Genomic DNA, 142098 nt, shown 5'->3' with positions numbered 1-142098 from the left:
TAAATAACACCTGCTCTTAGCCAACATGAGGCAGAAGCACTTCAGGTTCAATGTCAGAGGAACTAAGCTCAAATTGACCTTCAACTGTGTGACCTAGGGCACATCACTTAACCTCTCTGAACCTCAAATTATCCATATTATAGGGCAGATCCATCCCTACTTCACAGGCTGTAAGCATCAGGGGAGAGCTCAGACACGAAGTGGCCTAACCAGCACCTGACCAATGGTAAAGTAGGACCACTGGTCAAATGAAGGAATAAATGAATAAACAAAAATGACTCCTCTCTGGTTCCTGAGTCTTTTTCAATCAGGCTTAGCCCTGAGGCTGCCCACGCCCAAGGGAGATCATGGCCCTTCCAGGTCTCATGGGCCCATGAGGGGTCTGGCTAGGTTTCAGAGCTGGCCCTAACCACTGCCCAGGGCACCAGGACCTGGTCACTACCTTTGAGACCACCACCCAAGCCACAGAGTTTCCTGAATGAGGACACTATAGATAGGACATGAACAACGAGCAGAAGTTTACCTAATTTGGTACACTTAGATAAGAATAGTTTTGGCAGGGGCCTCCCCGGTGGTGCAGCGGTTGAGCGCTGGGTTGCGAAGCTGGCAGCAGCCTCTGCAGCACTAGTTCAATCCCCGGCCACCGGGCGAGGGTCCCACATGGCACGCAGACCTCTCCTGCCGCCCACTGCTCCCCTTAGCAGTGTACTTCGTCAGTCTGCCTGCTCTGCTCTCCCCTCTGGCTCTGGTAAATTCCCTCACCTTCCCGCACTTCTGACTGTACCCAGTGCTTGTATAAATAAAATAAATCTTAAAAAAAAATAGTTTTGGCAAAGGTCATTGAGGTGGGAAGTCATAGCCTTGTTAAAGGAGCAGAAATCATCCTTTGTGACTAGAGGTGGATGGTGGAAGACATGAGGAGGGTGGGGTCAGAGTCTAAAGAGCCCTGAACCCCAGCAAAGGAGCTGGGACTTTTTCCAAAAAACAGTGGAGAGTCATGGAGTGTGCATGAGCTGGAGAGGAAGTTGGGGGGGATGTGGCTGAATTCAAGAATCCTTCTGGGACCAGGACAGGGGATATACTGTTGGGATGAGACTGAAAGCAGAACCCCAGGGAAGAGGCTGGACTGTGATCCAGCAGGAGAGGACGAGGCCTGAGCAGGAGTGGGGGACAGGAAAGAGGGGAGGCTCAGGCACAAACATCCCAAACTTGGTTAGAGCTGGCCCTCGGAGGGTAATTACAAAACTAACAATCATGTTCTTTGGGTGACTGAGTGGAAAGGTATCTTTGGGTTCATTCTTCTGAGACCCTCACTTCAAGCAGTATCCAACATATTTCTAGAATCACTTGATACTTCTGATCTCCGCATACCCAGTTGTTGAGAACATATATCCACCACTGTGTAGTGGGTGCCAGAAACATCATGGCAAGAGTTCAGAAATCATCAAAACAACCGCATGATGTTCCTGAGTTTCAAATGGGGAAACTGAGGCATGAGGAAGCTCTCAAGGTCACACAGGCAGTAGATGGTAGAAATGGTATCAATCAAGTCCATGCTGATAATCTCAACCCCTGGAAGGGAGACAAGGTGAGTGCAGCAGGCCAGTAGGATTCTGGGCCCCGGAGAGTCTCAGCACCCTCAGGGATCTGGCTTTCTCTCTTTTTGACTTCTGAAGATTCAACCTTTCTTATCCAGAAACTAGAGACAGCAGAGGAGAACTTGCTAAGAGCAAGGATGCTGGAGTCAGATGACCTGGATTTGAACCCCAATAGTGCCACTTAGGAGCTGTGTAACCTAAGCTAGCTACTTAACCTTCATATGCTGCAGTATTCTCGGGTACAAAATGGGGCCTACCTCCTAGGGTTGTCAAGAGAACTGAATGAGTGAATATGTATATAGTGCCTGAAATATTACTTGGCTCACATACATGAAATGAAATGCAGAAAGGGTTGGGGCCCTCACCTGGGAGGACAGCATTAGAGAGAATGAAAGAGTGTGTGAACCACATTGGGGGTAAAGATGGAGCAACAAAATCTTCAGGAAAGTGTCCCTCTCTCCCTCCACTGGGATCCCAAACCCAATGAACTTCACAGGCATTGGTACCTGTTTCCTGGATATATCTTATCATATAGGGTATGTCACATATTATATGAAAGGTACAGCAGTAGCCTGAAATTACAGAGAAAACTTTAGAGTCAGCTCTGTTACATACTAGCTGTGTGACCTTGGGGAAACTGCTTGCCCTTTCTGATCCTCATGGGTCTGTTCATGGTTCCAACCAGATTCTTGGAGATGGGGAGGGGGATAAGGAAAACCAGCAGATCTGCCATCCTTACCGAATACCTGGGACATACCCAGGCCTGACCTGCCCAGCCCCCTTGCCCAACCATACACACCATGCCCAGGTGGCCCAGCAGCCAGTTGCGCCGAGGTGGCTGGGGGAAGCAGCGCAGCCGGTGGCAGGTGATGTAGAAGCGCCGGCAGAGCCTCAGGAACTGTAGCAGCAGGCGAAAAAGGAAGAAAAGCAGGGACAGGAGAAGTGCAGACACAGCATAGAGGCGGAATGCAGTCTTCTCCAGCCCGAGGATGTGCAGCAGGTGTTCTGCGATGGGCAGCATCCTAGGGGGACACATGGGGCAGGGTCAGTGCAGGATGGAACTACCCTCCAGCCATGTCCCTCAGTCATGCCATACATACAATGATCTGTAGAGTAACGTGCCTGGCACGTAGCAGGCACTCATGAGTTCCAGATGCCACAGATACCTCTTTATCTCCCAATTGTGACCTCTGGCCAGCTGACCAGATGGACATTCACGGCCTTAACTTTTCAGAGCATCCCTCCCAATTTTCCACCTAAACATGCTGGACAGAATGTTGGAAAATTAAGACACTCTCCCTCCCCGAAAGCAGGATCAACCTGCTTTTGAGCATTGCTGAATGAGACATCCCAGGTCCCTTGCCTCAAGTGCAATGACCCTAAGTTGTGGTTCCACACACACTCCCATTACTCAAAATAGAAAATTTCTCTTTTAGTTGCCTCTCTTTCCATCTTACTTTCCTCCCTCCTTTCTTAGATTGAAGTGAGACCCACACAGCATAAAGTGAGCCATTTTAAAATGAATAATTCAATGACATTTAAGAACGTACACAGTGTTTTACAACCATCATCTCTAATTCCAAATTTTATCACCCTCAAAAAGAAACGTGTCCCCATGAGCACTCATGACTCTTCCCCCCCCTCCCCCCGACCCCCACTGGCCTCTGATCTGCCTTCTGTCTGGATCTGCCTGTTCTGGACATTCCATATCCATGGATCGCACAGTGTGTTCTTTTGTGCCTGGTCTCTTACTCAGCATCATTTTCAGGCTCATTCACGTCCACAGCCTCTGCAGTGCAAGTTCTATCCCCCGGCCAGCAAGAATCCCACGTGGCACAGCAGATCTCTCCTGTCTCGCCTGCTTCTCCCCTCAGCAGTGTATTTCGTCATTCTGCCTAGTCTGTTCCCCGCTCTGTCTCTGGTGAATCCCCTCAACCTCCCATGCATCTGGCCTGTACCCTGTTCTTGTATAAATAAATAAATCTTAAAAAAAAAAAAAATACAGGGCCTCCCCAGTGGCGCAGCGGGTTGAGCGCTGCCCTGTGAAGCTGTCCGCAGCCTCTGCAGCACGAGTTTGATCCCCGGCCAGCCAGGGTGAAACCCACATGGCACAGCAGACCTCTCCTGCCTTGCCTGCTGCTGTCCTCAGCAGTGTCTTCGGTTTGTCCGCCCATTCTGTTCCCCGCTCTCTCTGGTGAATTTTCTCACCCTCCTGCACCTCTGACCTGTACCCCAGTTCTAGTATAAATAAATAAATCTTTAAAAAAAAAAAAAAAAAACAGACTATCTGGTGTAGGTACTCCATAGGAAGTAGCCGTGGGGGATCTATTTCTTTACCAGTTTAACAGTGGGTAACAATTCTCCCCAGCAATTCTAGGGAAGCCAGCTTGTAATTACCACTAATAACTGTGACCCTCCAGAGGCCTGACCTTTGCTAAGGGCTCTAAGTGCATTTCTTCAGCATCCAGCTGGCAAATATTCTTTGCACCCTGACTATACAAGTGACTCTATTCTAGACACTGGGGAGATAATGTCAAGAAGGTCCAGGCCTTCATGGAAGGTGACACCAGTACAAATGATGGAACCCCATATAATGGCTACGTCATACAGGTGGTAAAAATCAGATTGGGGAAGAAGGTGAATATCCCCCCTTCCCTGAAAAAAATAATGAGGTCCAAATCTCTGGAATTTGGTCCTGTGACTTATATGACAAAGTCTTAGCAGGTGAGATTAACTTAAGGAACCTTGAGATGGAAAAATTATCCTGGATTATTGAGATAGGTACTAACTAGAATCACAAGTATCTTTATATGAGAAATGGAGATGGAGATTTGATGCACAAAAGAAAGAAAAACAATATAAACTGTAGGCAGAGAATAGGTGATTTCAAACAAAGAAACACCTAGAGCCCCTAGAAGCTGGAGAAGCGGGAAAGATTCTCCCCTAGAACCTTGGGAGAAAGCACTATCCTACTGACATTAGGATTTCAGACGTCTGTTCTCCAGAACTGTAAGACAGTAAATCTGTTTTGTTTTAAATGCACTGGTGCATTTAATACAGCAGCATAGGACATTAATACATAGAGTAAGAGAGAATTCTTTTAGAGAGAGTGGTCTAAGAGGGTCTCTCAGGGGAAGGGTATCTGGGCAGAGATATGAGTGAAGAACCTTCATGAAAGGGGCTTACTTCAGAAATAAAAGCACATATATGTGCATATATCACAACTAATCTTTGACAAAGGAGCAAAGAATACACAATGGAACAATGACAGTTTGTTCAATAAATGGTGCCGGAAAAACTAGACCACCACATGCAAAAGAATGAAACTAGACCACTACCTCACACCATGCACAAAAATCAACTCAAAATGGATAGAAGAACTAAACATAGACCTGAAACCATAAAATATATAGAAGAAAGCATAGATAAAACACTACAAAACATACATCTCAAAGCAAAGAAAGTGAAGAAAAAGATAAATGGCTGGGATTACATCAAACTAAAAAGTTTCTGTACAGCAAAAGAGACATTAACCAAAACAAAGACACACCCTACTGATTGAGAGAAAATTTTTGCACTCCACACAACTGATAAGGGATTGATCACAAAGATATACAAGGAACTCACACAACTCAACAAAAACAAAGTAAACAATCCTGTCAAAAAATGGGCAGAAGTGGGCCTCCCCTGGTGGCACAGCGGTTGAGCACTGGGTTGCGAAACTGCCCACAGCCTCTGCAGTGCCAGTTCGATCCCCGGCCACTGGCGAGTGTCCCACAAAAAAAAAAAAAAAATGGGCAGAAGAACTTAAAAGGCACTACTCCAAAGGGGAAATGAAAATGAAAATAAAAATCAACAGATGTATGAAAAAATATCCAACATCCCTCATAATCAAGAAAATGAAAATCAAAACCACAATGAGATACCACCTTACACCAGTAAGAATGGCACATATTTTTAAAAAATTGCAACAACAAATGCTGACAAGGATGTGGTGAAAAAGGAACTCTCCTACACTGCAAACTGGTCCAACCACTTTGGACAGCTGCATGGACATTCCTCAGACTACTAAAAATGGAACTACCATATGACCCAGCAATTCCACTCCCAGGGATCTACCCAACGGACACAAAATAATTAATTCAAAAGGATGCCTGCACCCCTATATTTATTGTAGCACTATTTATAATAGGTAAGACTTGGAAACAATCCAAAAGCCCAAAAATAGATTGCTGGATCAAGAAGATGTGGTACATATACAAAATGAAATATTATTCAGCAATCAAAAAAGATAAACTGATGTCATTCACAGCAACATGGATGGAGCTAGAAGGGATTATGCTCAGTGAAATAAGTTAGAAGAAAAAAGAAAAATATTGGATGATTTCACTGATAGCAGGAATATAGGGGAACCAAATAAGGGATCAGGGGGAAATAATAACAATTAAAAAACACAACACAACAAAACAAAAATAAACAGGCAATCCAAGACATTCTGCAAGAGAGGGGGAGGGAGAGGGATCAAAACGAGGGCAGGAAGAGCACAAGGGACTATGGTGATGGTACACAGGTGAAATGGTGGTGGAAATTCAATGGGGACTACACCTGAGAAAAGAAAGAAAACATTGTAAAAAAGAAAGAACAATAATGTAAAATATATATTAATTAATTAATTTTAAAAAGAAGGGGGCTTTCTTATTAAACACATACAACACAAGGAGCTAGATTCTCCACTAACTGGCTGTGTAATCTGGACCTCGATTTCCCCATCTAAAGGTGGGGTGTCTGTAAAAGATAATCTCTGGGTCCACCCCAGTGACCTTTTCTGTTCGTGGCCCTAAAAGGGACATCTTTTTCAGGATTACCAAGGATGGGAAGGAAGTCATTATAGCCAGCCAAGAAGGGGCTATGTGGTCACCTCTTTCCCCCAGGCAGCCTGACTGTAGCCTAACTCTGCCATAGTTTTCCCAGTGACAAAACAGTAGCAAGAGGCCCAGCTGATACTCAGAGGAGGAGCTTGATAATGGGAACCTGGGAGAGGCTGTCCACACTCTACAGCAGGGTTCCTCCTGATTTCCAAACAACAGCATTCCCATTCAATGCCCTTGAAAGAAGCTACTACAAAAAGCTCTGAGGTGGGGCAGCCACAGTGGGAAAGAGTTTGATGAGTCCTCAAAAAGTCAAAGATAGAATTACCACATGATTCAGCAATTACACTGCTAGGTATATATCTAAAAGAATGGAAAACGGTGGTTCAAAGAGATATTTGTGTACAAATATTCATAGCAGAGCTTCACAAAATCCAAAAGGTGGAAACAACCCAAGTATCCATCAACTGACAAATGGATAAATATAATGTGACATATCTGCACCATGGAATATTATTCATCATGAAACGGAATGAAGCGCTCATATATGGTGTAATGTGGATGAACCTTTAAAACATGACTCTGAGTGAGAGAATCCAGGCACAAAAGACCACTTATAGGAAACATCCAGAACAGACAAAGGCACAGAGAGAAAGCAAATGAGTGGTTGTCAGGATCAGGGGGACAGGAGTCGGGATGGGAGTCGGGATGGGAGTCTTTTTAAATGGGTGATGAAAGTGTTCTGGAACTAGATAGAGGTGATGGTTGCACAATGTGAATACCCTAAATGCAATTGTTCACCTTTAAATTGTTATTTTATAGTAGATGAATTTTGTCTCCATTTTTCAAAATGCCATAAAGAATATATTATGATGACTGTCACTGGATGGGACCCCAAAGAACCAGGGCCAGAGGAGGAAGTGAGATTTAATTTTCACTGTCCCCCTTTGGGGACCTTTTTATTTTCTAAATTGTGAACACATTTTCCCATTCAAAAACATTTTAATTAACTATAAAAATTAATTAGATGACTTTCCACATGAGGTGTGAACTGGAATATAAACTGAATGTATGTTAATAATAATGTATCAATACTGTTTCATCAATTGTAACAAAAGGATCACACTAATGCAGACTGTTGATGGTAGAAGACTTTGTGGGGAGTTAGGGGGTATACAGAATTTCACATAGTCTGCACAATTTTTCTGTAAACTTAAAACTGACCTAAAAATAAAGTCTAAAATGATTGAAATTAATGAAAAAAATAAATTAAGGCGTTTCAGTTGGTGAGGGGGCTGCATTTTCTGGGTCACAGGTTCCCTTTCTCAATCTGGGATCTGGTGGTATACATATGTTCAATTTGCAAAAACTTTTAAACTGTTCAGTTCTGGAAGGTACACTTTCCCATATGTATATATTTGACTTAAAATTTTAAAAATAAAATGAAATGGGTAAATAATAGCAGCACCTACCACCTAAGGGTGTTTAGGAAACTTCATTGAGGTGAGACTTGGCACAAAAAAAGCAAAATCTTAGCCATTACAGCAGTTCCCCCCACCCCCACCATATCCTCAGGTGAGATGTCCCAAGATCCCCAGAGGATAATTTAAGCCATAGATAGTCCCAAACCCTATAGACACTACTTTTTACTATACACACATACCTATGATAAAGTTAAATTCATAAATTAGGCAGAATAAGGAATTAACAATAACATAAAATAAAACAGAACTGTAGTAATATACTATAATAACAATTATAGTAATATACTGTAATAACAATTTTGTGAATGTTCTCTCTCTCTTTTTTACTTTCTCTCCCCACCCCCAACATCTTATTCTACAGAATATTTTTAGACCACATTTGATAGAAGTTTTCTGAAACTTCAGAAAGGGAAACTGAAGATAGAGGGGATTACCATATTCCTGTCCCTATTACTACTATTTTATGGCAGCAAGAAAAACTCAAAGCTGACACTCAGAGGATGATGTGGGAGGCTGACACGCCCACTCCTGTCTGCACTGGCCCCAGTCTCATCCAAATGCCAGGTATGGCACCCAGCACCCCCGCCCTGGCAGATGGCCCCACCCATCCAACTGGGGACTGCATTATCTGGAAATGGAGGTGCCAGTGACTGGTTCCATGGCCCAGCCCACGCCCAGGGAGCTCTGGTTTGTCAGGTTAGCCCAGCCACCAGCCAGAGACCTGTCATACAAGGTATGTGGGCTCCTAAGAAGAAATACAGGATTTGGACCCTGGCTCCCCAGAAATTACATATCTGCTGGGGCCTGCTGGAAGATTGACATCCAGTCACCCAACACTAGCCCTATTGCCCCACACCCCAGCCCTGCTCCCTCTTTCTTCCTGGCCCCTCTCCAGGCTCATGGCATCCCCTGGTCCCTTAAAAGCCAAAGAACTATCCCACACCAGACTCACGTTCTTCCAAAGTGCCAGGCCCCAGAGGGTTTGAGGCAAGAAGGGGCTTACCCTAAATTCCTGGGGTTTGGGAAAAGAGCTTCAGGAACATTTCTGGCTCATCAGGGCAAGAAATGGTGATTATCACTGCAGCTTGGTGCATATTATAAGCTTTTACCTGCAGCTTCCTTGGGCCAAAGGAGATCCTGGCAGGAAATAAAGTTTTAAAACCACCAGGTTTAAAACCACCAGTGCTGCAATCCTCTCTGCCAACCATCTCAACCAAGTGTGCCCATGGTTGGACATGATCCTCAGAAAGCATTCCAGAAAGCTCTGCCTCTTAGCTTTGTAACCACAGGTGAATGTCTGTACCTCTCTGAGCTTCAGTGTCCTCATTGATTAGACGGGAGCCATATACCAACTTCACAGGACTATGATGAACACAAAGCATTTCTAACGTGCTTAGCTCAGGGTTTGGCACATAGTAAGCCTTTGATCAAAGGGACTTCAAATTGTTGTTGGTGTGGCCAGGGTATTCTTTATTGTTACCAGGCCATCTGGGATTTGGAGAATTCAACCCAAGATTTGCCAGGGAGAAGAAATGGGGTACCATTCTCTGAATGTCTCCTGAGTCATCTCCCCTCTGCAGATACCAACTGAGGTCACCACCGGATACCAGCACAGAGTTAATGTTACAACTCGGAAACCCAAGCTGGGCTCTACAGAGCAGCCTGGGCCATAAGAAAGTGCCAGGATGTTGGGGTCAGACAGGGTTGGTTTGTTCAAGTTCCAACTTCCCCACTGTCTCCCTCCTACTTCCAGCCTAAGACACCCCAGCTGGTGGACTGCAAACACCTTACATGGTCCAGGTTGTCTATTTTATCCCCTGGTGAGGGCCAGGAAGCATCATCTCCCCAGCATCCAACAAATATCAGCTGAGACCAACTGTGTGAGACCTTCCATAACTACCCCTCACAGCCAACTCTGGGGCCCAGGAGAGCATCCTTTTTTCACAGAGAGAAGCACTTGAAACTCCTGTGCCGGTCCTGGAAGGATGGAGAGTCTGTGAAGAGAATGGACTTTACCACAACCACAGAAGAAGTGTAAAGTATCGCTTGAACATGGCTTTAAGATAATGTGGAGTGGAGAAATCCCGCATCACCCTAAGGTGCTGTGAGAGGGATTCATCTCCTGATGACAAGGGGCAGCTCTTCTTGAGGCCACTTCTCACCAAGGACAACCAGAAAGAAGGATACACCTAGGACCCGAGATGCAAACATTAAAAACCGTGCACAATGCAGCGACCGTCAGGGACATATCTTCCACTTCCTCAGCCTCAAGTGTCCAGGGCACACAGCCCTGTCCGGGATCCTGGGAATCCCCGGCCCCCCGGCACAGACTTCCTGCACCTGCCCCGCCGGAACTGGAGCCAAAGCTCCTAGGGTAACAGAGCACGCCCGCGACAGCGCTCCTGTTACCAAACCGCCCCTCGGCTCGCACTCACCCTGCGGGTCTCGACTTCAGGTCCTAGATCCGGATCCACCCGCGCCGCAACCTCAGCTCTGAATGGGCTGATCCCGCTGCCCGGCCCTTTAACCCCGCCCGGCCGCTGCGCGTGCCGCCCAGGGCCCGCCCCTCCCCCCGCCCGCCCCCCGCGGTGTCTCCAGCCGCTGGGAGGGACAGAGGCGCGGCCCCCAGAGATAGTGATAACAAGAGACATGGAAGCATGGAGACGGAAAGGGAAAGACAGAGTCTGAGTTGGGGAGAGTGACAGGTGGAGACATAGAGAAAGAAAGGACAGAGAGGGAGACAGCGAAAGACATGGAGAGACAAAAAGACATGAACCCCCAGAAGCTCCCAACCATTAGACTCCCTGCCCCGTAGTTCCTACCTGGCTCCCATTAGCACGGAGATCCCCCTCTAAACCATTCCTAAATATTCTCCTTCCACACCCATACTCCCCATGTCCCACACCTCAGGGCCTGTTCTCAAGCTGGGACAAGGGTCCCTAAGCACCTGGTGCCCCATGCACCTCCCCTGCGCGCCACCAGGAGCCTCCTCTAGGACCCCCAGTAATCCTCAGATTCCACCAGTCTTTGGAACTCAGCCCTTCTGCTTCCTCTGGGCCCTGTGTCCAAACCACTTCCTTGGGACTCTGTAGCCAACAGCAACCTCTCCCTCCTCCAGGAAGACCTCCAGCTTCAACAAGCAACACAGACCATGCACCCACTGCCCACCACCTGGCCTTCCTCCCAGGATGTTGTCTTTGGCCAGCTCATCTGCTCCAGATGTGTTCAGACAGGGTCAGCCCCACCCTCTAGGATGTCAGACAGATACCATTCCTGGGTTGGTAGGTAGATGGGTGGCTGACCTAGGCAGCAGCCTGTCTGCCTATGAAGTGGGCAGACAAATTGGAGGACTCACAGTTGGCCTTAGCTCCCCACCACCTCCCCAGAACAGAGCAAATGGTCTTGCACATACCAGACACCCAGGAAATACCTGTCAAAGAGAAAAAAAGGCATCAGAGAATAGAAAAAGCAAAATCGCCAAAATTATTGCAGGCTTGGGGAAACTGAGGCACAGGCTGCAGGCCCAAGAAGAGATTTGACTATCTGGGTTCAGGTTTCAGGCAGGGGCTAAGTCGGACACTGAGAAAGCAGAAGCTATTAGAAGACAATGTGCTACTTCCCATGAGTTCCAAAGTTAAAACCACAGTAAACCATAAAGAGGCCGACAAAAGGGCCAGGGCATTCAGCTACCCCCACCCTTGACCCAGGATGATCATTCCAGAGTCTTCTGATTTACAAAAAAAAAAAAAAAAAAAAATTAGGGGTGGAGTTAGACTTAATGCTTGGCCAGTGAAGCCAGTACTGGTTTTGGAGGGCCCCAAACAGATGGGAGGTCTGATCTTGAGCTGGTTAGCCAATCGGAGGAGCAGAGAGATAGTGAAGACCCCAGAGCCAGGAAGCAAGGCCTAAGGCAAAGCACAGTGGTCAGAGCATGGACTCTAGGGCCTCCCTGGTGGTGCAAGGGGTTAAGATGCAACCTATGAAACTATCCGCATGCACTGCAGCACAAGTTCGATCCCCGGCCAGGGAGATACCCACATGGTGCAGCAGACCTCTCCTGACTCGCCCGCTGCTCCCCTCAGCAGTGTATTTCGGTCAATCTACCTGTTCTGTTTCCCCACTCTGTCTCTGGTAAATCTTCTCACCCCGCACCTCTGGCCTGTACCCCAGTTCTTGTATGCATAAATAAATAAATAAATCTTTAAAAAAAAACAAAGCATGGACTCTAAAGTCAGACAGTACAAATGTTCCACACATTACACACCATGCACTAATCTCAGAATGTAATGTTTTAGTGCGGTGGGTCTCATCCAAGCAATCCACCTCCTGGAGGACACTTGGCAATGGCTGGAGACATGTCTGGTCATTACACCTGGGAGTGGGGTGCTTTTGGCATCTAGTGGGTAGAAACCAAGGAGGTGCTAAACCTCCTACAGTGCACAGGGTAAGCACTGTACAAGACTGTACCTCACCACAGAAAATGATCTGGCCCCACATATCAACAAAGCCAAGGCTGCGAACCTCTGCTTGAAGGTGTAGGGAGCACGTCTATATTTTAGTACACAGGAAATGCTGGGTAAGTGCATGGAGTTTCCAGTCTTCTCCTTTTCCAGAAAATCCAGTTCACATGGACTCTCCAGTTAGACAAGTACTGTTGTAACCAGGTTGTCTCCCCCACTCCTCAAGACTGAGGTCACCTCAAAGACAGGACCCTGGGATCAGTGAGTGCAGGGCTAGGCACTGGGGTTGGAATAAATCCATGCAACAGCAGAATAGTTGCTCCAACTATTGTCCTTGATGCTTGAAATATGGCAGAGAATAAAATCAGATGAAGTTCCTGTCCTTATGAAAGTGACATTCAAATAGGGAAACAAAAGCAGACATTTCCACCAATAGGGGGCTGTAATGTACAGAGGTTTGTAATGGGATGAAGGTGAGGTTACTGTTTGTGATTGAGCGGCAGGGCCCTAGCTGAAACTTGAATAATAAGAATAAATGTTGACTCACATTGTTTACTTTAAATACATACAGTCTTTATTTGTCAATTATATCTCAATATAGCCTATGGGGGAGAGAATAAATGTTGGCTGGATGGATGGGTGAGTGGGTGGATGAATGGATGGATGGATGAATTTTCACAAGTCTGTGGTGCGAGGGGTTAAGTGTCAGCACTATGAAGCTGTTCACAGCCACTGCAGCACAAGTTCGAGCCCTGGTCAGGGAGATGACCCACATGGTGCAGAAGCCCTCTCCTGTCTCTCCTGCTGCTCCCCTCAGCAGTGTATTTCAGTCAGTCTGCCTGTTCTAGTCCCCACTCTGTCTCTGGTGAATCCTTTTAGCCCCTACAACTCTGGCCTGTATGCAGTTCTTGTATGCATAAATAAATAAATCTTTAAAAAAAATACCCTGATTGGTTCCAAAGTATGACACAAGTATCCTTAGCTATTAAGTCCAGTAATTTTAGATGACTCATGGAGAAACATTTTCTATTCATTTCTTATGTACTTATGTTAAATGAGAGACCTGTCTTGATACACAGAAGAGAAAATATATATTTGGACTAGACATTCAACCCACCATCCAATGCACATAATAATAGAAATAGATATGTTGTTTTAAAATAAATAAGGAAGAGCACTGAAATAAAACTATTAAGTAATAGAAAGGTAATAAGTATAGGATTAAGATAGTGACAGATGATGGGAGGGCTGAAATTTCAGAACCAGAAACTTTACTATCCAATTCAGATGAAGATGGAGGAAGAGGCTAAAGATCTCTCAACTTGAGTTTGGCAAATATCAGTGGACCCATCTTTCCAAAATTAAAAAAAAAAAAGAAGCAAGAAGCAGATGGGCTCAAAACTTGAAGAAGGATATTTTAAAACAATTGTAAGAGGTTCCACTTACCTCAGCAGGTAATAAACTTAGCCAAGATTTTTTTATCCCTCTTTATTTCAATAATGCTTTCTTATTTGTTACAAGCCTGCCCCCCACCCTGCCCCAGGAGATGGAAGGGGGTGGCATTTCAAGGTGAAGAAGGCAATACAAATAATTAGAGTTTCGCTGTTTTGGCAGAAGAAAGGCCAGGGAAGGTTGTGTGAAGGATGTGACATTTGAGCTGGGACTTCAGGGAGAGATTGGATTTCAACAGGTGCAGAAGAGGGGGTTGGGCTCCTGCACATAGAAACCAGAGGGTATGGCCATGCAGGTAGCTTTCCCTGGACTTGGGGTGTGAGAGGTTAGGAGGTGGGAGGGGTGCAGGGATGGACCTGTAGGGTCTTTTTTTTTTTTCCTGTAGGGTCTTAAAGGCCAGTTTGCATGCCTGAGGGTTGATGTAGTGAACAATGAGGAGCTACCAAGAGCTCTTAAGCAGGGGAGGAACCACCTGTTGTTGGTTGGTTTTGAAGCACATGGGAGCTTATTTTTTTTTAGGGATATGAATTTTTAGAGATATTGAAGGTATCTTCATTGATAACTGGCTGCCTGTGAGGTTACAGGAAACAGAGGAGGAGCGAGAGGGAGGGGAGAAGAAAGCAGAGGACAGGAACAGGTGTCAGCCCCACTTCTCTGCTTTCAGAGAGATGAAGACCAGTAAAGAGCAAGTTGAAAAGCCTTAGGATGAGAAATACATGGCAGTGGGCTTCCTGGTCATGTCACCTTGGGTAGGTTGTGGCTCCACTGTAGCCTCCATCCCTTTACAGATAAAATGGCAGAGATGGGCATGAGGCAAGGTGGTGTTCGCAGGGCATGAGGCCCATACTTGGCACAGAGTACCAGCTGGACAAATATCAGCTCTTCCATTCTGCAGCTCAATTCAAGTTATCTCAGCAATCCTTAACTAGGTTGAATTGTCCCCCCCAAGGGGCCATATGGAAATGTCCAGAGATACTTTCCATTGTTACACTGTAGAAGAGGTTGCCACTGGCATCTAGTGCCAGTAATTTCTCTATTTAATTTCTCTAGTGCCAGTAATTTCTCAAAATTACTTCTCATAGCCAAGCACGCAGCAGCACTCAGGACTACCACCAGCACCCCCAGAGGATGATCTAGCGCCAAATGCTAGCATTGTAGAGAAAGGTTGAGTTACCTTGGGTCTAAAAGACCCTGTGGGCCATTCAGAGAGACACCGAAGAGGCCACCGGGTCCGTAAGAAAATGAGCATCTCCAAGTCACCTGCATTGGGAAGACAGTGGATACCAAGGAGTGAGTCAGTGATGTCATTTTGGAAGGAGGTGGACAGAGAAGAGAATGGAGAGATAGAGGCGTTGATCACAGCTACATTTGGAGAGGCTATAGACAGACAGAGCTGCAGATAGAAGCGGTCAACATCCAGGAGATTGAGAAAGAGTAGTAATAGGTTCTGTCACCTGTGCCCAGAGGTCAAGAAGCCCAGACTCAAGAAAGGGCCAGGGCCGTGTGATTATCAGGTCACCAGAGTCTGCAGCCTGGCAATAGTCAGGGCTCAAGAGACTGAGGTTAGGGAAGGAGGAGAGGAAGTAGAGGCAGTGGCCAGGCCAGGAAGATGGTACCAGGAAGACACCTGGAAGCAGAAAGGGCAGAGCATGGCATGGAGTGTAGGAGGAGCCTTTCCTGGGGCTCCAGAAGCTCAGACTTTTAGGGGCACAGATTAAGACAAGAGATCTCAAACACTATTAGGGAGGGGTGTATATGGTGCCACTACTGTACAAAAACAGTTTTGTGGTTCCTTAAGAAGCTAAACATAGAATTGCTTTATGAATCAGCATATGTGAATTTCACCTCAATTTTTAAAAAGTGCTGGCAGGAAACAAAGCACTTGAATGGGGTAATTTGAAAATAGTTTAATAAAGGTCTATTTTCAAAGGGATAGTATGCCAGGGGCTAATTTTCATTCCTGAGGTAGGGGACCAAGAGGCCAAAGCAGTTACTGGAACTCAGATCAGATAGGGTTGTGTGGAGAGGACTTAGTGGCAGGAACTGTGAACCTTTAGCAGAGGAACATAGCCAGCCTGCATTGGACCACATAAGAAAGGAGATGAGTTATTAATACCCTGACTTCACCCTCCTCCTTCCCACCAATGCTTGCTGTGGCTCCCCATTGGTTGAATTTAACTGCAAGCCACGAGGCAAAAGGGCCTTGTTGAGTTGTCTCCAGGAGTCAGACTCCCAGGAAACAAAATAGAAGGGTGAAGATGGGACAGGAGATATAAGAGATTTGAAGCAAAAACAGGAGCAGTTCAAAGGTATGGAGAAAATGGGGGAACTCATGACTCATCGCTCTCTTGCTCTCGATCCACACACCAGCTGCTCATAATCATTTTTACCAGACCCACCAAGGCCATGTCTCCCACCTCAAAACCATTGCACATGCTCTTCCTTTTGGTTGGAATTCTTTTTCCTCTCATCTACTCAACTACTCTTCCTTATACCACAGGTCTAAGCTCAAATTTTCTCTGAGGTCTTGCCCAACTTCTGGGTTCAGTTCAAGCCCATACTCAATGCACCTACGGGTCTTGAACTTCCTCAGAAAAAAATCACTCTGGAAGGATTTGTTTAGCTACTGTCTCTCCTTAGATAGGACTGTGAGCTCCATGCAGGTAGACAGGGTCTGTCACATTTCTCATGGGACTGCATTTTTCCCAATCCCATTTGGCAGACAGCACATATTCATTCAACAGACATTAAATTCCCAGAGACACCAGACATTGTACTGTAATGAACAACATAGCACATTCCTACTCTCTGGAGATGACATAAAGCATGCAATTAAAAACATATAACTTAGGAGGGTTCTACATGGCATATCCTATGGAGAAAAATCCAGCGAGGTAAGGAGATGAGAAAGGCCTGTCTGAAGAGGTGATATTTGAGTGGAGCCCAGAGGGAGGGAAGGAGATATCTAGAGGAAGAGCATCCAGGCAGAGGGCACAGCCTGGGCAAAGGCTCTGACACTGGAGAACAACCAAGACCAGTGAGGCTCAAGCAGAGCCAATGATTGGGAGAACAGTAGGAGGCCAGGGCAGAGAAGTGATGAGCAGATCCTTCAGGGCCTGGTGGGCCACTAGGAGAACTTTTACTCTTATAAAGGTGGGAACCATGCAATGTTCTGTGCTGAGGATGGGATCTGACCTAGATTTTAAGACTCCCTCTACTGGCCTTGGACCTGCGCTGCCACACTACAGGGACTGAGAGCTGTAACAGGTAGTGAAATTTGGGATTTATTTTTATTTTCAAGGTTGAACAGACCAGAATTTGTTGATGGATGGGATGAGGGTGAGTCAAGGGTGACTCCAGGGCTTTTGGTCTAGGTCACATAAGTGTAAAATAGAGAATAAAAGAGAGAGGGGGAATAAAGAGAAAGCCTACACATGGGAAGAAAGATATGAGAGGGAATTTCCAAGGGAAGAGGAGGATGATAGCAACTAAGAGCCAGGTGGGTGCAAGGAGACAGCTTGAGATGAGTGGAAAGAGGAGGAATCCTCAGAAGCAAGAGAGATAGTGCGTCCCCTAGAAATGGGGAAGAATGGGATGGGGGTGCTGTTGGGGAGGGAGCTGAGAAGACTCAGGTGCAAAGACCCCTCTTTCTGTGGGGGTTTGGGAGAGAGTCTGTGGTTCCTCTCCTGCCTGGGTGAGAAATTCTAGTGATCAGTAACTCTGGAGGAGCCAATGGAGGTGGGGAAGCTGGCCTTTGTCTAGATTGGCCCAGACCCCTCCTGTCCTTCACATACACCTGTTTCCATTTCCCCATAGTTCAAGTGACTAAATCTCCACTTCCCTGTATCAGGGCTCAGGGACACGGGATTTGTGGAGTGGAAGGTAGGTGACACTGCTAATGTCACCAACACCTCATTCAGACCTCCCTCAGCCAGCTGGACTCCATTCCAATACACCTCCTTCAATTTAAAGCTCTCCTATCTCTCAGTCAATCAAACTCCAATCTCCTGTTTCTCATCCAATTGAACTCTTCCCCCTGTCCCCCGCTCCAGTCAAGCCCACAGTTGATCAGACTCTGCTTCAACTAGATTTACCTTCTGCTCCTTAGCCAATTGACCCTCAGTCAATCAAACCCCCTTCTTACTTCCCAACCTATGAGCCTTTGCCCACCTTACCACTTACTTCCACCTTCCAGTCCTTCAGCTAATCAGACTTGGCTCTCCCCCGACCTAGGCCTATCAAAATACCTCTCTTGTCTGTCAGCCAATAGAATGCACCTTTAGGGCACAGCACTGTGAAGCTGTCCACAGCCTCTGCTGTGCCGGTTCCATTCCTGGCTGGCTAGGGAGATACCCACATGGTGTGGCAGACTTCTCCTTCCTCGCCCGCTGCTCCCCTCAGCAGTGTTTTCAGTCCGTCAGCCTGTTCTGCTCCCCGCTCTGTCTCTGGTGAAGACTCTCACCCTCCCACAGCTCTAGGCTATACCCCAGTTCTTGTATAAATAAATAAATCTTCAAAAAAAAATGCACCTTTAGGAGCAGCCTCAGCATCTAGGCCTGACTGCTCCTATCAGTTCCATGGCTTTGGGCACACGCCTTAGTATATTTGTGCCTCATTCTTCTCAACTGTAAAATGAGATTGGTCATCCTCCTGCCTCCTTAGGATGAGCCAACCTGAAGAGTAGTCTCTCCTTAGGAACATGTTTCCAAATATATGTTACTTTTTTCCTCTGACCTCCCTCAGGCTCCCTAAAGCTATTCCCTCTGCTGCCAAACCCTTCCATGCCAGACCAGCTCCTATTCACCCTCCAGAACCCAGGTGGAGGAGCCCCTCCTCCATAGCCTTTCTATGCCCCCTTCCCAAGCTGTACACTAGCTCCTCATTCATGACCACGTGGGGCTGAGGTGTCTGCCTGCAGTTGCCCCCTGGCTGGGAAGAACCTCAGACCCTCAGTCTGGGGCAATTTGGGGTCCCAGAATTTCTCCACATGAAACTGAGCACAGAATATTGGTACCACTTGAATAACTGCTAACTAACTGGATCACTGAATAAATCAATTTTAAGAATAATCAACAGGAGAGGGAGTCCAGAATTAGAGTTTGGGGAAATCATTAAATTTCTCAAAATTGTGTGCAAAATCCTAATCTTTCAAGGAAGATTAGAAGCCATGTTTGGGCAGGTGGGGCACCTGAAGGGCCTCATTTTACAAACTGGAGGGCCAGAGAAGGTCAATGATATGACCATGATTACCCAGCCTGGTGGAAAAAGAGTCAGAATTTTAACTCCTATAATCTGTCTGAGGAAGCTTTTCTGGATTTGATAACGAGCATATGGAAGGCCTTCATCCCCATGAGCCCATTTAGGAACAAAAAAAAAATTCATATTTATGAGAAACCCAATAGCCATTCAGTTGACAGACATTTATTGAACACCTGAACACTCTGGGATGCAGCCCTGAGCGGGACAGGTGCCTGGCCTCCTGAAGTTTCCATCCAAGTTGGGGAGTAGCAATAAATAAGCAAATGAATAAAAATGAGTAGCAATAAATAAACAAATGAATAAGATAATGCCAGATAGGGAAATTAGTAAAAAGAATGAGTACAGGGAGGGACCAAGAACCTAGCTTAGATAAGGTAGAAGGGGCCAGGTTTCTAGGAGAAACTGATGTTTGAACTGAATAAGGAAGATATAAATAGGAGCATCCCAAGCAAAGGGAGTGGTAAGCTCAAAGGTCCTAGGGCTGAATGAGGGTGTCATCCTCAAGAAGCAAGGGGCCAGTGAGCTGAAGTGGGGAACCCCCTAGGAGAGGAGATCAAAGGGGTGGTTTGTGAAGGGTTTTGTGTATGCAAGTGCAAATGAGAGAGAAGGGGAAGAGAGATAGAGGCAGGGCAGATCCTCCAGGGCAAAGGGACAACAGGAGCTAATGCCCAAAGGCAAGGAAGTGCCCAAACCACGCCTCTATTGGGCACCTGAAGCCAGCCTCTGGCTGTGCTTGTATCAACTATAGAGCAGAGAGGAGTGAGTGGGTTGGGGCAAAGGTGACCTCTACCAGGTAACCAGTTGTCCTTTGTGAACATGGGTCACCCCAGGCTGATTCAGCAAGATTCTGTATTATCAAAGTTCAGTTCCTCAAAGAGCAAAGCAACACAGCAACAAATCCCACCACCATCACCACTCAAAAGACCTGCCTTAAGAATCTTGCTTTGGTAGCTTCCAGAGAATTAAGTTTCAGGAAACCTCAAGCACGCTTGCGTGTTTGCATGGATCCAGTCATCAATTGCTGTATGACTTTTGGTAAGTTGTTTTACCCATCCGAGCCTCAGCTAACTACTTCTTTTGGTTTTTTGAGTCACCTGTACATCAAAGTGTTGCCAGAAAAAAACAGATTCTTATCTGCCTGCCATAATTGTCAAACTAAAGACAAAAGACAGGGATTGGCTCTTTAATATGCACTTTAATGAGATCCTCAAGCTAATCTAAGAACACCCAACATTGTGCTCCAAAGAAAACCATTCTAACAACTCATCTCTAACAGCCTATTTTATAGTGAGTTAAGCAAAGACAGTTATCAGTAAACAGCCTTCACTCCAGGTGGTTAACAACTTCTGGGAGTTTTATGGTGCCCTGTTTTCCTGGCAGCTTCCCCTCCACTGGCACCTGGATTTAGAGCACTTGAGTCCTTCTGGGACAGCTCAGTATCTGACAGAAATGCCATCCATCACTCTTCCAGGAGCCTCCTGGACTGGAAAGTTAACTCACAGCAAACAAGTCATAGGTCAAACAATGCGTAAGTACAGATTCCTAAACTATGCATGGTGCCTTTTCATCCTTCTTTGTAGGCCCTATCACTGTCAAAATGCTTAATACAGGTCCTTCCTCTGCCTACACTGCCACATTCATTCTCTACAATAAGTTAGGGATTGGAGTATGATCTTTCTATAGGCAGAGAGATGGAGACTCAGAGAAAGAAAGGAAGTTGTCCAAGTTGGGAGTTAAAACCAGATCTGTCAGATTCCAGGGACAGTGAGGGCCCAGTCTTACAGGAGCCCCCTTAACAAGTTTCTGGCACCCCAGGGTCACTAAGCAAATGGAGCTATTCTAATGGTCATCAGCCTCAGGATGGTGCTGTGTCACCTCGCCCAGCCTGTGTCATCTCGCCCAGCCTGTTTCCTCCCCTGAAAAATGGGAACTTAGAATTCTCTCCTGGCTGACTTTGGGAGGCATATATAGTGTATTAAAATAAATGGTATGGTTTGGCAGTTTCTCAAAAAATTAAACCTAGAGTTATCACGTGACCTAACAATTCCATTCTTAGATATAGACCCCCAAAATTGAAAACAGCACACAAACAAGTACATGTGCATAGCAATACTTAAATAGTCATAAAATAGAATATTATTCAGTCATCACTAGGCATAGAGCCCTGACACAGCTACATGGATGAACCTCAAAAGCATCAGCCTGAAGGAGACAAGCCAGAGAAAAGGCCACATAATATACATTCTGGGCAGTTCTCCTGCCCACCTGTGACTATGCAGGCCTTCCTCTGCCTCTCTTAACAAACCTGTCCCTTTCAAGGGCAGCTCTTTATGCCCACTGGTGTCTGTATAGACAATCCTTTCTTTCCTTTCCATTTTTTATAATAAACTTGCCCTTTTGGATATAATATACACATGATTCTGTTAATCTGAAATGCCCAGAATAGGTAATTATTTTTTAGATAGAAATCAGAGTGGTCATTGCCAGAGGTTGGGGCAACCAGAAGTTGAGGGGAGGGGTAAACAGGAAGTGGTTGCATAATTGGTGGGGGGATTTCCATCCGGATGATGAAAATGTTTTGGTACTAGATAGAGGTGATGGTTTCATAACACTGTGAATATTTTAAATGCCACCAAATTGTTCACATTAAAATGATTAATTTTATGATGTATGAATTTCACCTAAATAAAAAATAAATGTGGGAAATGCGTTGATATGATTTCAAGTCACCAATTTCTTTGCCATGGCCATTATAATTCCCAGAGACAGAGATAGAGAAATCAAGCACAGAAAAGGCAGGTGCTCCACACAGAAAGTGGGGAAGCCTAAATTGAACCTGAGGTTTCTCTGACCTCAAGAAGTTTCCACTCCTCTGCCTGGGAGCCATGCAGGTGACAAACACCCACAGTAAGAGCACCACTCTTAGCACAGGTGATTCAGCTAGAGGGCAGGCGTCACAACTCAGAACATTGTTCTGAGTTTCACCTGATTCTTTTCCCCTGGCCCAGAAGAAACCAGCTAGGGAATTTCAAGCTAAGGGGCTGTCCTTTGTTCAGACATAAAACCTTCATTATTGTCCCTTCTCCATGTCTAGTGCCATGCTGATGCCTCAAGATTACTCAGTCCTGGAGCCAGCACCCAAGGAGTTCCCCCTGGTGAATATGGAGTTGGACAGATACTTCCAACCTCTTGTTGTCAGGGCTAAGCCAGAGAAAGAAGCCTGAAGCTAACAAAGCCAAGAGGAGAAAGCTAGATGGGGAAGGGAAGCCTTCCTGGAAAGGGAGATATTAGAGATGGGTTTTGAATACTATATAGGAGTCCACTGATTCAAAGGAAAACTCTTGTGGGTATTTTACACACTCACATGCTTTACTAATGGGAATGCAAAGCTACTTGAACCATGCTGAGGGGAAACTGGTAATACAGTCCTGCATCACTTAATAATGAGGATACAAGAAATACGTTTTTAAGTGATTTCATCATTGTCCGAATATCAACCTGTAATTACACAATCTTAGATGGTATAACCTTTTACATACCTAGGTTATATGCTATTGTAACCACTGTCATATATGTGGCCTATTGTTGACAAAATGGCATTAAGTGCCACATGACTATATTGGCAAAATTATGTTTGTACATTTACAGGAATATATCTTGATAATTTCCTTGCAAAAATGAGAAAAGAATGAACAAAGCTTTTCACATCAGTGCTAAACTATAGTATAAATATTAAAAGACTGGAAATCACCCATATGTCCATAAGTAGAGAAATGGTTGGATAAATTATGGCACAGCCATATGATATACTCCTGTAAAAAGGAGTGAGGGAGATCTCTATTAATTGGCATGGAGAGATAGCCAGAAGACAGTGGTAAGTGGATTCTATCAGTGTGTATGCATACTCAATAACATCACATGATATAATATGATATGATGTAGTATAATATAGTATACTTTTAATGAAAATATAAACCATGATAAAATTATTATCTGAGAAGGAGGGAAAAACATGATGGAGGATACAAGGATACAGGAAGAGAAGCTAGATGGCTCTCTATAGATTTAGCTTTATATTTTATTTTTATTTTTATTTTTAGTTATTATTTTATTTTATATAATTCTTACATCATTTTTAATTTTTGCACACCATATGCATTTTCATTTTGGTTATATTCCCCATACAATTCCCCCACCCCTTATTTTAATCCTAATCCCTCCTCTGCTCCCCCCCGCCCAGTAGTGTGTCTCTGGTCTACAGTTACTTACTCATTTTGATTTTTTCTTTGTTATAATTAGTCTTTTTCCTGGTCCCTTATTTAGGTTTCCTAAATTCCTGCTATGAATGAGACCATTCAGTATTTTTCTTTTTTTCTGGCTTATTTCACTGAGCATGATCCCTTCCAGCTCCATCCATGTTACTGCAAATTGCATGAGTTTATCTTTTTTGATGCTGAGTAATATTCCATTGTGTATATGTACCACATCTTCTTGATCCAGTCATCTATTTTTGGGCATTTGGGTTGTTTCCATAGCTTAGCTATTGTAAACAGTGCTGCTATAAACAGAGAGCTGATGAGACTCAACAAAAACAAAGTTAATAATCCAGTGGGCCTCCCTGGTGGCGCAGCAGTTGAGCGCTGGGTTGCGAAGCTGCCTGCAGCCTCTGCAGCGCCGGTTCAATCCCCGGCTGCCAGCAAGGGTCCCACATGGCACGCAGACCCCTCCTGCCGCCCGCTGCTCCCCTCAGCAGTGTACTTCATCAGTCTGCCTGTTCTGCTCTTTGCTCTGCCTCTGGTGAATCCTCTCACCCTCCTGCGCTTCTGACTGTACCCAGTGCTTGTATAAATAAATAAATTAATTAAAAAAAAAACCAAAGTTAATAATCCAGTCAAAAAATGGGCAGAAGAGCTAAAAAGAAACTTCTCCAAAGAGGAAATGCAAATGGCCAACAGGCATATGAAAAAATGTTCAACATCACTTGGAATCAGGGAAATGCAAATCAAAACTACAATGAAATACCATCTTACACCAGTGAGAATGGCACTTATTAAAAAAACTAGCAACAACAAATGTTGGCAAGGATGTGGAGAAAAAGGAACTCTCCTGCACTGCTGGTGGGAGTGTAAAATGGTTCAACCACTATGGAAAGCTGTGTGGAGATTCCTCAACCTACTAAAGATAGAGCTTCCATATGATCCAGCAATTCCACTCCTAGGTATTTACCCAAAGGACACAAAAACATTAATTTAAAAGGGCACCTGCACCCCAATATTTATAGCAGGTCTAGCTTTTTAGACTTGACTTTGGGACGATGTAATCATCTTATATAATTCTGAAATAATACTAGATTTAAAAAATCTAATAGATTTAAAAAAAAATTGCCTCACTACACACCCATTATGGTGGCCACTATTACTAAAGAAAATAGCAAGTATTGGTGAGGAAGGGGAGAAATTACTCATTACTAATGGGAACATAAAATGATGTAGCCATTGCAAAACAGTATGACAATTTCTCAAAAAATTACACATATAATTACCACATGATCCAGCAATTCCACCTCTGGGTATGTACCCAAAAGAAGTGAAAGCAAGGACCCAAAGAGATATTTATACATCGATGTTCATAGCAACAGTATTCATGATCACAGAAGTAGATATTATTCTGTCTTAAAAATTGTGACAAATGCTACAATATGGATGTAGCTTGAAAACATTTTGTTAAATGAAATGTTAATTATAAGAGACAAATATTATATGATTCCACTTACATGGGGTTCCTAATGAGTCAGATTCATAGAGATAGAAAATAGAATGGTGGTTCTGGGGACTGGGGGAGGGGAGAGGGAATTGGTGATCATTGGGGACAGCTTTTCAGTTTAGGAAGATAAGAAAGTTCTGGAGATGGAGGGTGGTGATGGGTGCATTACAATATGAAAATTCCTAATGCCACTGGACTGTGCACTTAGAAATTGTAAACTGATCAATTTTATCTTGTGCTTTAAACTGTGTTTCAATAATAATATTAAGGTACTGTTGGTTTGTTATTCTGAGATTAAAGTGAGTGTGTTGTAGAAACAAGAAAATAGCAGTGCCATTGAGAATCTGGATTTTCACTGTGAGAAACAGCAGTACAGTTATGATTGGTCAGGTTAAGTAAAAGTTATGTAGGAATGGAGGCATCACACTCCCAGACTTCAAACTATACTACAAAGCCATAATCATCAAAACTGCATGGTATTGGAACCAGAACAGACACACAGACCAATGGAATCAAATAGAAAATCCAGAAATAAACCCACAGATTTATGGTCAACTAATCTTTGACAAAGGAGCAAAGTCTATGCATTGGAGCAAAGAAAGTTTGTTCAATAAATGGTGCTGGGAAAACTGGGTCGCTACATGCAAAAGAATGAAGCTTGGCCACTACCTCACACCATACACAAAAATCAACTCAAAATGGATTAAAGAACTAGACATAAGACCTGAAACCATAAAATATATAGAAGGAAATATAGGTGAAACACTATATGATATGCGCATCAAAGACATCCTTACAGACACATCACCCAAAGCAGTGATAGTGAAGGCAAAGATAAATAGCTGGGACTACATCAAATTAAAGAGCTTCTGCACAGCAAAAGAGACAATAACAAAAACAAAGAGAAACCCCACGGACTGGGAGAACATTTTTGCACACAACACTAATGATAAAGGACTGATCACAAAAATCTGCAAAGAGCTGATGAGACTCAACAACAACAAAGAAAATAATCCAGTCAAAAAATGGCAGAAGAGTTAAAAAGAAACTTCTCTGAAGAGGAAATGCAAATGGCCAACAGGCATATGAAAAAATGTTCAACATCACTTGTCATCAGGGAAATGCAAATCAAAACTACCATGAGATACCATCTTACACCAGTGAGAATGGCACATATTAAAAAAACTAGCAACAACAAATGTTGGCTAGGTTGTGGAGAAAAAGGAACTCTCCTGCACTGTTGGTGGGAGTGCAAACTGGTCCAACCACTATGGAGAGCTGTGTGGAGATTTCTGGACCTACTAAAGATAGTGCTTCCATATGATCCAGCAATTCCACTCCTAGGTATTTACCCAAAGGACACAAAAACATTAATTTAAAAGGGCACCTGCACCCCTATGTTTATAGCAGCACTGTTTACAATAACTAAGCTTTGGAAACAACCCAAATGCCCAAAAATAGATGACTGGATCAAGAAGATGTGGTACATGTACACCATGGACTATTACTCAGCATTCAAAAAAGATAAACACATGCAATTTGCAGCAACATGGATGGAGCTAGAAGGGATCATGCTCAGCGAAATAAGCCAGAAAGAAAAAGAAAAATACTGGATGGTCTCACTCATAGCAGGAATCTAGAAAACTTAAATAAGGGACCAGGAAAAAGAATAACTATAAGAAAGAAAATATCAAAATCAACAAACAACTATGAACAAGAGACACTCTATGCGGGGTGGGGCATGGGGAGGCGAGGGATTGGGGTCAAAATAAGGGGATTGCAATTGTATGGGGAATATAAAAATAAAATTTATTTTTAAAAAAAAGTTATGTAATGCTGAGTATGATTTGGAAATAGCAGAATATATTAATGATGTATTTTATTTAAAAAATATATATGGGAGGAGAGGTCCAATGAAAAGACCTAGAAACACAACTAACCTAGTAGCCATGAGCACCCCTAGAATCTTGATTGTGGCCACTAAGTACCACTTTCCTATTAAAAGAACAGGGATACCTGGGAGAAATGGAAGGCCCCAGACTTGTGGCAGGAAAGGTGTCAGAGGTTCCAGGAATATCTTTCCACATTATAAGGCAAGAAGTTACCTCTAAGACTCCTATCAAAAGAACTCAGGTGTCAAAGTGAAAAGACTCCCACTTGCCAAAGAAGGAATAATCAGTAATGACAAAAACTGCAATGCAGTAACACAGTCCAATAGTTTAAATCCACAGGTTCATAAATATATAGGAAAAAGCTCATTATATTAAGTCCTCATTTAACAGTGACAATAAATTCTTAGAAATCATGACTTTAAAAACAACATATAATCAATGCAGTTTCTCATATAACATAGTTTCCATCATCCAGGATTGTTTTCTGATCATTAACCTTAAAAAAATGATGCTAATCAAGGACTTTTTGTATTTCTATTTGAAGGGTATTAAGGAGCCCAGAAATGATTTTGAAAACTAAGAAAGGAAAAGAATCAAGCCTGGGGGCCTCCCAGGTGGCACAAGGGGTTAAGACACAATCTATGAAGCTATCTATCCGCAGCCTCTGCAGCGCAGAGTTCGATCCCTGGCCGACCAAGGAACAACCCACATGGCACAGCAGACTTCTCCTGACTCGCCTGCTGCTCCCCTCAGCAGTGTACTTCGGTCAATCTGCCTGTTCTGTTTCCTGCTCTGTCTCTGGTGAATCCTCTCACCCCCCACACCTCTGGCTTGTACCCTAGCTCTTGTATGCATAAATAAATAAATCTTACCCCAAAAAAAAGAATCAAGCATGGGAAAGGTCAAGGTCAGAGTTAATAATATTTATTTTGGTAGCAGTAGTGTTTATGATAATAATAATAAACACTGCTATGTACAGGACTCTGAGTTGATTTTATGTGTCTATGTGGGTTTTTTTAATTGTCTTATTTTTATCTCACCTTTCCCATGTAATTGTACCACTGGATAACCAAATGATAGATCAGAGTATGTTATTCAGCTTATAAATGAAGAAAGAATATTATTCCAGTATCACTGTTGTGGATGCTAATGAATTGTTAGATCTAGGCAATAATCATCAATGGCAGATAACATTGCAGAAGAAAGACAGTAGGTGGAGGTTATAGAAGAAACAAGATGGCCTGTGAGTTAACACATGTCAGTAGTTCGTGGATACACATGTGGGTTCATTATACAGCTCTCTTTACTTTTGATTATGTTTGAAAATTCCTATTTAGAAAAAAATGTTTAAAGCCCTTTGCCCTTTGTTTTGTGCCATCTTCCTGAAGCAGAGTTATGACAGCTAGGAGCCTGTAGGTGCTCAGTAAATATTGCTCAGGAGTGCCAACATCTGGCCAACATCTTACCCCACACTCATTCTTGGCCTCTAGCATACCGCCAAGGGCTGAGCTCACGATTTCAATACAATTTCCAGTGTCCTCAGTTACAAAATTCCCTCCTCTTCACTTCCAGGACCAGGTGTCTGAGAGATTAAATCTCACCTCTACTTTTCCAGGAAGGTGCAATAGAAGTCAACTTCTGCCCCCCAGGGACATAGAATAGCCCCTGATAGAGGCTGTGAGGTCAGTGGTTCACACCACATACTTGCTTTTCCCCTTGGGGACATGGGTCCAACCAATTAATTTTTAAAGCCAGCCTGCCCTGGCTTTAATAATTTGGTCACAGTTTCAATCTGGCTCAAGGCCAAGCCCTAAGGCTCAGTTGGCTGCTGGGGGGCCAGAGCCAACAGGGAAGCCTTGGCTTGGACAAATGCCTTCGATGCAGAAAAAACACATAATCATGAATCTGAACTCATCCAAGATGTGGGAGTTTAACCATAATAGATTATCCTTTGAGCTGAACTTCTGCTGGGAAGGCTGGGCAGGTGGATGGGTTGGCAGAAAGGACTCCATACTCATCAAATGCCTCCCACATGCTAGCACAATCTTAAACTCTTTACAGCATCATCTTGTTTAATTCTCATATTAACCCATGAGGTTGGCACTGTTCTCCCATTTTAGAGGTAACAAAATGAGGACTAGAGATTCAGTCACTTGCTGCAACTAGTAAGAAGCAGAGTGAGAATTTGAATCTATGCAAAAGGTCACATAAATCCAGACAAAATGAAATCACTACCCTCAGACATATCTGCACCCCCATGTTCATTGCAGCATTATTTACAATAACCAAGCATGAAGACCTAAGAATCCCTCTATGAATGAAAGGATAAAGAAAATGTGATGTGTGTGTGTTTGCATATACATGAGTGTGTGTGTGTGTGTGTGTGTGTGTGTGTGTACAATTTATGGGAAGCCCATAAATTTCCAGTTTTTAAATCAGTTCTGAGCAAGTAGCTATAGGTAACACTGTGTTGTGTACTTGAAAGTTCCTAAGAAAGTAGATCTTAAAGTTCTCACTATCAAAAAAAAGAAAAAGAGGTAGCTATGTGAGGTGATAGATATTAACTACCTTATTGTGGTAAATATTTTGTAATATATACCTATATCAAATCATCACATTGCACACCTTAAATTTACACAATGCTATATGTCAAATATTATCTCAAGAAAGTTGGAGAGGGATGTATCCACACAGTAACTATTTTCAGCTTTGCATGCCAGATGGGTTCCATCACAATGATTCAAATCTGCCTTTACAGCATGAAAACAGTCATAGACAATATGTAAACAAATGGGAGATGACGTATTCCAATACGTTTCATCTACATCAGTAATTTATGGTATATCCATACAGTGGAGTATTAGTCAGCCATAAAAAGGAATAATTTGTGATAAAAAGCACTTATTCATGCTACAACATGAATGAACTTCAAGAACATTATGTGCAGTGGGAAAAAGTCCTGTCACAAACGTTCACATATTGCATAATTCCATTTATGCGGAATGTCTAGAACAGGCAAATCCATAGAGACAGAAAACAGTGTTAGTTTCCAGGAGCTGGCAGAGAGTAGAAAGTGACAAATTAATAGATACAGGGCTTTATTTCTGGATGAAAGAAATGTTCTGTAGCTAGACAGAGGTTGTTGCATAATAGTGTGAATGTAAAATGTTAAAAAAATACTCAGTTTTAAATGGGTCACTTTATGTTAGGTGAATTTCACCTCCAATAAAATTGTTGCAGAAAGAGATAGTTGGTCGCAGTCTCTAATTTGCCAATTTCTGCTTTAAAACATCTCAACAAAATCTAAAACTGAATAATTAAATGCAGGTGCATAGAATCTTAGCCCAGAACTCTGTATACACCAGTGTTGATTATTATTACTAGGATTTTCATTATTATTATCATTACTTCTACCAAAGTGAATACTATTAACTCTGATCTTGACCCCAAATGCCAGGTTCATTTCCTCTGGCCTCCGGCCTTTATCCCAACCTCCTTTCCAATCCAGGGCCCAAGGTTCTGTCTGCCCATGCCAGTGTTACCTCCAGTGGTGCTGACCCAGACCTTGGTCAGTGGCTATTCTCACAAGACCCCGTGGTCTGCAATCTGGAGGGGCCTTGACCAACCCCCTGACAGGTGGGCCTCATGAGGTAGATAGGAAGTGGAAAGTTGTGGGAGGATGATTCATCATGGAAATACCAACCTTTCTGCTGCCTGCCAGTCCAGCCCAGACCGGGTGCCCTGGTGTATGAGTACTTGTGTGTGTGTGTGTGTGTGTGTGTCAAAGCCTGAGCCCAAACTGACCCCACGACCTCACATGAATTCAGCAGTCCCTTCCTGCCACCCGCTTGGTCCCTGACCTATATGGACAGGTCTAGGTCAAAGGGAGCAACCTCAGGCTAGAGAGCCAGGATGGGGAAAGAGGAAAGCCAGGGGGTAAGTAGGAAAGCTTCCTAGAGGAAGGTCACAAATCCCCAGAAGATCGCAAATCCCAGAAAAGTAAATGCAATTGGCCATGATATGTTTCTGATTCAAACACGACCAAACTTCTACCACTAACTCCATGCTTTTAGAAGGAATCAAACCTGCCTTTGCAGCTGACCCGTGAATTCCTAGGCATGAAGTCTTTCTGTAGACAGTCTGCAAAAACTTCTCCATTATTAAGTGAAATAATTATTCTGACCCTGACCCAGCTACAGAATAACAGAAATGTGCAGTGAGCTTGGAACCCGCCCCAGGTTATAGATATGTGACCTTGGGCAAATTTATTTAACCTCTCTGAACTCACCCTCCTGCTAGGTAAAATGGGCATAATAAAAGCAAATAAAAAAAAATTTTTAAAGCTAAATCAAAAGCATTCCCACAGCCATAGACAGTGGGAGAATCAGAGGGACAAACACAGGGTTTGTGATACTGAATCAAGATTATTCCCAGACCAGCTGAACATTAAATGGGAATCTCACAGTCATTCTTCAGCATCCTTGGGACTCCCCACAAATTGGATACAGGGCCAGGACAAGGGTAAAGTGAGTGAGGCACAAAGACAGCATGAGAATTCCTGATTTTTCCTTCTGCCTCTTGCTCCAATATACCTTAGCATAGCTCTGTTCCCAATCCTGCCTTTATCTCAAATGATGTGTTAACCACTTCATTAAAATATTATTTATCTTACTCATACCATTTGCAGCAACATGAATGGAGCTGGAAGGGATTATGCTAATGAAATAAGTCAGAAAGAAAAAGAAAAATATCAGATAAAGGGTTAGGAAAAAGACAAAACTTGCAGGCAAACCATAGATCTGAGGCATACAGCAGGGAAGGGAGGAGAACAGTCAAAACAGGGGAGGGAAGAGCGCAGGGACTATGCTGACTGTTCATAGGTGATGTGGTCGTGGGAGAATTATGGGGACTACACCTGAGGAGCGAAATCAAATATTGTATAAAAATGAACAATGTAAGAAAATTTTAAAAATTTTAAATAAAAGGAAAAAAAGGTGGAAAAGGAAGTAAAAACTACTATTTATCTTGATGAGTTTTTCAATGTCACCTTAAATTTTGCACTGCAGATGGTTGCCTCCTTATCCACAACCCACACCCAAATGGATCTACCAGACACAGCCTGGACCCAAATCCTGGAAACTGGAACATAGAGGATATTTCCTCAAAATCCTAGTGGGAGTGGTCTCTATTCACTCCCTGAGCCTCCACTGTGCCCCCAGCTCAGATATCTGAGCGACTGTCGCCCCAACTCTTCCAACTTTAATACCCCCTGGGAAATCCCAGGCCTGGCTCAGTGTGGGCATTCCCAGCCCCACCCAGGATCCACCCTGTGTCAAAGACTCTGGTGGGTTCCCTGAAAAACCCCCTGGGCTGGTTTCACGGTGGAAGGTCCACAATGAAGCAATTTACACAACAGCCCCAGCCATGTAGAGTCCATCCCACCTGATGCTGGAATAAAAGGAAGGCCAGCTTACTTATGCACTTGGCCACAAGCACCAGGGGAAGAGGAAGGACCCCTCGCTATCAACCCAGGTGAGCCCAGATACCAACTCCTGGGACAAAAGCCAGGATCCTGAAAACCCTGATCTCAGCAACCTCTGGTGGCTTGAGGTCAAGAGTCGGTACTGGATCAGAGGTGACATCTCTAGGTTTCCATGGGCTCAAAGTAGGACTCAGCGAAAATAATCCTTGGCCCTTGCACCCATCCTCTGCCTGGGTCTGAAATATTGGCTCCAGAGCAGGCAAGGGTCAGTGTGAACCTCAGGTCTCTCCTTGCTCCTTTTCCCTAGCACAGCCCGTCTTACCGGTCAGGTGGGCTCCTAAGAGTCCCCTAGTGGCCAGCAAGCAACAGTAACAGAATGATTTCCATCAGAAGGAAGTAGGATTTACTGAATTGGTTTCAGTCTCTCTTGAGAATAGGAAGACTTTCCTGGATGCTCAACTGCCTGGCCAGGGAACAGCTTGGCTTACTGACCCTTGATCTCAGCCTGAGAGTGCCAGGTTAGGATGGAATAGCTCCTGAGGCCCAGCTGATCTTTTCTCCATACCTCCCGCCCACAGTTCTGCAACAGGCAGACGGGCAGACGGGTCATTCACCACTGGACTTTTGACAGTTGTGAAAGGTACTGCTTAGTTCTCCATGACTGTCTCCTCCCAATTCTGTCAAGGTATCTGCTGAAGTTAATGGGATAAGTCCCCCTGAAGTTGGAACCCCACAATGGTTGTGCAAGGTGTCCTCTGGATCATGTTCGGATTGTTGCTGTGGCTGGAGCCAGGGACAGGTGAGTCAGAAGGTAGAGGCCTGGGCAATCCAGGGTTTAAGGGAAGGAAATGGGAGTCAAGGCTTAAAAATCATGAAGGCTTCCTGGAAGAGGGACATCACTCTAGGGCAGGAAGACAGAGGAGAATTTCACTGGGTGAAGAGCAGGAAACGGTATTTTAAGCAGAGAGAATAATGTGACAGAGGTATCACAATGTGAACTGTCCGCAGAAAAACCTAGATTGTAGACAACGAAGTATAAAGATTAAGACTTCCTTGTTTCAAATCCTGCCTCTACCACTTACTAGCTATATGATCTTAAGCAGATAATGTAACCTTTCTGTGTTCAGAGAGTCATTGTGACGGTTAAATGAATTTAGTTATATAAGTCACCTAGAATGGTGCCTGGCATGCAGCAAATGTTTAATAAATATTAGCTATTAATCAACAACCCATGTCCAGGGCCTCCCCGATGGCGCAGCAGTTGAGCGCTGGGCTGCAAAGCTGCATACAGCCTCTACAGCGCCAGTTCGATCCCCTGCCGGCCAGCGAGGGTCCCACATGGTGCGCAGACCTCGCCTGCTGTGCCCGCTGCTCCCCTCAGCAATGTTCTTCATCAGTCTCTCTGTTCTGCTCCCTGCTCCGGCTCTGGTGAATTCTCTCACCCTCCCATGCTTCTGACTGTACCCAGTGCTTATATAAATGAATAAATAAATCTTTAAAAAAAAAAAAAAAACTATGTCCAGCTCGGAGCTCAGCCATTGACATTTCCCCATGAGGCCAGGCTCACCCTCTTCTGGCATCCTTTGAGACACCTTTCTCTCTAAAATCCCCCAAATGCCAATCCATCGTGAAAAACTGTCCCTTTTTCCCTCAAAGTAGCTGGAGGACCTGCCACTTTTTGCCATCACATTGCCCCCCACCCTGGCCTTCAATCACCCTCATTGTAAACCGGCACAAGTTTTCTCTTCCTCTACTCTAGGTCCCCAAAAATCTGTTCACCACATGGGAGCCAAAAAAGCAATCTTAGAATACCAGGGTGGCCAGTCTCTCTCTCTCTTCTGCTCATGAACCTACTGTGACTCCCCAGGGCTCAAAGATAGTCTGAGTTCCTTAACCTATTGTCTGTACCTCAGTTTCCTCATCTACACAGAATGGTGTTAGGGATCACAGGGTTGTCAGATGGAGAGCTGGCTGCACTGAGAAGATATGGAAGATCAGGAATCAAGGGTGTTGGGTTGCTGGTCTAACATCATCCCTCCTTTTGCAGCATCCCTGCCCCTGCTCATGGACTCCGTCATCCAGGTCCTGGATACACTTGAACAGAAGGCACCAGCCACTGAGGCCAGCCACAGTGCCTCTGTGTGGCTGCAGTCAACCCAGAATTCAGGCCCCCACAAGCCCCTCTATCACTTTCTGCTGGAGGGGTGGCCTCTCAAGCCCGTAAAGCTGGATCCCCTTCTACCGAGCCCAGAGCTTGGAGATCTGGCCAAGAAGGTGTCCCAGCATGGTGTGTGGGGTGGGCAGGAATATGGGGTGGTGTTGGCACCTGATGGCTCATCCGTAGCTGTGGAGCCTCTTCTGGTGGGACTGGTGGCTGGGCTGCAGGGGCATAGGTTAGTAAATTTGCCTATGGACAGCACAGCCACCCCTCTAGATGCCAGAGCCTCCCACCCAGATACTAGAATCATGGTTCCTCATGTAAGAACCACCTCCCCAGGACTCAAGCATGCCTCTCCAGATGTCACCTCTCCAGATGTCACCTCTCCAGAAGTCCACATTTCCATGTCAGATGCCACAACCAAGCCCCCAACTACTGTGGATAGCCTCCTGGTGGTCACCCTGGCCGGAGCCCTAGGCCTGACCTTCCTCCAGGGCCCCAAGACGCAGAGCCATCCAGGCCTGGGAACTGATGGATGCTGGGACAAGCTCTCTGCCCCCCAGAACTTCACACTCCTAGACCCTGAGGCATCACTGCTTACCATGGCCTTCCTCAATGGTGCCCTGGATGGGGTCATCCTTGGAGACTACCTGAGCCGGACCCCTGAGCCCAGGCCACCCCTCAGCCACCTGCTGAGAAAGTACTATGGAGGGGGGTTGACCAGAGACCCAGGGCTTCGAAGCAACTTCCGACGGCACAATGGAGCAGCTCTGATTTCAACACCCACCCTGACTCAACAGGTTTGGGGGGCCCTCATCCTGCTACAGAGACTGGAGTCAGGCTACTCTCAGCTGCAGGGCATGAGCCAAGGACAACTAGCAAAGATAGCCACCCATGCAAGCAAGGAGTTCACTGAAGCCTTCTTGGGTAAGAAGGGCCCCGAACCCCTGTTATCCTAACTCTCACAGATACATACATTCTTAGCACCAGGTGGTCAAAAAGGACCCAGTACTGAGGGATTCCAGAGGGAGCAATAAGGGCTCTGACTGGGTGCAGTAGGGCATCTGCACAGGTCAGAATATGCTAGATTTGGGTCTTTAGAATGAATAAGGGTTCGTCCAATTTTAAAAAAAAAAAAAAAAGAAAAAGTGAATATACCAGGAGGTAGGCTCAGTACACGTAAAGGTTGGAATTGAAGATTAGCCAATTACAGCTGTGCATCTTTGGGTGAGTAACTTCACTTCTCTGAACCTTTCTTCAGTTGAAACTGGGAAGAATCACTGGTATCTCTTGGATTTGCTGGATAGTTTTTAAAAGATGACGCACGTAAAGTAAATAGCATACAGTTGGAGATGTCCTTAGTTCTCACAGCAGGGTCAGCTGGATCCCGTGTTGTTAAGGGCCTTGAACTCTGAGCTAAAATACGTGGGGTTTATCCTGAGAGTGATAGAGGATATTCCAACAGGAACGGGGTGCTGTTAAATTTATTTAAGTGGCATCCCAATGGAGGTCAGTGTGCTGTGAGACTGATCTATACCTAAATCTGGGAGGAGGGCGGGGGGTGGCATAATCCATATGTGCGCTCTAATGGGGGGTGCAGGTGACAAACAGGTAGAGAAATACTTGCTGAGCCCAGCTCTGGCCTGCCCTTCCTCGCAGGGTGCCCGGCCATCCACCCCCGTTGCCGCTGGGGAGCGGTGCCATACCAAGGCAGACCCACGCTGCTGCAGCTGCCGCTCGGGTTCTTGTATGTGCATCACACGTACGTGCCCGCGCCACCTTGCACAGACTTCGTGCAATGCGCAGCCAACATGCGTTCCATGCAGCGCTTCCACCAGAAGACACGCGGCTGGAGCGACATCGGCTACAGGTGGGCGTGGCTATGCGGGGGCGTGGTCCGTAGCAGAGGCCGAGTCCGGTGTCTGGTGGCGGTATTTGGAAGCGAGCAAAGCTAACAAGACTGTGGAGTTTGGGATAGGTGGGACCGAGGTGAGGGGGCGTGGCCTAGACTAGGGCGGAGACCGTTACATGGACCAGAAATTGCTGACTGTGGAACTCTCAAGTCTACTGAGGGAACTAGGAAATGAGGTGGCACTTGGGAGAGGAGCAGGGTCAGGGGTACGTGTGAAGGCTGGGGCGGAGCAGTGATGGGATAAGGCCTAAAAAACTGAAGAGGGCTCTGAATTGCGCAGGAACTGGACTCGAAGGGAGAGGCCTGGGCATTAAGGGGCGTGGCCAATGCTTGGGAGAGATGAGGAGAAACAATGGTTTCAGGGGTGTCGTTTGGTGAGGGAGTAAGACAAGACTGGACAATGCAGAGCCAGCGCGGCCCGGCAGGACTTCTGGGGGGGGGGGAGGAGGCGTGACAGCGACTTTTGGCACAGGTGTGAAATCTGGGGTACCGGCAGGATGAGGGGCGGGGCTCCTCACGCCTAGTGCCAGCTTCCCTCTTCCCTCTGCAGTTTTGTGGTAGGCTCTGACGGCTACGTGTACGAGGGCCGGGGCTGGCAGTGGGTGGGCGCGCACACTCTTGGCCACAACTCCCGCGGCTTCGGCGTGGCCTTTGTGGGCAACTACACCGCGGAGCTGCCAACCGAAGACTCGCTGCGTACGATGCGCGACGTGCTCCCGCGCTGCGCGGTGCGTGCTGGCCTCCTGAAGCCGGATTACGCGCTGCTCGGCCACCGCCAATTGGTGCACACCGACTGCCCTGGCGATGCCCTCTTCAACCTGCTGCGCACCTGGCCCCACTTCACCACTGTGAGTCCCCGAAGTCCGCACTACCTGGGCCTGCGGTCCTTCTGTCTGTATCCTGACCTCAGCGTGCCCCTGACCTCTGTCTGTAATCCCTATATCTACAAGCCCGCCACAGGCTCCTGATCTCCCTTACAGTCCTATGCAGGCAACCAAGGCCCAGCCTTCAGTTATTCTGTCCCCAACATCCCCTGCCACCTCCCCTGTTCTCTGCCTGCATAGTCTCAGCCCACCCACCCCCCAACACCTCTGTTCTCCTAACCAGAGCATGGACCCTGACCCCTGACACAGCCTTTTGCCCTTAAAATCTTGCAAAACCTATATGCAAGTCACAAACTTTCTGCCTACACAACCTCTGCCCTGTCCACCCAATCTTGGCTTCATCCCAGTCCCCTAGCCAAAGTTCTTTGTCCACACAACACTAACCTAGCTTGTGACCGTCTATAGGAAATTCTTTTGCCTGCACAACTTCTGTCCATCCACTAACCCTGTGTTATAATCCTCTGCTTACATCTTAGGATCCTCATCCTCTGAGGATGCTTGCTCAGCCCACCATCCCTAAGCACTAATGACAACTCTTTTGCTGGATCAGTCTAGGCCCGATCAGCATGATCTCAGTCTTATGCTACCTGCACACTGTCACTCCATTTTATTAAGCTGTTAATCTGTCCAGTCTGGTCTACAGTTCATGATGTACCCACCCCCCACTTTGGGCCCCTGTCCTTATTCCCATCCAAGAGCCCCACTATAAGAACCCACCCCAAGCTTCTCACTCCCTTTTCTTTTCTAGAATGTGAAACCAAAACCTACCAGGAGGGCACCCAGGAGATCCAGGCAGGAACAACCCATAATGATCGTACGAGACACAGACCTCCAATAAAGCAAGCCTGTGTCCATGCATTATCTATCTGTTCGTGCATATAGTCTTTGGGTTTTATCAGAAGCAGACTCCAAGACAAGAATTCCAGTGCAAGCACAGTTTGTTTGGGAGATGTTCTCAGAACATATCACTTGAAGAATGAGGAAGAAAGGTAGAGAATGGAAGGCAGCCAGGAAAAGGTGCCTTAGGCAAGTCGGTATTGAGGGCAAGTGAAGCTCAAATTCATGGGGTACTTCTGGGAAACACTGTAGGGCACACACCTCAGCACCATCCCACACAAGGGATAAGGGAGCTGGGGTATTGATCCTCAAACTCCCATAGTCATTGACTGAGGGGTGCTCTCAGTGGTGTGTCTTGTCACCTGTGCAGAGTGGCCTCAAGCTGTCAGAGAAAATCCTCCAGCAAAAATGCAGGGGGTTGGGAGTGGGGCCAGAATGCAATAAGGTGGCAAAGACTTGGAGATATGGTGGAAAAGGGGATGCTCTGCATTGATACAGTGAATACCCTGATGCAATGTGAATTATGTGGCTATATCGATGATATGAGGCCCAGTACAAAATGAAAATACAAGGTCCCTTGTTCAAAAAAGCAAGAACTTCAAGACAGAGATAGCAAAGGATTAAATCAAGTGCACTGTGGAGCCCTTCTGAGCATGAGTCCGGGGGAATGCACAGGCTGCCTGCCTATCAAGGCAATCCTCCCCACCCCTTCCCATGGATTCTGGTCATCCTTGCCTTTGCACAAACCATTTCATCTGCATAGCATATTCTTCCGATGGCCAATTCCTTCTTATACGTCGGATAGCAAATGTCACCTCCACAAGGAGTCTATCCCTGATTTTTCCAGTCTTAAGAACCTTACTTCTATTCTACTCCAGTCTATTTTCTTCCCAGTCCATACAGGCTAGAAATGCTCTGCATTCAAGTTCAAGATCTGTCCCCCTTGCTACACAGTGAGTTCCAGAAAGGCAGGAGGCAAGTTTAGCTTTCCCATAGTTTTTCTAGCACCTAGCACATAGGAGGCACTCAGAAAACTTTTGTTGAATAAACAAATGCTCCTGTTATGAACCTTCTGAAAATATTATCTTCTTGTACAAATAAGGAAACCAAAGCTCAAAGAGAGGAAGTGACTTTCCTACAGTCACATAGCAAGTGAAGGACCAGCTGGCTCTTAAACTCATTTCTGGTCCAGAAACCTGCTGACTCACTTTTTTCTCAGAACAGCATTTACTCACCTCTTTTTTTCAAATAAACACATACTGAAGTGTAACAGAGACACAGTAAAGTATACCAACATGGACAGCTCATTGAATTTTCACCACAGAACACTCCCTTATAACCGGCACCCCCTAAAGAAATAGAATGTGTTATATTTACATCATGTGGATTTCACAGCTGGAGCGGGGCTGGGGGGACATCATCAGCTTCCAGAAGCCTCCCTCAAGCTTTCCCCATCCCACCCATCACTAGCCTCTCCAAAGAAATTGATATTCTGATTCATTACATATAATTTTGCCTGCTTTAGAACATTATGTAAATAGAACTATGCAGTGTTTACTCTTCCTCGTTTTTCTTTTACTGTTGTTCAGCATTATGATTCATCCAAGTTCAATCATTTAGTAGTTTATTCATTGTCATGGCTACATTATACTCCAGAGTGTGAAGGGAACAGTTTATCCATTCCACAATAGATGGATACTTGGGCTGTTTTCAGTTTGGGACTATTCGGACTAGTGGTGGTGAGCATGTTTATCAGATGTGTACCTAGCAGTGGGACTGCTGGGTCAGAAAAGAGGACAGCTACGTGGTCAACATTAGTAGATCATGGCAGATAGTATTCCAACTTGGGTGGATTAGTCCTCAATTTGACCAGCAGAGAATGAGAGTTGCAGGCACTCCATATTCTTACCTGCATCGGGTCAGCGTGTGCTCATCTGGCAGAAAAGACCACTGAAGCTCAGAGAAGGACCTGTGCTGCCTCACAGTGAGCAAGAGATTCTGGGTCCCCACTCTGTCACCTCTTCTCCTCCCGCGTCCTGCCCCCACTGTGCCCTCCCAGCTTGGCTGTGGGGAGGGACAGATGGGGTCACGTGGATTCGCCTTCAGCAGGAGGAAGCAAGGCAGAGAGCAGACGGCTTCTGATTCTGGGGCTAGTCAGGAAAACAAGGTAAGGAAGGGAGTGCCTGTGGACCCCCAAGAAGGTCCTCTTGGGGCAGAGCTGAGAGTGGGGAGGGAGCTAAGATGACGCCAGCATATGGATAGATACCAGACAGAACTAACACCTTCTTGGCCCCCCCAGGAGGACTCCACCATGGACCTCAGGTTGGAGAGCCAGGCCTCCCAAGCCCAACCTGCAGCCCCCTCCCCACTGACTTCCTACCGCTGGCTCACAGGGTCTGGCAGGGAGAAGGGGGCCAGGGGATTCCACTGGAGACGCTTTTCAAGCTGGGGGAGGGCTCTAAGCCACCAAGAGCCCATAATCAGCAGCCAGCAGGCTCCTCGCTCGCTGTTCCGCCGCGTCCTGTCTGAGCCCCACAAAGAGTGCCGAACTAGCCGCCTCCGACTCTCCAAGTCCCTCTGGGGAAGGCATAAGAGCCCACCACTGGAGACAGAGCCAGAGCCACAGGCTTCAGGTACATGGCTCCCCCACCCAGAGCGCAGGTCAGGCTGGGAGACCGGATGCTTGGGTTTTGTCTGCCTCCAAAGCATCAGCCTCATAGACACAGGAAGTTGTGGGGAGTAAGAAAGACTGGCAGGAAGTGGCAGGGGCCCAGCTGCCCTCTTCCCTCTTTCTACCTTACCTAGGGCAGGGGTGAGAGGGGTAACCAGGGACCCCAGGGGGTCCTGCCTGGGGAAGGAATGGGAATAGACTGACAGTGGTACTGTCCAGATGCCAAATGGCCCCAGTGGGGTCTCTCCTCATATTCAATGGCCTAGGCTCATCTGCTCTCCTGCCTTTCAGCCTCCATGTCTTAGTTTCTTCATCTTTTGCCTCTGCCTCCCTATCAGTTAAATGAAACTCAGTCCCTACCTTGAAAGGTGTACTATTTCATTTACTCACATTCATTCACTTATTCATTATTTCAAGCAGTAGTCTGTTGAGCATTTCCTGTGTTCCAAGTACTGATGTAGGCACTGAAGACACCACAGTGAACAAAACAGGGAAAGTACTGCCTATAGTATAATGGATGTAACAGGTGGCAAACAGGCAAACAAGAAAATGACAGACTGGGCCAAGTGTCACAGAGAGGGTGAGGAATTAAATAAGAATTAGAGCTCATAATGTAGCACCAGCCCAGGGCCCAGTATATCTTAAGTGATCTGTTAACAAATGGAAATTACTTATTCCTTTAGCAGTAAAACAAGATAGACAAGTTATCTGAGAGGGTTGACTCAGCTCTTCTCTTCCTGAAAACTCATTTAATTCTCACTTTTCATATTCCAGGGTATCAGGTATTACCCACTCCAGAGTGTTCTCTGCTCCTCTCCTTTTCAAATACTTCTTATGGCCCCCTACTACTCCAGTACTCTCAGGACAAAAATCAACTCTTCTAAAACCCATGGCCCTATACCAATCTCTTCCTGGAACTTCCCCTCTAGTCTCTGAACCCTCCAAATCTTTCTTGCCCTCTTGTCATCTCCCAGCCTTTGCTTAATCTCTTCAATCTCTTGTTCAGCTTTCCTTCAATCTCTGTCAAAATTCAACCTGCTGTTCAACACCCAATGCAAAATTACTCTTTGTGAGGTCTTTCCTGATCCACTGCACTGCCTCCCCTTACCTTGATCTTTTTCTTTCTTTCTCAAACTTTGAATACCTTCCACCTTAGACTAGCTATTTATCTAAGAAACTAAGGCTACTGTCCTGTTATTTAACTTCTTGTAGATACAACCACTGTCTTGGTTAAGAATTCTGGTGTCTGAAATCCAGCTCAACCAGTCACAAGATGCGTGACCCTGGGCAAGTCACTCAATTTCTCCTTGATAAAATGGAGGTTATAATTGCCCTTTCAATGGTTTCTGGAGGATTAAATGAGAGAAGGTATATGATGCAGTAAACCCAGTATGGGCCACACAGTAGGTGAGCTGAGTTGACTTTCCATGGCTGTTGGGGACAAGGCCCATAGAGGAGTAAAGATTTGCCCACTGAAGCTTGACATGGGAAGTGGGAGGATGGAGAGGAGGCTTAAGAGGGTCTAAGGAAGAGGAAAGGGTTTCCAGGTTCCAGTATCTCTTTCTTCCCCCAGAGCCGGAGCCACGGTCCCCTGCCCCACAGATCCCTGAGGCGCCTAGCCCTGATGTGCCTGTCTGGAACATTGGGGCCTTCACCCTGCTTGATGGGAAGTTGGTGTTACTTGGGGGTGAGGAGGAGGTGAGAGGTGAGGTGCATGGGAAGGGAGGAAAGGAGAGGAAGAAGGGAGGGAAACAACAGTTGTGGGAGTGGGAGAGGGGATATAAGAAAGATATCTGCTTCACCTTTCACCTGCCTTCCTCCCTCCCTTCTCTGACTCTCCACCTTATGGGGAAACAGGGTCCTCACCGGTCCAGGATGGGAAGCGCTAGCTCTGAGGGCAGCATACAAGTGGCCATGGGGAATCTCAGGGATCCAGGTAATTTTGTGGGGTGGGGAGATCTGGGGCATTAAAGAACCTGTCAAGGTAGGGTAGAATCTAAGATGATGCTTTCCCCCAACCTACCCTTCTGAACCACCCCCCCACCAGACAGGATCTCCGGAAAGAATGAACAAGAGACTGCTGGCCCCTACCAAGTCCACAACATTCGGGTGAGGCAACCAGTGGGGGATAGAAGAGAAAGTTTCTCAGAAACTTAAGAGCTGAAATGGGACTCTTATTGGGTGATCTTGTGCAGGTCACAAATGGAGTTAATGAGACTACCTCCCCCTCAGGGCTGTGTATAAGAAGTCAACAGAAAATACAGGAAAGCATAGGATGGGTGCTTTAGGAATGGGAGCTGTTGATTGCCTTTATTATTCCTACTAATATAGCCTGAGCTTGTGGTCCCCCAAGACCAGCAGATCTTCTGGACATCCTGGGAGGGAAAGTTGCTGACTTTCCCAGCTTACATTCTCCTACCACAGGGGTTGCTCAAGCGACTGAAAGAGAAGAAAAAGGCCAAGCTGGAGCCAGGAGCCAATGCCCACAGGGATGGGTAAGAGCCTCTAAGGGGCTGGAGGGGCTGGGGTTCAACTTTCCCTCTGCCCCTTTCTCCTGCCTATCATCTGACCTTCATCAAATACTCCCAGAAGTCCTCTCTGTATCCTGTCCCATGTTGGCCTATGCTGGGGTCACTAACGGTCCCTAGCATAGAGCCAGCCCTCCATTGAAGGATAGAAGCAGAGTCAGACACAATAACTTTAAAACAGGAGCTAAGTCTGGTCTGGGAACATCAGGAAGGAATACTTGAGCTGAACAATCTGAAAGACAGATGACATTCAACTAGACCAAGATGGGCAGGAATGTCACCGCAGGCAAGGGAAAAAGCAAGTGCAAAGGCCAAGAAGCCAGATGAAGTGACAAAAACAAGGCCAGTGTGACTGGAGCTCAGAAAGAGGGATTTAAGTACAGGAAAACAAGGTCCAAAGGTGACAAAGGGTGTACTTTGCAAGGTCATGCAGAAGGTGTTGGGTTTATTCCAAAGGCCATGGGTTCAAGTTCAACTTAAGTTCAAATCCATGTCGACCTCCATCCACCCTTCAGGCTGTGGGTAATGGTACTTGATCATGGGTCCCTTCCTCAGATCCCCCAGTATTCTGGGCTCTCGCGAATCGCTGACCACACTCTCTGAGCTGGACCTGGGAGCTGAGCGGGATGTTCGGATCTGGCCACTGCATCCCAGCCTCCTAGAGGAGCCCCACTGCTTCCAGGTAAACACAGGCTACTCTCAAAGCACTTCACCCTTCGGCTCACCCTTGGCCGCAAATGCACCTCTGATCTTCCTCTCCAACAGGTAACATGGGACGGTGGGAGCCGCTGCTTCTCTTGTCGTTCTGCTGCTGAGAAAGACCGCTGGATCGAGGACCTTCGTCGACACTTTCATTCCAGCCAGGTCAGTACCCTATAGTACAGGTCCAACGTGGAGATCCTGTCCACATGCTGGGCACCGCCCTTTTCACCCTTCCCAAATCCACACGCGCGGTAATCCTGCCCGCCTACACCTTTGTAACCACTCGGGAGACCCTCCTGTTTCCATCTTTCACCAGCCCCTTGAACAATGACCCTGTACCTTTGATTAAATCCGAGCCCTGTTGCACCCAAAGTCCCACCTACTAGGCTATTTCTCAGTACCCTGGAGCCCCCCATCTTTCGCCGAGAGCCCAGAAAAGATAAAGAGCTTCTGCCACTTTGGCAGAAGTACCAGTGGCCCCACTCTCTTCCCTCTGGGGCGCAGCGATCTCCCGGGGGCGCAGACCCTTCCTCTTTATCTTTGGTTCCTGCCGTCGAACCCCAATGCCTCCCCCCAATCCCTACTGCTGTCCACAGGACAACGCGGAGCGGGAAGAGACCTGGCTGAGCGTGTGGGTGCATGAGGTGAAGGGGCTACCCCGGGCAGCTGCGGGGGCGCCCGGCGTGCGCGCGGAACTGTGGCTGGACGGCGCTCTCCTGGCGCGCACCGCGCCGCGGACTGGCCGGGGCCAGCTCTTCTGGGCCGAGCGCTTCCACTTTGAGGCGCTGCCACCCGCACGTCACCTGTCGCTGCGGCTGCACGGAGCGGGCCCGGGGGGAGCATTGCTGGGCCGCGTGGCACTGGAGCTAGAAGAACTGGGCGTCCCCCGCGCACCTGCAGCGGGCCTAGAACGATGGTTCCCGCTGCTCGGGGCACCAGCTGGCGCAGCGCTGCGGGCGCGCATCCGAGCGCGGCGCCTGCGCGTATTGCCCTCCGAGCGCTACAAGGAGCTGGCGGAGTTCATAACCTTCCACTACGCTCGCCTCTGCGGGGCGCTAGAGCCCTCCTTGTCGGCGCAGGCAAAGGAGGAACTGGCGGCTGCTATGGTGCGCGTGCTGCAGGCCACTGGTCGGGCGCAGGTGCGGAGAAGCGACTGAGAGGACTAGGGTGATCAGGGACTAAGAGACTGTTTCCCACCTCATCCCGGGTGGGGTGAGGTGGGACAGGGGAGGGATTGGAAAGCAGTACTTGGGGGAGCGGAGGAGGTGGGGGTTCGGGGGCGGGGCCTCAATTTAAGCTGTGAGGGTGGAAGGGCCCGGCCTGAGAGAGCACCAACCCTAAGAGGCTTAAGTTTCTGCTCTGAAGGATGGAGGTTCTGGCCACTTATGAGGCCCAGAGGTGAGCGGCAGCTATGAGGGTGGGGCTTGTGCCCCAGATTGTGAACGACTGGCCAAGAGCAGGGGTGCCCGCTGGAGCAGACTGTGACCTAAACAGCTTAACCCTCACAATGTCCAGGCACTGGTGACAGACCTGGGCACTGCGGAACTTGCACGCTGTGGAGGCCGTGAGGCGCTGCTGTTCCGGGAAAACACATTGGCCACCAAAGCCATAGATGAGTATATGAAGTTGGTCGCACAAGACTACCTCCAAGAGACCCTAGGTGAACTGGGAGGTGGTGGGGGAGGGCAAGGGGGGCAGGGCAGCCAGAGGACTGCTGGGTGAGCTAGGGGACCCCAGGAGAAATTTGGAAGTCCTTGTGTAACCTGAATCGGATAGTAGGTAGTATGATGCTAAGGGGAGGAATTGGGGGCTCCCCCAAATGTTAGGCTCCTCAGGAATAAGTTGGAGATAGAGGCTGGTTGTGGTGGGTTCTGGTGTTCATGGCCCTGCCCGTTTATGCTGGACTGCAGGGCAGGTTGTGCGGCGTCTCTGTGCCTCCACTGAGGACTGTGAGGTAGATCCCAGCAAATGTCCAGCCCCAGAGCTGCCCCATCACCAGGCCAGACTGCGAAACAGCTGTGAGGAGGTCTTCGAGAACATCATCCACTCCAATGAGTGAGAAATCAGATCCCCAACACCTGAGCCTTCTCCTATCTCTCAGTCACTGTTCTAATCCTGACCCCAATTAGGGTTGCCAGATACACAACAGGGTATCCAGTCAAATGTGACCCAATAGTTGGTGCATATTTATACTAAAAAAGCATTCTTTTTTTAATCTAAAATTCAAGTTTAACTCTTTGTCCTGAAGTTTTAATTGCTAAATCTGGCAACCCATTGCCAATGTCATGCCACCTGACCCTAAACTGGGACCCAATTTCCTTGTCTATAATGACAGGTGGCCCCATAACCTAATTTTACGTCATCTGATCACAGTTAACATAAGACCAATCCTACAACCTCTGATTCCAAGTGATACCTTACCCCCAGCCCCTGACTCCCGGCCTATGTGAGCCTGTATCCCAAATCCCATGCAACTGTTCACAGGAAACCTGGGATTCCCATTCCTTTGCCTCTGACCCTAGGTTAAGCTGTGTAACTAATCTCGTGCCACCATCAATCCCATGATTTCTGAGCGTAGGTGACTCTGGAACCCCAATCCAATCCTACTTCATATCATGTGCTCTGTCACCCCAAACTTAATCCCAAGCTCATGACCTCTAACCTATACCTAAAACCCCAGGGGTTGCTGCAGCTCAGTAAAAACCCTGACCCTAAGCAGACCTGTAACCCTAAGCACCACTATCCCCTGTGTGCCAAGTCCTGGAACCTAGAGGCTGATGACTCCTGACCCCTGATCTTAGGACTTTGATCATTTGGGAACTTTATGCACATATTTCCTTCACACACACCATGTCTTCTTTTGTCCCAGCTGGTTCCCGGCAGAGCTGGGCACTGTGTTCTCAAGCTGGAGAGAAGCATGCAAAGCACACGGCTCTGAGGCATTGGGCCCCCGTCTGGTGTGTGCCTCCCTCTTCCTGCGACTCCTGTGTCCTGCCATACTAGCGCCTAGCCTCTTTGGACTGGCACCAGAGCACCCAGCACCCAGCCCAGCCCGCACCCTCACACTGATCGCCAAGGTCATCCAGAACCTTGCCAACCATGCCCCGTAGGTGCTGGGAGCCTTGGGGTTATGCTGGGGCTGGGGAGGGGTGTAGAAGATGCTTGATCTGACCTACCTAGTTGGGCTCTAACCCAGGTTTGGTGAGAAGGAGGCATACATGGGCTTCATGAATGCCTTTCTGGAGGACCATGGACCTGCCATGCAACGCTTCCTGGACCAAGTAGCCATGGTGGATGTAGATGCAGCACCCAGTGGTTACCAGGGCAGCACTGACCTGGCCCTCCAGTTGGCGGTCCTGCATGCCCAGCTCTGTACCATCTTTGCTGAGCTTGACCAGGTGTGGCCTGAGCCCAGAGCGTGGGACATAGGGTAGGGAGGCAAGAGGGCAAGGAACTTCTGGTCCCAGAAAAGTTTGTTCAGCATCCTCCCTGCATGCCTCACCAGGCCACCCGGGATAGCCTGGAACCACTGCCAACCATCCTACAAGCCATTGAGGAGGGACAGCCTGTGCCCGTGTCTGTGCCAATGTGCCTTCCACCACCCCCAGCCCAGGTCCACTCCAGGTAAATCTGCCTCAAGTCTGGTCCAGTTCTAATGGGTAGGAGCAGGGGCAGGCCCTAATGTGAGCATTGGGTCAATCAGTAGTGAGAGGTAAAGAAGGATCATGTCACAGGTCAGGGAGGGAGTCACATCAGAAACTGTTGGATAAAGGTCAGAGATGGGGTCATCTAAGAGGTCAGGAAGAGTCTTATGGTGTGGTCAGAGAGCAGGCAATGGGTCAGATTGGAGTGCAAGGTAGGGATTAGGCATTGCAGCAGTCAGGGATTGGTTACATTTGGAGTTCGAGAGAGAAGGTGACATTGTGATCAGCAGTAGGAACAGGTTTCAGTGGGAGATTGTGCATGGGGTCAAACCAGGGGTCTGCTCAGAGTCAGATGTTAAGATGCTGTAATACTTGGGGTTAGAACTCTGGGATCATGTTTTATTAGGGGGCAGAGACAGGGTCAGTTTAAGGTCAGTCTGGCAACAAGAGGGGTCCCATTGGGAAAGAACAGAGCAGAGTGAAGCCCAGGGTCAGATCACAATCAGAAGTTACAAAGAGGGTCAGGTCAAGAGTCACATTCTGTCAGAGGTCAGGGACAGGCTAGAGAGGAGTCAAAGGTTAAATTCAGATCACGTCAAGTGTCATAGAATGGTACTGTCAGCTCAGCATAGGCTTAGAGATCAAGATATGTTCTCATAAGTGACGGGGTAGAAGTAGATCAGGGGTGGGGCCATTTCTGGTCATAAGTAGGGATGGGGTCTGCTCAGGGACCATCCAAGGGCCTGAGCTTTCACATTTCACCTCCAGCTTCTCTGCCAGGGAGAAGCCTCACTTCCTGCTCCCCCGGGACCTGTCCAAGCACACTCCCCTCATCTCCAAGAGTCAGTCCCTGCGCAGCGTTCAGGACACTGGGAGTTGGACCCGGCGCCGGCCAGAAGAGGAGCCTGGGAGACTGCCCAGGCGGGTGCAGCGCACACAGAGCGTCCCGGCTGGCCACCCCTCTCGCCGCTGCCCGCCTGTAGGACCCTGTCCGCAACCCAAAAGCTCCCTACACACAGGTCCCGCGGCCCATGGCAGACCATGGACCAGGGCTACGTCTTCACTGCCTCGGAAGCCCTCCGTGCCCTGGCAGCGCCAGCTGGACCAACCACGAGACACAGACCGGACGTTGGGCTCGCACAGACCGGTTGGCAAGGTGAGATCTAACCAGGTCTGTCTACAGAAGGGAGAGGCAGGATAGAAAAAAGATTGAAAGCCCAGCAGGTTCAATTACCGAGTTCACTCAGTCTTGTGATCCCAGGCTAGCCCAATCCTCTCTTTCTTCCTCTATCCTCCGAAAGTGTATGAGCCAGGACAATAACGAGGGAGCGCACAAGGGCCTGGAGGTCAGGGTCTTCCAGAAGAAGGGGTGAGACGGCAGGTCAAGTTACAGCTGCTCCCTTCTCACAGCTGGCAGAGTTGCAGTGCCAGGTGGTCGCCCTGCGTGAGGAACAGAAGACGCTGTCCGGCATTTTGGAGTCGCTTAGCACCCACATCCAGACCTTGATGGAACAGCAGGAGCAGCTTCGAAGCCACCTGCGGGACTTGGACTCCAGGCTCCGTGAAGGGTGAGCCCCACCCGCTGCCATAGCCCCGCCCCCAGGTGGGCCCACGATAATCAGATTGGCCCTGACCCTTTCATTCAAACGTTACTCTCAGGCAGCCCCACCTAAGCCACGCCTGGAATGACCACTCCCCCTCTTCCAGCCCTGCCTCCAAGCCCCTGTCTAGGTCCTGCCTCTTGGTCGGCTCCTCTAGCCCCCAGGTTAGCCCGTCCCTGGGTCCTAATACTTATTCTGTACTTTTGTCCAGACTCCTTTCCTCAAATGAGCCCCTCCCAAATAGGTTGGGCCTGGCCCCATATATCAGTCTGGGCATGCCCCTCCCCAGCCTTCCAGGCTCTAATTCAGTCGTGTCTTCAAGTTTATCTAGGCCCCGCCCACCAGCCTGGATAAACCCACCTCTACTCCAAGTCTCACCCCCTGAATCCCTGGCTGTCCAACTAGGAGCTGGAAGGGAGTCTGTTAGCTTCTTACTCCTTGCCTGCCCCTATATCCCTACAGGACCTCACAGTTGTATGCAGAACGCGACCCTCCAAGCAATGACAGCCACAGGCTGAATACTCTGGTGAGATCCCTTCCTGGCCTTGTGACAGGTCTGGGCCTTTGGGGGAGCGAGGATTTGGATGCATCCCTCCTCTGACTTCGAGCTCACTGCCGCTGCCTCCCTAGGAGAGCCGCCTGGTTGAGATGGAGAATGCTCAGACCCAGCTGAAGGATATTGTCCAGAGCCTGCAGTCTCATCTAAGGACCCCGGAGTCATCCTGGACCCAGCCCCTGCCACTCAAATCACCCTGCCTCAACGGAGACACCACATGAGCTGCCCACTCCTCCCCCATGTGGTCTGGGTGCAAAGAAATAGCCTTTGTGGGGGGGGCACATTTGACTCTGTCCTCAGTCCTCAAGTGGCCTCAATGGAGAGTAGAGTTCTTGGTGCCAGATAGTTTGGCAGTTTGAGGCTGCCCAGTAAAATCTTGGTTACAGTAAGAGCGACATGTGTTTTTTCCCCTAAGTGTTGTCAATCGAAAAGTATCTTCCCTGTCCATTCTGCTCTCCTAAATCCTCCCCTAATTGGAGGTCTCATGAAGGGAGCAATGTAAGAGGAGTCTCAGCAGCTTTCACTTTCTGAGCCTTCACTTTCTGAGCTTTAACTTGCTTCATCTATAAAGTGGATCTAAAGTTCCTTACACAGTGGAAGACCCATAGCTTAGTGTTCCATAAAAACTATTTGTAGTTAAGGGCAGCACTCGCTTCTCAAATGAAGCCAAAAATTCCACCTCCACTAATCCCCAGATCCCAGATGAGAGCACCTTCCTAGGCCCCCCAAATCCCACACCACTGCAAGGACATACGTCTATGAGGCAGATGAAGGGGTGATTGGGTAGTTGTGGAAGTGGTTGAACTCTGGATATTGGTTGGGTACGTGAATGGGCATTTGAATCATGGGTGGGTGGATAGGTGAGGGGTAAGGTGGATAGGATAATAGGCAGATGAATGTGTCAGCATTTGTGGGATATTTGTCCTACTAAGTGAGTTAAGTAGGTGGTTAGCTGGTATAGGCATGTCTGCCTAGAAGAGGCCTGGATTACAGTAGGAAATATCTGAATTGAGCACATGGCTATGGCTACATATTTATTGAGGTCTCCAGAGATTCTTGAGTCATACAGTGGGAAAATAGTAATGAATTTACCGGACATTACTGCTGTCCTCATGGAGCTTACACTGTAGTGAAGGAGATAAGTCAAAGTGCAATTGATGGATGTTTTTGGTGGTTGGGTATGTAGGGATGGGTAAGGTACTTGGTGGGTTGTATAGATGAGTAGGCATATGCTTGGGTGGTGGATGGATAGCCTAATAGATGGAATATGGATAGATGAGTGGGATTTGGATGGATGAATGGATGGATGAGTGATTGGATGGGTAAATGGGTAGGTGGTTAGTTGGTTGAGAGATTGTGTGTATGAATGGTGGAAAAATGGATGGTTGGTTGAACATGTGGATGGGTGATGGGGCTGTGCTGTGATCCTGGGGGTTGGGTGCACAAGGGGACTAGATCAACTTTGGAGCTATGAGGTTCTTAAGTCCAATATGGATAACAGGGAAGATGGGAATGAGTTCCTGGATGGAAAGTAGCTGATTGGTGGCAGAACAGTGAAGGTTAAGGTCTGCCAGGGTAAAGTCCAGAAAGACCAATGAATGATCCATGGGGGAAGGTTTCTGCCCCCTCCGCACTCTTCTGGTACTATTAGCAAGCGGGCTAGCATTGGAAGAATCAGTGGGGTGATGAGGAACCCATTGGGGGTAGGAGGACAAGAGTGTTGTCATGGTAACAGAGCGTCTCCTAGGACGCTCTGGCCGCACGGGCCCTTTAAGGTGACCCGCCTGGCCACTCCCAACATGGCGGCGCGCCCATTGGCATCCCACCCACCCCCTCGGCCCCCACCACCGGCGGCGCGAGGGGGAGGGGGGAGAAAGGGGGAGGGGGGGTGCCCGGACCTCCCCATCATGGCGGTGCGGCGGGGCTGTCGCGCTGAGGTCACGGCGGCGCGCCGGGGGGGCGGGGCAGCGGGGGGAGTAATTTAAAGGGACAATGTCCCCCGAGCTGTGGAGGCGGCGGTGGCTGTGGAGGCCGCGGCACCGGCACCGAGAGCAACAGCAGCGGTAGCAACAGCGACGGCCGTACCAAGGAAGGGAGCTCCGTGCCCCGGCGCGCGGCCGGCGGCACCGCCTCCCCGGTGAGGCCCGGCCCGGCCAGCGGAGCTCGCGGGCGGGGCGGAGCCGGCTCTGGGAGGGGGAGGCCCGGGCCCGGCCGGGCCGGGCCAGGCGGGACCCCCCGGGGCGGGGGGCGGGGGCGGGGCCTGCATGGGGCGGGGCCTGGGCGGGGGCGGGGCCGCGCAGGTGGGGGAGAGCGGGGGTCTTGGGGCAGGTGCACCCCCCTACTCTACGCTTCCCGCGGGGTCTCCCGCCCCGAGGTGCACGGGTGGAGGGCTCATCTGCCAGACTCAGGCCCCCTGGTGGGCTTTGGTAGCACGGCGACACTCCCATCCCTGCGACCCCCGGGGGGCGTCCAGGCGGGAACCCCCTTCAGCACGCTGCCAAAGTGCTCCGAAGTTACGGTCCCGCCCGTTCCCCGAGGGCAGTGCCCACCCGGTGGGCACCCGCAGGTGCTTCCTCCGGGCCTGGGCAGGGACCCTCCGCCACGACTGCCAGCCCACGGACGGGGCCCCAGGGAGCACCCAGGCCCCCCGATCGCGGAGGGCAGCGCCTGCAGCCGGGCCTGGAGCCCCGGCCCCGCCCCGGTTGCCTGGGCCGGGCCTCCCCTCCATCTCCCTGGGGAGGGCGCCTCATTCCTGCCCTTCACTTTGCCGTTACCTTGAAGGTATTTATAGGTGGAGAGAACAGCACCCCCCCCCATCTCCCCGGCCTCCCTAGGGTCCTCATTTCTGGACCAGGAGCCCCAATCAGTCCCTTTTACTCACACACTAGAGAAGACCTTGGGAGGGTGGGATAAAGAAACCCAGGCTGGGTGTGCATGAGGGGTAATGTTGGGGAAAGAGCAAGAATTAATTCTGGGGTCACTTGAGGCTGTGTGTGAGGGTGAAGGGGTTAATGCTGGAGAACCCTAAGGTCATGTGGCAGGAGGGTTGGAGTGTGAGAAAGGTGCCCTGGTAATCATTGGGGGGGAGGGGTTGGGGAAGTCTCAGTGTGTAGGATCAGAGGGTAGAAGTGCCTAGATTCATACTGAAGCATAGGCATAGGTGAACCATCTGCATGTGCATGGAAATGTGGAAAGTGCAGCTGGAGAAAGTGCAGCTGTGTGTGAATGAAGGGAGGCACTGGGAGAAACTATAGCAGTCATGGTGGAAGAAAGCAGGGTGGCTGATTGCATGTGCAAAAATGGGGTAAACTGAGGCAGTGTAGGTTCTGTGTAAAAAGAGTTTTTAATAGAAGACTGAGGCTTGCTGGATACCATCCTGGATACAATATATATGGATAGGAACTCAGCACCATTAATTAGCTCACCTGTGCTGGGAGGTAAACTGAGACTGAATTACAAGGGTAAGGATGGGGGCTTGGAGGAAGGAGAAACTGAAACAAATTCCTTCCTACCTCCCCTAAGCACCTCTCAATTTCCCCTCAGATCTACAATGCCTCGCTGAGCCAGCCTAGTAGCTGAGTGGAGCCAAGCAAAGAGTACCCATGGATGGGCCCCTGGCAGGTGGCCTGGCTACCCCAGATCGTCCTCGTGGCCCTGAGAGACTGCCTGGCCCAGCACCAAGGGAAGACATTAAAGGTGGAGCTGAGGCTGCTGAGGGGGAAGGTGGCATCTTTCGGTCCACCTACTACCTGCCTGTCACCAAGGAGGACCACCAGGAAATTCTGGATGGCAGAGGTGGCATTTCCGGTAAGAGGGTGGGTGGGCCTGTGGCCCTGGGGGAGCATCTAGCCTGGTTCCAGAGGATCAGGGAGGGCCAGGTTATCCAGCCCATCAGGGGCTGAGTTGGGATTCTGATTCTGCTTGGGTCCAGAGCCTTCTCTTTGCAATGTGCTTATTTTCCCATTTTACAATTGTGAAAACAGAAGCTCTGGGAACCAATGATCTGACCAAGGTTGCCCAGTGGGTGGTGAGGACTTGGGACTTGAACTTAGATATTCCTGACTCCCTCCTCAGAGTATGTCACTTGGGTCCGGGTATCCAACTTAGCCTGACATTCCCTGCCCCAAGTCTGTTCCCCAGGCATCTCATTCCTATCAATCTATCCCAGTTCCCTCTGGCTGCACTGTAAGTCCATGGGCCAAAGCACCTTGTGCCCTCTAGTGGCTAGGAAAGACTGGATAATCAGAGATTCAAGTCACCCTTTGTGCCTCAGTTTACCCAGAAAAAGAGGCTCTTGCATTGTTCCCAACTCAAGACTTGTTAGTCTTGCATTAAACATTTAGCACATGCTATGTGCCAAGCTCTGTTCTAGGTGCTGGGGAGAAAGTTCCTTCCCTCAGGGGCCTGACATCTTAGTAGGGGACACAGACAACAAGCAACTAAATAAATAACACAAGGGTAGGCAGTAACAGGCTGTGAAGGTATACAACAGAGCACCAGGATCATGTCTGAAGGAATGGGAAATGCCTTCCTCGGGTGTTGGTGTTTGAGTGGAGCATGGAATGAATGGTGGCAAGTGCAAGTCAGGTGGAAAAAATAGCAGGTGCAAGGGCCCTGTAATGGTGTGCTCAAAGACAAAGCAGAAGCCTGGTGTAGCTGGAGGGCAGAGGGAGTGGCACTGGCTGATATACCAGACATCTCCCTTCATCTCTTTGGTCTGCTTGAAAGGCCATGATTTCCAGGAACCCCCAACACCTCACCAGGGGTTTCCACTATGCTACACTCTTTACATGATCGTCTCATGTCATTCTCAAAAGGCCCCTATGAGGTGGTCTTGGTTATTATCATCCCATGTTAGAGATGGGGAAAGTAAGGCCCTGAGAGGTGAGTTGCCCAAAGTGAATCAACCAGACTGTAATAGCCTCATTCTCAACCTCCATTCTCAACCACCTCTCTGCAACCACCAGCCTCATTCTCAACCACCATTCTGCAATAAGGCTGACTTGACCAGGCCCTGTTCACCCTTAGTGATGCTCATGATGAGCAGACATTTACAAATCCCTTTCTCAGGCTGGGCACTATAGCACAGAGGTGACCAAACACACACACCATCCCCACCCTTGTAGGCCCTGGCACATTTGCTGGAGCAGCAATGGGGGAAGTTGGGGAGTCTCTGAGGCCCCAGATGAGGTGCCTGGCCCAGTCTGTAGGGTATCCAGGAGTTTTGGATGAGGAACAGTGAGTCAGGCAAAGAGAACAGGGGGCATCAATGCAGGAGAATCTGCATTGTAGAATCTCAGACTGGTGGCACATGAAGGTGTCATATGATGCAGGGAAATGGCAGGGTGAGACCCCTCTGGGCAGAATATCAGCATTCAAGGAATCTTAGCAATCCCTTCCTCCAAACATGAGTAACCCAGGCCCATACAAAGGTAGGACCATGGCCCAGCTCACCCAGTTAGCTCAGGACCTTTACTTTGTGGGAGAACAGGGAACAGGCTCTGGGGACACAGGTCCTCTCTGCTTCTGAGGAATTGGGCACTTCTTGACTTGGCAGAAGCTCGAAGTCTGGAGAAATGGAAAGGTAGGTAGGTAGGTAAGTTGGTGTGCCCTCTCCCCAACTGGCGAGTCAACCAGGGTCCCTTGCATATCCCTGGAGAAGAAGGGAAATGTGACTATGGAGGGTTTCCCTGAACAAATGTGGGTTGGGACAATGGGCTTGACTTGGGGCAGGGTTGGTTTCACTTAGAGTATGCTCGTGGCCTGGAGGTTGGAGGAAGCTCTGGGCTTCAAACCTGGTATCTCCCCTGCTGCCCTCTCAGCCTGTTCAACCCCCCTTCCCTGGTATGGGCACCTGCCCTATGGGTCTTGTGATGCCTATAAATAGGAACAGGCTGTGGGGCTGCCATTCCACTCCGAAGCCTATGCCTTCTCTCATGCCTGCCCAGCCCTTGGAACCCCCAAAGCCTTTCCTGGAGTCGCTTCTTCCACTGCCAAAATTCTTACCTAGAAACAAATACATCCACTGCCTTCTCTGTCCTCCATTATGGCTGTGTGCCTGGAATCCCCACAGCCTCCCTGTCCCCTCCCCTACCCAATGTTTGGGCCCTCTGCTTGGCTTCCCGTGTGCAGTGGGGCTGAGACGGTCTACATGGATTGATGGAGTCTGTTGCATGCCTGGCATTGGGACCAGGGAGAAGGGGATGAACAACGCATCATTTCTGCCCACATGGGGCCCAAGACTGAGGAGAAAATCAGAGCATGGAGTAAGCAGGCCTGAGGCTCTGGGTCTGGACTCAACTTCCAACCTGGGATGTCTCCAAACTGGGACACTCCCAGAGAGGGACACCTCCCTCTTCCCCCAGCTGCGTCTCTGTGAATAGAGAATTTACTATATCTCCTTGGTACCTGTCTCTGGTCCTCTAGACTGGGGTGGTGGCCATGCCCATTATCCAGAGGAGGAAACTGAGGCTCAGAACCAGAAAAGCATGCCCTTCAGGTCAATGCCAGGCCTTGAACTCACCATGTGTCTGGCTCCAGGTCTAGATTCTTGGCCAGTAGCCAAGTCTCCTGCTTTGAGGGTTCAAGCTTCTCATGGACACCTTTGTCATTCCTCTCTCTCATTTTCAAACCTTCTCAGGGGATCCCAGATGGCAGGAGTCAGTGAGGGCTCCTGGGCATGACCACTGCCTGAAGGCTGTGTCCATCTGACCTATAGGGACTTCTGGAACCTCACTGGCTGGCTTTGGGGGCCTCTAAGCAAGCCCTCTTCCCCCCAGGTGTCTTGGACTTGGGGCCCTACTTGACCTCCTTTCTCCAAAGTTGCTGCCACTAAAAATAGGAGCCTCGCTGGAGCTGCTCAAACAAAGAGGCCAATACAGCCCCCTGGCTCATGGAATTCTTAGACAACAGCAATTGCAGAATCATCAAATCTGGGACACCTAGAATCTCGGGAGCTTGGGGTCCCAGAATCTCAGAAGCAGAACACCTGGACTCTCAGACCTGCACTTTTGCTGTGCCGGGGGTTTGTTGCCATTGAACTGGTTGTTCCCAACAAGCTCATATCTGTGATTCTTACATTCTCAAGAGACCTTGTTTCTTGGGGTCTCTCTCCCTTGATTGGTCTAGTCCTTGCTTTTCTCAACCCTTACATCCTCTCCAACACCCCAGCCCACCTTCCCAACCTGAATCCAAGTGTGTCCCTGGTCTGGCCCTGCCCCCATCAGTCTACTCCAGGAGTTCCAAAATCAGAGTGATTCTTCCCCCAAGGGACACTGGCAATATCTGGAGAGATAATTGCTTTTCATCACTGCAGAGACAGAGACAGGAAGCGGGGCTATTGGCATCAAGTAGGTAGGTATCAGGGTTGCTCTTCAGCACACTGCAGTGCACAGAATACCTACACCACTGAGAAAGATCCAGTCCTAGATGCAAATAGTGCTGAGGTTGAGAAACTACTCTAGATGGTGCAACTTTCTGTACCTCCATCACCACCCTCTTATTCTAGAGACCATACTATAATCACACCTCTTCTCAGGCTACAGGGAAGGGTCTTCAGGCAGCGACCACAATTTTCTAACCCCACCCCTACTCATGCCCGTATTTCTAATTTCCTTGGCTCCTGGCAGCTTTCAGTTCCTGGGCAAAGTGGATGGTGGGGATTAGAAAAAGAAAGATTCCCAGCCCCAGCCCTCTCTCTGGACCATCCTCAAATTGAGGTAATCCAGCAATTGCATCTGTTGGGCTCTGGACAAGCTGCAAGTTCTCCCAGTGTGTTAACCTTGGCCCAGGCAATTGGCCTGCTCCCCAATTGGCACACTTGCCCGTGTCAGGAGGGTGTGGTGGGCAAAGGAAATGCAGGCCAGGATTCCTATGGTCGCTCCAGAAGTTAGCTCCACAGGCAGATAATGGAGAGTTGGCTCTATCTGTGTAGGGGGTCCTAGGAGAGGGTTTGCTTCTAGGACTTAGAACCTGAAAGGGGATCTGGAAGGCAGGGACAGACTCTCTGCAGCTCAGGCTAGATCTAGCTAGTAATGGTTTACTACCAGCTACATGCCAGGCCCCAGATGCTGCAGTGAATTAGGCCTCAGGAACTTCTATGCTAGCAGGGGCATGGGTGAGCAGTCATCTAGGGAAGAAACCAGGTGATTTCAGAGAATACTAAGAAATGAAACAGGTGCCCAGATTGAAAATCACAGGAACTCGCTAGGCCAGAGAAGGGCTCTTCAGGCAGAAAGAATAGCCAATGAAAAGGCTCTGACCAGAAACAGTTTGAGCTTTCCTTAGGAATCAGGGATGTGAGAGAGGGATGTGAAGCTGGAGAGACTGCAAAGGTCTGACCTCACAGGGACTTACTTGTAGATGGAAGTTGGGAATCTGGCTTTTATTGTAGACATGATGAGAAGCCAGGTGAGTTCTCACTGGGTGTGAAAAAAAAAAAAAAGCACCCTGTTTGCAGAGTGGGGGCAAAGAGAAGAGGATTGAAGGTAGCAAGCCCCTGGAGTCCCCCTCCTCCAAAGAAACTCCTTTTAAGGCTCAGGAATGCAGAGGCCAAAGGCCTCTGAGTAGAAAGGGATGTGGAGCCAGCTGGGCCCTTCCAAGGTGCCCAGAAGGGATCCTGGAACTGGTGTGCAAAGGGCCCCAGCCCCTCAGGGTCTCCCCTCTCTGTTGCAGACGGGCAGCCCCATCCCGGCCTCAGCGAAGCCCTCCCCCGTGCCACCTCCGCCACCCATCGGATCAGCAGCTGGTGAGTGCCATGCTGGCCCTGACCTCAGGGAGGGCAGGGGGGCAAGCAGATCCAAGAGAGGCCCCTGGGAGAGAAAAGGGGATAGGAGGGAATCAGGAGGCCAGGCAGGAAGAGGTAACTCCCAGTAGGCAAGCCCCTGGGTATGTGCAGGGGGTGGAGGGAGGCCCAGGATGAACAGAGATAGTCAACTCTCATTATCCCTGTCATGAGCGAGATCAGAGAGGCAGGAGCCTGGAGATTGGCCTCTTGGAGTCCTGTCTCTGACAGGAGACCCTTAGAATGATGCTAGCCCTCTCTGAGCCTCAGTTTCCTCATCTGTAAAACGGGGTCCCTAAGATGAATCTCATGAACTTGCCTTCAGGACACAAGGGACTTTCAGTAGAAGCAGGAATCCACAGCAATGTTGACACCAGCGACTCTTTATTAAATAGCTTGTCAGGTGCTAATAGGTAATAATAGACATATTAGGATTAATAACTCAGTTATTGAGTGCTTGCTGTGTTTAGACTCTTGGCACATACTTAATGTGCTAAACCTTTGCCACAGCCCAGGGAGTGAGGTGGGGAAATGAAGGGGAGATGGTCCTGTTAGTATTGCTTGTCACCTGTGAGGCTTAGAGAGGTGGCCCTGATTTCCACTTGGTCATTAAGGGGAACCAATTTTAGCATCTGTTCCATGATGAGATCTATAGCCTTGGTGAAGACAAGATTTTGAAAAACAAAGGGAGATCTATCAGGAACTGTCATAATAAGAAACCACACTGGTAATAGATTCGCTGGGAGCAAGGCATCAGGTGAAGCAAAATGTTTCTCCAGCACCACAATGAATTGTGCCACACTCTCTTTATACTTCACAGGGTCAAGGGATCCCCTATTGAAAGGTTGTGGTTGGGATCATTTAAATAAGCACCTGCTGTTTGTTGCGTTGTTTTGGTTGCAGGTATGAGAAACAGGCTTACATGCTGTGGCATAGGACACAGAGGCTCCTGGTTCTTGGGACTTGTCCCCATTTTTAGGGTTGGAAAACTGGGGCTCAGTGAGGTTGCCTCACCTTCCCTTTCCTCTATGAGAGGTCACTGGATCCAGAGGCTTCAACCTCTCCTCTCTCTGCCCTTACAAGAACAGAGATTCAGGGGAGAATTGCATTCCCTTGAGTTGTTTGTGCTATAGAGTTTTACCAAATTTGGTGGAAAGATAAAATTAACAAAAGCACCCCAGTTTGGGGAGGACAAGAGAAAAGCAGCCTGGAACACAGGTTAGAGAATTGGGCCCTCCAGGGGGAACAGATGAGAGTTGGCTGTGACACCAGACCTGGGGACACTTGTGACCCCAATCACACTCTCCATCATACAGTGGGGCTGGACTATATGAACAGGTGCATCCTCGGAGTTGAGCCTGGTTATTGAACCAGTGGTTCTGCAAGAGTCTCCCAGCCCTCACCCCCACATTCCCAGCCCCCTCTGACTTTGCCCATAGCTGGGTTTCTGGTACTTGTCTCAGACTGCCTGGGAGGATCCCTCCCTTGCCCTAGGACGGGAAACTGAGGCCATGGCTAACCTGTCCCCATTGGCACTTCCTTGCAGCTGCTGGGATGGAGGCAGCCTAGACTTCCGGCCGGGCTCCCCACTACCCCATCTCCTGGACCACTTTCCTGGTCCACCTGATGGCCAAGGGCCCTGGGAGCACCCTCTGGTCCAGGAGGCCAGGGAGAGCATCCCATCTGAGCAGAGGTTTGAGGACTCAGTCATTGTGAGAACTGTGAAGACCCATCCTGAACTTGAGGGCTCTAGAAGGTTCTTACACCCCCAGTGTGAACCGAAGATCTTGGAAAAGGTCTCCCGGGGCCTCCCCAGATTGGACTGGCTCCCAGATGGAGAAGAGCAGCCTCCACCTCAGGATATAGGGCTACACCTGGACCTGCCACCCCAGCCACAGCCCCTTACCTCCTTCCGGACTGTGCTCGTGCCAGTAGAAGATCCCACTAAGACACTGGATGTAGTGGCAACTGGCACCAGAGAGCACCTGATGGACCTTGAGGGGCTAGCCCAGCAGTCTGATGAGTGGGGTCTTCCCAGGTCGGCCTTAGAGGTGGCCACACAGACCTGGACAGTGAATTCAGAGGCATCTGTGGAGCGACTTCAACCACTGCTGCCCCTGGTCCAAACAGGACCATACCTGTGCAAGCTGCTGGAAGATGTGGCTGAGGGAGCAGCCAGTGAAAATGAGGATGAGGAGGAGCCAGCTGTGTTCCCGTGTATTGAGTGTAGTATCTACTTCAAGCAGAAGGAGCACCTGCTGGAGCATATGAGCCAGCACCGCCGAACCCCATGTCAGGAGCCCCAAACTGACCTAGCCCCGCTGGCCTGTGGAGAGTGTGGCTGGGCCTTCACTGACCCGGTAGCCCTTGAGCGGCATCGGCAGCTGCATCAGGCATCCCGGGAGAAGATTATCGAGGAGATACAGAAGTTGAAGCAGGTTCCAGGAGATGAGGGCCGGGAGGCAAGGCTGCAGTGCCCTAAGTGCATCTTTGGCACCAATTCCTCCAAAGCCTTTGTGCAGCATGCCAAGCTGCACGTGCGCCAGCCTCAGCGCCAGGCAGCCAAAGAGCCCTTTGGGGGCAGCAGTGGGGCCGGCAGCCCAGGCCTTGATGTTACCACCCTCACCTATCAACCCTTTCAGGCCTCCTCGGGCCTCAGTGCCTGTGTTTTCTGTGGCTTCCCTGCACCCAGTGAGAGCCTGCTCAGGGAGCATGTGAGACTTGTACATGCCCGTCCCCGCTGGGAGGAGGATGGTGAAGCTTTGGATGAGGAACCTGCCAGCCAGCCTGGTACCAGCCAGGATGTGTACGCCCGCTTCTCTGCTGAGGACTACTTTGGCAAAGCTGAGCCACTCTTGGCCCCCACGTGGCAGGAGAACCCTGCTGGATACGACCCCAGTCTGGCCTTTGGCCCAGGCTGCCAGCAGCTGGGCTTGAGGGATTTCCCACTGTCAAAGCCTCTCCTCCCACATGGCTTGGGCCAGAGGCCCCTAGGAAGTCCAGCCTTTCCCTCACCACTAGCATCTACCCCCTATTCCTTACAGCCCAGTAGAAGCAGAAGCAGTGTCCACCCACAGGGTCTCCCAGCCCAAGTGGAAGACCGGAGGTACCCTTGGAGTGAAGAAGAAGAGGAGGATATACCCCTGGCATCAGAAATGGACTTTTCTCCTGAAAATGGCATCTTTCCACCCCAAGTTGCCCCTGGCCTCATCCCCCAGCCAGCCCTGGCATTGAAGCAGACTTTCCAGGAAGCCCTGTGGGCAGCTGAGGCCTCACAGGAACAGCAGCAGCAGCTCTGCAGAATGGTGCCAGTGGTGCTGGTTGCAAAGCTGGGGCCACAAGTCATGGCTGCTACAGCCAGGATGCCCCCAAGATTGCAGCCTGAAGAATTGGGACTGGGGGTTACCCACCCATTGGACTTCCTACTCCTGGATGCACCATTGGGTGGCCCACTGGGACTGGACACACTCCTGGATGGGGACCCAGCAGTGGTACTGAAACATGAGGAGCGGAAATGCCCCTACTGCCCAGATCGCTTCCACAATGGCATCGGCTTGGCCAACCATGTTCGGGGCCACCTGAACCGTGTGGGTGTCAGCTACAACGTCCGACATTTCATCTCTGCTGAGGAGGTGAAGGCCATCGAGCGCAGGTTCTCCTTCCAGAAGAAGAAGAAAAAAGGTAGGGCAGCTTGTTCCGGTGCCTACCGCCATTTGAGGTCCCAGAGACCCATGCACAGCTGGGCAGCTGAGTTCTGAACTAAGCAACCCTCACTCTAGATCCTCCCTTAGTGCCAGGTAGGGTGAAGTCAGGGCCTTTCCTCCAAGAAGACCTGGGAGCCACAGCAAAGGCCAAGGCATCAGTGAAGGTATGGAGATGCCCCAATGCCCAGGCCCTTCTAGCAACTGGAGAAAGGAGGATGGGAAAAGACCTCCATCCCAGGCAGGGAATTGTCACGTCTTATTCCTTCATTTGATGAATACTGGATGAGGTCCTCTTTGTTCTGGGCACCGGGGATACAACAGTAGGCAAAACAGTAGTCTCTGCTCTTCATGCCCCAGAAACAGAAATGGTAGGATACTGGTTGGCCTCAGAAGCTCCCCAGGTGAGGTATGCAGATCTCTAGGCACCATGGTTTGTCTCCAACATCAATACCCTGGGTGGTTCTGAGGCTTACAGAAATGGGCCCATCTGAGGGTAGTAATATGGTGTTTGAGAATGTGTGTGTGCCTTTGTGTGCGCTGGGGGCATGGGGCGGGGTGGATAGTCATGAGGTCATGCAGGTATGTGTTGAGTGAACAGGGATGTGATATACAAAGCTGAAGACTAGGGAAACCAAGAGAAGGTCCTGGAAAGTCCAAGTAGGCTCCCAGAGAAAGGTGTCCTGTCCTTTTGACCATTAGTTCATTCAAAAAAGGTTTAACTTATGGCACTGGGGTGGTAGTAGGCAAAAATAGATAAAGTATTGGGCTTTATGAATCATTGGAAATTTATGAACTTGAATTTACTTGAAATGGCTCAATTAATGCAGTACAGATATAGATAGCAATAATACCTACCTGAAGCAATAAAAAAAAAAATAGATGAGTTCTAGATGTGAGAATGGTATTAACTGAATACTCACCCAAATGATTGCAAGTCCACACCTGAAAAAATGTTTCTGAGGCTAGGTAGGGTCCCTGGTGCTGGGAGTTGGCACTGTTGGTTGGGGGGGAAGGGTGGTCAAGCAAAGAAGGCTTCCTGGAGTGGGGGACAGCAGTGGCTGTGTGATTCTTGGAGCGGGGAGGGCAGCCCCAAGAGGCATGGGGAGGACTGGAGCCAGAGAGTTGCTCCCCAAGGCAGTCCATGTTCTCTCTCCCTCTGCAGTGGCGAACTTTGACCCAGGCACCTTCAGTCTGATGCGCTGTGACTTCTGTGGGGCTGGCTTTGACACACGAGCTGGCCTTTCCAGCCATGCCCGGGCCCACTTGCGGGACTTCGGCATCACCAACTGGGAGCTCACCGTCTCACCCATCAACATCCTGCAGGAGCTGCTAGCCACCTCCTCTGCTGAGCAACCTCCCAGCCCCCTGGGCCATGAGCCTGAGGGGCCACCTGGTGGCTTCCTGACTTCCCGCAGGCCCCGCTTACCTCTCACAGTGCCCTTTCCACCTACCTGGGCTGAGGACCCTGGGCCAGCATATGGAGATGGTAAGGGGAAAAAGGGTGGGTGGGGATGGAGCCCTGACCCTCCCTAGGGGCTCAGAGAGATCAAATGGAGGAGCAGTCAGTCACTGGCTTTCCTAGATGCATTTCAAGTCACTTTACAAAGCATGTTGAGATGAAGGAAATGTTCACAACTGCCCTGACACTTAGGGATCATTTCTGTTTTATTCAGGGTCTGAGTCTAGTTCCTTTCTGCCCTTTCTGATAGTGATTTTCAACATATGCCTTTTGACCATTTACTTGGAGTCAGATAACTCATTTACGCCCTTATAGTGACTCTATTATATAGGTGTTGTTATCCCCATTTTACAGATGAGGAAACTGAGGCCCAGAGAGCTTAATTAAGGTCACACAGCTGGAAGTGGTGGAGCTGTAATTTGAAACCACAGGCTGTCAGGCTCCAGAATCCTTGCTTTAAGTGACGTCTTCTATCTAGAGCAATGCTGTCCAATAGAACTTTCTGAGATGGAAGAAATGTTCTCTAAATATCTGTACCATCCTGCAGTGTCACCACTGATCATGTGTGGCTGTTGAGCATATGAAATGTTGTAGTGCCTGGCTAACGGTGATCCTACAGGACAGTGCAAATCTAGGGTATGTGTTCTAGATTTTCAAGAGTGCCTGCTTTGTTAAGCAGCATTGATAACTCCTCTCCTAACTGCTTTCTGTATTCTAAGGTTTCATTTATGCCTTAAAACAAGTCCATGGGGGAAGGATTGTTGTCTGTGGGTCAGTCACCTGGTTTGCAAAAGAGCTAGACTGCTGAACCATGTATTCAGTGGTCTCTCCAGTGGAGAATGGCCTGGAAAATCTAGAAGTAATAATTGGTGGAGGAGTCTAGGACTAGACACCTTTGAGGAAGTGGAAGGGTGAAGGACCAGGCCCGGTAAAGTCTGTCTTTTTGGGAGTCTTTACTAAGCTTCAAGGCAAAGAATTTGGCAGTGAGAGTAGGCAGACTCTGGGGAATGGAGAAGGTGCCCGAATGGGGAATTGCCCATGGGCTGCTTGAGATTGAAGCTTCCTTCTATGTTTCTCCTACTGGGAACTTCCAAGGTCCTATTTAGATCTGTACACTGGGCTTGGCTGCACCCATCAGCCAGCCCATTGACTTGAGGGTCTGTACAGGAGGGGTGGGGCTATCAAAGTCCCCCTCCTTGACAAGGAGACTGAGGCACAAAGAAAGGATGATGTCTGGTTGAGGTCACTTGGGAGAAAGGAATAATGGAGATGTGACCTCAGGCTTCTTGCCTTTGCATTCAGCTCACACACGTGGCTAGTGTCTCTGAGGCAGCCTGAAGGCAGAGGTACTGTGAGGCTGTCTGGGAGGCACAAAACACAGCCCTGAGCCACCCCCAGTCTCTTCCCCATCCTTTCTCTGTTACTTCAATATTGGCCTGCATGTCAGGCTTACACCCACTACCTGGCACCTGGGTCAGGCACCCCAGGGATACAGATATATACACGGCAGTCAGGTTCAGCTCTGAATAAGTTGTTTCCACCAGAAGACCAGTGTGCCAGCCCCAGTTAGTGCTGAGGAAGTTGGACGAGCCACTTGGGGGTGTGAGGAAGCAGCCTCACACAGTCCTGGCCTTGTCCTCAGGAGGAGGAGAGATCATCAGCCTTTCACTGACACCAGGAGGGAAGGGCAGCGGCAGGGGCCGTTAAAGAGCGGTGGAAGCCTTGCCTTGAGGAAGCCTTGCCTTGAGGAAGGATGCTCAAGATTAGAGATAGGTAGGCGGCGGCCCTGCAGGGCTGTCTTTAGAAACTTCAACCCCCATCCCCTACCTCCCTAAATGGGCCAAAGGGGGGCGGAGCAACGGTCAGACTCCGGCCACACCCAGCTGTCAAAAGAACAGCTGGGGGGCATCGGTTTTGGTACTGGGAAGGAAGAAGTGGGTAGTGCCTGGAAAATGCGGACCATGCGTGGAAGTCCGTAGGGCTGCGGACGGCGCTGCAGAGAAACAGTTGAATACCAGGATTATGTTTGGGGAGGAGGAGTGGAAAATCCTCGTGATTGGGGATCAGGTGTCTTCCAGGGTCCCCGAAACGAAGGGGCGACTCCCAGAGAAGGAAATGGAGCTCGGAGCGAGCAGATCCGTGGCAAATCCTAGCTCCGCACGTTGGGGCTCCAGGAACCTGAATACGTGTGGTTGGAGCATTCCCATCCTAACTTTAGGGCTATCCGGGGGCGGGAGGATGAGAGAGAGGTGAGCGTCCGGCTGTCGAGGGCCCGGGTGGCGTAGCCTGCATTTGTGTCTGGGCGCCCGCTGCAACCTGATGTTTCCCTCCCGCCGGCGGCCTAGGGCAGGGTGGGAACAGACTTTTGGCTTTCGGCGCTCGGCGCTCTCACGGATGCCCTGGGCGCGCCCCTAGGGGCGGGGCGGAGCGGAGAGGCTGGTGGCGCCGCTCGGCGCTCGGCTGCTCCCGCCTGGGGCGGCCGCCCCGCGTGCGCCGGAGCCAAGATGGCCGCCTCCACCGCCCAGTGCCGAGTGACAAAAGCGGAGAGCAAGGCGGCGGCGGGGCCGCGCGCGGGGGGTGCCCGGGAGCGCGCACCCGCGGGGGCTCCCCCGCCCGGGCCCCCGAGCCCGGGCCCCGCGGCCCTCGCTGTGCCGCCGCCGCCGCCCCCACCCTTGCCGCCGCCGCCGCCGCCGCCGCCGCCGCCGCCGCGGGACGGGCCCAAGGCCGAGCCGGAGCCGGGGCCCGGGCCCGCGCCGGGTAAGAGCCCGCGCCGGGGAGGGTGCGGGGAGGGCTGAGTCGGCGTCCCACCCGCAGCCACAGCCGCCCCCACCGCCCACCGTCTGGTCTCCGGGACTACCCCTCCCCCCTCCCCCCGGCCCTCTAGGCGAGCGGGCCCCGCGCCTTAATCGCCGCTCGCAGGGTGCGGACTTGAGAAACACTCTCCACCGCTGCCCCGCAGAACCCTCGCCCGGTCTGACAGCTGCCCCCTGTTCCCTTGGAATCCCGGGATCGTCCTTTCGGCAGTCTCGGGCCCTCCATCGCGGAAACCCACTCCCAGCCACTTCAGCCCTGACACGTCCCTGCCCCGTCTGACAGACGCGCCCACTCCACTCAGAGACTGGCAAAGTCCTCGGTGTCCCGGGGTCTGGTGGCCCCCTCCGCCTGCCTTCTCCTTGTCATCGCAGGACTCAAACTGAGCCGGGACCTGCTGGCCTCTCTTCTCATAGCACTGAGCGTTTCCAGGGCCTCATCCGAGACAAGTTCCTTCATCTTCAGAGTTCTCTCCCCTCCTCCCTGAACGCTAAACTTGGGATTCAACAGGCCTCTTTCACTGAAAAATTAGATTAGTAAAATCCGCTTTTCACTCCCTGTCCTCAAAGGTGGATGGACATTCCACTTTCCCACCCCACCCTCCCAAGCTTCCTGGCCCAGGATAGATGTTTCAAACTTCTCACCAAGTTCAGTGATTCTACTCTTCTGTCTACAGTCAAATCCCTGCTAATCCAAGCATTCAGTTTTCACGTTAACCCACTTTGGGCTCACCTGGTGAGCCCAACTGTCTATGGAGCCACCTCTGTGTCCTGCATTGCCTCATTGTGTGACTTCCCACCTATGCATTGCCCTTTTGATCTTCTATGGAATATCTCTTCTAACTACCTCCACCCCCACCCCTTGCTCCTCACACTCCCAAGATGTACAGATCTTCTTTTTCACAAGTTCTTCCCCGAAATATTTTCTGTGACATCCCTTAGCATGGGAGTCAGACTAGTACTGTATCCCCTCACCTGCCTGGAAGCTGAACGTATTCTTTGCTGTCAGCAGGCAGCCCTGATATCCCTATACTGTACTGCTGCTGTAGGTTATGAGTGGAAGCTCAACTTTCATGGGGTGAGCTGCCTCCCAAAATGAGAGCAGACACCAACTGGAAGAAGACCCACCATCCCCACAGTCCATTGACTAGACCACTGGGGGTAGACATCCTGCACCTTACATGGGCTGAGCATGTATTCCTAACCTCACAGGCCTAGGTTCTGAGGAAAACACAATGGTGGCCATGGACTTGGGTTCCCCCCCGCTCCCCAAGAAGAGCCTGCCTATCCCTGGGCCCCTGGAGCAGGTGGCCAATCGGCTGAGTAGCAAAGTGGCAGCAGAGGTTCCTCATGGCAGCAAGCAGGAGCTGCCGGACCTCAAGGGTGAGTGACTCAAGTGGCATGGTGGGGGTGCTGACCACGCTAGTCAAACTCACAAGGGAGCTTTCAGGCCTGGGGGTTAGTGTGGGGCACCAGGTTGACCATACTGCTCTCTCTGCCACTCCAAGGCACCACTGCAACACTCCACATCTGTCTTCTGTCTCGGGAGCTTCTACTGTCCTGGGCATGCATACATATTTGGTCTTGACCTACACCCTCACTGGGTGAGGAAGGGGCATCTAGAGAAGCAGTGAGCGTGGCCCTCAGCTCACACTCAAACCCAGTTCAGTTGCCAACTTTGACTATCATTAGCTGTGTGATCATCTGCATGATGTAGACTTGTCTGTCTGTTGGTTTTCATGTCCAGCACAATGCTGGGTCCCAGGTATGTGAGAGGAGCAAACCAGACCTCGCCCTGATCCTTCGGGTCATTGAAGCTGGGAAGCAGCAAGGCAGAAGATCAGATAGGCACGTGTAAGGGCTCTAAAGAACAGGATGTAAGGCATCACATGGATGGTGGCTGGGCCTCCAAATTTGGAGCCTGTTTTCATCTGCATGGGATGGCTGGGACTGTAGAGATTGGCTAACTGTGTGAGCATATGACAGGCAGGTTAGCATTTGCCTAAAAATCTGTTGCCAGGATACCCTGATGCTTTGGAGAAAGTCAGGTGTTCCATTGACTAGACCACAGAAAGGTTCTGCCTCCTACTGTGTGCCCTTTAGTGTAACCCTTCTCTGTGAGACTCAGTTTCCTTATTTGCAAACAGGACAGGCTAATTCCCATCTTGAGTCATTTTGAGGATCAGGAGGCCTTGACAGAAGTAAAACACTTGCAGAGGGTCTGGATGAGTGGGGGGAGGACAAGTGGGTGTAGTGACCTCACAAGGGTCTCTCCTATCTTCCATCTTGCCCTCCAGCTCAGAGCCTGACCACCTGCGAGGTCTGCGGCGCCTGCTTTGAGACACGGAAAGGCCTGTCCAGCCATGCACGCTCCCACCTGCGGCAGCTGGGGGTTGCTGAGTCAGAGAGCAGTGGTGCCCCCATCGACCTCCTTTATGAGCTTGTGAAGCAGAAGGGCCTGCCTGACACTCACCTTGGGCTGCCCCCGGGTCTGACCAAGAAGACCAGCTCACCGAAGGAGGTGGTTGCTGGGGCCTCCCGGCCAGGCCTGCTCACCCTGACCAAGCCCCTGGATGCTCCTGCTGTCAACAAGGCCATCAAGTCTCCTCCTGGCTTCTCAGCCAAGGGTCTGGGTCACCCACCGAGTTCCCCACTCCTCAAGAAGGCACCGCTGGCCCTGGCAGGCTCCCCCACCCCCAAGAATCCTGAAGACAAGAGCCCCCAGCTGTCCCTGAGCCCCCGGCCGGCCTCCCCAAAGGCACAGTGGCCCCAGTCTGAGGACGAGGGGCCTCTGAACCTCAGTGAGTTCGGGCCCCGGGAGCCAAGGGAGGTCCTGGCATTGGGAGGGATGGGACCTCAAATTGGGCTTCAGGGCCCAGGGTGGGGAAAGGAGGGAACTGCAGCTCCTATGTCCTGGGTTGGCCAGGTCAGAGCATTGGTTGGGGTGTTGTATCTCCTGTTGGGCTGTCCATGCTGCGTATTACCATCCCCTTCCCCCTTTCCATCATTGTTCTTCCCCTGAAGACCTGGCCATGACTGTTGAGCCTGCCAGTGTCATTCTCACAACTTAGATGCAGCTTTTGTCCTTCTCTGGGTCTGAGGGTTAGGGCAGTGAAGGTGACCAGAGCTCCCATGGGCCTGGCTCCCTGGTGGGGCATTGTGGATCCTTCAGACAGGAGGCTCCATAGTTGGCCCTGTCATCACAACTGCCTAACTGTTCTGTGCAGAGGCACTTCCGACTGTGCCCAAGGATGGCGCTGTGCCTCCTGGGCTGCCTATGGGCACAGCAAAGTAGGGTTTAGGAAGAAAACACCCAGGTATGGTGAGCAAGTTTAACCAGGCATCCCCCAAGAAATCAGGTTTTCCTGATTTCCTGTTTGTGGGTATTAGAGTCTGGGTCTGACCTCCCCTATTCCAAATTGGCACTGAATGTTCCAGGAAGCTGCTTGCTCTATCTTCTGTGCTGCCAGGAGCAACTGTGCCTTTGGCTATGTGACACTTAGTAGCTGGGTCGGTCCCTGCTTTGCACCTGTCACCTGCCTAGCACAGCCCCATAGCTGGGGTCCCAGAGAATAAGATCCTCAAGCACTGGATAGTGCCACCATCTCTCCACCCCACATCTTCACATTCTCCATACTCACCTTGATGCCAAGGGTTCAGGCAGGGAACAGGACTTCCTGCTTCCCCAAATCTCATAAAATAAATTTGTGGCACTAGTCTTGAACCCCCAATGGCCTGGGCAGCCGAGAATCATACTAGGCCCTCCTGCTCAGTCCCCCAGGGCCGGCCAAAGTGGCGGCCGTGAACCCCCCCCTGTGTTTTGTCTCCGCAGCTTTAGATAGTGCCGGGGGCAGAGAGCTGGACTGCCAGCTGTGCGGTGCCTGGTTTGAGACCCGCAAGGGCCTGTCCAGCCACGCCCGCGCCCACCTGCGCCACCTGGGCGTCAGCGACCCGGACGCCAAGGGATCCCCCATAGACGTGCTCCACGGGCTCATCAGGAGGGACGGCGTCCAGATCCGCCTCCCACCAGGGCGCGGCGCCCTGGCCCACCTGGGTCGCCCTCCTCTGGCCTCCGCGGCCTTCTCCTTGCTCCCCCCCCCACCGCCGGCCAAGAAGGCCAAGCTGAAGGCCACGGGTATGGCCAACCCCTGGGGGAAGCAGGACCTCTCGGCCGCTGCAGCCGCTGGCATTTTCTGGGCCTCTGATGTGGAGCCATCTCCTCTCAACCTCTGTAGGTTCTCACTTCAGCTGCCTCCTCCTCCCTGCGGGCCCTGGAGCCCCTCCCGGGGGGGTGTTCACAGCCCCCAATCTACTCCCTCCTTGCTTGGGCAGGGAGTAGACAAGGGGCCCTTGGCAGGGGGCCGGTTCTGCTGAGAGATCTCACTGGCAGTCGGCTGCTAGGCTCTCTCTCTTGGCCTTTGACCTCTATGACTATGACCTTCCCTGAGAATGAAGGCCAAGGGTTGGGTACTGCCTTTTTGGTGTGGAACATGCCCATAGTTGCCCCTTAGGGTGACTGCTTAGGTGGTTGCTTCCTGCCCTCTTGCCCCTTTCCTTATGGGGACCCACAGAGCCTTGGAGTCTTGATTCCATTCTTCTCCACCAGAACTGAGGGCCCATGTGCTCTCTGGAGCCTCACCTCGCTCCTGCCAGGTGTCTGGCCTCCCACCCCACTCCTCAGCTCCCTGGCTTGCACCTGCCCTCCACCGCCACCCCAACCCATGGGTGTGCACTGCCCACACCCAGATGACCAGGATACCCACAGGTGACAATGCTAATGGTGTCCAGCGTGTTCACTGCCCCTTTTTCTTCCTCCTGCTGCAGCCTCAGGCCCAGAGCCAGCACGGGACATCCGCTGTGAGTTCTGCGGTGAGTTCTTTGAGAATCGCAAGGGCCTGTCCAGCCACGCACGTTCCCACCTGCGGCAGATGGGTGTGACTGAATGGTACGTCAATGGCTCACCCATCGACACACTGCGGGAGATCCTCAAGAGACGGACCCAGTCCCGGCCTGGAGGACACCCTAACCCACCAGGGCCTAGCCCAAAAACCCTGGCCAAGGTGGTGGGCAGTGGAGGTCCTGGCAGCTCACTGGAAGCCCGCAGTCCCGCAGACCTTCACATCTCACCCCTGGCCAAGAAGTTGCCGCCGCCACCAGGCAGCCCCCTAGGCCACTCACCAACTGCTTCTCCTCCTACGGCCCGGAAGATGTTCCCAGGCCTGGCTGCACCCTCCCTGCCTAAGAAGCTGAAGCCTGAACAAATGCGGGTGGAGATCAAGCGGGAGATGCTGCCAGGGGCCCTTCATGGGGAGTCTCACCCATCTGAGGGTCCCTGGGCTGCACCTCGGGAAGACTTGACCCCTCTGAACCTATGTAAGTGTGACCCTGGGGAAGGGCAGGGAGAACAGGTAGAGGGGCCTCCTCCCCACCTCCCCTTGGGGGTACCCAGAGTGCCCAGGTTTGAAGTGGAAGGGAGGATACACAGGTTCAGAGAATGAGGAGCTAACTGCACATTCCTACTATGCAGACCCCCGACTAAGCTCCTGCTTGATTCTCCTACATGAGGGAGGCAGAATTGTGTCATTCAGGGATGGCATCTTCAGTCAGTTGATAGTTGCTGTCAACCAGGTTCTAGGAAGAAAGACCACAAGGATCAATTAGTGATGTTTGTCATGGCAGGAATATAGGCAGAAGTAGGTGTCTGAACTGTGTCTTTCTGATGTTCCTGGTCACTAAGAACTTGACATTTGGAGTCAGGTTCAAGTCATGATTTCAGCTGCTCCACAGTCTAGCAACACGTGATCCTGGCAGGTTTCCTCTTTTGGAAAATGGAGATCAGCGTGGTCCCATCTCTGTTCGGTTTTCTCAAGTGGTGGAAATCACTTAGCCCAGTGCCAGGTTAAACAGTTCTCTGTATGCAGTAATTGTACCTCTACCTGTCACCTGATCCCGTCTCCCATTGTCACTGTATTCGTTCTTCTCAGGTTGGCTGAACTGTGTGCTGAGTGGTGAGGTTGGACCAAGCCTCCACCTTAGCACTTAAGTACATATTTCATGCCAGCTTTGTGTCATGTGCTTTGGCTTCTGTGTTAGGCCCTTCCAGTAATGCTGGGAGGTGGAGGTTTCCATGTACATTTTGATGAGGAGGAAACTGAGGCTCAGAGAGGAAAAGTGGCTTGTCTAACATCACACAGGGGATCCCAACCAAACTGGCATCTGAGCCCAGGATGAAGGGAGCACTTCCTCCTCAGCGCTTCACAATGTCACAGGTAGTCATTGTAAAGCCAGCTAGAACTTGAAGTGACAGAACAAGCAGACCAGGACATACATGAGGGCCTCTGGAGGCAGACAAGGGAGTGGGTCTTTCAGATTTGGGGTGCATGGATGAGGCAGTCAGGCAGCTGGCACTTAATTTGGGCCTTGAGCTTGGAGGCTTCCTGCCGGCAGCTGCCGCCTCCTTCTCCTCCCCTTTCCCCATCCTGGACCCCCTGCAGCGTCCCGGGCAGAGCCAGTGCGTGATATCCGCTGTGAGTTCTGTGGCGAGTTCTTCGAGAACCGCAAGGGTCTGTCGAGCCACGCGCGATCCCACCTGCGGCAGATGGGTGTGACCGAGTGGTCTGTCAATGGCTCGCCCATTGATACGCTACGGGAGATCCTCAAAAAGAAGTCCAAGCCATGCCTCATCAAGAAGGAGCCACCTGCGGGAGACTTGGCCCCTGCCTTGGCTGAGGACGGCCCCCCCACAGCGGCCCCTGGGCCCATGCAGGGGCCCCTGCCACTGGCGCCTATGGCTGGCCGGCTGGGTAAACCAGGAGCTGGCCCAGCCCAGGTTCCCCGTGAGCTCAGCCTGGCACCCATAACTGGTGCCAAGCCCTCAGCCACAGGCTACCTGGGCTCAGTGGCAGCCAAGCGACCTTTGCAGGAGGACCGCCTCCTCCCGGCAGAGGTCAAGGCCAAGACATACATCCAGACTGAACTGCCCTTCAAGGCAAAGACCCTCCATGAGAAGACCTCCCACTCCTGTAAGCAGTGGGTGGCAGGGTCCTGGGAGGGCATTTACTGGGGCCTGCAGGACCGGGCATGACCCCGTTCACTCTGACCCCCCCCAGCAGGGGCCCCTTGGCAAGGCTCTGGTGGGATGTGGGATTCTGACTCGGACAGGGCTTTCTGGGGCCCCTTGCTCCCTTGGGGCTGGGGCTCAACAGCACCCCTCTGCCCCACAGCCACTGAGGCCTGTTGTGAGTTGTGTGGCCTTTACTTCGAAAACCGCAAGGCTCTGGCCAGCCACGCAAGGGCACACCTGCGGCAGTTTGGTGTGACAGAGTGGTGCGTGAACGGCTCACCCATTGAGACACTCAGCGAATGGATCAAGCACAGGCCCCAGAAGGTGGGCGCCTACCGCAGCTACATCCAGGGCGGCCGCCCCTTCACCAAGAAGTTCCGCAGTGCTGGCCATGGCCGCGATGGTGACAGGCGGCCGCCCCTGGGGCTGGCACCTGGGGGCCTGGCCATGGTGGGCCGCAGTGCCGGGGGTGAGCCAGGGCTCGAGGCAGGCCGAGCAGCCGACAGTGGTGAACGGCCTCTAGCAGCCAGTCCACCAGGCACAGTGAAGGCTGAGGAGCATCAACGGCAAAATATAAACAGTGAGTGCTGGTGGAGAGGGTTGTGAGGGCAGTGGGCACTTGGAAAGTCCTGTGCTGCCTCTGTCACCAGCTGTACTGTATTATGGTGCCCCATAGGATCTGCCCTTTGCTTGCTGAAGGCAGGAACTCCCCAGGGGGCCTCACACTACAGCTTATCTCCTGTTCATCTCCCTACCTTTTCCAACCTCAGAGTTTGAACGCCGACAAGCCCGCCCTCCAGATGCCTCTGCAGCCCGGGGAGGCGAGGAGGCCAATGACCTGCAGCAGAAGCTGGAGGAGGTCCGGCAACCCCCACCCCGGGTTCGGCCGGTTCCCTCCCTGGTGCCCCGACCCCCCCAGACTTCACTTGTCAAGTTTGTTGGCAACATCTACACCCTGAAGTGCAGGTACAAGGTCTCTGGGGGAGGGAGGGTAAGTGGAAGGAAGGGAGGGAGATAGGGAGACCATCCAGTTGGGGCTTAGCCTTCCAGAGCCTCAGAATAGGACAAGGTTAGTGAGGTTCAGAAGATTGAGTCCCAAGGACTTCCCTGAGGTGTGGCTGGACCCAAGCTAAGGGGTTCTCAGAGCATCAGGCTAAGATCTGGAGTTTTGTAACCACCAGCCAGACATGCGTTCAAATGCCATAGTTTGGTGACTTAAGAATTTGGTGACTTTGGACATGGACTTCCTTTCTGCTCCAGACATCAATATCTTCACCAGTAAAACTACACTGGGAACATCCTACCTGGCAGATTTTTTAGTATATGTGCTGCCGAAGCGAGCACCTACCTGGCAGATTTTTTATCAGGATTAAGAGTTGAATATTTAGAAAGCACTTCGCTTCTGAACCAGCAGACCACCTGGAGCAAATGTCAACCTGGGAAAGAAAAAAAAATTGGTTGTAGTTAATTCTTACCAAAGTACTCACTTTCATCAGAAGGCCAAAAAACTGGGACTCCGAAACATGAGGGGGACCCACCACGCAGACCAAGTTAGAAGTCCAATTTGAACCAAGTCTCTAGAGCCACAAACTAAGGCTCTGAGACCTGTGGTACTCAAGGACAGGCACAGTGTGGAAGGGTAAGGTGTGCTTCTATAGGGCCTCCCCCATCTCAGATTATGTGCTTCAATCAGATGGTGAAGGTGCTCTGGAAGCTTAGTGATTCTTTTCCGACTTCTGAACCAGCAGCCCTTCCTGAGCATAGAGACAGGGGTCTTCTTCAAGGGACCCCACCATACCCTGTGATAGGTATAGAAGGTGCATGCACTTGTGTGTGCGCGCGCACACACACACACACACACACGCATGCATGCACGCATGCGCGCGCAGAAACATCTTAACTCTGGGCTCCCCTTCCTCAAATCCTGACTTTCTGTATCCATATTGAGTAGCAGAGGTGTGCCTGACATTCAGGGTATATAACTAACAGTGCAGGGATATGGGCAGGGTTATGCATCTGCCTCTGCTCATGGCTTTGTCTTCTCCTTCCCTCTGATTTACCCTCTTCCTCCCCACCCCCCCCACCCCACCCCCCGCCACATACAGGTTCTGTGAGGTGGAATTCCAGGGGCCCCTCTCCATCCAGGAGGAATGGGTGCGGCATTTACAGCGGCACATCCTGGAGATGAATTTTTCCAAAACGGACCCCCAACCTGACGAGCCCCAGGCGCTGCAGGCACAGACAGCGGCAGCTGAGGCACCCTAACACAGAAGCATTCCAGATCTCCTCTCGTGCCACCTCTGTCTCCTCTTCCTCCTCAATCTTTTCCTCCCTCCGTTCCCTCTTTCTTTTCCGTTTCCAAAGGAGCAAGCCAGAACCTCAAACCGGCACCCTTTGGGGCCGGGCACACTACAGCCGGGGCGTCCTTACCCCAGCCTGAGGACACTGGGGCCACAGGGCAACTTCCTCCAGCCCACCCTCACCCATTCCAGCAGGGTCAATGGCCAGGTCTCTGGTCACAGGGGAAGCAGGCCAGCACTCCCCTGTGTCTAGCAGCCAGATAGGGTTATGTTTGCTATCTGTGGCCATTTGCAAAGACCCCAAAGACCCCTGTCCTGGTTCCCTTTTGCCCTGGTGAATATCCTCTCACTGCACGCTCATGCGAACACAGACACACGCACACCTCGTCGTGAGACCCGGGATCTGCCCCAGCCCCCCAGTTCCTGAGTTGAACAACCACGTCATGCCACGGTGCTTGCTCAGGGGAAGGCACACTCCCTTTGTAGGCCTGATAGGGCCTGGGAGCTCCCCACTGAGTCCACAATGCCACGGAAATCCTGTTGACACCCCCCCCCACACACACACACACACACACACACACACCCACCCCCCCTGGGGCCTTCCCGGCTGGGAAGAGCTCAGAGCTGACAGCTGCCTCCTGCCATGTCAAGGCCCCCTCAGAGCCCCTGGACTCCAGGGCCCAGGAAGGGGTGGGGGTGGGACTCTTCTCCCCCACCCCTGGCCCCTCCCTCTTTTCACTGTTGCTTTCTATGTATAGCTCCCTAGACCTTTCACTTTTTTAAAAACGCGTTTTGTGTAGAGAATAAGGAACGTGGATCTTTTTATTTTGCAACCCTGGGCCAGCTAGAAACTGGGAGTCGATTGACCTTTTAACTTTTTTCAGTGGCCACATTTTGGTTATCGATGTACCTAGAAGTATGTAAATTAGATTAAATTTCTCTTCTGGAAACACCCCAGGGCAGGCGGCCAGCGTGTGTTTTTCTGTCAACTGGACAGGCTGGCATTGTTTGGCAGCCAGGGCTGGGATCAAGCTGTCTCTGCTCAGAACCCCTGGAGGCCCTGGGTTTTCCTCCTAGCCAACCAGACCCTTCTGGGGACAAGCCCAAGTTCCCAGCTATTGGTTCTGAGTGGCTGGCGTAGCTGGTGGGGAGCCCTAGCCAACTGGTGACATGGCTTTTGTGAGCAGAGGAGAGGAACCAGAGCTATCAGCAACTGGTCTGGGAAGGGAGTCAGGATGGAGAAGTGACCCAGGTTAGAAGGCTCTCAGAGGGCAGGAGCTGTCCAGTGAGGGTGTGGGTACCCTTCAGGTGGAGGGGAGAATGTAGCTCATGGGACTGGCCTGCATTCAAGACATGACTTGTCCACATACACACACCCCAAGCCCCAGTAATACAAGGGGAAAAGGGAGCTGCTGGTTCCTCTGTGATGTTATTTATTTTCTCACTCTGCAAATGTTTATTGAACATTTCTGAGATTTTAAGAGATTTTGTTGGCTGCTCCTTGTTTATTGCATGTGATTTTTCAGCTCATCGTTATCACTTCTATGGCTAAGGGCTGGAAAGTGGCAATGACCTCTTGGGGTATAGATAGCAGAGACCTCCTCTACCCCTAACCTTATTACCCCAGATCCCCCAACTAGCCCCTGCCTGGGGCTGGGCGGGTAGGGGAATGGTAACCACAAGCTGTGCTAATACATGCCCACAGAGTGGTCTTGGTCTGCAAGCTTAGGTTTTCTGTTCATGTGAGGTCAGATTATACATCTTGCCCGGCATAGGAGGAATTGACCTCTTCCATCCATGCTATCATGCAGGTAGGCATCTCCTGGAATGAAGCTAACTCAGACACTTCCTCTTTTGTCTTTTTATAAGTTAGTTTTAAAAAATGTAAAATTGATATGAACTCAATGTAAAAAATTCAAACAATACAAGAGCTCATAAAGTCACATAGGAAGCCCCTCCCACCACAACCATGCAGTGATAGTTGTGAAGGTCTTTGAGTGGGTACATAGAGTTCTTGCCACAGAGGTATCTTTTCCGAAAACAGCACACCCCTTCTTGAGCCATTCTGTCTCAGAGGTAGCACATTGGTTGTTAAATTACCAAGAGGATAAAATGATGGCTGTGGGTACATACCTCAGGATGTGTGTCCCAGGGTCTTGCCTTTGGAGGGCAGGCAGGCAGGCAGGCAGGCATCCATCCCTGACATTGACACTGAAATGAGCCCTAAAGCCAGAGTCCACATTCCTGCTTTTTATATGGCACTTCTCACTTAAGGCATCATAGTCCTTGTCCCATATTGGCAGCAAGTTTTGCATAAGTCCTATCTTTTTGGTGAGGTTTGTAAACATTTTATCAGAGAATTCCTGTCATACAAAGAAAAGTAGGATGAACACTCATCTACTCCATATAATTCATCACCAATCTTCAGCTATAATTCCAAGCTGCGCTTTTCCCCTTCCTCATTTGCATTGGGGTCAATCACATTGTCTTAAATCTCTTAATATTTCAGCAAGTTTCTCTTAAGGATATGGACTTCTTAAAATGTCATTGCACCTAAAGAAATTTCAATATCAAACATCAACAGCATAATTTAAAACAAGGTGTCCAAATCATAATTGTACAGTTTGGTGAATTTTCACACATCTGCTGCTCTATCTCATCTCTTAGAAATGATGAGAGGTCTCTGACATTAGATTCCACACCTCCGCTAAGAGTTCTCAGAAGAGGGCTGGAGATTGCCCTGTTACTGCAGGATATCCAAAGTCCATAATGAACCAGGAGGGTCTTAAGAGGTAACTCTGAAATGTCAAGGACCTTGAACAAGTCATGAATTCCAAGACTCAGTTATCTTGGTCCTCAAAGATATGAGGAAGTATTTGAGATGCAGACATTTATTACATATATAGACATGCTATATAAATACATTCGTTGTCATTACGTCACGATTAATAACGTAACACCCAGCGCACCGACACCAGAATGATTTCATTACGTACATTGTGATCTGTTTGAACACACGCTTATAGCATCCTGTTTGGCGCTCAGCTGTAATTTTCATTCCAGCATGGCTTTACCATGTTCGTTTACAAGCTGACTGCCAGAAGGGTTAAGAATAGCCTGGCCATGTTTGCACAGCTTCTCGCTGGCAGAACTGGGATGCAAGTGATGCCCCCTGCACTGTAGATCCGGCTCCCTCTGGCGGGCCGTCGTGTCACAGGAGCGCTTCCTGCCCCGCCACTCTTGGGCCTCAGGCCTTTCCGTACCGCAGAGTCGGGTTCGTTCGAATTCGGCAGGACGCCTTCTACCTCTCAGCCAATCTCCGCGAGCTGGGGATAACGGAAGGCGGTGAAAAGGGCGTGGTTATCATTAGATTGGCAGCGTCTTCATCCATTGGCATGAGGAAGCTCTGAGACAAACGGCCCAGTTGGCCAATAGATATGAAGCCTGGGTCCTGCGCGAGCCAATGCAGTCGGGAGGCGGGCCTCGGTTGTGAGTAGTAGGGGCCCGGGCAGGGGATAGCCGCGGCTTTCGCGGCTTCGGACGGTAGCAGCTCCCTGAGCCTTCAGTTACAGTGTTGGCCGCCGCCATGAGCTATACAGGTGGGCCCGGCGGGGTTGGCTGTGGTGGGCTCGGGGAGGGAGAGACAGTGATGTGCCGGGACCGCTCTGGATTCGCCCGCGCCTCCTCGAGGCCGATACACTGTCCTGTTTGCGGTCACAAAATGGCGCCGGGGGCCGGTTACCTCAGCTTGCACCCCTCACGCCGTGGTGCCTCCAGTCTCGGTGCTTGCAGTCTCAAGTCTCAGCTCCCGACCCCCGGAAGCCCGAATCCGTGGACCGCGGCCCGTCGCCTGAGCCCTCAGCTCTCTCCATCTGCTTCCCTGGCCTAGCCTCCTCATACTTAGATGCTACAGGCCTCAAGGGACGATTCAGATCCCTCCGCAGACGCGGCTATTCTCGCATGCCGCACCCTCCCCAGTGTAGTCTCTCTGCAGAATGGCGCAGCCACCCCACTCCACTGCAGCCCGTTTGCCAGCCCCAGCCCGGAGAGGCGCCAAGGCCTCCGGAAGAAAGTCTTTGAAGGCATTGAGTAGAGTGGGGAACCTTGGGTGCTCAGTCTGAGTTTGAGCTTTGCAGAATAATGGAGTTTCCCGTTGATTCATTCAACGTCTGTTAATTCCATTATGTTAGATGCCCAGGAAACTGACAAGAAATTTCTCCAGCAGCTTATAGGCAAGGGCGAACCTTAGGGAAATAGATGCTTTTAGGGTGAATTCTGGGGCGGTCATTATTCTGATGGTGGCTTGCGCTGTTATTTGTGTTGATTGGAGGGCACACTTGAGCGGAGACCTGAGTGGAATGAGGCCTTTAATGACAAGGGTTCCCAGGAACTACCTGATTTGTTAGATCTACTGGGGAGGCCAGTGGGATTTGAGCGAAGGGACCAGATGGATAACGAGATCAGAGAAAGGGGGACCCTGTGATATGCTTTTGGCAGTTGTAAATCATTTCTGGTTGTACTCAGAAAAGCTGCCTGGCTTGGCCTTAACAGTAATCATTGAGGGGTCTCAGCCATAGACTATCTCCCCTTTGGATGGTTAAAACAAGCTTGAACATGTGTGGTTGCTGGGTAACCTAATTGTATTCTGCTCGGAATGTTAAGGACTGAGATTGGAACCTGAGCCTCTAGGGCTCGTTTGTGTTTGTTGTCTTAGGCAAAAAGGTGGTGCCAGTCCTCACTCCTCTGGTTCCCAAGTCTTGACAGGAACCTCAGTTTTTCAAACAACCATCCTTTGGCCCAGTGGTTCTCAACCATAGGCCATTCTTCACCCCTTTGCCCCACCCTACCCCCAGATATTTTTGGTTGTCATCTGGAGATGGGACCTGAATGCATCTGACAGAGTACCTGAAATGGCTGCCAAACATGCTACATGCACAAGATGATCCCCACCACAAAAATTATTTGACCCCCAAACATCAGTAATGCTAAGGCTAACCAGCTTTGCCCTAGCCTTTCCAGTAGCTTTCCTCGTTAAGGAGAAAAGGCAGTTGTTGCTGATATCTCTAGAATTGAAAAGTAGATCTTTTTAATATCTGGAAGACAACTCTATAGTTTTTAGGGGCAGGACTGCAGCAAAACCAGAAAATGAATATGGTTGGTGTGGTGGGGTAACTTAATGGAACGTGTATTTACATGGATAAGGAAATTGAATTAGAGAGGTCCGTAAATGGCCAAGTCTGATTTGAACTCCACATCTTACAGGCTCTAATTCTGGGTTTGAATGGGCATGAAGTGACCAGATATATGAGGTTATGATTAGTTTTTCCTTGATTTTGATCAGCTGAGAACCACAGTAACTTTATATCTCTGCTTTTTATAAAGCAGAACACAAAAGCAAATGCAGTTTAAGTTATATTTGCTTTTAAAGAGAAGTTATAGAGACTTTGAAGCAGGAGTTGCCATTGTTGCCAAGCAAAGAAGATGGTGATAATTTTTTACTTTTGAATAACTGGTCCAATGTTTGAACCCAGTTATTCTCTGTATAATTGGGAAAAGAAGCTCTAGCATTGAGGGAGCAATCTAGCAATTCATTGAGCATCTAGTATGATGGGAGCAATGAAGAACAGAACGGAAAAATCCAGAATCAGGGGCCTCCCCGGTGGCACAGTGGTTGAGGGCTGGGTTGCGAAGCTGCCCCATGGCCTCTGCAGCGCCGGTTCAATCCCCGGCCTCCAGGTGAGGGTCCCACATGGCACATGGCGCGCAGACCTCTCCTGCCGCCAGATGCTCCCCTCAGCAGTGTACTCCGGTCCTTCTGCCTGTTCTCACCCTCCCGTGCTTCTGACTGTACTCAGTGCTTGTAAAAATAAATAAATAAATCTTTAAAAAAAAAAAAATCCAGAATCAGTCCTTCAAACAAAGGGCCAAAATGCTATCATTCTTTTCTTTAAAAAAAAAAAAAAAAGATTTATGCATATAAGAACTGGGGTATAAACAGAGATGTGGGGAGTGGGTGAGAGGATTCACCACAGAGACTGGACAGCAGAACAGGCAGATCTACAGAAATAGACTGCTGAGGGGAGCAGCGGGCGTGACAGAAGTCTCCTGCACCACCATATGGGTTGCTCCCTGGCCAGCCAGCTGGGTATGGAACTTGTGCTGCAGTGGCTGGTGATTGCTTGATAGCGCTGTCTTTAACCCCTGCGCTATTAGGAAGGTCCCCAAAACGCTATCATTCTTTTTCATAGGACCATTATCACACAGTTTCTCTGTGTTGGGAGTGCGCAGCTGGTATAACTGGTTGGGTCTGGCTTGGGATCTCTCATGGGGTTACATATAGGATGTTAGCTGGGGGTTAGTCATCAGAAAGCTTGATCAAGACTAGAGGATCTAACCTCCAGGGTGACTGAACATCACATAGCTTGCAGGTTGATATTGGCTATTGTGTACCACAGGTCTGCTGGAGCGTCCTCATAGCTTGGTGACTGATTTCTCCCAGATTAAGTGACCCAAGAAGAGTAAGGTGGAAGCCTCAGAAGTCACACTCAGTAGTTTCTGCTGTATCTTACTGATCACATTGGCTACCCATTTGTTTGGGAAGGGATACCATACTGTTGGGAAGCCATCTTGGAAACTGGTTACCCAGAGGTTGAAGGCACACAACCTGGAATTAATTCTGATTGCCATTAGTTTTTGTTACTGTATATCATTCCTTCAAAGAATTTCCTTTCCAAAAATAAAGAGAATAATACTAAGAAGCTTAGTGTATTTGTGCAAAAAAAGAGTTTGATAGGGTGACCAAGAAGGTGCTGTGATGCATAATTATCATAAACCAATGGGCTGACCTTTAGCTTCATAGGTCCAAAAGCTAATTTGCTACCCAAAACTGCTCAGGTTGATAAACCAAGAGAAGAATGATTTATGAACCAGACAAGAATTAGTTCATAATTGCCTAAAGAAAGTCTTGCTCCAGGCAGCTCTCCTGCCCGCCTGTGACTATGCAGGTGCCTATTTTTCTATCTCTGAGCAGCTCTTTCTGTCCGCTTGGTCTATGTAAGTGTCCTTTTCTTCCCTTTCCCTTTTTATATCATAAACCTGCCCTTTTGGATTTAAAAAAAAAAGTCCTGCTCCAGAAATGGAGAAATGGTATTGTGGGAAAGGCAGAACTAGAGCAGCGGTTCCCATTAAGCTCTGAAGGTTTGATGGATTGATTGTCTTTCCTTTTTTCCTAGGGAAGAACCAGGGCCCCTATATTTCCAGCTTTCACACTATGTTCCAGTATATATTCCTTTCAACAGGAATTGAATTATGTTAAGTTCTGATTGCCTCTATAGTATCTACAAATGATGTTACCTAAAGTTTGGGACCATCTTGCTGGTGGCCCTATTGCTGAACAAATAGATTTCTAGAAGCTAATTGAATAAACAACAGAGAAGGCAGGTTTATGTGTGAGGTTTCCCCATGGGTGAACTGTCCAAAGAATGTACTCCGTATTCCTTGGGGATAATTGTAAATCATTGCAAATTTCATTTCCTTACTCTGAGACCAAGATAAGGGTGGAACTACTGACCGGTGCTGCTGGTTGGTATGCTTTGGAACCCTAGCTTTGAAAGAACAGCATTCCACAGCACCTCCCCTGGGATCTCTGGCAGTACCCTGTAAACACATTTTTGCATCAAGTGGGGTAAAGAAAGATTGTACTGTCCTCACAGGCTCAGTCTTGCCCCCAAGTGTGTATTGGCGCCATATTTGAGGAGAACACTTGGTTTTCAGACCCTTTTAGGACTTTGGAATTGTAGTGTAAGGGATCTTGGCCTTGTTCCCTTTGTTGGCAGTGGTGGGGATGAAATGAAATAATGCAGAGAAACCTCTTAGCACCCTGTGGGGAAAACACTTATTCAGTGTGGCTGCTATTGCTAACATCTTTGTTGCTCTGGTCTTAGGAGATGAGCTACAGAGACTGTTAACAAATATGTGAATGCCTACCCTGAGGAAAGGTATTTGGGATACTTTTGTTATGAATAAGTAATTGAAGGCTCTGGCTTTAACTTTTAGGTCATTTGTTGGCTCACATTAGAAATAGGCAACGCTGGGCCTCCCCTGGTGGTTCAGCGTTGAGTGCTGGGCTGCGAAGCTGCCTGCAGCCTCTGCAGCACCGGTTCAATCCCCAGCCTCCGGCAAGGGTCCCATATGGCATGCAGACCTCTCCTGCCGCTCCCGCTGCTCCCCTCTGCAGTGTATTTCTTTGGTCTGCCTGTTCTGCTCCCCGCTCTGGCTCTGGTGAAATCTCTCACTCTCCCACGCTTCTGACTACCCAGTACTTGTATAAATTAATAAATAAATCTTTTAAAAAAAGAAATAGGCGAATACTGCCTCTTATATTCGAAATAGGCAAATATTTTCTCTTATGTTATCCATCATAATTTCAGTGCCAAGGGTGAATTTTTTTTTTTAAAGATTTATCTATTTATTTATACAAGCACTGAGCACAGTCAGAAGTGCAAGAGGGTAAGGGAATTGAGCAGAGCAGGCAGGCTGACAAAGTACATGCTGAGGGGTGCAGCGGGCGGCAGGAGAGGTCTGTGCGCGATGTGGGACCCTCGCCCGGCGGCCAGGGATCGAACCGGTGCTTCAGAGGCTGTGGGCAGCTTCGCAACCCATCGCTAAACCTCTGTGCCACTGGGGAGGCCCCGGTGAATCTTTTTTTAATTGTATTTTTAATATTTTTGGTTTACAATGCTGTTAAAGTATTTTTTACTTGTTATTTATTATTCTTTTAAGATTTACTTTATTTATGCATACAAGAACTGAGGTGTAGGCTGGGGGAGGGGGGTGGTAAGAGGATTCACCAGAGACAGAGTGGGGAGCAGAAGAGGTGGTGACTGAAATACACTTCTGAGGGGACCAGTGGGCGAGATAGGAGAGGTCTGCTGGGCCATGTGAGTTAGCTCCCTGGCCCGGGGTGGGGGGGGGGGTAAAAGGATTCACCAGAGACAGAGTGGGGAACCGAACAGGCAGGTGAGACAGGAGAGGTCTGCTGCACCATGGGTTGCTCCCTGGCCAGCAGGGATCAAAGTATTTTTTAAATGTAATTTTAAACATCATATTACAATTCATCATAATCTGCTGCAATCAGCATTTAAGAGCAGTGGTTTCTGATAGTTTCGAGTTTTCCTTACCTGGTAACTAATTTGTTCTAGTTTAAGAAATAGTTCGAGAGTTGAGAAAATAGAAAATTATGTATTATATAAAATATTTATTCCCTATAAGCATGCTGGTCTCAAGTAGTCATTTTAAGAGATAAATGTAATGCACGCAACTTTTATGAGAAAACTGAAAAGTACAAAGCAGTTTCTGTTTGAGATTTGGGAAAAGGCAAGAGGTGTTCGTTGTTTTACTATTCTTCGAAACTAACCTTTACTTGTTTGAAGTAGAGGCAGCTCTCTGAGGGTTTTCTATAAACATCTTCCTTATTTAACTGAATAACCTCAGGAGTCACTCATTTATCAAAATGAGATACTGATTTAAAGTGTTACAAAATTTTTATCCAGCTCGTTTGGTGTCACAATTTAAACATAATCTGCCTTTTCATTTGTTAATATAGTCTGGAGGTGTAGTTAAAATATTAGAAGCTAGAATTTTTGGTAACTTTCCAATGAGGAAGGCCTGCCAGCCAGTCTCCACCAAGTCTTAAATTCTACTAGTCTTAGGTCTTCCTCATGCAGTTTGTTTGGGGAAATTAACCATATTGTGTATATGTTTAGGCTTTGTGCAGGGATCTGAAACCACTTTGCAGTCGACATACTCAGACACAAGCTCTCAGCCCACCTGTGATTATGGTAAGTGTGGACCCCTTGGGAACCAAAGGGTGAGTACTCCGCCTTCCAGTGGTAGAACAGTCTGATGTCTTTTTTTTTTTTTTTTTTTTTTAAAGATTTATTTATTTATTTATTTATACATACAAGCACTGGGTAGAGTCAGAAGCGCGGGAGGGTGAGAGAATTCACCAGAGCCAGAGCGGGGAGCAGAGCAGGCAGAAGGACCGAAGTACACTGCTGAGGGGAGCAGCGGGTGGCAGGAGAGGTCTGCGCGCCATGTGGGACCCTCCTCTGGTGGCCGGGGAGCAGCCGGGGATCAAACTGGCGCTGCAGAGACTGCAGGCAGCTTCGCAACCCAGCGCTCAACCTCTGCACCACCGGGGAGGCCCTTTTTTTTTTTTTAAAGTTACCTATAGCTTTGCTGTCACCTTGTCTCGCTTTTCTTAATGCACACTTGTATAAAACAGTGTGGTAGACTGCTAGAATAGCTAATGCTTCTCTCTGAGGCAATTGTGGGAAAAAGGTCTGTGTTATTGAGCAAGCTGGAATTATTGGGACTGTAAATGATTGGGACTTTGCCTTTTTAGTATTTGGTAAAGTACCTGTAGTCGGTGACCACAGACTGATCACACACAATCCAAAGGATTTTTCAGAGCAGAAACCAAGCCATGACCCTACCCCTAGCATAGTACTTAGAGAGTCTGCCGGTCTGATTCTAACAGGCTTTTAGGACCATCTCAAGCCAGTGGGCTTCTCCACTGAAGGTTGAGGGAAAACCTTCCAGAGATTTCTCAAAGGTGGACAGACTAACTCTAAATTCAGAAAACCATCCAATAAAACATATAACTGTTCTGTGAATGTGCTTCGGCATTCAGAACTGCTAAAAGCTGATCTTCTCATGGTTTGTGACCTTAGGTGTCTGTTAAGAGGAAATCCTCTTTAGAATTAATAAGGAAAAATGTTTTGATTACTGAGATAGGTCATTTGTTTTACTAACAGTGTTTGGGGAAAGACTGGGCCTATATAGTAACATTTCTTCAGGAGTCAACTGAAAAATAATGGACATAAATAAGCTCCCTGAACATTAGCAGCTAGTTCTAGGGCATCAGGGAGATATTGTTTTAAAATTAAGGAGGGGGCCTCCCCGCTGGCGCGCAGTGGTTGAGCGCTGGGTTGCGAAGCTGCTCACAGTCTCTGCAGCACTGGTTTGATCCCTGGCTGCTCCCCGGCCAATGGAGGAGGGTCCCGCATGGCACGCAGACCTCTCCTGCCACCTGCTGCTCCCCTCAGCAGTGTGCTTCGGTCCTTCTGCCTGCTCTGCTCCCCACTCTGGCTCTGGCGAATTCTCTCACCCTCCCGTGCTTCTGACTGTACCCAGTGCTTGTATTATGTATGCATGTATGCATGTATGTATGTATAAATAAATAAATAAATAAAAATCTTTTAGAATAAATAAATAATAAAGTAAAATTAAGGAGGTCTCGATTATAAAGAAATTTGGTTGTATGGCTTCTGTTATCCTGCCCTCCCCTGCCTTACCTCTTTTAATCAAGCATAGTCCCAAATTACACATCTTTTTGGAATTATTTTCCCTCTAGTTCACATATTCCAGGTACAAGATTTTATCCAATGTGCCTTTGGCAATATTTTCTCCCAGACTGTGACTTGTCTGTTTGGTTTCTTGTCAGTGTTTTTGAGGAACACAAGTTCTTTGTGTGTGGGGTTTTTTTATGATTTATTTTATTTATTTATGCATACACAAACTGGGGTGTAAGCCAGAGGTTGGGGGAAGGAGTTGAGAGGATTCACCAGAGACAGAGTGGGGAGCAGAACAGGCTTCATAGTGCTGAGACCAGGGAGGGCCTCGATCTTTTTTTACTAGATTGTGATCTTGGTGTTGTATCTTTATGTCTGAGATTTCTTCTAATTAGCACTTCAGCTGTTTTGTAGTTTTAAGTTTTGCATTTTTTCCGTGGTCTATTTTGATTTAATATTTCTATAAGGTATGCAATGTAGGTTAAGGTTATTTTTTACCTCTTTTGAAAATCAATTGCACATATCTGTAGGTCTGTTTGTGGTCTCTAATTTTGTTTCTTGATCTGTGTATCTAAGCAACACTTTTTTCACACAGAAGAACTGGGGTGGAGAGCAGAACAGGCAGATTTACTAAAATATACTGCTAAGGGGAGCGGTGGGTGAGACAGGATTGGTCTGCTGCGCCGTGTGTAGGTTAGCTCCCTGGCCAGGGATCAAATTCAGGCCATAGCAGTGATAGCACTGAGCTTTAACCCGCAGGCTACAAGGGGGTTCCTATGACCACACTTTTGGTAATAAGTCTTGAAGTCAGTTAACATGAGTCCTCTGAGTATGTCCCTTTTTCCAGAATAAATTTGGATATTCTAACTTCTTTTGTATTTGTATATAAGTTTTAGAATTGGTTTGTCAATTTCTATAAAAATTCCTGCTGATATTTTGAATGGGAAGGCCTTGAATTTATACATTATGTTAAGAGAATTGACATTTTAAGAGTATTGCCTTCCAGTCTATGAACACAGTATATCACTCCATTTTATTTAGATCTTTGATTTCTTTCATTATTTTGTAGTTTTCAACACAGATCCTGAACATATTTTGTTTGATTTACATCTAAGTATTTCATGTTTTCAATAAATGATACTGTGGTAAATGATACCTTCTTTTTTAAAGCTTTTAAATTTTCTTAAATCATTGTTCACTTTTGTACAGTATTTGATTTTTTTCCCTCAGATGCAGTCCTTGTAAATCTCCCACCACCATATCACCCACTGACTACAGTCCCTTGTGCCCTTCCCTCCCCTATTTTGTTTCTTCTCCCTCTCCTGTGAGGATGGAAGTGAACTCAAGTATTCTTTTGGAAGGAGCAGGTCCCAGAGAGTCCCCAAAGCCATAATAGACATAGGCTTCCCCCTGTAGGGACCCAACTTGGGAGCCTGTCAGGGGTTCTGAGTTGCTCCAGACCTAGCAAGTAGCACACAGGGAGTGCTTGCTTGAGCCCTGTCATAGCAACCATCAGGCTTGTCCTTCTGTTCACAGAGTTAATGCCCACTCTTGCTTCTCTTCCTAGTAATTTTTCACCCATTCTGTCAGGTTTCCTGGCAACTAAAACCTGGGAGGAGCATAATATAGCCTCACAAGCAGAGCCTTGATGGATCTGCCTTTGCCTCCCACTCCTAGTTCCTTTTGAATAGCTAGTGTCCCTGGTGCAAACAACCATTTGATCAGGCTCTTGTTAGATGCCAGAGCTAAGTGTGCAGTATTCCTTGTGTGACTCTGCCAGCTTCTCTTCTTGCCTTATCTTCTTTGCTGCTGCTTCCTTGTATAATTTCCTGTTCCTCGTTCCTGGCTGCGCTCTACTTGGTAGTGACTCCTTTAAACAATCTGTGCTGCAAACCTAGGTCCCTAGGTTTGTGTAATAGTTGTTAAGTGAATGAATGAGAAACCTTTACTTTGGTTTCTCCAGCCCTTCCAAAAAACAACTGACTTCTCTTATGCACACAGTTTGTTAAACACCTCCCTGTTCTGTTTGTGCACGGGATTGAGGAGGAACCCAAGTGCAGGGTCCTTCCCTGATATTCCTTCTCACAGTGGGCACTCTTGGTTTCGTGTAGCTGAATTCTGCCATTCATCATGTGCCCTCAGTGAACTCTGGTCCCCTGCCTTGAAGTGAGCATGGTCTGTCTGTCTAGAGGGCAGAGTAGGAAGCGACTCTCAGGTCCCACTAGAGTCTAGGAAGATGATCCCTTGTTTTTGTGGACTCCCCTTTACTCAGTTTCCAGTTGACTTTGCACATTGTCAGTTCTCAGTGGCTTTATGTTCTGAAGGAATGAGTTTTTTTCCTGCTGCTGTGAGAAAATCTAGATAGTATCTAGTTTGTAATCCAGATTATTCTCTCAACAATTTCTTCAAGCTGAGAGTTGTGTCTTGTTTTTCCCTTGCTGATGTGTTCCATGTTCCAGCAAGGAACAGATGGACCTCTCTGTTAAGGCAGACATTTGGGGGATTAGTGTGGTCAGTTTCTGTTGTAGATGGCTTTTGTTGGGTTATTTGAATGACATAATTTCATAGTGGGTGTGGGCTCTTTGCTAACTTGCTTGTACAACACAGAGCCTATGTGAGGCACCAGAAGCCACTCTCTTCTTCTCCTGATTAGTAATTGGCTGGCGGCATGTAGTACTCTCCTAATTCTGGCTCTTTAAGGAAGTAGTATGGGAACCAAATTTTTAGCTAAGAGTGTTAGGAATGGGAGGCTTATTAAATAGCAAGTGATTAGAGCCACAGAAATCTGGCACCAGGACAGAGAGTGGTCTGGATGAGTATGTGGTGCTCTCAGACTTGCCACTTCTTATTAGGGGAGTTTCAGTCACCTGTAAACAATCAGATGCTGGGAATCACTGTCTTTGTTTAAGAAACTGGTTTTGTATTATAAGCAATTGTAGATGTAATTACCTTTTTGTTTTTTTATAGGCTATGGAACTTGGAACTCTGGGACAAACAGAGGCAAGTATCTTCCCATGATTACTTTCCTGTCCCTTAGAATCAAACTGGTGGTGTGTTTTTACCACTGTCCATCTTTGCCAGAGTGGAGGGGAATGTGCCTTTGGGGGCTCAAAGGTTTCTGGGACCAGCTGTTCCTTAACATGACATATTCATCAGAGTGACTTGGGCCCACCCAGCCCCTAGTAACTAGGTTCTCCAGCTTATCTCTTTGACAGAAGATTTCCTTGTCTTTTTGTCTCTCTATTGGCCTCTCCTCTCCCTTCTTCCACCATCTCTGTCTCCCTCATTGCAGGCTACGAGAACTATGGCTATGGCTATGGCTATGGCCAGGATAACACCACCAACTATGGGTATGGTATGGCCACTTCAAACTCTTGGGAAATGCCTAGCTCTGACACAAATACAAACCCCAGTGCTGCGGGTAGCGCCAGTGCCGATTCCGTTTTGTCCAGAATTAACCAGCGCTTAGATATGGTGCCGCACCTGGAGACAGATATGATGCAAGGAGGCATGTATGGCTCAGGTGGAGAAAGGTGAGTGGGTGTCTGCCTAGTAGCTGAGGCTCTGCAGGGGTACTTCCCACCTGCTTCTGTCTCCCTCTTTGAACTGCCTCCTGTTTCTGCTTCCTTTCTCCTTACTCTGTTGCCGGGTTTCCCAGAGACTGCCACACTTCCTTTTTCTGGCATGTGTGTTCCCCCATCCCCACAGCTTCTCCCCCAGCTTATAGAGGGAGGAATAAGCCCACACCCTGGACTGTCTGGCACACTGTGCCCTCTAAATGGCTCTTCTAGGTGCAGAGTATTTCTCTCTAGAGACAGCTTGCCTTTTTTTTTTTTTTTTTTTAATTTATACAAGCACTGGGTACAGTCAGAAGCATGGGAGGGTGAGAGAATTCACCAGCGCCAGAGCGGCAGACTGACGAAATACACTGCTAAGGGGAGCAGCGAGCATGGCAGGAGAGGTCTGTCGCACCATGTGGGACCCTCGCCGGCGACCAGGGATCGAACCCGCGTTACAGAGGCTGCAGGCAGCTTCGCAGCCCAGCGCTCAACTGCTGCGCCTCCAGGGGAGGCCCTCTAGAGACAGCTTTTGTAGTCTCTGACAGACTGCATCCTGCATTGTAATTTGAGTTTACCAAAGTATGAAGGCAGAACAGGAAAGATTGGGTTGAGTGTGAAGGGTGGTATGAACCTTTGGGCTAACCATAGTGATCTGGGCTGTCCCCACAGAAGGAACAGGGCAGATGTAGACATTTCTCGGCCACTCATTGATGCCTGATAAATGTTGAGCCTCTGAATTGCTACTGTGGAGAACTTTTGTGGACTTTGTTGTTAACAGAAGTAAAGTGACCCACGGGCAGGTCACATCCCTTTCCTGAAGACACCAGTGGTTAAATGGTGGAGCTGGCCTAATACCCAGAGCTACCTGCCTGCTTGCAGCATCACAATTTGTGACTGACAGAATTTATACTGGCCTAGGAGTTCTTGTGCCCTAGTAAGAGACTTCAGTGAGGAAGATACATGTGTTTCTAGCATAGGATGGTGTGAAACGGTCTAATGACTCCAGCAGACGTGCCTGGGAGTATAGAGTATGAGAATGGGCATGGCCAGGCACTAGTGAACCCCAGTGAGGCTCCAGGGCCACTGAAGAGCAGAGGGTACCAAGAGGACTTGTGCACTTGGACTCTGTATGGCAAACAAAAATGTGAGGGGGTCTGCAAGCACATCCCTAGCCCTCATACCTAGCAGTCATAGTATTTAAAGTGGAACCTTTGCAGGACTTTGAACTCCTGTTGCTCTTGGTGCTAGCTGCCTGTGTACCTCCTGGCCACAGCCTGGAACTGGGGAGCAGGAATGAGGAATAAAATGGTAGTTGGGTAACTCTAGCTGCTTCACAGCTGCCGGTGTTTCTCAGCTGACTACCTCTGGCAAGAAGGGATCCTTGCCTATGAGACATGGGGTCTGGGCCTATGAGGTGGACTGCAGCCATGATTAGAACTCTTTCCCAGTTGCTGTGTAGAGTTTGACTCACCCCCACTCCCACCCGATGCCTCAGGGTTGATGTATAGAACTTTTCTTCTAGTCCCTGGGCAAGCTTGCGAGTTTCCTGGGAAACACTCCTCTTTTCCTTTGAGTGGTGAGTGACTTTAGAGGGTTTGGGGAGGTTATCCCAAGTATAAGGTATGAGACCAGAACAGGATTTCTTATGGACATTATCAGCCTGTCAAATGAGCATTTGTGTGTTTACTGCAGGATGCTAGGATACTCAGCTTTGTTTCTGAAGAGGGCTACTACAACCACAAGTCATGTTTTCAAACATGTGCTATGGGCTAAAGGCTATGGAGTGTCTCTGCCCCTAACAGGCCTACTCTACCTCAGTTGTCAGCCCTTCTTAGGGTCCCCTAGAAGGTGTGTAGCCACATATAGGCTGGGCAGTGTCATCACTTCTAGAACTCTGCTTCTGAGATGCCTTTTAACTGGCATTTCTGAACATTGAGCCTCTGACAAGGTGGGATTGGTGCTGTTAGAGGGTTTCCTGCCCTAGGACAGGGAGGTTTGGGGAGGGCAGGCGCAACAGATTCAAAATAAGAGCTGTGGGCTCTGGGGCTCCCCTGATGTTTGGCACCTGCCTCTGCAGATACGATTCCTACGAGGCCTGTGACTCCAGGGCTGTCCTGAATGAGCGAGACCTGTACCGGTCAAGCTATGACTACAACGAGCTTGACCCTGAGATGGAAATGGCCTACGAGGGCCAGTATGATGCCTACCGTGATCAGTTCCGCATACGTGGTGGTGACACCTTCGGCCCTCGGGCCCCAGGCTGGGCCCGGGATGCTCGGAGTGGCCGGCCAATGACCTCCGGCTATGGGCGCATGTGGGAAGACCCCATGGGGGCCCGGGGCCAGTGCATGCCTGGTGCCTCCCGGCTGCCCTCCCTCTTCTCCCAGAACATCATCCCCGAGTACGGCATGTTCCAGGGCATGCGTGGTGGGGGTGCCTTCCCAGGCAGCTCCCGCTTTGGTTTTGGGTTTGGCAATGGCATAAAGCAGATGAGGCGGACCTGGAAGACCTGGACCACGGCTGACTTCCGGGTGAGTGGAGAAGACCTTCCATTCTGGCCCTTAATTGGGTAAAGCTAGGGGCTCAGAACCACCTACCCTGACCCAGCTTCCCCTTTCTGACCCAGACCAAGAAGAAGAAGAGAAAGCAGTGTGGCAGTCCTGACGAGCCAGACAACAAAGCAACCCGTACTGACTGCTCAGATAACAGTGATTCAGATAATGGTGAGCTGGGACACTGGGCTCCTACCCTCTGCCCTGTGGGATTCCTAGACTGAGCTCACCTCTCTTCCCTTTCAGATGAGGGCACTGAAGGGGAAGCTGCAGAGGGCCCTGAAGGCACTGAGACTATGGAAAAGGTCTCCAGAGCAGTAAGTGACCCAGGTCTTGGTTCTCTCTACAGGTGGGGCCTTGTGATGGGTGGGCTGAATTAGGCCCTGTGCCTCAGAGCAGACTCTCCATAGGGCCACACGGTTGATGTATAGCGTCAACTCTGCAAGCAACTATGACCAGCACAAGCAAGCAGAGGTCTTGGGGGAGAGAACCCAAGTTACAGGCCAGAGGCTTGCTTCCTTTATTGGAAAATGGTGGAATGAGCCCTCTGTGCAAGGGCTATTGGGAGGGTGTGAGGCTCCTAGCCCAATGCCTGGCACCTAGCAGGGCCTTGTCATTATAATTATTGTAAACAGGTTCACTTTAATATTGGGTGTCTGAATCTTCATCTTAGGAAGAAGATGAAGACGGAAAAGAAGAGGGAAAGGAAGAAGGCAAAGAGGATGCAGAGAAGGGTGAGTCTTCTCAGTGACCTGGTGATAGCTGGCTCTTCCATGTGCCTTTTTCACAGTGGGGAGGGGTCCTGCTGGAGGCAAGATTGTAACAGATACTAAGCTAGCTTGACACTTTTTGTGTGGGCCCAGGGCTGGGACTGGGGCTGACAGGGAGCTTTTCTTCCTCTGCCCATTTCTTACTCTTTCCCTCTTCCCACACAGAGTCTGTGGGTGGCAATGGTCCCTGACTCATACATTGGTTTGTCTATAGGTGGGGGCAGGGAGCAGAAGTTGGGGAAATCAACTTTTGCGACTTTGGCACATCCCAGCCCTTAGTAACTCAAAGTCCCAAATATTCTGACTGGTGTCCAAGTTAGGATTCTTGGTACAGTTGTTATGGCTCTGGTTTGCGTGTCCTCTCCCTTAGTGCCTCTCCAGTCCCTGTTGGGAGTCCGTGTCCCCCCATGTGAGTGATGAGCGCCAGCAAGTACCTAACAGTAAACCTAGCCTCAGTCCACGATTTCCGCGGTGCCTGGTTTGGGGTGGGCAGGGCCATGTGAACTTTGGAGTCTTTACCCCGAGAGCTGCACTGAGGCCTTAGTCTCCCTGCATCCTGCCGCTTGGCCCCTCTGAACTTGTGCCAGTGTCCCCACCAAAATAGCCTCTTTTCCCTTCCAGTCTCCCTATAGCCCACTGCAGAGTATGTCCTAGAGAGCGGTGGGGTCAGTACGTGTCCTTTCTTAAGGGCCTAGGCCATAAGACCAAAACTGATCCTTGCCAGCCCAGGGTTCCTAGCCCTGCTCCTGACCAGAGACCTTGCTTGAACTGCTGCTCTCAGAATAGATCCTCTGGAGTACATGGAAAGTGATCCAGCCAGAGGCAACAGGACCACCTTGACCTGGTGGAACTAAGCTCACGACTGTGCCCCTTTATTCCCACAGGAGCACTGACTACCCAGGATGAGATCTGCCAGACCAAGCGCAAGTTGCAGGCAGGCAAGAAGAGCCAGGACAAGCAGAAAAAGCGGCAACGAGACCGCATGGTAGAAAGGTAACCAGCTTCCCTCCACCCCTTTGCCTCTGCCTCACTGTGGGGCTGCTGCCAGGAGAGCAGGGCCATAGCTCTGCTGCCTCACCGCCCTCTGGCCTCCCCTGGGAGCCGCCGCCTGCTCGGCCGTGCATGGACCCTGCTTCCCGCCAGGGCCAGCTCCCAAGGGCTGATTCGTCCCTGCCCCTCTGCGGCTGCCTGGTGACCGCTAGCGTCTTTGATCTGAGATCCGACACTGCTCAGCACCGTTGCCCAGAAGCTCCGGCGCTAGGTCATTCGGCACACAAGCCTGAGGTGCACTGGGGGCCTGATGCCCCTGCGGGAGGGGGCCAGCTCATCAGAGACTTGAGGTCCAAGGCACCTATGCCAACCCAACTAGCTGCCAAGAGGCCGCCGCCGCCGTGCCCAGGAGAGATGGCAGCACCTGTGGGCTGTGGCAGCCGTGGGCCTGCCCTCTGCCCTGCCCGCCTGCCCTGTCAGGATGGGCCTGTCTGCGGCTGAGCCCTTCACGCCCCTTGGTCGGGTCTGTCTGCCCTCAGGGCTCCCGCACTGGCGCTTGCCTCCTCCTCCGCCTCAGACTCTTGCTCTTGCTGGACCTTCCTCAGCCTCGCCGGCGCCTGGCCCCTGGGCTCTCCAGACAAAGCTGACCCCGTGGCCCAGATAAGGACGTCCGGCAGAGGTAGGGACCCGCCCCGAGGCCTCGGTGGCGGCTGGCCTCCTCCGCCCCTTGCCACGGCGGCCTGCTCCAGCCCAGGCCCCAGACCCCGGGCTTCTGCTGTGGACACCAGGCCCAGACAGAGCACCTCGCCCAGGTGACTCCAGGCTGCCCTCTGGCAGGCCAGGCGGGCGCCCTCTTTCCAGCTCAGACTGGTCTCTTCTCAGAAGAGGAAGATGAGGCAGCAGGTGCCCAGGCCTGCTTGCCTCCCATCCCTCCCGACACCACCCCCAAGCATTCTGAGCAGAGGATGGGCTGGGCCTTTCAGTTCCCCAGACCCCAGAAGGAAGATGCAGCACCTTTTCGGGCCCTGCCTCAGGACTGCGTACTCCACTCTGCACCTCAGGGCTGCCTGGCTCACGCCAGGGCATCCTTCCTTCCGGTCCCCAGCTGGGCCAAGTGCACAAGCTCCTGCCCAGCCTTGGTAGAGATGCCCTCCGGCAACCTTCCAGCGACTCCTTGCCTGTTGCAGCAGATGCTGCCTCAGGCTTCAGCCTCCTGCCGTGGGAAGGAAGAGCTTCCCTGCCCCTACGTTGCAGTAATTGCAGCCTACAGACTTTCTGTCCCTTTCTACTCCCAACCCCACTGGTCCCAGCCTGTCCCCCTGCTGGGACCACACTTCAGAGACCCGTGAGCAAGGCCTGTTCAGGGCTCACAGCTGGGTTGGGTGAGGCGGCAGCACTATTCACCCCATACCCTCGTGACCTCAGTTCTTCATTTCCCTCCTATGGCAGGATACAGTTTGTGTGTTCTCTCTGCAAATATCGGACCTTCTATGAGGATGAGATGGCCAGCCACCTGGACAGTAAGTTCCACAAGGAGCACTTTAAGTACGTAGGCACCAAGCTTCCCAAGCAGACAGCTGATTTTCTGCAGGTGAGCCTTGGAGTGGCATATATGCACCTCTCTTAGCAACTCAGGACATGGAAAGCCCACGTGAATCTTGGTATCTTTGGCAGGAGTATGTTACCAACAAAACCAAGAAGACAGAGGAGCTTCGAAAAACCGTGGAGGACCTTGATGGCCTGATCCAGCAGATCTACAGAGATCAGGATCTGACCCAAGGTGAGGAGGCTCTATCACACCAGGCAAGGGCCTCACTCAGCCTGCTGTCCTCGCCTCTCAAGATGGGGTTACAATATCCCTCTGTTCCCCCAGAGAGGCTCAGAGAGAACAACCTCAATCCCACGTGGAAGTGACAGGGTACGGTGAGAAACTGGTCTGGTATATGTCTTAAGCACCGGAGAACCAGTAACAACTACCTGTTTTTCCCCTACAGAAATCGCCATGGAGCATTTTGTGAAAAAGGTGGAGGCTGCCCATTGTGCAGCCTGTGATCTCTTCATTCCCATGCAGTTTGGGATCATCCAGAAGCACCTCAAGACTATGGATCACAACCGGAACCGCAGGGTGAGTTTCCTTCCTTCTGTCTTTTGGATTGACTACGGCAGGTTCTGGGGTTATACTTTGCGGTCCCTGAAGAACTGACTGCAGGGAGTATGGAAATGACAGATGTAGACTTCTGTTCCAGTGCAGTCAGCATAGCTTCAGATAAGAGGTATGGGAAATGGGGGCTCACCTGGGAGAAAGTGGTGTCAGAGCTGAACCTTAAGGAGCAATAGACTGTAGGATGTGGAGACCTTCATGTCCCTAAGGACCAATGACCAGAGACATTCAGAAACCAAACATGGAGAAATATCCAGGCAAGTGTTGCTGGTTATGAGGTTGGACTTCAGAGCTTCATCAGGGCTTAGGACTGGGTTGAGGAGTCTGGCCTTGATCCTGTAGGCAGCGAGATTTCTTAGTGGGGGACTGCCAAGGTTAGAATTAGTGTTGATTTACAGACCTGGTGCTGAGGAGGGAGGTGGAGGACAATGAGGGGCTGCTGCAGTCTTAAGACAGAAGAGTACCTTCACGGTGGGGATGGATAGAGGAGCACTTTGGGGAAGTGAATTGGAGGTTGGCATAAGGGTGTGCACAGGAATCTGGGATGTCTCAACTTTTCTAGTTTTGGTAACTAGTAGATAGGGTGCTAGGATAAGGGCAGTATGTGGTATAGGGAAAGGAGCAAGTTTGACAGAAATTGACCAGTGTGTATCTGCTGCCAGAGTGTTTTTTGGTTGAATGTAGGTAGCTATTAGCAGTCATGTACAGGCTTTGCAGTACAGAGAGCTGAGTGGTCCAGTACCAGGTATGAGCTAGAGAAATATTTGGCTGCCATTACTTTGGAGGCTGACTCATAGGATTTATGAGCAAATGAGCTAGCTAAGGGGCTCAAGTGTAGGAAATAACCTTCCTTCAATCTTTCCATGTTCAAATTCATCTCTGGTCTTTCTCAGTGCAGTCATTTTCAGCAGTGGGATGGAGTTAGAAGTCTGACTTAGATGTTTAAAGAGATTCAAAATTGGCAAATGCAGGCCTCCCTGGTGGCGCAAGGGGTTAAGCACAACACTATGAAGCAATCCACAGCCACTGCAGCACAAGTTCGATCGCCCACCGGCCAGAGAGAAACCCACATGGCGAAGCAGGCCTCTCCTGTCTCGCCCGCTGCTCCCCTAAGCAATGTATTTCAGTCCATCTGCCTGTTCTGCTCCCTGCTTTGTCTCTGGTGAACACACACACACACACACACACACACACACACACACCCCACCTCCACCCCGGCCTGTACCCCAGCTCTTGTTTGCATAAATAAATTTAAAAAAAAAAAAAGATAGGCAAATGCTTCTGAGGAATCTGGAATGGTTAGCATTATGTTCGCTGACTTTTACAACAGCGAAGCTATAGGAATCTTGCCAAGATTCTTGGGCTGGGAGCTGATAAGGGGTAGGGAGAAAACAGCAGATTATGGAGGATGGAATGTGCTTGGCATTAAAAGTTTAGGAAAATCTAGAGGAAATGACTAGTAACTAGCAAAATGCAAACTGAAAATTAATCCTAAAATGTTCCTGTGCAAATTTTATTGTAGACATGTTATAATTTCTCTCAGGTATGTATCTAAGAGTGGAATATATGGGTAAAGTACATATTCTTTAACTTGTTGAGGAACTGCAACACAGTTTCCAAAGTGACTGCAACATTTTTTTTTTTTTTTAAGATTTATTTTTACTTATTTATGCATACAAAAACTGGGGTTTTGGCCAGAGGTACAGGGGGTAAGAGGATTCGCCAGAGACAGAGTGGGAAGCAGAATAGGCACATCTACCAAAATACATTGCTGAGGGAAGCAGCGGGCAAGACAGAAGAGGTCTGCTGTGCCATGTGGGTCAGCTCCCCGGCCAAAGATCAAACTCATGCCCCATTGGCTGGTGATAGCTTGATAGCACTGAGACTTTAACCCCTGTGCCACCAGGGAGGCCCCTGAGTTAACTTTTGTATGTGGTGTGAGGTACAAGGATCCATCTTTTTTCCATTGGGTCCAACTATTCCATGTGGCTCTCAAGTTGAAGAGAATATTCTTTCCCCATTGAATTGTCTTGGCACCCTGTCAATAGTCAGTTGACCATAGCTACATAGGTTTATTTCTGGACTGTCAGTTCTATTCCATTCCTTCATACGTTTCTTTTTCCACACTGCAGCTTATAAGATGTCCCTTCTTGGTAACATTTTGTTTTACTGTCCATTTTGTCTGATAATAGCATAGCCAGCTCAGCTTTCTTATTGTAGATGTTTGTATATCTTTTCACATTCTTTTACTTTCCATTTATTCATTTTTAAAATTTGTTTACCCAATCATTCTCCGCCATTTGATTTGGTTGTTTAATCATTCTTGGTGTTTTTTTTTTTTAAGATTTACTTATTTATGCATACAAGAACTGGGATATAGGCCAGAGTTGTGGGGGGTGAGAAGATTCACCAGAGACAGAGTGGGGAATAGAACAGGTAGATTGAAATACACTGGTACAGTGTGTTGAAATACAACAAGTAGTGAAGTACACTGCTGACACGAGCAGCAGGTGAGACAGGCGAGGTCTGCTGCACCATGTGGGTCACTTCCCTGGCCAGGGATCAAAGTCATGCTGCAGTGGCTGTGGACTTCTTTATAGTGCTGCGACTTAACCCCTTGCACCACCAGGGAGGCCCCTGATATTATTGGTTTTGCATCTGTTTTTCTTTTATTCCTTTTTACTACTGGAGAAAGCAGAGAAACCCTGAAAGGCACAGGTTTGTTAAGAGAGGCCTACATGGTTGCAGGCAGGTAGCCTTGAGGAGATTGAGGAGAGCTGCCTCTGCTGAGGGAGGTCAGTGAAGAGAAGTCCCGGCATGGTACAGGTCACAGACAGGCAGGAAGCGGCTGCCCTGCAGAGGGAGAAAGTTGGTGAAAAGAAGCACCTGCATAGTCACAGGTGGCCAGAAGGATTGCAACTGCCCCTTCTTACTGGATTTTAGTAGCTTTTCCTCACCAAATGTTCTTCCTTTGCTATGTATGTCCTTAGGGCTAATTCCAGAGAGTTTAGATTTATTTTTTGTAATAGTTTTCATTAGTTTCACTGGGGAATAAATTTTCATTTTTTGAGGCTGCTATGCCAGAAGTCTTGTCTGTTTACTAATTTATGTTTATGGAAAGCCCCCTTTTTTAAAAAAATGGAAAAACCCTTTTTAACCTTAATTCCAAAATCTGGTAAGGACAATACCAAAATAGAACTGTAGATTAGTTATTAATTATCTAGTAGTGAGTCAGATGTGTAATGCACTGTAAGTAAAATGTGTTTCTGGAATACAAGGATTAGTCAATAAGAAATTTAACAACATTATCAGTATAAAATATTGAACTGAAAGCTATATGCAAATGTTGTGATTATTTTTCTTAGGAAAAACAAGTGATTGCTGCAGGGTGTTCTTAGAGTTAGTGGATTTTGATAAGGAGATATAAGATTCAAGATAACATAAAAAAAAGTAGTAGTTTTCTCCAGATTAATAATAACCAGTTTGAAACAGGAAGAAAGATCTATTCACAGTAACCACAAAATGTATGAAATATCTAGATAATAGATTTTATGAAACAAGACCTCAACAAATGGAGGAACGAACATACTATGTTCTTAGGTGGGAGAATTAATAACAGAGCAACCATTCTCCCCATGCTGACGTAGGTGGTTAGTGCAATTCCAGTCAAAATCAGGGCAGGAGGGGGTTGGATGAAATTATTTTATTGTTTTATATTGTAGATTAAGTCTGATAATGAAAATTATCTAAAGAGCAGTAGTGAGTTAGGGAACTTAATAAATTTCATATATGTTTGCATCTACTATGAGAATGAAGACCATTCTTAGCAATCTGTCAACTGTCAGAAAATCTGACATCTCTCTTGAAGGAACAAGCATATTGTGAAGGGCACCAGAGGCACCCTGCAGAGGGACTTCAGTCATATCAGTGTCTAACTCAGTCCCCTTAGAAAGAAAAAGAAGAGGCTTTAGGTTGACAAATGGTGGAGAACTAGAAAGTAACTATACACTGTTTGACCCATCATGTACAGTACAGAACAAACAAGGGTTTTGTTCCCTGGGCTTCCATTACAGAATAACATCTGTGTATGCTTATTTCTCCATTAATGTTGTTATTTAAGAGATTCGGTCCCTTGTTGAAATAAAAATTTCTTGGGCAAAAAATACATTTGCAGGGTTCAGATGAGGCCAGGAGTTGCTTTTTCATTATGTCAAGCCAAGAAAGATGAGTTAATTCTTAAAGAAAACAACATTGAACTTGCATGAAATTCAGCAAGTGACAATGGTTAAAAAAAGGGTATCAGGAAATTTTTGGATCGTATCTGCATTTCTGAAAAAGGAATAGTTAAGCAGGCTAATGAGTAACATTTCAGTTGCCCAGTTACAGAAATAGCAAAATACTTGATTCCTCAGACTTATCTGTGATACATCTGTAAGATACAGTAAAAGACATTTATTGGGGGCCTCCCCTGGTGGTGCAGCAGTTGAGCGCTGGGTTGCGAGGCTGCCCGCAGCCTCTGCATCACCAATTTGATCCCTGGCCACAGGCAAGTGTCCCACCAAAAAAAAAAAAAAAAAAGACATTTATTGATTTGGGACTTTTTCCTTAAACTGATTGCCCTTTCCAACTATTTAGCAAGTAAACAGTTCAGAAATAAATTCTAGTGTGCTATAAAGAATAAGAAGGGGGGGCCTCCCTTAGTGGTACAAGGGGTTGCGTCAGCACTATGAAGCTATCTGAAGCCACTGCAGCACAAGTTCAATCCCAGGCCAGGAAGCTAACCCACATGGTGCAGCGGACCTCTCCTGTCTCTCCCGCTGTCCCCTCAGCAGTGTATTTATTTCAGTCCATCCGTCTATTCTGCTCCCTACTCTGTCTCTGGTGAATCCTCTCCCCTCACCCCGGCCTACACCCTAGCTTTTCTATGCATAAATAAATATTTTTTTTATTTTAAAGAATAATAGAAGGGAGGGCTCCCCGGTGGCGCTGCGGTTGAATGCTGGGCTACAAAGCTGCCCGCAGCCTCTGCAATGACGGTTCAATCCCTGGCCGCTGGCGAGGGTCCTACATGGCACACAGACCTCTCCTGCTGCACCCACTGCTCCCCTCAGCAGTGTACCTCGGTCCTTCTACCTATTCTGCTCCGCGCTCTGGCTCTGGTGAATTCTCTCACCCTCCCGCACTTCTGACTGTACCCAGTGCTTGTATAAATAAATAAATAAATCTTTTTTTAAAAAAAAAAAAAAGAATAACAGAAGGAACAGAAGTTTTTGCTAACGGGACTTAATGGGAGAATTGGCTTGAATCTGGTTTTTGAAGGACTTCAAGGGTGTTTTCAGGCAAGATGAATATGGTTCAGGTATAGGTAACGTGGTTGTTTGTCATTGGGTGTAGAACTTTGGGAAGATCTATAATTTTCCAGAGTATTAAATTTGAGGCAAGTATATGCCTGAGTCACTTGTCTGTATACCAGTAACTTTGTGAAAAGGCAACTGAGAAAAAATGATAATGGAGACTTAGGAGAACTGGAAGATGCAGGGCCTCCCTGCCACAGGGGTTAAGGTCTCAGCCCTATTAAGCTATTGCCACTGCAGCATGAGTATGATCCCCAGCCAGGGAGCTAATCCACATGGTACAGCAGACCTCTCCTGTCTCACCCACTGCTCTCCTCAGGAGTGTATTTCAGTAGATCTGCCTGTTCTGCTCCCCATTCTGTCTGGTGAATCCTCTCATCCCCTGTACCTCTGGCCTACACACCCCAGTTTTTATATCAGTTCTTATATACATAAATAAATAAAAATAAATGTGAAAAAGAGAACTGGAAGATGTAGTTTTTCAAGTTCATGATAAACACAGTGCCAATTTTCTAATCCTTGTGGGTTTTTTTTTTAATATTTATCTATAGAAGAACTGGGTATAGGCCAGAAGTGTGGGTTGTGAGAGGATTCACCAGAGACGAATGGGAAGCTGAAGGGGCAGATCCACTGAAATATACTATGCTAAGGAGAGCAGCAGTTTAGACAGGAGAGGTGCTGTGCCATAGATGGGTTAGCTCCCTGGCCAGGGATCAAACTCAGGCCACCAGGGAGGCCCTCCTTAATGCTTTTAAATTGAGCAAAAAGAAATTAAGAAGACAGCAACCATCTGGAATATGTAGGTCTTACTGCGATGTTAGGTCAAATGAGTAAGCCGTGTTTTGTTCTGTTTTTTAAAGATTTATTTATGCATATAAGAGCAGGGGTACAGGCCAGAGGTGCGGGGGGGTAAGAGGATTCACCAGAAACAGAGTGGGGAAACAGAACGGGCAGACTGACTGAAACACACTGCTGAGAGGAGCAGCGGGCACAACAGGAGAGGTCTGCTGCACCGTATGGGTTGCTCCCTGGCTGGCTGGGAAGAGGCTGCAGATTGCTTCATAGTACAGTGCTTAACCCCGTGTGCCACCAGGGAGGCCCGAATAAACCGTGTTTTTTAAGGAATTAGGAGACACTTAAGGATTTAGTAGTCTTTAATTTGATGATGGTTAAGTTTTTTTGTTGTTGCATAAATCAACCCATTTATTATAGGATAGCAGGTGGAGCTTCTGGACTTACAATTCCTTCAGTCTTCTGTACAGCAAAAGTAGTGGTGTAGGTCCGGGCACCCACCAGCTTTTATGCAGGAACCACAGTGCCAGATCTCTACAGTTGGTCTCTTCATCTTGATTTTCCCACAGAAGAAGCAAGTATATTTAGCATGCTGGCTGATTTCAGTTTCTTCACCATTTTCCTGAGGGAGGCACCATAAAATGGGTCCTATATGTGACAGTATATAGCTTGGTGCATTTGACCATGTTGCTGCAAACTATGTCTGAGCTCAGAGTAATAATGGTTTCAAAAAATGTGGACGAAATACTCTAGCATTGGCTTTGAAATATATGAGCTGGTGTTGGAGTAAGCATTGGATACAATTTTGGTGAAACATTATCCACAAACTGAAATTTGTTGAAGCTGAACAATGGGTAGGAATTCATTATACTATTCCTACTTAAAGTTCTGAAATTTTTTCACGGGTGGGGGTAAAATAATACAGAGCCGCTACACAGAAAAACAGAGTATTATTGGCACAGTAATCTAACAGTGAAACCAGAATGAATAGTCTAGTGAGAGATCCCAATATGTTTGGGGACTTAGTATTTATCAAAGGTAGTCCCTTATCTGATGATTCTGAATTTTTGAATTTCAGAACAGCTTCATGGTTCAATCATAAATATCCCAGATAAGATCTGAAAAAGTGCCTTGTAGTTGAACCATCAATAACAAGTAACTTGGGCCTTCCTGGTGACACAAGGGGTTAAGTCTCAGCACTGTGACGCTATCAGCAGCCACTGCAGCACAAATTCAATCCCTGGCCAGGGAGCTAACCCACATGGCACAGCAGACCTCTCCTACCTCGCCCACTGCTCCCCTTAGCAGTGTATTTCAGTTGGTGTATTATGCCTGTTCTGTTCCCCACTGTCTCTGATGAATCCTCTCACCCCCCACACCTCTGGCCTACACCTCAGCTCTTATATGCATGAATAAATAAAAATAAATCTTTAAAAAACGAAAAAGGCAAGTAACTTGTATAAGTGGGGTAAAGATGAAAGGAAAGGTGGATCCCTACCTTACCACATACTAAATCACAGAAATCTTAAATATGAAAAGAGATAATATTTAGAAGTTTGTTTACCTTGAGGTTAAGGAACCGTTCCTGAGCAAACCAGGAACCCCAGAGCCCATGGATATGCCTCATAGGATGGAGGTGGAGGGGGGATAGCAGAAATACCCAACGCATGATGTCTAATTCAGTGGGGAGGCAAAACAAATACCTTTGTTTTAATAGAGGTGGAGGAAGCACCACTTCGAACTTAGCAGTTTTCAGGCACTATCATTTTGGAGAAGTGGTATAATAGAATTAACACCAGCATAGAAATGTTTTAGTTTATTTTGGTGGTGGTTACTGTAGCAAAAATTGGAAACAATGTAAATGTGCCTTGGGGGAAGTGTTGTGTCCACCTGTGTGCCTAAAGGGAGGAGTTGGAGGATGTCTTGGTGAGTGACAGAGGAACTGGTCTTTAGTAGTATCCTACTTATGCATCTTTAACTTGTTTCACTTTGAGCATGCATGATGTCTATTAATATTTTCCCCAAATAGTATAGAAAATGTAAAGAAAAAAGGTGAAAGTGGGGTAAGGGAGTAGAAACAGCAAGTGAGATGGCTTTCTGAAATAGGAAGTAATGTGTTGGCTGGGGCGCAACAGCATTCCTAAGGGTGGGCTTTAACCCATTTCCAACAAGAATAGCTTCATCATTTTCTGTCTATGGCTTTTATACTTGGCATTAACTATATAATGATCAAAGTGAGAGTTGCCTGTGCTCTCACCACTGAGGAACTCAAACATTTTGGTGTAAATTGTCCCTGATGAAAAGGCTCTGGCATGCTCTGTGCAATCCATCACATGCCAGGGTAGAGAGAGGGTGCCCCCTTTTAAGGTCTGCATGGTATTCTTTTGACTATGATTTATGTAACTTCTTCACAGAACATTTAAGTACTTATGTTTCAGTTCTACAAACCAGTGTTGCATGCTTGTTTCTAATAATTAGGATAGATTCCAGGGAGAAATTGCGGAGACACATTTTTACTTTTGATATATTTTATAAATTACTTTCTGGAAAATAAATTGTTGACCTCACCAGCCAAGTAGAATTGTCTTCCTTCATCCTCTGTTTAAAGGACATCTATCCCTTAAGTGTGTTCCGTTTGATATTTGTACTCCTGCTTTCACATTCTTCCTGTTGATCCTAAAAAGCTCCCTGCATATGAGCAGTTGGATCCTTGTTTATGGGTTACACATTTGGCTTTTAATAGGTTTCTTGATTTCATTATAGTTTTTGTAAGCAAATCAGCTTTCTGCAATTCGGCTGTAAAGACCTATGTCTTTAATTGATGACCTACAGTAAGTATGGTGTGAAGGATGGCGCATTTGAGCAGAGATCAAATCAGGCCACGGCCCTACTCTTGTACCCAAGGTACACTTAAGATCTACAAAATCCCGTGTGATCTTTGCTGAGCCCTGGGTGAAGGTATACAAGTGCGGGAGGGCGGGTCTGATCTGGTGGGACAGGGAGGAGGGGGGGTGGTGCTTTCCCACTGCCTAGAGCAGCCATTTCAGCTCTGCCTGCCTTACCCGCAGCTGATGATGGAGCAGTCTAAGAAGTCCTCATTAATGGTGGCTCGCAGCATCCTCAACAACAAGCTCATCAGCAAGAAGCTGGAGCGGTACCTGAAGGTGAGGCGGGCCTCACGCCTACCTACTAGGTCCCTGGTCTTGTGGGGTCCTCCCTTCAGTATCTATGCCCCTTCTCCCGCAGGGCGAGAACCCCTTCACAGACAGCCCAGAGGAGGAGAAGGAACAGGAGGAGGCCGAGGGGGGCACTCTGGACGAAAGGGCGCTGGTCGATGCGGCAGCGGGCGCGGAGGGTGCAGAGGGCGCGCCGGTGCAGCCCCCCGTACCCCCAGAGCCGGTCCCAGAGGCCGTGACACCACCGCCGCCGCCGCCCCCAGAGGAGGAGGAGGAGATCGTACCCCTGCTGGGTGGCGCTCTGCAACGCCAGATCCGCGGCATCCCGGGTCTCGATGTCGACGCCGACGACGATGAGGAGGGTGGCGGGGGCCACCCATGACCCGGGTTTGGGGCGGGCGGGCCCGCGGGGCCCCAAACTGGAAGCCAACCCCAATAAAGTGATTACCACCCTTCATCCCGCGAGTGTTTTTTAGATTGCGCCTGCGCACTGAACCTTGGAGGGGCGGGGCACGCCTGCGCACTGTAGTGGGGTGGGTTGGGATGCGCCTGCGCACATCGAGGTCCTGCGAGACCCGAGAAGCTGTGGACGCCCAACCCAAGCAACCGGAAGGCCCTCTGGGGAGACGGGTGGATCCGCGGAGAAAGCTAGCCAATGGTGGTCCGAGGGAGAGGTGACGTATGTGCCTGTTTATCCAGTAGCGGGCGGCGGGAGGTGCGTTGAGCGCATGCGTCTGTGGCAACCTAGAAAGGGGCTGCTGGCGGGCCGAGTCGAAGACATGGAGCAAGGCTACGGAGGTGAGTGTGAGTAACTCAACGCGAGATGGAGCGGGCAGGCGACGCGGCCCCCGGCGCGCAGAGGACCGCGGACCGCGCTTAGTCCCGAGCAGGTCACCACAGCTTGGCCTGGCGGGGAGGCGACCGGATCCCGTGCGCCGTTCATTGGACCCTGGCGCCGTCGCTCCCGGGGCGCTGTGTATGGATTGGCAGACAGGGCTAAGGAGGCGGGTCGACGCGGCAGCGGGCTTCGGGGGGCGCCTCGGGTGGTGCAGGCCGTCTCAGCCCTTCAGCCCGGCGGGCTCCGACTTTCGACCCTAAGGCCCGCTGTCCCGCCGCCTTCTACGAAGACGCCACAAGATGGCGGCGCAGGGGGCGGGGCTTTGCGCGAGCTCGCGGGGTGCAGGGCCGAGTGTGGTCGGCGGCGTCTTCTGCGGCGGTCTGGGTCTTCGGGCGGCCACGTGGCCCGGGCGCCCTCCCGGAACCTGTGGTCATCCTCGCTGAAAGGCTGCGAGTCCTCGACCTGTGCTGGCCTAGGACGAAGTTTCGAGGACAGATAGATTCTCGTGTCTCGTGCAAAACATGAGAACCGATGTTCCCGGGGATGGTCACGAATGGGAGGCTCTCCGTGCAGTCCCGCGTGGTGACCGGGAGGCGCCAAGGGAGCTATTAAGAGGAGGCGTACACTTTTCCTACTTGGGTTTTCTTGGCTTCCAGGGAGGCCTTTGCTCCGACTGGTTGGCGAATTTACACACGGGAAACGATTGCAGTATGCCGGGTGGGGCTTGATAGGACGCAGATCTCTGCCCAGGTATCTGAGGTTTAAGAAGCACGCGGTTTAATCTTGCCTACAGCATCTGGGAAAGGTGTGGATCTTGAAAAGAGGCCTCGTTAGTAGGATCCAGACAGCAGAAATTATAGAAACAGAGGGAAACCTGTGTGTGGTGTGCTGGGGTGACTCAGCTGGCTCTCCAAGTCTTTTCTGCAGTTTGAGTGGATTTCACCATTCTTTGCCTGCTTTCTCACCAGACCTCTGGCAATAATCCTGTTTTTATTTCCTCTCCCCCACCAACCACACTCACACCCCCCCCCCCATTTTCTAAGTCCATGTTCAGTTTAGATGCTACAGCCTCCCCGAAGTTTTCTGTAGCTTTACCACCCTAGACTTATTTCTCAGGACCCACTAAATCTTGACAGTTGCTTCTTGACCATAGGAGGCACCTAGATCAGGGTTCAGGTCTCATGCTTCAGGTCCTGGGCAAGCGACTTAGTCTCTTTGAGCCTGTTTTTTTATACAACCTGGTAAACAGCAGGACCTATCTCAAAGGGCCTTAAGAGATTATGTGAATAAGTAGTATATGTCACCCAGATCTGTGTCCTGTAGGTGGTCACTTATGTTAGAATTGTTTCTCAGCTTTTCTGCTGCACACATGTTGAACACTGTGTGGTGTGAGTATGGTGTAGCCTGTAGAGGCAAATGAGGCCAACTTGAGCAGTGTCATGTGTGATTTTGGGTCAAGTTCCTAACCTCTGAACCTTAGTTCCCTCATCTTTGAGTGGCACTCGGGGCAACTAACATTTGCCGAGTGGCTGTCATGTCAGCACGCGCTTGGCTTCTGCTAGTAGCACGGGTTCTGATAAGGGAAACACCAGTATGTTTTTCGACAAGGTGAAGGTTTTTGACAGGCCTGAACGATCACTTATGCCCAGGTCTGCCAGATTTCAGGGACACAAAGATGAAGACAGGCCAGATGTTGCCATGAGGGTTCTGGAGGGCAGAGGGTGCCTGCCACCAGAAAGGGAGGAGTCAGCCTCATGCCTTACTGCCAGGCAAAGGCCTTGGGGCTTGAAGGCTCAGGGAAGAGTTGGCGAATTCAAAGATTTGTAGAAGTGAAACCTAGAGAGGCACAGTTATCTCCCAGTTGTGGGTTGTTCCCAGTTATGGGGTACTTAATGCTACAAGGTAGGTGGGCCAAGCTGGAGGTTGAGTGTAGGGGATTGCATCGTTTCCTAATGCTGGGCTAGCAAGCATGTTGTCTTGTATTATCGTCACATGTGGAATGAGGTTAGGCCAAAGTCCTTCAGCAAGCATGGAGCTGATTATGAAGCCCTTTCCCCTCCCTTTTCTCCCCGCTTTGACCTCAAGCAAGTGATGAGTATCTTGTTGAGTTGGCCAGCTATTTAATAACTCTTCGGAGGACAGTGTTATGGTTCTGCTTCTTGTAGGGTTCCTCAGAAGTACTTGTACCTGGTGTGACAGATAGGAGCCTAACTTACAAGGTTTCTGTTTGCAGGCTATGGGACGTGGAGTGCTGGACCCACCAACACCCAGGGTAAGTGGGGCCTGTTTTGTGGGGAGTTTGTTGGGGAAGTGGGGACAGGCTTTGGGGTTGCCAAGAGGGGCTGGCAAATCATTTCTGTGAAGAGCCACATAGTAAATATGTTTGACTTTGCAGACTATAGTCTCTGGTGTAAAATGTACTAGAAACAGATTATAATCAAATAGTCATTATTGTATGTCGGTAATAGCTATGGATCCTGAAGTTTGTATAGCATAATCTGTATGTGTTTATGAAGTTGTCTTTGGGAATTCGTGTTATTTTATTCAAATTTTATTCTGAAGATATAACCAAAGATTTTTTATAATTAATAGACTATACCTTTTTGTTTTTAGGTTTATAGGGTCTAGCAGATAATGCATAGAGTTCCCAATCTACCCCAGCAGTTTGCCTTAATTAAGAATGAGATATACTTGCTACTATTAACTGACCGGTGTTCATATGTTATCAGCTTTAACCTGTAGTATATTGATACTTGTTGTGTAGTTCTATTAGTTTTGGCAAATATGTGAATGATGATTCATGTCAAAATTTCTATTTTGTAATATTCTCCTAAATTTTTACCCCCATTGAAAAATATAAAACCCATTTTTAGTTTTTTGTTACATACAAACAAATGATGGGTTTCATGTGGCCTTGAGGCCTGTTGGTTCACCCTGCTGTGGAGTCATCTTGTGTGGAGCTTATACCTACCTTGTTTGAAGGGCAGAATGTGCTTTTTTTTTTTTTTTTTTTTAAGATTTATTTTATTTATTTTTTAAGATTTATTTGTGCATACAAGAGCTGGGGTACAGGCCAGAGATGTGGGGGGGGTGAAAGGATTCACCAGAGACAGAGTGGGGAACAGAACAAGCAGACTGACCGAAGTACACTGTTGAGGGGAGCAGCGGGTGAGACAGGAGAGGTCTCCTGCGCCATGTGGGTTGCTCCCTGGCCAGCTGGGGATTGAACTTGTGCTGCCAAGGCTGCAGATTGCTTCATAGTGTGGTGCTTAACCCTCTGCACCACCAGGAAGATCCTGTTATTTATTTATGCATACAAAACCTGGGGTAGGCTAGAGATGTGGGGGCGGGGTAAGAGGATTCACCAGAGACAGAGTGGGGAGCAAAACAGGCAGATCTACTGAAATACACTGCTGAGTGGAGCAGCAGGTGAGGCAGGAAAGGTCTGCTGTGCCATATGGGTTAGCTCCCTGGCCAGAAATCAAACTTGTGTTGCAGTGGCTGCGGATAGCTTCATAGTGCTGAGACATAACCCCTTGAGCCACCAGGAAGGCTCCAGAATGTGCTTTTAAAAAAAAAAATTTTTTTTAATTCATGCATACAAGAACCGGGGTACAGGCCAGATGTGCGAGAGAGTGAGAGGATTCACCAGAGACAGAGTGGGGAACAGAACAGGCAGACAACTGAAATACACTGCTGAGGGGAGCAGTGAGCAAGACAGGAGAGGTCTGCCGCGCCATGTGGGAATCTCCCTGGCCAGCCGGGATCGAAGTTGCACTGCAGAGGCTGCAGACAGCTTCACAGCGCTGTGCTCAACCGCCTGCACCACCGGGAGGCCCCAGAATGTGCTTTTTGATGACAGCGTTTTTTGGTTTTTTAGGTAGCATCTATTCAAGGGATGGGACGTGACCTATTGATTTCTGAGCTTGGGACTTGCCCAACATTGTTTGGGGCAGTCATTTCAGCCATCCCTGAATTTCCTAAGAGAAAGCCTTCCATATCATATAATGTCCTTTTGCTCTGTTAAGCTGGGGACATGATTTTTCTACCAGCGCATTCTTTATTTTGATGGCTGTGCTGTAGCCCTACCTTCTGGTGAGAACTGACTCTAGAAGGACTCGGCCACAAAACTGGCCTGGTAGCCCATACTGGACAAGCTTCCATTCTGTTGTCCTAGTAGAAGAAATGGGACTTGTCCATGAGAGAAGCCCTCATTACTCTCAGCTCATGGCTCTGTAGGAAGTGAGTTCTACAGCTAATGGACAAGCAGGGTGCCTCCCTAAGAACTGCCACAGCTACCTGCAGTTCGGACCCTATGAACGGTGAAGTGAGGACTATCCTTCAGCATTCAGGCAGGTTGAAAGATACTCTTGGGTATCTTCAATCTGCAAGCAAAGGTCTTGTGTATTTTGTTTCCTCTAAGGTACATATGGAACTGGTGTGGCCAGCTGGCAAGGTAGGTCCTTTTAGGGGCTACTGGTTGGATGGGTAGACTTCTGATCAGTCACCCAGAGGTCCTGGGATGCAGGGAATCCCCCCTCCCCCCAACACACACGCACATACACACACGCTGCCACCCTCCGTCTCCCATACCTAGCCTTGCTCACAGCACCTCCTGGAAGCTCAGCAAGTTAACCTGGTTGCTTGGGAAGTTGGGGGCCACCCTTATGGGCAACTAGCTTGAGGCCAAGGGTTGTGGTTGTGTTCTAGAAGCAGCAATTTAGTGGGTCTGACAACAGCCCCAACTGCTCCTCTGTGGTCAGCCACTTCTAGTTTCTGAACAGGGAGTTGGCCTTAGAGTCCATCTTTTGGATTCTGAGATTCAATTTCAGTTGTAATTGGGAGAGGTTTTCCACACATCCAATAGGCAGTTCTCAAATGCCAGCTGGTATCCTGCAATTCATTTAAAGTCTGACACTATGTACTGAAGATTGCATCAGATCCCACAGATTGAGGGCTCAGTCCTACAAGATTGTCCTGCTCTGTCACCCCTTTTCAGATGACAGATGCAGTCTCACATTATTATCTGTGTTTCTGACAATTGGCTGTAGATTGATAGTTCCCATAAACCCTCCTTGTGTTTGATTGTTTTGCTAGGACAACTCAGAACTCAAATATTTTATCTAGAAAATTACTGGTGTATTTTTAAAAGCTGTGATTCAAGAACAGCCAGATGGAAGCAGTGCACAGGGCAAGGTATTGGGAAAGAGTGCGGAGTTTCCATGCCCCCTCTCAATACCCTAATCTCCCTGAACCTCCATATGGTCATCAATCCCTAAAACCTTCATAAATCTGTCCTTTTGAGTTTTCATGGAAGCTTCATTACATAGGCATGGTTAACTAGTAGACCATTGGTGATTGATCGCACCTTCAGCCTTCTCCCCTCTCTGGAGGTTTCACAGGTGAGACCGAAAGTTTCAGCCCCCATCCTAAGGTGCTTCAAATGCCCTTTTATTTAAAAAAAAAAAAAAAAAAAAAAAAACTTTTATCAATCCTATCACTTAGGAAATTCCAAGAATTTTAGGAGCTCTGTGCCAGAAATAACAAACACCAAATCAATCAGACAATATGGCAGCCTGGTATAGAAAGCGTACCACTTAGATTTGAACCCATGCCCCTACACAATTCCTCACTGTCTCCCCTGCACAGTGTGGCGTGATGCCTGCAGTACTTGATCCCTCTTCTCTGTACGTTGGGTGCTCCTCCCTAGGCAAGTCTACCATGGACCAGCCTTATGGCTGCTGAAGTCTGATTTTGCTGTTTCTCTCTCTGGCAGGTTATGAAAACTATAATTATTACAGTGCCCAGAACACCAGCGTCAGCTCAGGAGCAACCTATAGCTATGGCCCAGCCTCCTGGGAGGTCACCAAGGCCAGTGATGGCTTGGCAGCTGGGGGCCCTGGCTTGCACATGACTTCTTATGGCCCAGAGTCCTGCACCGACAATTCCGACTCCCTCATTGCCAAGATCAACCAGCGATTGGACATGATGTCCAAGGAAGGAGGCAGGGGCGGGAGCAGCAGCGGTGGGGAGGGCATGCAGGACCGGGAGAGGTGATTATGGACCCATCCCCTTCCCCAGTGATGTGTACCCCCAGCTTTGTGCAGAATGTGGGCACCTGCTTTTCGAGGGTGGGCTCTCCCTTGACTCCCTTCTGTAAAGAGTAGATGTGCAGGGTGGTAGTTAAGACAAAGGTATTTTAGCAAGACTAGCTGGCTTCCCGAGTGGTAGAACTGGAGGCATGACTGTTAAATTCTCCAGACTCTTATTTCTACCTTAAGTGCCTAAAAGACCCTGCACATTCTCATAGCCAATGGCTCCTGTTTCCTTCATTTGCCACTCTTTCAAGGGGAGTATTGCCCTCTGAGTATTTGGGAGGGATGTGTGGGTTGCTTTTCTGAATGCAAGGAAGTCACTTTACAAGAGGCCCTGCAGCTTGCCCAGGGAGTACAGTGATGGCTTGTGCTTTCCTTTCAGCTCTTTCCGATTCCAGTCCTACGACTCCTACGACTCCAGGCCTTGCCTGCCTGAACACAATCCCTACCGCCCCAGCTACAACTATGATTATGACTTCGACATGGGGCCTGACCGAAATGGTGGCTTTGGTGGTCAGTACAGCGACTGCCGGGATGCAACCCGAGAGCGGGGTTCCCTTGATGGCTTTATTAGAGGCCGGGGCCAGGGCCAGGGCCGCTTTCAGGATCGGAGCAACCCTGGCACCTTCATGCGCGGTGATCCCTTCATGCCACCAGTGGCCTCCTCTGAGCCCCTGTCTGCTCCCTGGACTGAGATGAACTATGTAGGTGGACGGGGCCTGGGAGGACCCTCCCCTAGCAGACCTCCACCTTCCCTCTTCTCCCAGTCCATGGCCCCGGATTTTGGCCTGATGGGCATGCAGAGTACGGGTGGTTATGACAACTCTGTGCCCTATGGATGTGGCCGGTCACAGGCCCGGATGAGGGATCGGGTAAGCCCTTAAAAAGTTCTAATCTTCATTCTCTGCCCTTTTTTTTTTTTTTAAGCATCTTCATTGAGATAAAATTATGTGCATTCAACACCCATTTTTATTTATTTATATTTTTTTTTAATTTTTTTTTTTAAGATTTATTTATTTATACAAGCACTGGGTACAGTCAGAAGTGCGGGAGGGTGAGAGAACTCACCAGAGCCAGAGCGGGGAGCAGAGCAGGCAGAGGGACCGAAGTACACTGCTGAGGGGAGCAGCGGGCGGCAGGAGAGGTCTGCGCGCCATGTGGGACCCTCCTCTGGTGGCCAGGGAGCAGCCGGGGATCGAACCGGCGCTGCAGAGGCTGTGGGCAGCTTCACAACCCAGCGCTCAACCGCTGCACCACTGGGGAGGCCCACAACACCCATTTTTAAACATACAGTTCAACTTCTAGTAAAAAATGTACCAGGTTGTGCCACTTTCACCATCTTTTGATTTCAGAATATTTCTATCAATTCAGAAAGAAACCTACCTTTAACAGTCACTCCCAGCCCCTGGTAGTCACTTGTCTGTTTTTTTCTGTCTGTGGGTTTGTATCTCTTAGACATCTTGTATGAATGTAGTCATACAACACATTGACTTTTTTGTCTGACTTCTTTCAGCATAATGTTTTGGCTTTTTTAAGTTTTCACTGTGTTGTCCTTCTTTGCTTTCGAAAGACTTTTTTTGCCTGATATTACAATCTCTCCATTCTACATTTTTCTGGGTTTTCTTCATGGTCTGGGTAAGCCATACATTGGGATATTCTTGTGTCTGTAGCCCAGGAGAAGAGGGTTTGACCGCTTCGGCCCAGATGGAATGGGCAGGAAACGGAAGCAGATGCAGATTTATGATGAACCAGACACCAAACAGGCCCGGGCTGACAGCGAAGGAGATTTTTCTGAAAACGGTAATGCTCTGGGTGCCAGTAGGCTGAAAATGAGTCCGTTGCATGCTCTACTCTGCTTTGCCTGCCCCGTCAGTGCATTGGACTCATGGGAACTTAAGGGTGGGGTGAGGCACCTGAGTTCTGCTGTAGTTAGGACAAGCACAGTCCATCTGGACAGTGAGCCTGGGAAGGTGGAAGTGGAATGGGCCAACTGCTGAAGGACTGACTTTCCTATTCCTTTTTGTCTGGTAGATGATGGAGCTGGCGACTTCCGTTCAGGAGATGAAGAATTCAGGGGTGTAAGTCAATCTTTATTGGCCCTTTGTCTCTAATGGGGGATATCATTAAAAAGAGGCAGGGTCATTAAAAAGAGGCAGGAATAACTGCTGTGGTAGACTCAACTCTACCTCTTGAGTGATTTTAATAAATAGGTTTGTGTAATTTCTCACCTGCAATAATCCTTCCTTTCCTGAAAAAAATTCCAAGCCTTTCTTAGAGCCAGTCCTGTGTCCTTATAGTGATGCATCCAGCGACACATAAGGGAAATGCAGTGGCCATGTAGGTTGGGGCTTTCTTATATGCATTGTCAACTCGTTTGCCATAGTTTTGTGCTGTTGCTGAGCTGAGTCTGTGTCATTCAGTCCTTAAAACCAGTCACAGGAGATGATACTTAAGGCTAGCAAGCCTCTGCTACCCCCTGAAATTCTGATCCAAGTCTCGAGTAGGACCTAGACAATCTGGGAGTCAGTGATTAATAAAAAAGCAAGTTAGTGGTTATCACAGAATTTTGGAAAACAAAACAGTTCCTACATGTTGTGACTGTTTACTCATGGCACAGTGACCACCAGATGTTAGCAGGGAGCTGGGCTGCTTGTAGAGTGTTCTGGAAACTACCTAATGTCTGACTTTGTGTGTGCCCTTTTTCAGGAGGATGAATTCTGCGACTCTGTGAGACAGAGAGGTAGGCATCACTCACTGTCCTTTTGAGCCCTGCACTCAGTACTGAGCACCCAGCCAGGCTGGACTTCTGGGCAAACCTAGGGCCTGTTTGGAGGGGCCATGCCAGCAGGCTACACCTTGGCCATGGTGTCACCACAGACTTTGCTTGACTGTCTGGAACAGTACTTGCTGAAAATGGATGTTAGCCTCACTTTGTGCAGGCTGACTTCTGGATGTCTATGACATCTCAAAGTGGTAGGAAAGGGTTCTCAAACATTAAGAGAAAAGGTGCCCCTGTCCCCAGTCCATGTTTCCTGCATCCCTTTGGCCAATGCAGGGCCCATACTGCTTTCTCTTGTGCTTCATTATGTCCGTAGTTCTTCAGTTGCCAACCCAGGGCCGTGTCCCAGCCTCTGGTGGGGATGCTACCAAAACAGCACATGTCATTGCATTGGTCAGAGTGTGAACAACTGCCTGAGTTGGGAATAGGTGGGGTATACCTGTTTGCTGCACCCAAGTCCAGATCGTCAGGATCAAAGGCTGTTCTTGCTCAGTAGATCTCCTAGTTCTATTGCAGGACACCTAAGAGTCCAAAGTAAATAGCAAGAGCAAACCCAGGTTATACCCCTTAGAGGGACATGAAGAAGCATCCTGAGGTGGTGACCTTGAACTCACCCAGAAGCCACTTTCCATTCCTGTTCCCATGGGTTTGTTTACAGCTGGTTTTCCCAAAGAATCAACCAGCTTCTGTGTGGCTCTACTTCCCCACATTCTGAAGTTCCTATGTTAGAAGGTCCTCTTATAATACTACCAGATTTAACTGACTCACCAAGGTCCTCCCACCCTGTTTATTGAAGCAGTTATTTCTATAGCATGAGACCACACAGCATTTAGCATCTTTGCAGTGGGGTGAATGCTAAAGCAAAGGTGACATGTTTATTGCGTGCAGGTCCTGCTTCCTACCCGGGATGACTTTGCTATTAAACAGCAGTAATAGTTTCAGGCAGTGACCTCTTGCCAAAAATCCCACACGCCCTTTTGAGAGGCTTCTGAGCAGCGCACGCCGGTCGCCATCTTCGTGGGACAGTCTCGTGACTGGCATCAGGGGTAGGGGTTACAGTTCAGATGCTTATCCAACTTTTTTTCAGTGTCTGGCCCTGGCCTTGAGCTGCGGTGACCTTACCTGGCCTCACACTGGGGCACCAGACTGTACAGCTCTCAATAGAGCTCCTGCACTGGCCCCAGGGGGCAGACGGAGGACCAATTGGTCTCTACCTATTTTTGTTTCTAGGGTTGCTTCCCATGTAGCCCTGGGAAAGCCCTAGATTGATGTGGCTTTTTGTGAGTGGATGATAAGAGTTCGGGCCAGCAAGGACTGTCAGACCTGCTGAGGCCCTAGTTCAGAGGAGCTGACGGGACAGTTGTTAGGTCCACCTAGAGGTGGGACGGAGGGTGGAAGAGCAGCTTGCTTTGTTCCTAGACCTCCCAGCTGCTACCTCTACATGGGGAGAATTCCCTTTTTAAATCTCATTACATGACATTGGGAAAAGACCCAATGGTAGGGCAGGATTGGAAAGGCAGGATAGGGAGAAAGAGAGCGAGCAGGTGGGCAGCATGTGAGCGGGATGGGTGGGCTCTGTGTCCCTGGCCCATCCAGGCATTACCCCGCCATGGGGGGATGTGAAAGGTGACTCCCCTGGGAACTCCCAAGGGTTCTCATCAAATACCTGTCCTTGCTGGGAGTCTTTGACAAACCCTTGGTGCCTCGGGGTGTCCTAGAGCCTGCTGTGCATGGAAGCAGCAGCAGGGCATGGGATACAGTAGCAAGCATTGGCCCTCCCATCAAGGCCCCAGCACTCAGCTTCTCTGCGGGCAACTCAATCTGGAAGGGACTACTTCTCTGTTGTAGGAGAGAAAGATGATGAGGATGATGAAGTGAAAAAGAGAAGAGAAAAGCAGAGGAGGAGAGACAGGATGAGAGACCGAGCAGCTGACAGGTAAGTAGGCAGACGAGGTGGGGTATAAGCTGACTAGGACTATCTTGAGCATCTCCATCTTCACTCCTAAACATAGGAGAAGAGGGAGCATTGATCTGGCTCCAGGGGTCTGTTTGGATTTTCCAAATCTAATCCAGATATTGGGAGATGGAAATTTGGGAAACACATCTGAAATCAAAGCCTCCCTGATGGGTCTCTGTCTCCCTCATGTGCCCAGCAGGGGGCTCTCTTGCCCTCCAGCAAACATGTTGGGAGTCCTCTGTCCCCTGGCTTTTCTCTGTCACAGCCAACAATGGAATGTATTTCAGGTTTTTTTGTTGTTGTTTAAATCTGAACAGCCTCTGGAATTTGACAGTAATAATAGATATATAGGTTGTTTTACAATCAAGATCCACCTTTAAGCAGAAAAGCAAAATACAAAGATGGAAATCCCAAAGAGTGATGGGACCACACCATTCACTTTTCTCCCTGATTAAGTGGCTTCTGACTGGAAATGTAAACCACTTGTGACCATGTGAGCACATGGTTGTTAAGACCTTGACCACACAGAACTGCTTCTCTGCACAGGTTCTTTCTGATTTGAGGGGGAATCTTTACCCTTAAACTTAAGCCCAGGTGGAGTGATGGTTTTCCTGTGCAAAGAAATGCTTAGCAAAAAAGTTAACAGTAGAGGCTTGAAGCCAGGTACTGAAAAATAGAAGCTTGGAGCTACTACAGAAATTCCTTGATCTACTTAAAAACAAAAAAATGATCAGGTCTATTTTCATACCACATGGGAACTGAGCTGACATTTAAGAAAACTTATTTTAGACAACACACTAGTGACTGAGAATCTTCACAGAGACTTGGAGAAATTGTCACAGGGGGAGGCAAAGATAACAGCAGGAAAGCAAGAACCCCATATTCTCTAGTAGCTTCCTGAAGTCTTGCATATAGGGCCTGTGAAAGTTTCCTCTTTGCACCTCTGGGAGCATCTATAAATGCAAAAGTATTTTGTGGAGGTGCTTATCCAGAGATCAGAAGCCAAGTATCTGATGCTGGCAGAAACTAAGACATCAGAGGACTCCTGGGTGCCACAGGTCCTGCACCCTTGCCTCTGAGGGATCACTGGGAAGAGCCAAGAGAATCAGTCATTGCCCCACTGGGAGTATGGGAGTTAGGGGTCTGTAGTTTACTGTTCCCTCGCCTTAAAGCATGATTGCATTTGGTGAGACTATGAAAGCACATGACAGAGAAACCTTGGTTTTTAACTCAAGATTTTGATATGAGTTGTCTTTCTGTAGAGTCTTGTGGGAGACCGAATTTTGTATTGTGCCAGATCTTTGGAAATTCATCTTTTATATAAATGAGGTTGTCTTAGGGGCCCTGGTGGTGCAGGGGTTAAAGTCTTAGTGCTATCAAGCTATTGCCAGCCACTACGGCATGAGTTTGATCCTTAGCCAGGGAGGTGATCCACATGGTGCAGCAGACCTCTCCTGTCTCGCCTGCTGTGCCCTTCAGCAGTGTGTCTCAGTCGAACCGCCTGTTCTGCTCCCCATTCTGTCTCTGGTGAATCCTCTCACCCCCACTACCCCGCCCCCCACCTCTGGCCTACACCCCAGTTCTTATATGCATAAATAAATAAATAAAAATCCTTTAAAAAGAGTGAGAGGTTGTCTTACATCATCCAAGTAACTGGAAAAAAAAAAAAAGCTGTGGTGTTAGATATTAGACCTCTGAGCAGTTGACTGGGAGCATAGTAGCCTTTGGGCCAAAGAGACTGGTAGAGTAGTCAGTTGCTATGTGAATCACTTTCCTGAAATATTTGCTAAATTGTATTTCCATTCTGGAAAACTGGGGTAACTGGTACTTTGGACAGGTCAGAAGTCTTGGTTCAAAATTGCTTTCCAGTTTGCATTTCAGCTCCATCAGAAATTAAGTAACAGATGAGTTGGCATCTGCTCTTCTTTTTATCTCCCTTTTCTAGGATTCAGTTTGCCTGTTCTGTGTGCAAGTTTCGTAGTTTTGAAGATGAAGAAATTCAGAAGCATCTGCAAAGTAAATTTCACAAAGAGACACTAAGGTTTATAAGTACAAAATTGCCTGATAAGACCGTGGAGTTCCTCCAGGTAACACATTTGCCTCTGTCACAGTCCAAATCGCTCACAGAGAAGGGAAGGGGAAGGAAAATGAAAGACCTAAACTTGGTCAGAGCTCCCTTCTCCAGAATAATAGTGTACAAGTCCCCAAATGAGTGGGACTATTGAGATCTCCAGCCATCATAGTTCCCACTGGTTCAGCCCAGCTCAGTGGCTATGATACTGTCTTCCCAACCTTGGGAAAGCTGAGACAAGGCTGTCTGCAGAAATGCTGGCAGCCCCCCTTGGTGAGCTGCCACTGGTACAGTTGAGAAATAAGCACACATGCCACCTTCTGTTTCATTTGGTGCCATCTCCCAAATCTTCTAGGAATACATTGTAAACAGGAATAAGAAAATTGAGAAACGGCGTCAGGAATTGATGGAGAAGGAAAGCATGAAACCCAAATCAGATCCTTTCAAAGGTGAGTTTTAATCTTAGAGTGTGTGTTCAGCCCCAGGTGATACTAAAGTACATGATTCAGTGTAAATCCAGCACAGGGTTGCTGAGAATGTGCTGTGAAGAACCATGGGATAGGCATTTAGCAATAGAAAGAAGCCCATTCTTCATTTTCGCCCCCTATGAATCCCAACTTTATGGGCAGTGTATAGGAGCGATGTTAAAACACTGATGTTTTTCCCTCTGTGGTATAAAGAGAAAGAGCCAGAAGGATGAGAAAAATTGAAGTATAAAATTCCCAGGTTTAGGGCCTCCCTGGTGGCACAGGCAGTTGAACGCAGCGCTATGAAGCTGTTCACAGCTTCTGCAGCATGGGTTCAATCCCAGCCAGCTGGGGAGAAACCAACATGGCGCCGCAAACCTCTCCAGTCTTGCCCACTGCTCCCCTCAGCAATGCAGTGTATTTCAGTCGGTCTGCCTGTTTTGTTTCCCACTTTGTCTCTGGTGAATCCTCTCACCTTTCCGCACGTCTGGCCTGTACCCCAGTTCTTATATACGTGAATAAATTCTGCAGTGAAAGCAGCTTATGCTTGTCTCAGATTCTGTCTTGAGTCCTTAGGACTGGAGGGAGAAAATGTGGCTTTGTTGGGGAGTAAGAGGTTAGCATCACTTGTGTGCTGTCCCAAATTGCACAAGACTTCAATGTTACCAACAGGGATTGGCCAGGAGCACTTCTTCAAGAAGATAGAGGCTGCTCACTGCCTGGCTTGTGACATGCTGATTCCTGCACAGCCCCAGCTCCTCCAACGGCACCTACACTCTGTTGACCACAATCACAACCGTCGTGTGAGTCCCCCTTAACTTGGGGTGGGGTGACCATTCCTTGGCTGCAAGCAGGTGGAGTTCAGAAACTTCTAAGTCATATGGGCAATGGTGACATCTTTAGGGATTCTTGCCATACCCTGTCAAATCTGTCGGGTCATCATTTGGTTGTAAGATGCATCTCCATTTTTATTAAGAATGTTCCCTGCAGACCACACAGGTAAATTCCCTAGTTGCTGAAAAACTAAATTGCTTTTAAGCTGAGCTGAAGATCATTTCAAAGTGGTTTGATGCAGCTAGGGTTACGAACCTTGGTTTGGTCCTTACTAACTGATAGGGCCTGTGGCTGAATATTTAGATCACAGCATTGGCCTATTTTTAAAGGTTCAAATCATAAATATTTCCAGTTTTTCAGGCCATAGGGTCTCCGTCCAGAGCACAGGTCTGCCACTGATGGGCAAAAGCAGCCACAAACAATAAGTGAAGGAGTGAATGTGGCTATATTTTGCTCACAGACTGTAGTTTGCTAACTGCTGGTTAGCATCTCTGTCCTTTGTTTACCCAGCTAGTAAGTGGGGATATCACTATCTGCCTGCCCATTTCCCAGAATTATTCAAGATAAGCCAAGAAGCACACAACAAAAAAAGAATTGTTGCATGAACTTTTCAACCAAAATAGATGGAGCATTTCATACATTCATTGTTGAACTTATTATAAAATCACTATGACAACTAAAACTGGAAAAAAATTGCCCTTTACCCTCACTGAATTCACATAGCTTTTCATCTGTATACGGTCTTGTTTCATTGTTGCTCTGTAGTGGGACCAAGGCATTAGTGGTGTCTATGCTTTCTTTTATCTTTTCAGATAATCAAACTTTTCTGTTTCACAGACTTGGTTTCAGTATCTTTGCAGTGCCTTCTCCCTCTCATTCTTGGAGTCTAGCCAAGAAAGATGTTAGACAGGGCCTCCCTGGTGACGCAGTGCATTGAGCGCCACGTTATGAAGCTGTCCATAGCCTCTGCAGCACGGGTTCATTCCCCAGCCAGGGAGATACCCATATGGCGCGGCAGACCTCTCCTGACTCGCCCACTGCTCCCCTCAGCAGTTTATTTCAGTCATTCTGCCTGTTCTGCTCCCTGCTGTGGCGCTGGTGAATCCTCTTACCCTCCACAGCTCTGGCCTGTACCCCAGTTCTTGTATGCATAAAAAAAATCTTTAAAAAAAAAAAAATATGTTAGACATTTGCTGCAAAGGGCTGATTTCAAGGCAGCTTATGTAGCCTGGTTATTTGGCCTCTTAAGTCTCTGTGTGTGCCATTTATAAAAACCTGTTTGGTTCCCCCTACAGTTGGCTGCTGAACAGTTCAAGAAAACAAGCCTCCATGTGGCGAAGAGTGTTTTGAACAACAGACATATTGTGAAGATGCTGGAAAAATACCTCAAGGTTTGTGTTTAGAAGTCCAGTGGTGGGGGTCTCCCTGTTGGTGCAAGTGTTAAAGTTTCAGAGAGCAAGCGCTCAAGCTATCCCCAGCCACTGTGGCATTAGTTCTATCCCCGGCCAGGGACGTGACCCATACAGCACAGCAGACCTCTCCTATCTCGCCCATTGCTCCCCTTAACAGTGTATTTCAGTAGATCCGCCTGTTCTGCTCCCTGCTCTGTCTCTGGTGAATCCTTTCCCCACCCCACCCCTGCACCTCTAGCTTGCACTCCAGTTCTTATATGCATAGGTAAATAAATCTTTAAATAAATAAATAAATAAATAAAATAATTTGGGGAAAAAAAAGTCCAATGGCTGGGAAAACCTTTTGAAATAGTAGGTGAATCAGGGCCTCCCCTGGTGGTGCAGGCAGTTGCGCGCCGCGCTGTGAAGCTGTCTGCAGCCTCTGCAGCGCTGGTTCAATCCTGGCCAGCCGTCAAGGGTCCCACATGATGCGGCACACCTCTCCTGTCGTGCCCTCTGCTCCCCTCAGCAGTGTATTTCATCAGTCTGCCTGTTCTGTTCCCCGCTCTGTCTCTGGTGGATCCTCCCACCCTCCCACGCATGTGGCCTATACCCCAGTGCTTGTATAAATAAATCTTTTTTAAAAAAAAAGAAAAGGTAGGTGAATTGTACATTTCTAGTATTTTGAAGAAATCAGGAATATTGAAATATATCAGGCTTGGGAATTCACAACTGCTGATTTCCTGAGACTCCTTGCCTGGGAACTCCAGGATATGGTACTGTTCAATTAATCTGTGCAGTGGTGCCAACATTATGAGGAACCTTGATTTTTCATAAAATATTGAATAAATGATGGTGAGATACATATTTTCATAGAAGAACTGGGGTTTGCCAGAAGTACAGAGGTGTTGAGAGGATTCACCAGAGACAGAGTGGGGAACAGAACAGGTGGATCTACTGAAAAACACTGCTAAGGGGAACAGCGGGTAAACGAGGAGAGCTCTACTGTGCCATGTGGGCTCCTTGGCAGGGATTGAACTTGGGCCACATTGGTGGGCCTTCGCAGTGTTAGCCCTGAGAGTTAACCCCGAGGGAGACCTGAGATGTTTTTTGTTTTTTTATTTTTTTAAAAGATTTATTTATTTATACAAGCACTGGGTACAGTCAGAAGCGCGGGAGGGTGAGAGAATTCACCAGAGCCAGAGCTGGGAGCAGAGCAGGCAGAAGGACCGAAGCACACTGCTGAGGGGAGCAGCGGGCGGCAGGAGAGGTCTGCGTGCCATGCGGGACCCTCCTCCGGTGGCCGGGGAGTAGCCAGGGATTGAACTGGCGCCGCGGAGGCCTCAGGCAGCTTTGCAACCCAGTGTTCAACCACTGTGCCACCGGGGAGGGCCCCCCCCCTTTTTTTTTTTTTTTTTAAATGAAAGGTAAATACTTACTCAAAGAAGGTAAAGAGATTTCACTGGCAGAGCCGATCAACAGTGAGATGGAAGAACAAGGAAAGAGCCAGAGGTGTTAACACCAGTGAGCCTTAGTGACAGGAGCAGAGTAATAAAAAAATTACTTAGAAGGGGCCTACCTGGTGGCGCAAGGGGTTAAGATGCAGCCTATGAAGCTATCCGCAGCCTCTGCAGCACAACTTTGATCCCCAGCTGATCCAGGTAGCTACTATACCCCCATGGCGCAACAAACCTCTCCTGACTCGCCCACTGCTCCCCTCAGTGTATTTCAGTAAATCTGCCTGTTCTGCTCGCCACTCTGTCTCTGGTGAATCCTCTCACACACACACCCGCATACCTCTGGCCTGTACCCCAGTTCTTGTATGCACAAATAAATCTTTTTTTTAAAAAATTACTTAGAAGGTGCCTTGGAGAGAAATCTGGTCAGAATATTCCTCCTTGGGAAGCCCATTTTGCTAAACACCTCAAGTTTGGAACTGGTCATTAGCCTCTAACCTACCGTGACTCAGACCTATCTGATCACTCCTCAGTTATTGGGTAGTTAACAATTCGTTCTATCCACTGAAAGCATTGGTAATCTAAATTACCAGTTTAAGAATTGTGACTGATTTGGTGTTTTATTTTTGTGACTTAACATTTTCTGGAGTTAGGTCTAGACTCTAGTTTCTAAAACTTACCTGTTAAGGGGCTCCCTGGTGGTACAAGGGGTGAAAGTCTCAGCACTATGAAGCTAATTGGCAGCTATTGCAGCTCAAGTGCAATCCCTCAAGTGCAAAGCAGTGTATTTCAGTCAGTCTGTCTGCCTGTTTTTTTCCCCACTCTGGTGAATCTTCATCCCCTCTACCTCTGGCCTGTACCACAGTTCTTGTATGCATAAATAAATAAATCTTTAAAAAAAACAGTCTGCCATTGTGTTACCAAGAGATAATGGAAAAAAAAAAAAAAAACAGTCACAGAGCTATTAAAGTATCAATGAGGATTCAAACCCAAGTCTGACTCCCAGAAGCCAAACTTCTCATATGCTAAAACACTCTACTTTTTTTTTTTTTTTTTTTTTTTTTTTGGTGGGACCCTCCCCGGCGGCTGGGGACCAAACCAGCGCTGCAGAGGCTGCAGGCAGCCTCACAACCCAGCGCCACCACGGGTGGGCCTCCCTGGTGGCGCAAGAGGTTAAGACGCAACCTACACCCCAATTTTTTTTTCTAAAGATTTATTTATGCATACAAGAACTGGGGTACAGTCCAGATGTGTGGGGAGTGAGAGAATTCACCATAGACAGAGCGGGAAGTAGAACAGGTAGATTGACTGAAATACAGCTGCGGGCAAGTCAAGAGCGGTCTGCTGCGTCATGTGGGTCACCTCCCTGGCCAGGGATCAAACTCATGGTGCAGTGGCTACGGATAGTTTCATAGGTTACGTCTTAACCCCTTGCACCACCAGGGAGGCCACACCCCAGTCTTTGTATACATAAATAAATCTTTAAAGAAAAAAAGATCTGTAGTGTTAACTAACCTGGTGTTATTTAATTAAATTTCTCTTGTTGACTGTCATTCCCAGCAACTTGGGCGACCTTCTCTTGGGACAGTTTTTAGACTGCACTTACCTGTGTTTCCTATTTGATCAGGGCGAAGACCCTTTCACCAGCGAAGCTGTTGACCCAGAAATTGAAGGAGATGAGAATTTAGGAGGTGATGATAAAGAAGAGACGCCTGAGGAGGTGGCTGCGGAAGTTTTAGCTGAGGTGATTACAGCAGCAGTGAGAGCAGTAGATGGGGAAGGAGCGCCCATTCCAGAGAATAGTGAAGCACCGACTAAAGGGGAAGACACCATGGACACAGTGGAAGCCACTAGTGGTCCCCACCCTGAACAGCTGCTGGAAGCAGAGACACCCTGTGAAGTGGCATCTGAGAAGGGGAACACTGAAGCAGAGGAAGGAGGTAAGGCAGGAGGTGAAGTAGCCCAAGCTGAAAGTCAAGCTGCCAAGGTTGAAGGTGAATCTGCTGAAGTTGGATGTGAAGTGGAAACCCTGACAGCAGAGGCAGAAAGCACTGTAATAGTCAATGCTGCTCCACAAGCTGCCGTGGATGCTGAAGTGGAACAAATGGATGCAGAGTCCAAAGATGTTATTCCCGCAGAATGAGCCTCTTCTCCATTTTAAGGGGTGTGTTATATAATGTATTGCTCTTCTTTGGTTTGTAAGCTGTACTAGGGTGTGTGTTACTGGAATATACTGAAAACTTATTTTAGTAAAGAGACCCAGCCTTTTCCTTTATGAAAGTGTACCTCATGGGCTTGTCTTACAGAGTTGTGTGGCTTTCTGCCTTGGTTTGAAGGCTGCAGAAGTTGTACATTCCCCAAAGCAACTGTGATGAATGTGACATCTTTTTACACTGCAGTTGGAATAATAAAAATTGGGTAATTCTGTTTTGATGATACTTTGCTTGTTAAATACAGCCACTAACTAACTGCCCTCTGCCCCCCTTTTTTTTTTTTTATTTTTTATTTTTTTTTTTGGTCTGGGAGCAGCTCAGTACTAGAACATATCTTGCTTTATAAAGGATTTTTTGTTTTTAAGTTTCAAGAATTTGCTTTGACTTCAGTTTTTGATTTCTGTTTTTGTAGCATACTGTATGGTGTGTGATCCTCACAAAATGTAGCAGATTCTTGTTAACGTGTGATACTAGCTTTCTCACATCAGTGAACTCAGAGACCTGATGCATCTGAGATAACCTGCGCCACTGGAAGCACACCCACTTGCCCCTCAAGAATGAGGAAACTGCCTAGGGCTTTGTTTCCCAATTTTTAGTCCTTAGTGAATCACCTTTATAATTTTTTACCTCATCTGTCTTCCACCTCTGCATTACTTCAGGTTTTTTTTTTCCTTTAAAATTGAGTTACTATTTCTACTTAAATGTATTTAAAAAGAAAACTTGATGTTACTCTCATAAATGGAAAACCAATAAATATTGCCATAGGCAGACACTAGCTGTAAAAAAAAATATATATAATGAAATAAACATTTTAGGTAAATAACTATTCCTTTGGAGGTTTCTGAATCTGAGAAAGGAAAGCTAGCATGTGTAAAAGGGTAGCGAGCAACGTTTATACTAGCATATAATCAAAAGAATTAGAAGAAACCTCCCATTTGAAATGATGTTGCTGGGCCTGTTATCCCTTTAAAACTTGACTGTCATATTTTGGGAAGCACTGCTTGTGGAATTAGAAAAAAGTCGTTAAAGTATATGATGAGCATCTACTGTGTACCAGGTGCTAATCCATGATACAAAGAAGATATGGGCACTGCTCTCAAGGAGTCTTCTTGGAGATGTGAAACGAATATTTATGAAAAAGTCAATACTAGAACTAAAATCAAATAAATGCGCAATAAGCAAAAGAAAAAAAATGGTGCCTCTGAATCATTTCTGCTCATCATTACTCAGTTCTACTTAGATATGGCTTAGTCACAGTTTGAGAATGCACCTTAAAGCTTGTTCTCTTAAGGGAAAAATGTTGATGGTGTTGAACATCAGTAGCTTGAAAAAGGGTAACAAAAATCTAATTTTTTTTCTTTTAAGGCCTCCCTGGTGGCCTGAGGATTCTCAGGGCTGTCACCTGTCTGGCCTACTGCTCCCCTCAGCAGTGTATATCAGTAGATCCACCTGTTCTGCTTTCCATTGTATCTCTGGTGAATCCTCTCCCCCCAATTATATGGAAAAAAAAATTATAACACAAAAAGTCGTTAAATCCATAATTAGTAGGGCTTTTCCACCTCCCACCCCTTGTGAAATGACATGAATTATTTATTCCTAAATTTTGGTTAAGCTAGGCCTTTATCCCCTAAAATGGGAGTAACTACTTGGATTACATAAACAGGATGTCACAATTTCAAGTTTCCTCATTGAGAACTAATATTTATCAGTTCCCATTGTAGGGAGAAAACTGAGGAGAGAAGGAGGTTAAGTTACTTTTAGTTAGGGTCTTCTGGAAGATGTGGGATTACCCAAATTCATACACAGGACTGTGAAATACAAATGGCCTGAACTTTCCATGGATCACCGTTATTTTTGTTTTATATTTACTTTTGTATACAAGAACTGGAGTGTAGGCCAGAGGTGTAGGTGGGCGAGAAGATTCACCAGAGACAGAATGGGGAGCAGGACTGGCAGATTAACTGAAATACACTGCTGAAGGTAGAAGCAGGCAAAACAGGAGAGGTCTGCTGCACCATATATGGGTCAGTTCCCTGGCCAGGGACCAATCTCAGGCCATAGTGATGATAGTGCTGAGACTTAACCCTTAGGCCACCAGGAAGGCCCCCTGGATCATTCCTATTAAAGACAGGTTTAAAGAAGTTGCTATTCCCAGGCCAAAAAAAAAAATTGTAAGAGTAAGAGCTTAATTTCAAGTTTATATAATCATGGGGTCTGTGTGATTTCTATGAAATAGTTGTTAAAGGGGAAACAATACCATGTAAAGAGCAAAGGGCTCATTCAAGGGTATGTGGTTATTATTATTACTAAAATTGGCTTTCACTGCCTGAAGACCTGATGAAAGTGGTCCTTGCTTACTAGAAGTATGGCCAGTAGTGATTAGACTGTATAGAGTTTTAATTTTTCATGGAATTTTAGAACTACCATAATAGCATAGAACTTTTTAGCATTTGTTTTTACAGAAACCACCTTGGCAAGCTCAATGCAAAGATGGATGTGGAAAAGCACACATCCAATAATGGACATTTGGTTTCCACCTGTTGGCTATTGTGAATTATCCTATTAGCAACATTCTTGAATAAATATTTGAGTACCTGTTTTCAATTCTTTTGATACTACCTAAGAGTGAGTTGTTGGGTCATGGTAATTCTGTGTTTAAATTTTTAACTTTATTTCAGTGCATAGAAGAACTGGGGTATAGGCCCAATGTGCAGGGCATGAGTGGATTCAGCAGAGACAGAGCGGGGAGCAGAATAGGCAGATCTACTGAGATACACCGCTGAGGGGAGCAGGGGGCGAGACAGGAAAGGTCTGCTGACTGTGTGGTTTAGCTCTCTGGAGATCGAACTCATGCCACAGTGGCTGGCAGTAGCTTGATAGCACTGAGACTTTAACCCCTGCGCCACCAGGAGGCCCCTGTGTTTAAATTTTTGAGGAACCACCAAACTCTTTAACCACAACTGTACTATTTTACATTCCCATCAGCAATGTACAAGAGTTCTAATACTTAGCAATCTTACCAATACTTAATTCACATTTTTCAAATCTAGACATCCATGTGGGTGTGAAGTGGTATCATGATTTTACCTGCATTTTTCCAATAAATACTGATACTATGTGCCTATTCACCATTTGTTTATCTTTGGAGATAGAGAAATGTCTTTTCAAATTGTTTGGTCTTTTAATTGGGTTGTCTCTTGTTGAGTTGTAGGAGTTCTTTGTACATTTTGGATACTAGGCATGTATTGGATTTGTGATTATTTTCCCACACTCTGTGAGTTGTCTTCACACTCTAGTTTTGTGTAGGAGTGATACAGGGCAGCAAGGGGCACTAAAATTGGCCAAGCACACTGCACAAGTAGTTTATGGGTCACTGTCAGTTTTTCACCCTGTCTGAGCTTTCCACTTGTGCACACAATTGCAAGACTAATCAGGTTCAGAGAACAACAATAATGTGATTTATTTAACAAACCAGGGAAAAACAAAGAGTTACTGAGGCCAAAAATGGCTGTTTACCTCACCCAAAGCAGTGTCGAGTGCTTTTAAAGTCCTAAGCACAAACATTCCAAAAATGGTGTCGTCCCACCACTAAGGACACAGAGCTCCTCTACTGAACAATAGGCCACACTCACAAGGTGGCATCTTCCTGCCACTGTGGACCTGAAGCACGCAGCAGCCAGGCTATAGGCCAGGATCCAACTCATGAAGACCCAGAGGATACAACAGGAGATGCTCCCAGAGCTACCAAGATGCCCCACCACAGCACCAGACAAACACTCAAAACAGCAACTGCAGCAGCTTAATGACCCCACAAACGGCCATACTCACGCACCTCAGCAAGGTGCCCAGCTCCGGGTCTTTGCCTTCCCTGCCAGGCTGTTACAGCAGCAAACCGGAACAGTGTCAGTCACTTGGCTACCTGCAAAGCCTCCGAAATTTTCCTCTCTGAGGTTGGCTGCTGGAAGCCTCCCCGCATTCTTCAGAAGTCTACAACAGCCTTCTGGAAGATCAGCATGGTGGGGCCTGACCCCAGAATCGCTGAAGATCCAAAAACGCTAAATCCCGAACACTGAATGCTCACACGCTAAATCCTGAACACCAAATGTTCAAACGCTGACTCCCAAACACCTAATGCTCAAACGCTGAATCCAGAACGCTGAATGCTGGAGGCTGCCTCTGCAGTCCCTTATATTTCTTACCAGAGTCTCTACCCCAAAATGTGATACGTTGTTCGCATTTTCCTGGGGCTGTCTATCCTCACCAGCACCCCCAGGGTGCACCACCTGTAACTGTCTCTGGCTTCAGCCACCAGTTACAGGAGAACTGGTATAGGACAGAGATGGGGGTGGGGGGAGTAATAGGATTCACCAGAGACAGAGTGGGGAGCAGAACAGGTGGATTTACTGAAATACACTGCTGAGGGGAGTAGGAAACGAGACAAGAAGTCTGCTTGTGCCACGTGGGTTAGCTCCTTGGCCAAGGATGGAACTCAGACCATCACAGTGGGCCATCATTGGGATAGTGCTGAGATTTAACCCCTAGGCCACCAGGGAGGCCCCAAATTTTTCTTTTGTTGCTTTTACTTTTGGTGTTAAAGGTAAGAAACCATTTGTAAATCCAAGTCATGATGATTTGCTCCTGTTTTCTTCTAAGGGTTTTATGGTTTTAGTTCTTTTTTTTAGATCTGTGATCCATTTTTAGTTTATCCTTGTATATGGTATATGGTAAATTTCAATTTTATTGTATCCTATGTAAATAATCAGTTATCTCAGCACCATTTGTTGAAGAGACTCTTCTTGCCCCTATTGAATGATCTTGGTACCCTTGTCAAAAATCAATTGACCATAGCTACATGGGTTTATTTCGGACTGTCAATCTATTCCATACCAGTACCACTGCAGCTTATGCCAGGTAAGAGGTGGAATCGGAAGTGTGAGTTTGGGGCCTCCCTGGTGGCACAAGGGGTTAAGACACAGCACTGTGAAGCTCCCCACAGCCACTGCAGCACGAGTTCGATCCCAGGCCGGCCAGGGAACCATCCACATGGCGCAGCAGACCTTTCCTGTCTCACCCACTACTCCCCTCAGCAGTGTATTTCAGTCAGTCTTCCTGTTCTGTTCCCCACTATGTCTCTGGTGAATCCTCTCACCTCCCCACTCCTCTGGCCTGTATCCCAGTTCTTGTATGCCTAAATAAATCTTTTTTTAAAAAAGTATGGGGCCTCCCCTCGTGGTGCAGCAGTTGAGCGCTGGGCTACGAGGCTGCCCATGGCCTCTGCAGCGCTGGTTCGTTCCCCAGCCGCTGGCGAGGGTCCCACAAAAAAAAAATAAATAAATAAAAGTATGAGTTACCCAACTTTGCCAATCTTTTTCAAAACCGTTTTGGTTATTCTGGGTCCCCTGGGTTTCCGTATTATCAATTTCTATGAAGAAATCAGTTTGTATTCTAATGGGTATAATATTGACCATATGGATCAGCTTAGAGAGTATTAACATCTGTGTAATATTAAGCCATCCTAGTAATAAATATGGATTTCTTTTCACTTTTTTTTTTAAAGATTGATTTATTTATGCATACAAGAGCTGGGTACAGGCCACAGGTGCAGGTGGGTGGTGAGAGGATTCACCAGAGACAGTGGGGAGCAGAACAGGCGGATCTATTGAAATACGCTGCTGAGAGGAGCAGCAGGTGAGACAGGAGAGGTCTGCTATACCATGTGTGTCACCCCCTGGATGGGAATCGAACTTGTGCTGCAGTGGCAGCAGATAGCTTCATAGTACTGAGACTTAACCTCTTGCACCACCAAGGAGGCTCCTTTTAAGTATTTTCTTTTGATGTTGTTATAGATGGAATTATTACTTTCATTTTTGGATTATTGGTTTTTGTGTGATCTTACATCCTACAAATTTGTTCAACTAATTAGCTGGAATAGACTTTGTGATGGAATAGATTTTATTTAGGATTTCCTATATGTAAGATTATGGCATCTGTAAACAGAAATTGTTTTCAGGGCCTCTTGTATGCATAAATAAATCTTTAAAAAAAAAGAAATTGTTTTCATTCTTTTCTGGATGCATTTCATATTTTTTTCTTGCTTAATCATTATGGCTGGGACCTCCAGTACAATGTTAGCGTCCTTGTACCCATCTTCTTTAAAAGTATATCCTCAGGGGGGGCCTCCCCGGTGGCGCAGCGGTAGAGCGCTGGGTTGCGAAGCTGCCCGCGGCCTCTGCGGCGCCGGTTCAATCCCCGGCTGCTCCCCGGCCACCAAAGGAGGGTCCCACATGGCACGCAGACCTCTCCTGCCGCCCACTGCTCCCCTCAGCAGTGTACTTCGGTCCTTCTGCCTGCTCTGCTTCCCGCTCTGGCTCTGGTGAATTCTCTCACCCTCCCGCGCTTCTGACTGTACCCAGTGCATGTATAAACAAAACAAACAAATAAATAAATGAAAACATGCCTCTATTAAAAAAAAAAATCTTAAAAAAAAAAAAAAGTATATCCTCAGGGGCCTCCCTGCTGGTGCAAGGGTTTAAGTCTGAAATGCAACCTATGAAGCTGTCCGCAGGCTCTGCAGCACGAGTTTGATCCCTAGCTGGCCAGGGAGCAACCCACATGGCGCAGCAGACCTCTCCTGACTCACCCACTGCTCCTCTCAGCAGTGTATTTCAGTAGATCCACCTGTTCTGCTCCCCACTCTGTCTCTGGTGAATCCTCTCATCCCCTGCACCTCTGGCCTACACCCCAGTTGTTGTATGGCTAAATAAAAATTAATCTTAGGGGCCTCCCTGGTGGTGCAAGGGGTTAAGTCTCAGCACTATGAAACTATCGGCAGCCACTGCAGCAAGAGCTCAATCCCTGGCCAGGGAGCTAACTCACATGGCGCAGCGGACCTCTCCTGCCTCACCTGGTGCTCCCCTCAGTAGTGTGTTTTAGTAGATCTGCCTGTTCTGCTCCCCACTCTGTCTCTGCTGAATCCTCTCACCCCCCACATGTCTGGCCTGTAACCCAATTCTTGTATGCATAAAGAAATCTTAAGGGGCCTCCCTGGTGGCACAAGGGGTTAAACGTCAGCACTATGAAGCAATCCACAGCCACTACAGCATGAGTTCGATCCCCAGCTAGGTTAGTGACCCATATGGCGCAGCAGGCCTCTCCTGTAGCGCCCATGCTCATCTCAGCAGTGTATTTCAGTCAATCCAACTGTTCTGCTCCCCACTCTGTCTCTGGTGAATCCTCTCACCCCCTGGCACCTCTGGCCTGTACCCCAGTTGTTTTATACATAAATGAATCTTAAAAATCTTTAAAAAAAGAAAATGAAGGGAATAAAAGAGATGAGCTTTTAATCCTGAAATATATATATATATATATATATATATGCCAATAAATGGGTTATTCCTACAAAGCTTTAAAATGAATCTACTCATAGGGCCCTTGTTCATTTTGTGTGTGTGTGTGTGTGTGTGTGTGTTTTAATTTTGTTGTTTATAGGGTCCTTGTTTAAAAATGTTCTATCAGGCATCTTTCCCCAGAATAAGCTAGTTTCAACTGCAGTGAAGCTTTCTCAGGGTATGAAAGCCTCCCATGTTCAGCAAATATCTGAGAGAGAAATTTTTAGCAACTGGAGCAGCCTCACTAGGTCCGCTGTCACTCATTCTGATCCCATGAAGACTGGAACTTATGGCATTGACTGTTAGTGGCTCAAGACTAAAATTTTATTGTAACAAACACTTGAACTATGTTTCACTTCTAAGCTTTTAAATCACCAACCCTTAGTATTAGCCTTAAATAATAAGCTGTTGTCTGTTTCAGAAGTTTGTCTGTTTGAAGCCCAAAAATTGAAAAAAAAGAAAAGGTTTTCCCAGCTCAACTAGAGGGCCATGCCAGCTTGAACACGAAGATTCTGAAGTCCAGTGGCAAGAAGCCAGACGAGTTCAAGTGCAGTATCCTTTGGCTCTACTGGAGCTGGAACTGAACTCATACCTCAAGACATATCTGTGGGAGCTGAACATCATAGTGGCCAAGAAGAGAATTCTGGGGACTCCCTGGTAGCCTAGGTTAACGATAAGTCTCAGCATTATCACTGTTTTGTCCTGAACTCTATCCCCAGCCCTGGAGTGATTCCATAAATGATACAGCAGACCACTCTTGTCTCGCCCTCTGCTCCTCTTAGCAGTGTATTTCAGTAAATCTGCCTACTCTGGTCCCCACTCTGTCTCTGATGAATCCTCTCACCACCCTGAATACTCTGTCTCTGGTGAATCCTTTGGCCTACGCCCCAGCTCTTCTACGCAAAATAAATAAAATTTAAAAAAAAAAAAGAAGAAGAAAAGGGGGCCTCCCTGGTGGTGCAGTGGGTTGAATGCAGCGTTATGAAGCTGGCCACAGCCTCTGCAGCGCAGGTTCGATCCTGGCTGGCTGGGGAGATACCCACATGGCACTGCATACCTCTCCTGTCACACCCACTGCTCCCCTCAGCAGTGTATTTTCAGTCAATCTACCTGTTCTGTTCCCCACTCTGTTTCTGGTGAATCCTCTCGCCCTCCCGCACCTCTGACCTGTACCCCAGTTCTTGTATAAACACTTTTTTTTTTAATAAAGGCATGTTTTATTTATTTATTTGTTTGTTTGTTTTGTTTATACGTGCACTGGGTACAGTCAGAAGTGCGGGAGGGTGAGAGAATTCACCAGAGCCAGAGCGGGGAGCAGAGCAGGCAGAAGGACCTAAGTACACTGCTGAGGGGAGCAGCGGGCGGCAGGAGAGGTCTGCGCGCCATGTGGGACCCTCCTCCAGTGGCCGGGGAGCAGCCGGGGATCGAACCGGCGCCACAGAGGCCACGGGCAGCTTCGCAACCCAGCGCTCCACCGCTGCGCCACCGGCGAGGCCCTTAGTACCTGATCTTTACACATGAAACTGGACGGCAGCTGGCTCATAAAGGTACATTTGGATAAAGTGTACCTTTAGCGGAATGTGGAATAAAACAGTGAAACTGGGCCTCCCTTGTGGAAAGCAGAACAGGCAGACTGTACCCCGGTTCTTTACACCACGGTTCTTGTATAAATAAATAATAAAATCATTTAAAAATAAGGATTGATTGATTGATTGATTTATACAAGAACTGGGGTGTAAGCCAGAGATGCAGGGGGCTGAGAGGATTCACCAGAGACACAGAATTCACCAGCAGAACAGACAGACTGACGGATTGACAGACTGCTCTGTCTCTGGTGAATCCTCTCACCCCCCACACCTCTGGCCTGTACCCCAGTTCTTGTATGCATTATTCATTTTATACATAAATAAAAATCATTTTTTAAAGATTTATTTATGCATACAAGAACTGGGGTGTAGGACTTTCCTGGTGGCACAAGGAGTTAAGCACAGCACTGTGAAGCTATCCACAGCCTCTGCAGCACAAGTTTAATCCCCGCCTGCTGGAAAGCTACCCACATGGTGCAGTAGAACTCTCCTGTCTCACCCGCTGCTCCCCTCAGCAGTGTATTTCAGTCTGCCTGTTCAGCTCCCCACTCTGTCACTGGTGAATCCTCTCATCCCACCCTCATACTTGTGGCGTGTACCCCAGCTCTTGTATGCATAAATAATCTTAAAAAAAAGAACTGAGGTGTAAGCCAGAGATGGGGGGGGGTGAGAGGATTCACCAGAGAGAGTGGGGAGAAGAACAGGCAGAAACACTGCTGAGGGGAGCGGTGGGTGAGACAAGAGAGAGCCGCTGTTCCTAAGCTCCCTGGCTGGGGATCGAACTCATGCTGCAGCAGCTGGCAATAGCTTTATAGAGGCTGAGACTTTACCCCTGTTTCACCAGGAGGCCCATATTTTCATTTCATTATAATATATTCTTTATATCATGGCTGGACATTTGGGTTGTTTCCATTGAGGATTTTTTTAAAAGGTGTATTATTTACTTAAAGATTTATTTTTTTTACTCTATTTTATTTTTTTTTAAAGATTTAATTAATTTATTTATTTGTTTATTTACACAAGCACTGGGTACAGTCAGAAGCGCGGGAGGGTGAGAGAATTCACCAGAGCCAGAGCAGGGAGCAAAACAGGCAGACTGACGAAGCACACTGCTGAGGGGAGCCGTGGGGCGCAGCAGGAGAGGTCTGCGCACCATGTGGGACCTCGCTAGCAACCAGGGATTGAGCCGGCACTGCAGAGGCTGCAGGCAGCTTCGCAGCCCAGCGTTCAACCTCTGTACCACCGGGGAGGCCCAAGATTTATTTTATTTATTTATGCATACAGAAGCTGGGGTATAGGCCAGAGGCATGGGTGGTGGGAAGATTCACCAGAAACAGAGTAGGGAACAGAACAGACAGATCAACCAAAGCACACTGCTGAGGGGAGCAGCAGGTGAGACGGGAGAGGTCTGCTGAGCCATGTGGGTAAATCCCTGGTCAGGTATCGAACTCTAGCCACAGTTGCTGCGGATTGCTTCATAGTGCTGACACTTAACCCCCTGTGCCACCAGGGAGGCCCTCATTGTGGATTCTTAAGAACCATGCTATTGTGAATCTTCTTTTCCTTTTTCCCCCCCTAAAAATTTGTTTACTTATCATACAAGAACTGGGGTGTAAGCCAGAGGTGGGGGAGTGAGAGGATTTACCAGAGAGAGTGGGGAGCAAATCAGGCAGATTCACTGAAATACACTGTTAAGGGGAGCAGCGGGTGAGGCAGGAGAGATCTGCTGCACCATGTGGGTTGCTCTCTGACTGGCCAGGAATCAAACTGGCACTGTAGTGGCTGATAGTAGCTTAATAGCACTGTCTTCAACCCCTGAGCCATGAAGGAGGCCCCTATTATTAACCTTCTTAAAAGTGTCAGCAAGGTGAAAACTGGGTCGCTACATGCAAAAGAATGAAGCTTGACTACTACCTACCACCATGCACACAAAACAACTCAAAATGGATTAAATAACTAGACATAAGACCTGAAGGCATAAAATATATAGAAGGAAATATAGGTGAAACACTATATGACATACACCTCAGTAATATCTTTAAAGACACATCACCCAAAGCAGTGATAGTGAAGAGAAAGATAAACAGCTGGGACTACATCATATTAAGGAGCTTCTGTAGAGCAAAAGAGACAGTAGCCAAAACAAAGACAGACCCCACTGATTGGGAGAAAATTTTGGCACATAACACTAATGATAAAGGTCTGATCACAAAAATCTACAAAGAGCTGACGAGAGTCAACAAAACAAATAACCCAGTCAAAAAATGGGCAGAAGAGCTAAGAAGAAACATCTCCAAAGAGGAAATGCAAATGGCCAACAGGCATATGAAAAAACGCTCAACATCACTCGTAATCAGGGAAATGCAAATCAAAACTACAATGAGATACCATCTTACACCAGTGGGAATGGCACATATTAAAAAAACTAGCAACAACAAATGTTGGCGAGGATGTGGTGAAAAGGAACTCTTCTACACTGCTGGTGGGAGTGCAAACTGGTTCAAGCACTATGGAAAGCTGTGTGGAGGTTACTCAATCTGCTAAAAATGGAGCTCCCATATATTCCAGCAATCCCACTCCTAGGTATTTACCCAAAGGACACAAAAACATTAATTCAAAAGGACACCTGCGGGGCCTCCCCTGATGGTGCAGGCGGTTGTGCACAGTGCTGTGAAGCTGTCCACAGCCTTTGCAGCATGGTTTGATCCCAGCCGGCCTGCGAAAATCCTACATGGCGCGGCAGACTTCTCTTGTAGTGCCCGCTGCTCCCCTCAGCAGTGTATTTCAGTCAGTCTGCCTGTTCTGTTCCCCGCTGTGTCTCTGGTGAATCCTCTCACCCACCCACACATATGGCCTGTACCCCGGTTCTTGTATAAATAAATAAATCTTTTAAAAATTTTTTTTAAAAATCATCAAAAGTAAATGTCTGACACTTCTTTAAAAAAAAAAAAAGATTTATTTATTCATGCATACAAGAACCAGGCCAGATGCACAGGAGGGCGAGAGAATTCACCAGAGACAGAGCAGGGAATAGAACAGGCAGACTGACGAAATACACTGCTGAGGGGAGCAGCGGGCGCGACAGGAGAGGTCTGCCGTGTCATGTGGGACCCTCGCCGGCCGGCCTGTGATCAAACCGATGCTGCAGAGCCTGCGGAGAGCTTTACAGCGCTGAGCTCAACTGCCTGCGCCACCAGGGGAGGCCCTGAATTAATAAATGTTTAAAAAAAGATTTAAAAAAAAGTACACCTGCACTCCTATGTTTATTGCAGCACTATGTACAATAGATAAGCTATGGAAATAACCCAAATGCCCCAAAATAGATGACTGGATCAAGAAGATGTGGTACATATACACAATGGAATATACTCAGCAATCAAAAAAGATAAACTCATGCCATTTGCAGCAACATGGATGGAGTTGGAAAGGATCATGATGAGTGAAATAAGCCAGAATGAAAAAAAAAAATAAGCCGGATGGTCTCACTCATCGCAGGAATTTAGAAAACCTAAATAGGGGATCAGGAATAAGACTAATTATAATAAAGTAAAAATCAAAATCAACAGGCAACTATAAACCAGAAACACAGTATAAGGGGGGAAAAGGGAGTAGGATCAAAACAAGGATGGTGGGAATTTTACGGAGATGATAACCAAGATGAAAATGCATACATTGTACAAAAATGAAAAGTGATGTAAAAATTATTTTAAAAAAGTGTCAGCAAGGCATTCCATGGGACTGGAATTAGTGGGACATATGCACAGCTGTATGCACAGCTTCAACTTCACCAGATACTGTCAAACTATTTTCTAAAATGATTGACCCGGGCCTCCCCGGTGGCGCAGCGGTGGAGCGCTGGGTTGCGAAGCTGCCCGCAGCCTCTGTGGCGCCGGTTCGATCCCCGGCTGCTCCCCAGCCACCGGGCGAGGGTCCCACATGGCGTGCAGACCTCTCCTGCCGCCCGCTGCTCCCCTCAGCAGTGTACTTCGGTCCTTCTGCCTGCTCTGCTCCCCGCTCTGGCTCTGGTGAATTCTCTCGCCCTCCCGCGCTTCTGACTGTACCCAGTGCATGTATAAACCAAACAAACAAACAAATAAATAAATAAATAAATAAGACATGCCTCTAGAAAATTAAAAAAAAAAATTAAAAAAAAAATAAAATAAAATGATTGACCCAAATGACGACAGTATAAGAGCTCCTACTATTGCTTCCCTGGTGGCGCGAGAAGTTAAGCATAGCACTGTGAAGCTCTCCACAGTCTCTGCAGCACAAGTTGGATCCTCAGAGGACCAGGGAGCTACCCGCATGGCACAGCAGACCTTTCCTGACTCACCTGCTGCTCCCCTCAGCAGTTTATTTGTCAGTTCTCCTATTTTGTTCCCCATTCTGTCTCTGGTGAATCCTCTCACCCCCTGTACCTCTGGCCTGTACCCCAGTTCTTGCATGCATAAATAAATAAATCTTTTTAAAAAATTTTAAGATTTATTTATTTATTTATTTATTTATTTTTATTTATTTATTTTATAGAGGCATGCTTTATTTATTTGTTTGCTGGTTTGTTTGTTTGTTTTGTTTATACATGCACTGGGTACAGTCAGAAGCGCGGGAGGGTGAGAGAATTCACCAGAGCCAGAGCAGGGAGCAGAGCAGGCAGAAGGACCGAAGTACACTGCTGAGGGGAGCAGCGGGCGGCAGGAGAGGTCTGCGCGCCATGTGGGACCCTCCTCTGGTGGCCGGGGAGCAGCCGGGGATCGAACCGGCGCCGCAGAGGCCGCGCGCAGTTTCGCAACCCAGCGCTCAACCGCTGCGCCACCGGGGAGGCCCTTAAGATTTATTTATACAAGCACTGGGGTACAGGCCAGAGGCAGAAGAGGGTGAGAGAATTCACCAGTGAATTCACCAGAGCAGGGAACAGAACAGGCAGGACTGAAATACACTGCTGAGGGGAGCAGCGGGCAAGACAGGAGAGGTCTGCCTCGCCATGTGGGTATCTCCCTGGCTGACCAGAAATAGAACCGGTGCTGCAGAGGCTTCAGACAGCTTCACAGTGCTGCGCTCACCCCGCTGCGCCACTGGGGAGTGCTGCAGGAGGCCTTGATGCCCCAGCCAGATAAGACACTGGCAAGCAGCAAAGGTAAAGGGCCTCACACCGTGGGGCCGAAGCTAAAGAGCCTCACACCGTGGGGCTGAAGATCTAACATTCCTTCATTTTTTGTTCTTGGTCATAAAAAGAAAAAAATTTATCAGAAAAGTACATTAGACAATAAATTATATGTATCAGTAGACTTCAAGCAATTGGCATGGAAAATTACCTGTTTAAATATTAGTTATTAAACAATTTGGCCCACTTGACAATGGAAGATGATTTATTGTACATATCTGACAAGCAAACCAGCACAACTATTACAGTAAGTCCTTCTTTTGCTTTTTTAGAAGTTCCTTTTATTTAGAAGTTTCTTAGGAAAGTTTTTAAATGAAGTTGACTGTATTAAGAAGTTTGTAGGTAAAAAAAGTTCTGATAGCTGTGCAGCAGCTGGTCTCTGACTGAAGGCCATGTGAATAGAATAGTCTTTTGATGCTTAGGCTTTAGCTGATAGGGATGCACTGGCGGCCATCCACTGTCTTAGATAATTGTCTAGCTGAAAAAATAAGTTTTAGTGTTAGGTCTGGTTTTTTATCCATTAACCTTGAAGGCTACCGTCTAGCTGGGACCCGTAGGAGCCAGTAGTCCATGGGAATAAAATACACTAATTGTTTCTGCTTTACACATGACAATGTATTTTTTTTTTCTGCTTACTAAAAATGAATAAAGACCTGCTGAGTCTCTCGGCAGAAGATACTAGCACCTCACCAAGTGTCAGTGTCTCCTCATTCTACCTCGTCCCCTTCCCCTCAGCCCTTTCGTTTTCGCCGAGGCCATCTCATCCTTTCAGGAACCCCTGACACGACATTTTGCCAGAGGCTGGTCCCCGGCAGGGGAGGCCCTAAAAAATATTAAAAAAAAAAAGCAACAAAGGAATGGACAAAACTAAACCAAAACAAATCCTAGATATAAGACTGCAGAATTGAGGCTACTAGAGGGGAAAGGAAAGTGAACATAGTAACAACATGGGGAAGGGGGTCCAATGGTCTATGATAAAGGACTATGGGTGATATGATGGTAGAGATGGTTGGTAACATACATCTAGGAGGTGTAACCATATAATCCCTAAATCATATGCAGTGTTGCAAACCAGCTTCCTCAATAAATGAAAAAAATAAACAACACACTATTTTTGGAATATTTTTATTATTTATTTAAAGATTTATTTATTTATTTATTTATGCAAGCACTGGGTACAGTCAGAAGCTCGGGAGGGTGAGAGAATTCACCAGAGCCAGAGAGGGGAACAGAACAGGCAGACTGACAAAATACACTGCTGAGGGGAGCAGCGGGCAACAGGA

General features: G+C 48.3%; 6 protein-coding genes across 19 annotated transcripts in view; 5 read left to right on the top strand and 1 right to left on the bottom strand.

Moving 5' to 3' along the window:
* Nucleotides 1–2619, bottom strand: part of CYP4F22 (cytochrome P450 family 4 subfamily F member 22) — a gene marked incomplete at both ends in the record, with an annotated part of 20422 nt that extends 17803 nt beyond the window's left edge. The window contains one exon of the mRNA XM_084251221.1: nt 2398–2619. Within this exon, the coding sequence (XP_084107347.1) occupies nt 2398–2619 (222 nt within the window). The remainder of the gene's footprint in view (nt 1–2397) is intronic.
* Nucleotides 2620–32984: 30365 nt separating this feature from the next.
* PGLYRP2 (peptidoglycan recognition protein 2) lies at nt 32985–37296 on the top strand (the record flags this gene model as incomplete). The annotated part of the gene is made up of 4 exons (XM_084250006.1): nt 32985–33057; nt 34306–35343; nt 36076–36286; nt 36879–37296. The coding sequence occupies exons 1-4, from the start codon at nt 32994–32996 to the stop codon at nt 37294–37296; spliced, it is 1731 nt and encodes a 576-aa protein (XP_084106132.1). The 5' UTR covers nt 32985–32993.
* Nucleotides 37297–40360: 3064 nt separating this feature from the next.
* Nucleotides 40361–49972, top strand: RASAL3 (RAS protein activator like 3; the record flags this gene model as incomplete). The annotated part of the gene is made up of 17 exons (XM_084250005.1): nt 40361–40682; nt 42294–42418; nt 42578–42656; nt 42768–42829; nt 43145–43215; nt 43804–43930; nt 44014–44112; nt 44547–45089; nt 45466–45610; nt 45861–46005; nt 46820–47056; nt 47147–47348; nt 47456–47574; nt 48363–48750; nt 49005–49162; nt 49658–49721; nt 49826–49972. 17 exons carry the CDS (start codon nt 40361–40363, stop codon nt 49970–49972), a joined length of 3033 nt encoding a protein of 1010 aa, XP_084106131.1.
* A 3381-nt stretch (nt 49973–53353) lies between these two features.
* On the top strand, nt 53354–75834 carry WIZ (WIZ zinc finger; the record flags this gene model as incomplete). Of its 14 annotated transcripts, none has more annotated exons than XM_084250982.1 (12): nt 53354–53558; nt 58425–58497; nt 60080–62214; nt 63400–63723; nt 67719–67889; nt 68804–69307; nt 70339–70737; nt 71331–71879; nt 73001–73528; nt 73730–74149; nt 74340–74535; nt 75675–75834. In XM_084250982.1, the coding sequence occupies 12 exons, from the start codon at nt 53354–53356 to the stop codon at nt 75832–75834; spliced, it is 5664 nt and encodes a 1887-aa protein (XP_084107108.1). The 14 variants fall into 14 exon arrangements, with proteins under 14 accessions (XP_084107108.1, XP_084107102.1, XP_084107110.1 ...); XM_084250976.1 differs by having other exon boundaries at nt 60080–62232; nt 63376–63723; XM_084250985.1 differs by lacking the exon at nt 60080–62214 and having other exon boundaries at nt 53538–53558.
* A 3621-nt stretch (nt 75835–79455) lies between these two features.
* AKAP8L (A-kinase anchoring protein 8 like) lies at nt 79456–107023 on the top strand (the record flags this gene model as incomplete). The annotated part of the gene is made up of 15 exons (XM_084250004.1): nt 79456–79468; nt 85634–85708; nt 90191–90223; nt 90516–90573; nt 90676–90756; nt 92861–93314; nt 93410–93506; nt 93582–93652; nt 94009–94069; nt 94990–95098; nt 96545–96686; nt 96770–96875; nt 97090–97220; nt 106471–106566; nt 106649–107023. The coding sequence occupies 15 exons, from the start codon at nt 79456–79458 to the stop codon at nt 106958–106960; spliced, it is 1839 nt and encodes a 612-aa protein (XP_084106130.1). The 3' UTR covers nt 106961–107023.
* A 334-nt stretch (nt 107024–107357) lies between these two features.
* AKAP8 (A-kinase anchoring protein 8) lies at nt 107358–126868 on the top strand (the record flags this gene model as incomplete). The annotated part of the gene is made up of 14 exons (XM_084250458.1): nt 107358–107376; nt 109650–109688; nt 111840–111872; nt 113193–113469; nt 113894–114383; nt 115182–115311; nt 115543–115589; nt 116218–116251; nt 118139–118226; nt 120193–120334; nt 120674–120767; nt 121458–121588; nt 122915–123010; nt 126095–126868. 14 exons carry the CDS (start codon nt 107358–107360, stop codon nt 126608–126610), a joined length of 2136 nt encoding a protein of 711 aa, XP_084106584.1. The 3' UTR covers nt 126611–126868.
* Nucleotides 126869–142098: the final 15230 nt, after the last annotated feature.

Source organism: Talpa europaea (genome assembly GCF_964194135.1).
Source record: "Talpa europaea genome assembly, chromosome: 12".
Taxonomy (NCBI): domain Eukaryota; kingdom Metazoa; phylum Chordata; class Mammalia; order Eulipotyphla; family Talpidae; genus Talpa; species Talpa europaea.
The sequence above is the reverse complement of the archived record's forward strand: the minus strand, read 5'-3'. Positions and strand labels throughout refer to the sequence as shown.